Raw genomic sequence first — 108,924 nt, 5'->3', positions numbered from 1 at the left:
ACTGTTACTGGGTGGGAGGAAGAAATGGATGCTAGGAAGCTGAAAACAGCACAGGGACACTTGTGCATTGGAGGGCCAAGACTGTCCATCTTCTGCTATCGCGTTCACCCTTACTGTATTTGTGGTTCAAAGTAGACTGTTCTGAGCTCCTCCTGGAAACAGGTGGAGTTGTAAATACATTAAACAATCAATACAATATTAAAATGAGTCGGCAGCTACTGTTTACACAACTACCCTCTGCTACTGTCAGGGACACGGTCTGTGAGTAAGCAATGTGGTAAAGGAAAAAAAATAGCTGGAATTAAAATATTTTTGTGGGCAATTTTCATTCTAGATATTTGACACAAAGCAAGGGAAAGTTGACTTACAATGCTATTCTAGTTAAGTACTATCATAACCAACACCAGATCATTGGAAATGTCTCTATTTCCCTGCAGATGATATATTTAGGCAACTAACAAACAAGAACCATTGTAATGAATGAATGAACAAATTCCAAGCCAGGGTTTTAGGAACAGTCCCCTCTTGCACTATATCCAATTAACCACTTTCTACCTATGTGTCCTGCCTCCCTTGTAACTGTCGGCCCAGACCTTGTCTTTATGTTCAACAGCCACCCTCCCTTCCCCTACCCAGGTCAGGCTCTTGTCAATTCTAGATCACCACAGAAGCTTCATAACTTCTGTCCTTTTCCCCAGTTTCAACTCCCTTCCGTGACCATCAGAGCAATTTCAAAAAAACAAATCTGATCGCGTTATCCCTGCTTAAATCTTACAATGGCCCCTCACTGTGCTCACGTTAAGTTCCAAACTTCCTGACAAGATGTGCAGGGGCTTTCCATGAGCTGACCTTTGCCTTTTCCTTCAGCACTGTCCTTCCTCACTAGCATCCTCAGTGACCAAGCGTCCATCGTAGCCAGCCAACAAAGTTTCCCCAGGGCACCACGTTCTGTCATGCCACGGTGCCTCTACAAGACTGGTGTTTCCACCTAGAGTGTCCTCTCCACAGCCCTGTCATCCCCCAGCCTGCACTGTCATCTGACTAACTCCTACTCATCCCGTAAGACCCAGCTCAGGCCTTGCCTCCTGGATAAACTTACCACATCACTACTTTTCACACTGAAACACAGTATATGCCTAGGCCTATTTTTGCCCACTAAGAGGGCAAGCTTCTTGATTCAGAGCCTGGAGACTGCCCTTCTTATGTCCATATCCTCAGGGCTTTATGCTGGCACAAGGTAGACACTCAGTGTATGGTTATTGGATGAGTGAATGGATGAATGGATGGATGTTAACAAAATTAACATGTTAAAATTTTGTACAACCCAGAAATTATATAATTGCTTACAGTTTATTAAAATATGATTTAACATATATAACATGATTAACATATAACATCATATAGAACTATATGATGTAATGGAAAGAAAAAGGAATTGAGTTAGAAGAACTAATTTTTAGTCCTGTCTTTGTACTCACTGGTAAAGACTGCCTGCATTTCTTGGCTTATGGCTGCTTCCTACATCTTTCCATCATCTTTTTTATTTTAATGTTTATTTATTTTTGAGAGACAGAGAGTGTAAGCAGGGTAGGGGCAGCGAGAGAGGGGGACAGAGGATCCAAGATGGGGTCTAGGATCTGTGCTGACAGCAGACAGCCCAATGCAGGACTCAAACTCATGAACCATGAGATCATGACCCAAGCTGAAATCAGACACTTAACCAACTGAGCCACCCAGGTGTCCCTCCAACATCTTGGTCCACAGTCACATCTCCTACTGCTCACTCTAATCTCCTGCTTCCCTTTTGTAGAAGCCTTGTGGATACACCTGGCCCACGTGGATAATCCATGATAATCACCCCCTCTCAAGAACCTTAACTTAATCACATCTACAAAATCCCTGTTGCCATATAAGGTAACATTCACAAGTTCCAGATACTAGGATTTGGACATCTTGGAGGGGCCGCTATTCAGCCTACCACAAATAACCTAAGCAAAACAAACAAACAACAACAACAACAAAAAGACAAAAAAAAAAAAAAAAAGACCCTCAATCTAACCCTCACACATCATACAAAAAATTAATTCACAATGGTTCATAGATTTAAGTGTAAATTATGCAACTACAATTGTTTAAAAGATCACTAAAAGGTAAACTCCTTTCGCCCCCTCCCCTGCCACCCACCCCATGCAGTCTCGTGTCCCAGGTCAAAACCAGAGCATTCACACCTGCCATCAGGTCTGAGGGGCCAGTATGTGGCCAAGAGAGTGATGCCAGGTGGTTAAGAGTGGGAGGTGAGTGGGGCACCTGGGGGGCTCAGTTGGTTAAGCGTCCGACTTCGGCTCAGGTCACGTTCTCGTGGTTCGTGAGTTCAAACTTCTCATCGGGCTCTGTGCTGACAGCTCAGAGCCTGGAGCCTGCTTTGGATTCTGTGTCTCCCTCTCTCTCTGTCCCTCTCCAACTTGCGTTCTCTCTCTCTCTCTCTCTCTCTCTCTCTCTCTCTCAAAAATAAAGATAAAAAGGAAAACTCCTTTCTCCTCTCTGCTCTACTGCCACTCTCAATACTTTACTTTTGACACCAGATATGTGGGTGTTTTCCTACCCCAACCAGTACTTTGACTCTATGCAGATACCAACTGGGCATCCCATAATTCAATTCAGTTCTGACACAATCTATCTGGAGTAAGTGCAGACCCTCCAGGTGAAGGGCTCGGTCCCAAGAGACAGCCCCCACTTCAGGGGCACTGGGTGGCTCAGCTGGTTAAGCATTTGACTCTTGATTTCGGCTCAGGTCATGATGTCACAGTTTGCGGGATCGAGCCCCACGTTAGGCTCTTGTGCTGACAGTACCTCAGAGCCTGCTTGAGAGTCTTTCTCTCCCTCTCTTTCTGCCCCCTCCCCCCTCATGCCCTCACCCCTCTCAATAAATAAATAATAAACAAACAAATTTAACTAAAAAAAAATTACTTAAAAAAAAAGACAGCCCCCACTTCAGTGCCAATCACAAGTCCCAGGTTATCACCTAAGCTTCTTACTAATTGGCTATAAATTGGAGGTTCCCACAACCCCCTCTTTGGGTTCAATAATATGCTAGAATAGCTCACAGAACTCACGAAAACAATTTACAAACTAGGTTATCAGTTTTTTTTATTTTTTTATAATTTTTTTTTAACATTTATTTATTTTTGAGACAGAGAGAAACAGAGCATGAACGGGAGAGGGTCAGAGAGGGACAGAGACAGAATCTGAAACAGGCTCCAGGCTCTGAGCTGTCAGCACAGAGCCCGACGCGGGGCTCGAACTCACTGACCGCGAGATCATGACCTGAGCCAAAGTCAGACACTTAACCGACTGAGCCACCCAGGCCCTATCAGGCGCCCCTATCAGTTTCTTATAAAGGGATACAATTTAGGAACAGACGGATAGAAGAGATGCATAGGGCAAGGTATGCAGGAAAGGGCTCCGAACTTTCATGCCATCTCCAGGGCACCACCCTCCCAGGATCTGCATTTGTTCACCAACCTGGATGCTCTCCAAACCCCTTATTTTATGGGATTTTTATGGAGGCTTCATTACATAGGCATGATACATTAAATCACTGGCCATCGGTGATTAAACAGTCTCCAGCTCCTCTCCCCTCCCCTAAGGTGGGAGTGAGGCTGAAAGTTACAACTCTCTAATCACTAGATTGGTTCCCCCCAGCAACCAGCTTCTCCCCAACCCTGCTCCCCCCAACCCCATCTTTAAGGGCTTTCTAAAAGTCACCTCATTAACCTGACCTCAGGTGTTGATGAAAGGGGATTGTAATGAATAACACAAGACATTGCTTTCACCTTTATGATCTCAAGCTATTTCAGGAGCTGGGAACAAATGTTAAATACTATGACAAAGGCTGCTCTTACAGCTCGTATCACTTGGGAAATCACAAGGGTTTTAGGAGCTGCGTGCCGATGGATAAAGACCAAAATATATTTCCTGTTGTATCACAATACCACAGTTGCATAGGAGAACACTTTCAGGACCTAGGACTTGGTGAAGAGTTCTTAAACATGATACCAAAGTATGACCCATAAAAGAAAAATCGAAACATTGATTTCCATCAAAATTAAAAACTTTTGCTCTGTGAAGGATGCTGTCAATGATGAAAAGGATGAAAAGACAAGCTACAGACTAGGAGAAAATATTTGCAAGCCACCAGTCTGAAAAAGGACACATATCTAGGATAAAAAAGAATGCTCAAAACTTAACGATAAAAAAGGGGGGGGCACCTGGGTGGCTCATTTTGGTTAAGTGTCCGACTTCGGCTCAGGTCATGATCTCACGGTTCATGAGTTCAAGCCCCGCGTTGGGCTCTGTGCTGACAGCTCAGAGCCTGGAGCCTGCTTTGGATTGTGTGTCCCATTCTCTCTCTCTCTCTCTCTCTCTGCCCCTCCCCTGCTTGCACTCTCTCTCTCTCTCTCAAAAATAATAAATATTTTTAAAAATTATAAAAAGAGAGAGAGAGAAGAAAAAAACAATCCAATTAGAAAATGAGCAGAAAACATGAAAAGTCATTTAACTGAAGAGGATATACTGAAGACAAATGAACACACAAAAAGATTTTCAACATCACTAGCCATTAGGGAGACGCAAATTAAGACCCTCCCTAGAGTTATCACTTTACATCTATTAAAACAGCCAAAATAAAAATGGGTGACAATACCCAACGTTGACAAGGATGTGGAGAAAGTGGATCTCTGTTACGCTGCTAATAGAAAGATAAAATAGTACATCACTCCGGAAAGGAGTTTGGCAAACTACTTTAGTTAAAAAACTAACCATGTGGGGAGCGTGGGTGGCTCAGTCAGCTAAGTGTCCAACTCTTGATTTTGGCTTGGGTCATGATCTCATGGTTCTTGAGATTGAGCCCTGCATTAGTTTCCGCACTGACAGCGCAGAGCCTGCTTGGGATTCTCTAGCTCCCTCTCTCTGTCCCTTCCCCACTCATGTGTGCACACACACACATTCTCTCTCTCTCTCTCTCTCTCTCTCTCTCTCAAAATAAATAAATAAACATTAAAAAAAAACTTTAAAAAACCCTAAACATGCAACTATAATATAACCTGGCAATTGCACTCCTAGACTTTTTGTCCAGAAAAATGGAAACGTGTCCACACACAAAAACCTATGCATGAACGTTCACAAAAGCATTCTCTTTTTTTTAATGTTTATTTGTATGTGTAGGGGGTAGGGGGCAGGAGGGGAGAGAGAATGAGCAGGATACAAGCAGGGAGAAAGAGAGACAGAGGATCCAAAGCAGGCTCTATGCTGACAAGAGATCCCAATGCAGGGCTCGAACTCATGAACCGTGAGATCATGACCTGAGCCAAAGTCAGACGCTTAACCTACTGAGGCACCCAGGCACCCAACAAAAGTTTTATGTCTAATAAAAAAAACTGGAAGGAACTAAAGTGTCCTTCAGTGGGTGGGTGGTGAAACAAAGTGTGGTACATCCATTCCATGGCACTAGACTCATCAATACAAAAGAACAAACTATTGACACACACAACAACATGGATGGACCTCAGAGCTTTATACTGAGTGAAGAAAAGCCAATCTCAAAAGGTCACATACTGCCTGGTTCCAGTTAAATAACATTGTCAAATGACATTATAGAACAGGTTAATGGTGACGGGCTTTAGGAACGGTGGGCAAGAGAGGTGTGAGGATGTGTGGTGTCGATGCCTAACACCTTTTTTTTACTGTAATGTAAGTGCCTGCCATTAAGCTTTTCCACTTCAGAGACGTCCATCTCCAATAAACACATTGCCAACTACACCACTAGATAAAGAGCCCAACTGCCCCACCCATGAAGTTCCCCTTTTAGAAAGCCCTGGTTGACCCAGATAACTGACCATCTGAGTGACCCTGCTTTCCCCTTCTGCGTCTTCATTCCCCCAAAGGGTGAACCTGAGACCCCAGGCACCCCACCCTTGACCTCAATAGGGGCAGAGCCCCAAGTCCATGCTGTTTCTCTCTACCCACAACCTCACTGTGTGGCCCCGGACAAGCAGGGTACCCTCCAGCACTTGGGAGTAACAAACTTTGTTTTTTCAAAGTTCCCTAGTGATTGTTGATGAGGTGTGTCCAATGATCATAATAAAAACCACAAGGGCCAGTCCAGCCACATCATCGGCTCCAAAAGGGGAAATGTCTGTGGGGGGCTCACAGTACGGGCGATACGGGCATTTCTAGCCAATAGCATCGCTGTCAACAGGCTGAGACTAGCACAAAACAGTGTGACTATAAAGGGGGTCTTTGTGGTGCTGGAACAGTCGGTCTCTTGAGTGCAGTAGTGGTTACATGAATTTACACATATGCTAAAATAGCACACACAAAGACCGTACCAATATCAATTTTCCAGTTTTGGAATTTTCCTGTAGTTGTAGATGTAAAATGTTTGCAACTTCCTGTTCCTATATTATATGTGTAAATGTTTCAACATAAAATGTTAAAACATACAATTAGATTATATGTAAACTACACAGCAGTGAAGTTAATTTTTTAGCAGGTGATCTGTTAAATGTGTGGGAAGATGCAATGTTAAAGCCTGAATTCATCTTTGGAGCCATAAAGAATTGTGCTGTGCCCTTTATTTTCTTGTTTAATCTCAGAGAAATGTCTTAAAGTCCCTGAGTATCCATTTCATGATCTGTAAAACAGATATAAGACTATACCACGAGGTTGTGGTGAAGAGAAGTAATCTGTGTGGAATTTCTAGTTAACATATATACTCCATAGACTTTTGTTTCCTTTCTTTCCTTACCCTGTTATGAGATACCTCATATAAAAGAATTCACAAATCATTTAAAGATATTTTGGGGGGTAAAGAGATGGGCAAATGGGTGAAGGGGAGTGGGTGACACAGGCTTCTAATTATGGAATGAATCAGTCACGAGGCTAAAAGGCACAGCATAGGGAATATAGTCAATGATATTGTCATAACGTTGTACAATAGCTACACTCGGGGTGAGCATAGCATAATGTATAGAGAAATTGAGTCAGTATGTTGTGCACCTGAAACTCATGTAACATTGTGTGTCAACTATACCGAAATTAAAATTTTTTTAATTCTTTGTCAGGTTTTTCTATTTTAGTGGTTAGAAGTATAGTCATAACATAGGGACTCTCTCTGCTCTTAACCTTCTATGATACATTGAGCTAACGCAGGAATTCATGGTGGTTTACGGGGGAGCGATGCTAAAAGGGACCACCAGGTGGCAGACCATCCTCTCTCTTGAAGGGTCAATTTAGCCACTGGAGGCGATGGTAACCAGCTATATTTAGATTATGAAGTCTTTCTCTGTTTCCTGCTGTGAAGAATTTCTGGAACAGCCCAACTTCCCCAGATTTTCTGGCCCTGGGGTTTTGAATGTTGTCCAATAATGTACTCAATTAAACTTGATTTAACAATATAGCAAATATTTATCCAGGCTCATATGACAGATACCAGTGAAGGGCTGGGGACCAGAGCCATGTTAAATGATCACGCTATACAGCACATTTGCTTTTAGGTTGTGTGTGCATGCTTACTGCAAGGTGTTTTTCTATTAAATCCCCCTGTATAAAGTCCTACAAGGTGGCCTGCCAACCACGGCACCACATCTAGCGCGTCGGTAGACCTAAGCTACACTTTGAATCCTGGGGCAGCGTCCACAAGAAAATCTGAGACAGCAAAGCCCAGGAGAATGCAGTCGGGCCAGAAGAAGGTCACTCTGAGGACGTGGCATTTGAGCTGAGCCCCAAATGAAGCCAAGGAGGCAGCTATCGAAAGGTCTGGGGGAAAGCGTTACAGACAATGTGCCGAGACCCCGACACACGTGTGGGTGAAAGCAAACTCCTCTCAGTGTGGCTGGAGCAGAGTGAAAAGGGAAGTGGAAAAAGAGGTGAGTGTGTCAGGGCAGGCAGGGGCCAGTGCAGGCATGGACTCATGGGTCTTGGGAAGGAGTTTGGATTTTGTCGTTGATAAAGTGAAACCATGGGAGAGTCTTAACGCGGGGGGGAGGACATGACCCAGTTTGCATTGTAAAAAGATCTCCCTGGCTGCTGTGGGAAGACTGGACGGTGAGGGAGCTGGAGCAGAAGTGGAGAAACCATTCAGTTTGGATTAAACTCACCGTGTTGGACAGGGAAGAACCCCCCCCCCCCACACACACACACACACACTGCCATGTGAGGCACAGAGCATGGTCCAAGGAAAGAGGACCGCCACCAAGGACATCCCCTCCACCAGAATCTCACCCTGGTTTCCCACTCCCTACTTTGTAGCTAAGAAGCAGCTGAGTCGCCCAGCCTGCGACCTCACCAAGAGTCTGCGGTGCGGCCCCAGGATGGTGCCCCCAGAGATAGATGCCAAGCATGTGGAACATGTCCACACTACTTCACCCTGATGAGAGAGACGAGACAGTGAGGATCTGTGGGGGAAAAATGAGAGAAACACGAAAGCAATGAACACTTGTAGCGTTCTCAGTCCTGACATGCACAATTGCTGCCCGATCCCACCAGTTTTCCCCTTCTGCCCCATGTGATTCAGGAGCTGAGCAGAAAACCATTGGAAGTTTCTTGTAGAATCTCGGGATGCAACCGCCATAGCCCTTGAAATGAACGGGGGTGGGCACACAGGACCAGCCTTCCCCATCACGGCAGATACTCAGCCCCAATGTGCCATTGGAGGGGTCAGGATCCAGAGAGCAGCGGAGCCTACGGGGCACCCCCCAGCCGCAGGGCAGCGCTGAGAATCTGGGGAGCAAAGGTGAGAGCTGTAAGAGAGCGAATGAACCGTAGCAGGTTCCCCAAGTGGTCATGCTGCCTATAGGTTTCTGGAAACCCCATTTCACCTTTGGACTGGGCCGAGGCAGATGGACTGTGATTCGGGAATGAAACTCGGGGCAGACCGAGGCGGGTCAGGGGATGCTAACGAAAACGCTCAACTACACGCGGTCAGTCTTCAGCAATGCCCCACCTCCCTCCCCTCCGGGGCCAAGGAGCACGGGAGGCACACAGCTCTGCATTCTGTTGTGAAGAGCATTTGGTCCAGCGTGGTTAAAGCAGCCACGAAAATGAGGGCTTAAAACAAGCGAGGAGGATCGCGCAAAGGCAGACTGCCTGGGCCAGAAAGGCTGTCACCTGGGTGGGCGATACTGGAAACAAAGAGGGACAGTGGAGCAGAGGAACCCAGGCGCCAGCGTGGAGTCTGGCTTGTGGCCTGGGACACGGCCCGTAAATCAATCATGGATACGGGGCGGCGGGTGTGACAAGTGGTCAAGGCAAACGGGGCTCAGGGCTCCATGGCTAATTGCCTCCGTGGCCAGTGTGTTTGATCTGGCAGGACCAGGGTGGGAGCAGAGACAGACGTCCCGTGGTAATGACTCAGAGCTGTGCTAGTGACCGTGCCTGAGAACGGGGCCACCTGAGAAGGGCAGCAGTGAGGGAGGGCAGGTGAGCATGGGGGGGGGGGGGCCCAAACCTCGTCTGAGCCAATCACAAGGCATGGTCAGCCAGTGTTGTTCTGTCCTCCAGCCTTAGGGGGGTAGGCTCTGAGGGGACAGACAGATATCTACAAAGATGAGCTTCCCCTTGCTGACTCTTTGGTAAAGTCTGAGGTGAAGTCTGTATAAAATGAAGGATAGATGACTGACTCTCTGTATTGATAGGCCACCATCACTTTCAGCATGGTCCTGACTGAAAACACCCCATCCTGCCACTTTTACCATTGCATTTGGTCACCCACATATTTGCACGTCTCCCTCACTCAGCTGTGAGCTTCCTGAGGACGGGGATGGTAGCAAACACCCTCAGAGTCGAGTATTTTTCCTGGCACATAATTGAGAGTCAAGACCGTTGAATGAGTGAATAATTGTACGACGGTCCGGAATTTTCTGGCTTTTTTCACGCTGCTACCACAGACTGCTTCCAAGTGGGACTTCTCTCCCACTGTGACCTTGAATCAGAGAGAGAATGGAGGCTTCTTAATAAAAACAAAACCCAGAGCCCCCAAACTGAACAGCAGACCCAGAATCTCCACGCGAAGTGAGGGCAGAGGGGCTGTGAGGTTTCCCTTTGTTCAGACCCTCTGGGCTTTATCTTCTGCTTGCCCAGCTATGAACAAACTCTTCTTATCATACCTGTATCACAGCGGGAACATCCAATCTCTACTTCAAGAAGGACCGGGCAGGGATACCCAGTCTCTGAGTATGAGCGCCCTTTTTGTTTTGTTTTGTTTAACTTATGTGAGAAAACATCTTGTAGACCTCTACTAGCTAGCAGCTGTTTTTCTAGTATTTGTTGACTGAACAAAACTCATAATTAAAAATCTACTGTAGGGGTGCCTGGGTGGCTCAGTGGGTTAAGCATCTGACTCTTGATTTCAGCTCCGGTCATGATCTCACGGTTCGTGAGTTGGAGCCCTGCATTGGGCCCCGCGAACTGACTGTGCAGAGCCTGCTTAGGACTCTCTCCCTCTCCCTCTCTTTCTGCCCCTCCCTCCCAAATAAATAAATAAAAGGCCTTTGTGGGTTGTCAGACACCTTACAGTGATTCCTCGGTCCCTAAGGTTGGGATGCAACATGCTACAAAAGAGAAGGCAGCTTGGCCCCCAGGTACAACCTCATCCCAGACTCGGGAAACTCCCATTCAGTTGGGATCCTGGGAAAATAAGGGAGTCTCCCTCTCTTAATCCCTCAACTCTTCCTTCAGTGTCAGCTCTAAGTCCCCCCACCCTTCCAGAAAGGCATTCTTTCAAAGTCCTCCAAATAAGCATTTAATAATTCTAGTAGTTCTTGGAGGTTGGATGCCAGTTCAAAGGTCTTTGGCTTTGGCTAGTAAAAAACAAACCTAAATAAAACAAAACATGGGTTTTTTGTTTTTTTTTTTTCACATATAAGAGAGTTCCGTGTCCTTAAACTTACGGCATCGTGGGAAGGCTTGAAGGCACAGAATCTAGAAGGCTGAGCATTCAGGAACAATCCCCAAGCCCATACTGAGGACATAGTCTACCAGGAGCTCTGCTGCACTGGGAGGTGCCGCCCCAATCCATCCAGCTCTAGAACTTTTGCTACAATCCACACAGAAAAGTGGGGACCTCGTATTCTGCCACCACCCTCACTTAGTCCTGAATTCAAATATCACCTGAGTGTTTACAGCTCGTGGGATGGGAATCAGATTCAGAGCCCTAGATGCAATGGGAAATGAAGTTTTTTAGTTTCTTGCCTCTATAGTGCAGGAAGGCACATTAGAAGAGGCTGGAACAGACACGGAGGGACACAATCCACAGCATTCACTGTACCTGGTCGCACTTCATCCTGACTCTACCCCCAGTGGAAGTCTTGGTATCCTACTCAGAGTTTCTCGTACCTCGTTAATCCAGTGAGTTATGGACCAATAGCATCCGCACCACCTGGGAGCTTTGAAAAATGCAGAATCTCAAGCCTTATTCGTACTTAATTAGAAGCTGCACTTTAACAAAATCCCCGGGTAATTTGTATGAATATTAAAGTTTGAGCAGTACTGGCCAGACACTGGTTCTCAAACTTGGCCATACATTGGAATCACTGGGGGAGATTTTTAAATTACTGATGCCTCCTTCCCACTCCCAGAGATTCAGATTGTGTTGATCTAGGGTATAGTCTGAGCGTTAGGATTTTAAAAATCAAATATACAGTAAAGTTAGAAAACCACCAACCCCCCAAAAGAGAAACATTCGTTTTGTGCTTTGTGCTTTGGCCAGTGCTGAGCATTTGCACTGGCCTCACTGAGATTACATGCTAATTCCCACTCTCTTACCCTGCTAAGGGTCTCAAGCGATCACAGACCTATGATACTATTTCAAGGACTTGCTCTTTAGTTGGAGAGACCATGAAAATCAGGATGGTGCTAAATACTAACGTTGCCAAATTACCATGAGGATTATATTCCAAGACAAGGGAGTTGCAGGTTGGACTACACCCTTTTATTTTTAATTTAATTAAATTAATTAATTAATTAATTTATTTATTTATTTTGAGAGAGAGAGAGAGAATGCAAGCAGTGGAGGGGCAAAGAGAAAGGGAGAGAGAGAGAATCCCTCGATCTCTCGAACCGTGCTGGGCTCGATCTGTCGAACTGTGAGATCACGACCTGAGTGGAAATCATGAGTCAGATGCTTAACTGACTGAGCCACCCAGGTTCCTCTACACCCTTTTCTTAAAGTCTCCTTCTTACATACTTGACACAATAGCCACCATGTTACACATGTTCATTAAGTGGTCACAGAAATGAATTGGATATAGATGACATCCTGTTTCATCATGGATATGAATGCTTTCAGACCAGTCATATTCCTAAGAATATGCATTGTACACGCAATTGTACTTTTGGATTAGAGCAATGTTCATTACGATGATACTCTCGGGCTCCACATCTTGGGGCCTAGTGTGGTCCACTGTATTCTATAGCAGATAAATCCTTGGTTTAGTTCCGAGATGGACCCATATTATAACAAAGAACTTTAAGCATAATGGTATTCAAGGATATGTGGTGTTATATGTTATAGGATATGTATATGAATAGAGGGTCTTATCTAGGCTATATGCCAAAAATATTTTCTAGCTTTAGGTACATATGCTTTTTCATTCAGAGCTGGATATATCCCACCTACAAAGACTGAAAAATTAGCTACAGGCATGAACAGCAGCGTTGTTCATTTCCCAAAGTGTATATGCATTCTCCTTCCACCTTCTGGCATTCGCATTGCCATGGCTTCCACAGTCCATAATGAGGCCATCTTGGATTAGATACAGTTTTTCATTTTTGACAAGACTTAAGTGGCTCCACCCACCTAGACCCCTCTTCTACACTGTTAGTATTAGAAAAGTTGACGTTTCTCAATGCTATGACCCTTGAGCTAGTTTATTGTGTAAAATGAACACAAAGTTTCAAAGTCTATTTGCATGGCTAGTCACCAGGTACCGTCTGGGCACAGAAGCCTAGCTTCCAAGAGTCCTAGTATTGACATCTCTAAAAAGGAAAGATGAAAAAAAAAAAAAAAAAGGCAAGGGTAAGATTTCAGAATGGGAAGAGAGGAGAAGAGTGAAATTTAGAAGCTATTTAGTAGACGAAACCATAAAATCGCAAAAACAAAGACAAGTCTTAATGAATCTGAGGCTGGGTCTAGGTAGGCCTAACCAAATCACTATGGCTGCAAATATTCTCTGCCTTCATCTGGACCCGTAGAGCATGACACAAGTTCCCTGACTGTGTGCAACCCATCTTTCCCCACCACACATTGACATCCACAAATCTCTTCCCTGGCTCCAAATCTAGTCCTTTGACCATCAAGGTATTGAATGGCATGGTCGCCTTCCCTCTGTTGTCTGGTAGCCAGCAACTCTCCATTTCCATGCTGTCATTCTGTTCGGTGTTTAAATAATTGTACTTAAGGGGCGCCTGGGTGGCTCAGTCAGTTAAGCGTCTGACTTCGGCTCAGGTCATGATCTCGCGGTCCGTGAGTTTGAGCCCCGCGTCGGGCTCTGTGCTGACAGCTCAGAGCCTAGAGCCTGCTTCGGATTCTGTGTCTCCCTCTCTCTCTGACCCTCCCCCGTTCATGCTCTGTCTCTGTCTCAAAAATAAATAAACGTTAAAAAAAAATTTTAAATAATTGTATTTAAAGCTTTTAGTATTTGAAGGATGGAGAAACTCTTTGGCAAGGGGACTTTAAAGACAAAACTATACAATGCCATGTAAACTAAAGCTGATTTGATACGTTTAAGAGAAGGGCTCTGTCCACATTACACACTAATGTGACTGTACGTGAGTTAAGCGTTTAGTTAGGGCCCGGCCCCAGGGACCCAGACTGCACAGAGGGACAAGCAGCTTGAGAGGAAAGGCATTGCAAGTGACCCCGGAGCCTGGCAGAGTGAGCCTAACTCCACAGCACACCTGGGTGTAATGGTTAATTTCATGTGTCAACTTGGCTACACCATTGTACTCAGTTTTTCGTCAAACGCCAGCCAAGATGTCATGGTGAGGTATATTTTAGATGAGATTAATATCTAAAGCAATAGACTTTGAGTAAAGTAGATTATCCTTCATAACACGGGTGGGCCTCATCCAATCAGTTGAAGGCCTTAAGAGAAAAGGCCTAGGTCTCCTGAGGAAGAAGGAATTCTGCCTCTAAACTGTCTTGCGACCAGAACATCAACTCTTCCCTGAGTCTCCAGCCTGCCAGCCTGCCTTAAAATTTTCAGACTGGCCAGTCCCTGCCATCACATGAGCCAGTTCCTTAAAATAAGTCTCTTTCTTACTCTCTGTCTCTACACACACACACACACACACACACACACACACACACACGCATACGCTCACTTCCTATTGGTTCTGTTTCTCTGGAGAACCCTGGCTAATCCAGGAGGTGACTTACCCACCGGGTCCAGTTTTCCCCATGACACACATCCAGTGAGCTAGCGGGTTTTGGGCTTTGAGAAAAGGAGAAGTGTAACATCAAAGGGAAAACCACGGCACAGAGGCCCCGCAGCTCTTTGAGGAGCAACCCCTCTGAAATGAGTTTCCTTGCTGGCCAGAGAGGAGACAAACCTGATGAAGAGACATGTAGAAGGCCTCCATGAATGCTGGCAGGCAGTGAGTGAGCAGCGGGGAGCAGCGGCAGCCCACAGAACAGGACCACGTGAGTAGGGTGTGGGTCTGAGCAAGGCAGCCCCTTCGTTCTTCAAACTATAGAGGAAAGAAACTTAACCAGAACTGCAGACTGGCCAAGCCTAGGGAGCATGGGGACTATACCTGTGAGCATCCCAGGAATTTTTGTGCAAGACTGTGTTAGAAGCACTGAGTGTTGAGCGTTGTAACATTACCATCAGTGGGGCTTTACTTTGAGGTCACTTGCTAGTGGGGTTTGCCTGGTACTAAATTTGGTACTATATTTGTCTGGCACTAAATTGATGGATAGTATTCTGGTACGAAGAAGCTACTTACAAATTCATTGTCGTGAGATTGGCTAGAAAAATGGAATCAGGTTCTCAGCAATACAATCTCCTCCCGGGTTAAGCAGAGTCAAGTCAGTTTCTTGTGACTTCTCAGAGACTTTAAAACAAATGTGCTTGGGGTGCCTGGTTGGCTCAGTGGGTTAAGCATCCAACTTCGGCTCAGGTCATGGTGGCTCGTGGGTTCCAGCCCCACGTCTGCTCCGTGCTGACATCTCAGACCCTGGAGCCTGCTTCAGATTTTGTGTCTCCCTCTCCCTCTGCCCCTTCCCTACTCACGTGCATGCTCTCTCTCTCTCTTCCTCTCTCTCTCTCTCTCTCGCAAAAATAAATAAGCATTAGCACAAGCAGAGCAGAGAGAGAGGGAGACACAGAATCCGAAGCAGGCTCCAGGCTCTGAGCTGTCAGCACAGAGCCCGTCATGGGGCTGGAACTCACGAACTTCAAGATCATGACCTGAGCCAAAGTCCATCCCTTAACTGACTGAGCCACCCAGGCACTTCCCACCCCACAAAAATTTAAACATGCTTTTCCTGGGGCGCCTGGGTGGCTCAGTCGGTTAAGCGGCCGACTTCGGCTCAGGTCATGATCTCGCGGTCCATGGTCATGATCTCGCGGTCCATGAGTTCGAGTCCTGCGTCGGGCTCTGTGCTGACAGCTCAGAGCCTGGAGCCTGCTTCCCATTCTGTGTCTCCCTCTCGCTGACCCTCCCCTGTTCATGCTCTGTCTCTCTCTGTCTCAAAAATAAATAAAACGTTAAAAAAAATTTTTTTTAAACATGCTTTTCCTATTACTCCCCACCTTTCTGCTTCTTTTGTTTGCAAAACAAATCCCTTAGTCTGATGTGGAAGGCTCTTTTCTTTGCAGTCTGGCCCCCTCCTCTCTAGGCATGTTCCCCACACTTTCTGTACAGTGATGGACTTCTTCAGCCAAACTCCCCCTTCCTGAACCCATCAAGTCCCAGCCCATCTTTCATTCACTGAAGAGGCTTTGTTGTGTTGTTATGACAATAAAGGCCTATGTCCACAGGTCTCTTCCTAGCATGTGCACAAAGGGCCTTCTGGATTTATATAAGAAAAGTGAGGAGCTACTAAGTTCTTTGAGGCCCTTACACCTCTGAGAAACTGAATCCGAACTAAGAACCAGTCATAACAGCCAGGGTTTATATTGAAAGGGCTTTTCTGAAAGTTTCCTTTCTGTATGATTTTGGTTATTTATAGGCTTTGGTTATGCAGAGGACCAATTAGAGTTTCCTCCTTTAGCCACACAGCAAAGCAAAGCAAAGTAAAGCAAAACAAAACAAAACAAAACAAAACAAAACAAAACAAAACAAAACGAGTCTCTGGTATTTCCATAAGCTGAGAAATAGACTCAAATGCCTGTGCAGAATGGTGGTACCATGTGGTTAGGCTGGCTGGGAGTTAAGTAGATACATTGGTGACCTGTTACAGTACTACGGTTCAAGAGGGGGCGCCTAGGTGGCGCAGTCGGTTAAGCGTCCGACTTCAGCCAGGTCACGATCTCGCGGTCCGTGAGTTCAAGCCCCGCGTCAGGCTCTGGGCTGATGGCTCGGAGCCTGGAGCCTGTTTCCGATTCTGTGTCTCCCTCTCTCTCTGCCCCTCCCCCGTTCATGCTCTGTCTCTCTCTGTCCCAAAAATAAATAAAAACCGTTGAAAAAAAAAAATTAAAAAAAATTAAAAAAAGAGTTTCCTTTCAGAGAGAATATTCTCTCTCTGCCATCCTCCAAGAACCCTTAGTTGGGTTGTCTCTTCTCCTCCCTGCTGAGCTCAGCAGTTTATGGCTACCTATTGCACATTCAAGTCCATGGTGTACTTGGCCTTTAAAGTTAAAAAAAACAATTCTGAGGAATGTGGGAGACCAGAGCTATATATAAAAACTGCCTTGGAGCTCCTGGGTGGCTCAGTCCGTTAAGCCTCCGACTTCAGCTCAGGTCATGATCTCACAGTTTGAGAGTTCGAACCCCACGTCAGGCTCTGTGCTGACAGCTTGGAGCCCGGAGCCTGCTTTGGATTCTATGTCTCCCTCTCTCTCTGCTCCTCCCCTGCTCACCTTCTGTCTGTCTGTCTCTCTCTCTCTCAAAAATAAACATTAAAAAAATGTTTTTAAACGCCTCTCTGTCTACCTTCTTTTCAGAACCAAGATCAAGATTCTTCTATTAAACAACACTTTTGGGGCGTCTGGGTGGCTCAGTTGGTTAAGGGTCCAGCTTCAGCTCAGGTCACGATCTCACGGTTTGTGAGTTCAAGCCCTGTGTCAGGCTCTGTGCTGACAGCCCAGAGCCCGATTTCTGCTTTGGATTCTGTGTCTCCCTCTCTCCCTGCCCTTCCCCCTGTTCACGCTCTCTCTCAAAACTGAATAAACGTTAAAAAAAAATAAATTTAAACAGCACTTTTGCCCCCTAATTTAGCAATGAGGGGGAGGGTCATCAGTGAGGTGGCCGAAGGGCCACTCCTCCACCTCACAGTCTGGCTTTTCCAGGTCCTGCCCGTTCTCCCAGAACAAACTGGTAAATAAAGGCACGGCTCCTCCAGGCCCCACCCACTAGCAGCCAGGCCACAGCGCTTCTGCCTTTGGGGTTTCAGAAAAGCAGATACAGATCAGAGCCACTCTTGGCCTCTCTGAGTGAAACTGGGGGGCTGGGCTCCGAGGTCAGGTGATTGTCACCCCACTGGAAACACAATTACCAAGCCAACAGGAAGAGCTTATCATCAGCACACACTAACTGCTTCTCGAATTCAGGCCCTGCCAGGAAGTTGCTTTCAAAGAGAAATAAGGGAGCTGTGGAGTGCCAGCAAGGGGAAAGTATGGAAACATCTTCTCACCTCCAAGTGCAGCCTCGGGAGAGGAAGCCCGTGTCCCAAGGACAGAGCAGAGGGGCAGACTTAGTGGGCGGACAGCGGAACGCGGCTGGTGGAGGAAGGGTGGGGCATGGGCTGGCACTGGCCTTTACCCAGCAGCTCCCTTCCCTCCAAGTCGTCCAGACTCGGCACTCAGAGGAGGGCGGAAAGCCCTACGGTCCCAGCCAGAGAACAAGTCCAGGCAAACACTGCTCGTTCAACCATTCACTTATTCACTTGTCATTTAGCTGATATTTACCGAGATCCTATCATGTGCCTGCTCGGGCACAGGTGCTGTGGGATGGCAGTCAGCCAGAGGGCCCCCACGCCGGTGGGGGCAGCAGGAGACCGGACAGCACCACCCAGTCACCAGCCTGTCAGGATTACCTCTTGCCTTCTTCATTTTCCAGCTACCGGTGCTATTTCTATTCCACCCAGGAAAATGGCACTGACTGACTCATGATCAAGAGTGTGAACGCTGAATTATTTTTCTAGTCCTGGATCAGCACTGATTCAAACTCTTTTCACCAGCCAACTGCACTCGCTTCAATTTTTTTTTTTAATGTTTATTTATTTTTGAGGGGGGGAGGGGCAGAGAGAGAGGGAGACGGAGAATCCCAAGCAGGCTCTGTGCTGTCAGCGCAAAGCCTGACGTGGGGCTCGAACCCATTAACCACGAGATCATGACCTGAGCCAAAGTCGGACGCTCAACCAACTGAGCCCCCAGGTGCCCCCCGACTGCACTCATTTGAGAGAAAATTAATGGGAATTATTCTATAACCAATAGAATAGAGGCAGGGAGGGTAAGTGTTTATTTTCCCTGCGGTGCACATTCAAAAGATAACCAAGAATTAAATAATGTCCCTAATACCATCAGTGCCTTGGCTTGATCAAAATAAATGTACAAGTGATAGGAAGCAAAAAAGCAGGGAGAAAGAGGAGACAGTAGTGGAGCTTACTAAGAAAGAAGTCAGGAACCTGCCAGAGAGACTCAGTGCCACTGTGAGTGAAGCAAGATTAGAATTTAATAACGCTACCTCCTGGGCGTCTCGTAACCACTGTGCCAAAGGTTATATAGATCTTTCTGAAAACTGGTGAGTAGAGATAACAGCCGCTCGTTCTCCAAATCTCAGCTACCAAGCTTCAGAACGTGGAAGCCAGCAATTATGCAATGTGCCCAAAGAGGCATCAAAATGATAATAGAAGGACACACCGTATTTTCTTCTTTTCCTAATTTTTGTTTTTAATCTTTATTTTTGAGAGAGAGAGAGAGAGAGACAGAGCGTGAGCAGGGGAGGAACAGAGAGAGGAGGAGACACAGAATCCGAAGCAGGCTCCAGGCTCTGAGGTGTCAGCACAGAGCCCGACGCGGGGCTCGAACCCACGAACTGCGAGATCATGACCTGACCTGAGCCGAAGTCGGACGCTTAACCGACTGAGCCACCCAGGCGCCCCAAGACACATTATATTTTTTATTTTTACATTTTGGCTCTCGAGAGAATAAAACTTTAGAACCGGAAGCACCCAGAAAAGCCATCTTTAAATTGGTATTTAGCTACAAATGTATTTTATTGTGTATTTAAAGACATCTCAGGAAGGGAATTCCACAGCTTCCTGGATAAATCACTCCACTGTTTAATAACTTCTTTAACTTTCCCTAAATCCACTCTCCTGGGTTTATTTATATGCTCTGGTTTTGTGATCAGGAGTGTTACTATTCTCTGCTTTCGCAATTCAGCATCCCCAGTGAGACAACCCTCAGTGGGCAATACAAGACTCTCAAGCAGTGGGATCTGTGGGAGATGGTGGTACAGGTGAATTGGGAAGGAACTAAACACAAGGCTGGCTGACTGGACCGACAAATGGAAACTTCTCTGTCAACAGCACATAGCAGAACTCTTGCCTTGAGATACAGCGAGTCCTCCTGCTCAGGAATCTTTTGTGTTGTTTCTCCTCTTTGGTTCATTTGAACTATATATTTTTTACATTTATTTATTTATTTTGAGAGAGAGAGAGAGAGAGAGAGAGAGAGAGACTGCAAGTGGGGGAGGGGCAGAGAGAGGAAGAGAGCAGGAGCCCAAGCAGGCTCCGCACAGTCAGCGTGGAGCCTGAGGCAGGGTTCAAACTCTCAAACTGCAAGATTATGACCTGAGCCGGAATCCGACGCTCAACCCAGTGAGCCACCCAGGCGCCCCTGAACTATATTTTTTAATGTCCAGGGTGTTTAAAACCTGTTTAAACGTCATTGGTCCCCTGCCTCTCTAGTGCAGCCCTTGTTTCTCAGGCTACGCCAATGAAAAGAAAATCAAGGGTATGGGTTATAGCCCAAGAGATTGACCTGTTACCGCCTACCCAATCTTCTGGTAACTCCAGCTCCCTAGTTGGCCATGCGAAGGCCCCACCCAGAGTTCTTCCTCTCCTCAGTATCAGACGTTTGTTGTTTTGTTCAGCCAGCATCCATCCCCCCATCTGCTGATAGAGGAACTCTGATTTCCCGGTAGGAACGCACCCCTCTCCCACCCACTGAATGCTGTCTTGAGGGGCTTGCTGACCAAGGGGCCCTGCCCTTCTCCAGCTGAGAAGGGACTCATAATCCAAGCTCGGTCAAAGATCCCTCTCTCCAAGGAAGGTGAACTTTGACAGTGTGACTCCGTGGAAAAAAGTGACTGAAGTGCTCTCTCCTGATGACTTATGTCTAAGAGCCTGTCCATGGGGATCTCCTTTCTCGAGTCCCCCCAAACTGCCACAGTTCCTGTACTTTCAGAGACTTGGTTGTTCATTCAGCCTTTCCTTTAATTCCGTGAGCTATCCAATATCCAACATCCTTCTTGCGTGTGACCTGAGGGTCAGGTCCTAAAGACAGTGGCAAGGCAAATCACATAGAACTGAGACCACCCTATATAAGGAGATATTCTGCAGCAGTGAAAAAAACAAACAAACAAGGAAGCTGTCTTTGAGCTGAAATTAAAAGATCCCCAAGATATATATCTTTTAAACTTCTTATTGCATAAAATTTCAAACATATACAAAGGTAGACAAAATAGCACAATGAAATGCCATAGACATACTTCCAGTGTCAAGACCCTTAAACTCATGGCCAATCTTTTTCCATCTATACGCTTACCTACTTCCAACCCTTCCCTCCAGATTATTTTGAAGCAAATCTCAGACTTCATATCGTTTGACCCACAAATATTTTAACATATGTATCTCTTAAACAGAACTATGATACTATTACATCATCTAAAAATTAATTCTTCAGTGTCATTATATTGAGTTCAGATTTTCCTCATTTCTCATTTCCCATCCTCTGCACCCCCCCCCCACTGTTTGTTTTTTAGTTTGTTTATTTGTTTGTTTTTGTATGTTTTATCAGCCTCCAAATAAGGTACTATGTCTAGAGTCCCCAAGACCACTCCTAGGTTCGGTGATTCATTAGGAGGACTCACAGGACTCAGCATATGGTCATACTCATAGCTGTAATTTATTACAAAGAAAGGACACAAGCAACATCAGCAAAGGGAAAAGGCGTACAGAATGAATTCCAGAGGAAATTAGAAGGGAGCTTCCAAAAGTCCTTTCCCAAAGGAGCCACACACGATGTAATTCCTCCAGCATCGAATTAGGACAACACATGTGAAATGTCTGCTAGAGAAACTCACTAGAGACTCAGTGACTGTGGTTTTTACTCAGGGCTGATCATATTTGGGCACCCACTGCTTGGCATGTACCAAAATTCCAGACTCCCAGTAGGAAAGCAGGTATTCAGCACAAATTACATTGTTTTTATAGTTTATGCAAAGTGAGACATTCTTATTAGGGAATGGTGAGAACCCACCCCAATCTAAGTTCCCAGATGCCAGCCAAGGGCCATCCTTGCAAGCAGGTGTTTTTAGGGTAGCAGGCTCAGGCCTGTTGTGTTAACTCTTTTCTCCACAGGTGCACACACTGCAACTGATTGATGTCTCTTAAATCTTTTTTATTTTATTTTTTTAAGTTTATTTTGAGAGAGAGAGAGAGAGAGCGAGCATGTGTGCATGCGCCAGCAGGGAAGGAGCAGAAAGAAAAGAGAGAGAAGGAAAGAGAGAATCCCAAGCTGACCCCACATGATGAGCACGGAGCTTCATGGGGAGTTTCAACGCAGGGCTCACACTCACAAAAGGTGAGATCACAACCTGAGCCGAAATCAAGAGTTGGGCACTCAACTGACTGAGCCACCCAGGCGCCCCTCTTAATCTCTTTTAATCTACAGGATCACCCCCATCTCTTTTTACCCCTTGTAATTTGTTTGTTGTTTCTCATAGTTCAGATTTTGCTTATTGCATCCCCGTGGAGTTAGTTGAAATATTCCTCTGTCCCTTGTCTTTCCCATGAACAGGTAGTTATATCTATAGGCTTGATGCAATTTAGGATTGGTTTTTAACATTTCTTTGGTAGCAAGATGACTTCATAAGTAGTACCATATACTTTTATCCGGTGGTATATTACATATGGTTGTCTATCTATTGTGATGCCACTGCCTGGCTCTAGGGTCTACACCCATTAATTCATCAGAGGTACAAAACGGCAGAATTCTAATTCTATCCTTACTTCTTCATTAGTAGAATACTTCTATAAAGAGAAGCCTCCCTCATCATGTTTGATTACTCAGTGGTATAGTTTGTACTGAAATGCTTGATTCACACCCTCCCCCTACCTTTTCCAGTTAAAAAAAATTTTTTTTAATGTTTATTTATTTTTGAGAGAAAGAGAGAGAGAGAGAGAGAGTGGGGGAAGGGCAGAGAGAGAGGGAGACACAGAATCCAAAGCAGGCTCCAGGCTCTGAGCTGTCAGCACAAAGCCCGATGCGGGGCTCGGACCCAGGAACTGTGAGATCATGACCTGAGCCAAAGTAGGATGCTTAACTGACTGAGCCACCCAGGCACCCTAAATTTTTTTTAATGTTTATTTGTTTTTGAGAGAGAGACAGAGCACAAGCAGGGGAGGAGAGGCAGAGAGAAAGGGAGACACAGAATCCGAAGCAGGCTCCAGGCTCGGAGCTGTCAGCACAGAGCCCGACATGGAGCTCGAACTCATGAACTGTGAGATCATGACCTAAGCCGAAGTCAGATGCTCAACTGACTGAGCCACCCAGGTGCCCCCATTAGATGATTTATTCAACAGAATAAAAAGGCAACCCACAGAATGGGAGAAAATATGTGTAAATCACGTATCTGATAAGGGATCTGGATTAATATCCAGAATATACAGAGGCCTTCTAAGATTTAACAGCCAAAAAATTGAACAACCTGACTCAAAAACAAGGAAAGGACTTAAATAGATATTTTTCATAAAACGGTATATGAATGCCCATTAAGCACATCATAAGACGCTTAAAATCACTATCGTTAGGGAAATGCAAACCAAAACTACGAGAGGACACCACCCCACACCTATTAGTATGACCGCTACCAAAAACCCAGAAAATGACAAGTGTTGACAAGCATGGGGAGAAATTAGAACCCTTATGCACTGTCAGTGGAAATGTAAATTGGTGCTGCCGTTATGGAAAACAGTGTGGAGGTTCCTCCAACACTTGAAATAGAATGACCAAAAAAAAAAAAAAAGAAATAGAATGACCATATGATCCAGCAATTCCACTTCTGGGTATATACACAGAAGAACTGAAAGCAGGGTCTCAAAGAGATATCTGTGCACCCATGTTCATAGAAGCATTATTCACAATAGTTACAATGTGAAATGGATAAGCAAAATGTGTTATATACATACAGTGGAGTATTATTCAGCCTTAAAAAGGAAGGGGATTCCAGGGTGCCTGGGTGGCTCAGTTAAGCGTCCGACTTCAGCTCAGGTCATGATCTCGTGGCACGTGAGTTCGAGCCCCGTGTTGGACTCTGTGCTGACAGCTCGGAGCCTGGAGCCTGCTTCGGATTCTGTGTCTCCCTCTCTCTCTGCCCCTCCCCTGCTCACTGTCTCAAAAATAAATAAACATTTTTTTAAAAAAATTTTTAAAAAAGGAAGGGAATTCTGACACATGCTAACAACATGGATGAACCTTGACGATATCATGCTAGTTGAACTAAGCCAGACACAAAAGACAAGTACTGTATGATTCCACATCTATGAGGTACTTAAATAGCCAAAATCATATAGATAGAAAGTAGAATGATGATTTCCTGGGGCTGAGGTGAGGGGTGCGAGTTATTGTTCCATGGGTATAGAGTTTTAGTTTTACAGATGAAAAGAGTTTTGGAGATGGATGGTGGTGATGGTTGCCTAATACTATGAGTATATTTAAACCCCACTGAACTATAGCCTTAAAAATGGTTAAGGGGCGCCTGGGTGGCTCAGTCGGTTGAGCGTCCGACTTCAGCTCAGGTCACGATCTCACGGTCCGTGAGTTCGAGCCCCGCGTCGGGCTCTGTGCTGATGGCTCAGAGCCTGGAGCCTGCTCCCGATTCTGTGTCTCCCTCTCTCTCTGCCCCTCCCCCATTCATGCTCTGTCTCTCTCTGTCTCAAAAATAAATAAAACGTTAAAAAAATTTTAAAAAAATGGTTAAGATGTTAAATTTTATGTTCTGTGCATTTTACCACAATTTTTAAGATTGGAAAAGAAAATTACTTGGGAGTTCTTAACCAGTCTGAAGCCCAGGCTGCACCTCTGACCAATTAATTACATCAGATTTTTGCGGGTGGGATGCAGGCATTTGTGTTTTGTTTTGTTTTGTTTTTTAAAGCTCCCCTAATAATCCCCAGGCTGCCTGGGTGGCTCGGTCGGTTAAGTGACCGACTCTTGATTTCGGCTCAACCCGTGATCTCATGGTTTCATGGATTAGAGCCCCACATCGGGCTCTGTGTGCTGACTGCGCAAATGGAACCTGCTTGGGATTCTCTCTCTCCCTCTCTGCCCCTCCCCCACTCGCGCTCTGTCTCTCTCAAAATAAATAAACTTAAAAAAAAACCCTTTTCTAATAATCTAAGTGGTCAAAACTGAATCCCTACACACCACTGGAAAATAGATGTCACGTCTTCCTTCTCAAGCTCTTTAGAAACAACTGTGTGAAATGTTATATAGGATCTCTGGTATGTTAAAAAAAATTATAAAAGCTTGTATCATCAAAATATTTATTCCTCTTGTATCTTTTTTCCACCCTTTCCCCCTTTTCTTCTTTCCCTTTTCCTCCCTTCCTTTCTTCCAAGTATACCTAATTGAATTTGTGTAAGTTCAGTGTTTGTATGATGCTCTGTCCCTCCTCCAACAATTTGTTTTCCAAAGCAGAGATTTGTGCCTTCCCTGCCTTTCCTCCCTCCAATTTTTATCTTGTCTCAAGATCTAGTTCCAGCCCCTAACTCACCACCCTCTTCCCTTCCTTTAACTTTCATTCCAGAGGTATGAACATATGAATGAATATAGTTCCCACCTAAATAACATGCCTGGGACTTGCCTTAATTTCTAGCATTCCTAAGATGGGTGTGTTCAAGTCCCTCTGGAATCCTCACTTTCTCATATTATTGCATACAGTTGGGTACTCAGGGCTTAGTAAGATATGCCAGCCGATTGCAGAGAAGAAGTCTTCTTTGGGTTCTTTGAGAATCGGTGTGGTAAGGTTAGTTGTTGACAGAGCTGGGTGTGAAAAGCAGGACACTTTAGGGGAGGTGGAAAGATGAAGGCTCAGTGCACCAGGCTCCATGCAAGACCCTAGAGACCCAGTTATGAAAGGCACAGCACCTGCCCTAAGGAAATCACAGTCTAAAGGGGACCTAGGTAATTAAACAGGTGATTAAAATACCTTAGAATAAGCTCTGTGCTAGAGGTGAGCTAGAGGTGGATTTTATGGAAACTAAAGGAACCAAAACTATCATGAGGAAATGAGGGAGGAGTCAGGAAGGCTTCCTGTAGGAGGCCTTAAATTTTAACTTATTTTTAACTTAAAAAATACACAGGTAACATAGATTCACTGTTGCAAATCAGAGTGAATTTAGAAAGAACACTTAAGATAAACATAAACACCTTTTTGAAGATGTTCTAACTTGTGCCGTGTTGGAGAGAGTTGTGAGACCAAATGTATGATCACCCCCTTGTACACGGTGCTATCCCAGGAACCCATGCTTGGTGACAAGTACCTGAAAATCCTGATCTAGTGCTATGCTGAAATCAGTGCTCTGCAAAGAAGCAGGTCCCTGGAGATGCAAGAGGGGGAAGACTGGATCCCAGTCATAGGAGGAGCTCCCCTCGGTTCTCTGATGGTTGGCAACAAAAGTTACCCAACCAATGAAAACACTGAGGGGTCTTGCTGTTTGGGGTGTGGCTTGCGCCCCATGTGACTTTTCATTGCATATATCCCGGAAGCATCAAAGCCCCGTGTCAGGCTCCGCCCTAGGTGTGGAGCCTGCTTAAGATTCTCTCTCTCTCTTTCTCTCTCTCCCTCTGCCCCTCCCCCACTCATTCTCTCTCCCTCTCCCTCTCTCTCTCTCTCTCTCTCTCAAAATAAATATATTTTTAAAAAGTCTCCTTCCTGGTGGCACAGATCTGTCAAAAATTAGAAAATACTGAATTGTCCCCTTAAAATAGGTGAATAGGTGAATGTGAATTATATCTCAATAAAGCTACCAAAAAAGGGAAAAGCCTCCCTCCTAATCTCTTACCCTTGTGCCTTGGCCACCTTGTTTGTTTTCCCAGAAACAAAAACTGTGACCAGTTTTCTTCTTCCAGAGATATAGAGATACAGAAATAGAGGCATAGAAATATATACATATATTTCTTTCCTTTCCTTTTTTTTTTCTTTTTTTTTTTTAAGCAGGAAAAGGTTGTACCTTCTCCCTCTTTTGAATACAAAACCCTTGAGAGACAGATGGAGTCCAGCTGCCAGGACAGTAGATGTACCGGCCGTGTGGCCATTGAAGGGAGGGGCAGGCAGGCACCAGAGCTGTAAGCCGGGTTACTAGGCAGGGTGAGCGGAGTTGAGGCTGTGTTGATGTAGGGATGGAAGACGGAGGAAACCAGAGACTGCAAGGAAGCCTTTGCTTAGCTTGGAACCCAGGCTCCCTGGTCTTTTGCCACCATAAAAGGTGACCAACATATCCCAGTTTGCACAGGACTTTCTATTTTATTTTATTTTATTTTATTTTATTTTATTTTATTTTATTTTATTTTATTTTATTTTATTGTTTTTTAAAAAATTGTAATGTTTATTTTTAAGAGAGAGAGAGACAGACAGACAGAACATGAGCAGGAGAGGGGCAGAGAGAGAGGGAGACACAGAATCCAAAGCAGGCTCCAGGATCTGAGCCATCAGCATAGAGCCTGATGTAGGGCTCAAACCCACGAACCATGAGATCATGACCTGAGCCGAAGTCAATGCTTAACTGACTGAGCCACCCAGGTGCCCCTTATTTTATTATTTTTTTAAAAAATGTTTGTTTGTTCTGAGAGAGAGAGAGAGAGGGAGGGAGGGAGGGAGGGAGGAGGCAAGTGGGGGAGGGGCAGAGAGAGAGGGTGAAAGAGAGAATCCCAAGCAGGCTCCACACTGTCAGCACAGAGCCCAATACGGGGCTCGATCTCATGAATCGTGAGATCATGATCTGAGCCAAGATCAAGAGTCAGATGCTTAACCAACAAAGTCACCCAGGCACCCCAGGACTTTCTATGTTAAGACAGGAAGTCCCAACTCCCAAAAAATCCCCCAGTCCCAGAATATGAAATCATCCTGGTAAGTTGATCCCCCTTCTTTTCTCCCCAGGAAATGGTGAGTTTTATTTTATCTTTTCTAGGTAGAGGCTTGATTTGTTCTTGAATGTCCCAGGGTGGAGAAAGGGTAGGAGGAAGCACAGAATGTAGAGGTCTATTCCGTGTAATCTTCTCCCTCATTCTCATCTCCACCATCAACAGAGACAGCAGCAACAGAGACAACAGAGACAGCAGAACTGAACTTGGAGGCCAGATTTTCTTCAAGTTTCTTTGGCTCAGGTGCAGATCGGGGAACTTGACCCATTTTGCCGTCTTTCCTATGTGACTCCTTCCAGTGGTCTTTCTTCCCTCATCTCCTGAACCACAGCTGGAGTTCCCACTTTGACCTTTTGGGACATTCATCCCACGTGCTTCAAGTTCATCCTTCCATGGTGATCTTTTCTCAGATGGTTGAGCAGGAACCCCCCCACCCCTGGTAGGGGATTGCTGCGGCATCTGAGCTCTGAGATGGAGCAGGAGGGCTAGAACTTCAGTGCACTGGAGCATTCTGCTTCCAGAGGCTGTTCAGGTTTGGGAGGTTTCGAAGTTGGAGAGTGACAATCTTCCTCTTGATTGTTTTCTAGAGACTTCTCATGCTCTGTTCTTTGTGCATGTCTGCCAAATGGGGCTAAGTTCCCAGTCCATGATGACTCACTTCCTGTCCTCAACTGTTCCCCTTCTTGAGTTTCTTCACCTTGCCATCTTGGAATCTCTCCCAAGGCTGACATTCTAGTTTTGCTTCATCCAGCTGACATTCCTCTGTTCCTTCTCTCTCCTGCCCCTTCTGTAGCCACTCTTCCACTTCTCTAGCGCCTATGTCGACAGGCTTTGCCATCCCATAGGCTGTTCAAATGGACTGTGTGCTGCTGGCAGAGGAATTAGCCTCCTTGGAAGTACCCCACGGCCATTGACTCAGATTGTTGGGGGAACCTGTGTGCCTAAAGGCATCATGCTTATAACCATCCTGAGAGCAATAATCTCTGGAGCCCCATGACCCATCATCTCCTCTGTCATATCTGTTTTCATAGCGGTCCCTTCTTCCTCAGTGGATATCATCCCTATGGTACCAACTACCAAATGCTCTTCTGTCCTGCCTATCCTGGAAATCATAGCTTCTGTCATAGTCTCCGGTGCTTCCGTCATCATAGTGATACAGTGATGCCAGCCCCCATATCAATCCATATCCTGGTGCGGGCCATGACGGTACCACATCCCAATGCCCATCACAATACTGGCCTGCATCATAACAGTCCTGACATTTGTCTCCAAGCTATCATCACCTCTCCTAGGCAGATTGTCATCAAAGCTGTCTGTTGCAAGATGGGCCCTCCAGTGTGTATCTGTTTTGTCAGAATTCTGATTTCTGTCTCCACCCCAAAAATGGCCATTCCTGTTTTTAGCCTGCGTTTGAGCAGCAACATCCCCTCAGATTCTCCTGTTACATAGAGACTCTTCATTTGAGGCTCAGGGCACTGAGCAAGGAATTCAAACTCAGGTTCTCAAACTTAGCATAACCAAAATCTCTGAACCTCTCTGGGTTGCTGGGTTCACATGGTAAAGGTACAGCAGCATTGATATTGAATCCTCCAAAGAATTCCTTAATGGAGTCTTCTGTCACAGCACAGGGCAAGTTCCCTAGAAAAACAGTGCAGGTGGAAATTTGGGAAGATGGGCCTGCTTGATATTGGGTTCCTGAGCAGCCCTTGGAGCAGTGGGCAGATAGAATGGTCAATTGGAGGAATCCTATACATATGGTCATCATGACTGTGTCGAGTGGTTGAAATATCTCCTTCCAGGTTATCTGTCTCCTCAGCCCAGCTGACTGGTCTGGGGACATAGGTGCTTCCTCCACCAGTTCCCCATCTTCGGCCAGAAAGTCTGTTAAGGAGACAGTCTTCCCCTTCTTACTCTTTTTTTTTTGCTGGGGCTGTCACATTGGGAGAGGGAGAGAGATTGGCCCATTTATGATTATGAAATGCCCCCCTTTCTTTTTTAGTAATCTTTCGTGCCTTAAACTTGTCATTACCATAGGCTGGGAGAAAACACTTGCAAAAGATATACCTAAGAAATGACTGTTATCCAAAATATACAGAGAACTCTTAAACTCGACAAAGAGAAAAAGAATAACCCAATAAAAAAATAGGCAAAAGATCTGAACAAACACCTCACTAAAGAAGATATACAGGGGCGCCTGGGTGGCTCAGTTGGCTGAGCATCCAACTTTGGCTCAGGTCATGATCTCACGGTTCATGGGTTGGAGCCTCGCATCGGCTCTCTGCTGTCAGTGTGGATCCTGCTTTTGGATCCTCTGTCCCCCTTCTCTCTGCACCTCCCACGCTTGTGCTCTCTCTCAAAAATAAATAAACATAAAAAAAAAAGAAGATATATAGATGGAAAAGTAAGCATATAAAAACGTGCTCAAATTATGTGTCATTTGGGAAATGCAAATTAAAATGAGATACCATTATATACCTATTAGAACAGCTAAAATCCAAAACAATGACAATACCAAATTCTGGCAAAGGTGAGGAAGCAGAACAACAGAAACTCTAAATCGTTGCTGTTGGGAATATAAAACGGTACAGCCACTTTGGAAGACAGTTTGTTGGTTTCTTACAAAACTAAATAAACTCTTACCTTTTACCCAGTGGAGTTGAAAACTTATGCCCACACAAGAACTTGCACATGGATGTTAACAGCAGCTTTGTTAATGATTGCCAAAACCTACAAGCAACCAAGATGTCCTTTGGTAGGTGAATGGATAAATAAACTGTGGTCCATCCAGACAATGGAATATTATTCAGCACGAAAAAAGAAACGAAGTATTTATCGAACCATGAAATGACATGGAGGAAACAACAGCATGTAGGATATTAATCATAATTATTTTCATAGCTGATAGATTTTTTTTGTTCAAATGCTAACCACTGTGTATGAATAATTGTAGGAGCTCTATATGTTTTCCTTCTCCAAAGATCATTTAACTTTCTCCTGGCAGAAAGAATAGGGGCAGGTCACCCTAATCCAATAAGGGTATATAGTATTTTGAGGCTACTTTTTTAAGGCAAGTTATTTCCACTTTATCTTTATTTCCATCTGCAGACTGTCCAGAGTCTCTGCTGGAGGTGTTTTTCAGAGTTCCCACTTCTTGCTGGGCCTTGGCTTCTGTTTTTTGACTCTCTAAGCCTGATGAGACCATTTCACTTGTCAGCCTATTATCTCCTTCTTTCTGCTCAGGCTTTTGATACCTTACCTGCATGGTGCATGGCTAAGGAACCAGCAAATGCCTTGGTGGGAAAAGGGGGTGGAATATTAACTCACTTTTCAATAATTCTCTTTTCTCTGAAATCTGAGCCCTTCCAGTCCTGGCTCTCTTGTTAGCCCTGAACTCCACGTTGTGTTCTGCCTTGAGACTCCTAAAAGCTCCCTAAGATGCGCCTCTCTGCTTAGGTCTAGGTCCTGTACTTTTTGCTTATAATTTCAGCAAATGTCTCAGGGGGGAATGATGGAGAATGTCACTCCTCTGATCTCATATTTTCTTTCTTTCCTATTCTTAGCCCTTTGAGTCCTAGATGCCTTGGTTGCTTTCTGATACCTTCAAAGGTTTTTTTTTTTTTTTTTTAACCTAATTTACCATCATTCTCAGTGAGAGATGTGGTCTAAAACCAGCTCTTAGATCAGAGCTGGAAGCATTTGACCAAATACTGATAGCTAAGATACAGTTTTCAGTCTGGCCCACTCATAAAATTATATGTGGTATGAGGACTTGATTCTCCCATCATTTTTCTTTATTTGAACCATGTAGAACACTTGCTCTTAGAGGATACTATGTTTTTTTGGGTTTTATTTGACAGGAATGAATCTTTTATATATATATATATATATATATATATATATATATATATATATATGCGAATTACTTTTTCTCTGTTGCTTATAACAATTAAAATAGTATTATTTGGTGCCAATTCAATAAACACAAATGCGGGGTGCCTGGGTGGCTCAGGTGGTTAAGTGTCTGCCTCTTGAATTCAGCTCAGAGAGAATTCCAAACAGGCTCTGCACTGTCAGCATGGAGCCCAACGTGGGACTGGATCCCACAAACCATGAGATCATGACCTGAAGCCAAAGTCAAGAGTTCGACGCTTTACCGACTAAGCCACTCAGGCGCCCCTCCTTTTTCTCCTTAAGAGTTTAGCCTCTGAAAATCTGAGACTCACCTTTTTTTAGAGGACAGACATGTATAACTGGACACTGGACATATATACACACACACAGCCCATATACATTTGCATGTGTGGGTGTAGGGATTTGTTTCTGCGTTTATGTGCACATGCCTGCAGATCCCACTTTTGGAAAGATCTCCAAGGGGACCAGAAACGATCGTTTATATCTGTCCAGGACTGGACTGAACTGTGTAAATTCAGGAGTTGATAATTATCAGTTACTATCCCGCTGAAGCCTCAACGCATTTCTTTAGACTCAGTCGCTCAGATAAGGGAACTCATGGTGGGTGTGGTAGAATAAAGCACGGTCACAAATCTTCTCCGCCTTTAATACACATCTCCACTCCAGTGGTGGCCTCTTGGTATATGGCTATGCTGCTTCTCTGCCCTTTGACTTTGCACTTGGCAGTGTGGCATACTTTGGCTCCAGGGATGTTAGCAGACATATAAAAGCAGAGGTCTGAAATATACATGTGTGGTGTTCTTCTTTACTGCTAAGTAGCATTTCATCACAAGGCGGGAACTGCAACTTGTTTATCCATTCACTAGTTGATAGACACTTTCAGTGTTTCCAGTTTGGGAAATTAATGAGGAACCCGGCTAAACATTCACATAGAGGTCTTTGTGTGAACAAATGTTTTCATTTCTCTTGGGTAAAAACCTAGGAATGGACCCATAAGTCTTTTGGTGAGTGTATGTCTAATTGTATAAAAAGTGGCCAAAGTGTTTCCAAAACAGTTTACCATTTTTGCCTTCAGACCAGCCACGATGAGGGTTCCATTTCCTCCACACCATCACCAGCACTTGATACTTTTTTTCCAAATAGTATTTTTCCTAATAGATACGGAGTGATACCTACATTGTGTGTATTGCTTTGAAGCAACTGTTCATGCTAGATTCAGGCACAGATCTAATCGATGACTCTCATGCACAGCACTTGTGGTAGATTGGATTTTTGCTCTCTGAAATCTTGTACCCATGCCCTTTGTCAGTGACTTTGCAGTTTCTCTCACAAGAGGCATATTTTCCTGCCTCATTGATACTGGGCCTGGCCATATGCTTGCCTTAGCCAATGGAATGTGAGTGGAAGTGCCAGTACTGCAGTCCTATTTTTTGTTTTTGAAAGAGAGGTGCAGAGAGGGGGGGTGGGGAATGCAAGCAGGGGAGAAGGGCAGAGGGAGAGAGAGAGAGAGAGAGAGAGAATCCCACGCAGGCTCCATGCTCAGTGTGGAGCCTAATGTAGGACTCGATCCCATGACCCTGGGATTATAACCTGAGTTGAAATCAAGAGTTGTGTATTCAACCAACTAAGCCACCCATGTGCCCAACAGTACTGCAGTTCTGACTCCAGTTTTTGTTTTTTTTTTAAGTTCACTTATTTATTTTGAGAGAGAGAAAGCATGAGTGGGGTTGGGGCAGAGAGAAAGAGAGAGAGAGAGAGAGAGAGAGAGAGAGAGAGAGAGAGAGAATTCTGACACAGCACAGAGCTTGAGGTGGGTCTCGAACCCACAAACCCTGAGATCATGACCTGAGCCAAAATCAAACGTTGGACACTCAACGAACTGAGCCACCAAAGTGCCCCCTGACTCCAGTTTTAAGAGGCCCTGTAATGTCCACTCATCTTTCTTGTGTTTCTGCCATGGCCAGAGGAAAAATGTGTTCTGGCTAGATCAAACCCCCAGGTGAAGGGCATGAGTTCCACATGAGTATAAATGTTTCACAAGCACAAAATCAAAAGACGCTCAAAATCATTAGTCATCAGGGAAATGCAAACCAAAAACACAATGAAATATCACAGCATACTCACAAGAAAAGCAAAAATTAAAAGACTGACAACATCAAGTGTTGTTAAGGGTATGGAACAACTTGGGAGTCTCGTATGCCACCGGTAGGAGTATAGAGTGAAACCACGGTGGAACACAGTTTGGCTTATTGGACATTTACATATCTTCTTTGCTTTTAAGTTTATTTATTTATTTTGAGAGAGAGAGAGTGAGAGCGGGAGAGGAGCAGAGAGAAAGGGGGGGAGAGAATCCCAAGCAGACTCCGCATTGTCAACACAGAGCCCGATGCTGGGCTAGATCTCACGAATCGCGAGCAGAAACCAAGAGTCGGTCGCTTAACCAACTGAGCCACCCAGGCAGCCCTGGACATTGACACATCTTCTCTAGTGAAATTGCTAGTCAAAGCATTTGCAAAGAGAAGAATTTATATGGGTAGGCACCCAACAGAGTTTGCCACACAGTGAACTACACAGTGCCATATCAGTTGACTATTGCCATAATAATGCTGTGTAAGAAACCATCCCAAAATGCAATGGCTTAAAACAAAAATTTATGCTCTCACATCCTTCACTCGGGGATTGACTGATCTAGCCAGAGCACGAATACTGTTTGGCAGATTCTTACCAACTTCACATACATCAACGACATGAGCCAATATTCCATTTCTAGGCATTTACTAAAGAGAAATAAAAACTACACCTATGTACACAGAGACTTCTACATGCATGTTCATAGCAGTTTTATTTTCAGTAGCCCCAAATTGGAAATCTCCCAATGTTACAACAATATGCAATGGAATACTACTCAGCAATAAAAATGAATACAATGTTGCTACATGCAAGAGCATGCCTGACTTTTAAAACATTATGCTGAGTGAAAGAAGCCAGACACAAAAAGAGTATATACTGTACAATTACATTAAAAATTGTAGAAAGTCTACTGTGACAGAAGACAGATCATTGATTACCTGCAGCCTGGGGTGGAAGAAGGACCCTGTGAGGAGACACGAAGAAGTTCTCAGGCAAGGTGGGAATGTTCGGTTATCTCGACTGGCGTATACACCTGTTGAAACTTACCCAAGCAGGCACTTTCCATAGGTACACATATTATACTTTGATGAAGTGGGTTACCAATTTTCTCCTTCATCCTCACTAGCAGAACCCCAGTTTTGTTCAGAGTGCCAGTAGGATTCCTTTGTGGCTCCAGATGATGATTTGACATGGTCCTGGCCTGGGAAAGGTAAGCAGAAGTCCCTCAGTGGGGCTTTTAGGAAAGCTCTGGACAGAGGGCAAATTCAGGCAGCACCAGATACAGGCTTCTCTGCTAACAGACTGAGCCTCGGATTCTAAATCGCTGGCCTGCCTTGCTCACCTTCTGGACCATGCTCAGTTTTAGAATGTCAATTCTAAACTGGGCAACCCCAGGCTACGATACTTAAGCACACCAGCTTCCTTTTGTGGCTCAGACTTATTGATCAGCTATCCTTCCTGGTCCCAAATATTCTTACACTTCCCTGAGGAACTCACACTTATAGGCCAAGGTTCCCAGGCAGCTACCATGACTCTCCATGCTGTCCCCCAACTGGCAGCTATTCTCTTCCCTCCTTCAAGTGATTTTCCTAGTCAGCTGACCATGACTCATGATCATGACTCTTCTTTTTCCAAAATGGAAATATTTACATGGTTTTTTTTTTTTTTTTTCTGAGTATAAAGCTTGACCCTCCTTCCTGGCATTTTCCACCACTGTGCTCTTCTGTCTGTGCCTTTTCATCTTGGCACTTATCTTGTTTTCATCATATAAATATATGTGTGATTATTAAAATAGTGGCTGTCTCCCTAACCAGGTAAATATTAAGCTTCAGAAGGGCAGGGACCATGCCTATTTTGCTCACACCCTTACTCCCATGGTACTCCCTGAATAGTAATGAAGAAGTGAAGGAACAAAACTTCCACATCAATTGCAGGTGGCAAGCAGACTCCTAACTCATTAGCTTGGATTACTGTTCGTGCCATGATCATTTTTTGAAAAAGTTAAAAAACCATGAAGATAAGGTTCACTAACATATATACACTAGCTAATTTCAAATGGGCCATTACAAGTAGTCAACAATCATTTTTCATCTCAAGTTAATTTTTTCACACCTTCCTCACTTTGGCAAGAGATTTTATTTCCTGTTTTGTTGAATAAACCATGGTCAGCTAGTTTGAACTCTCTCATGTATTTTCTTTTTTCAAAATAAGTTATTCTTTAGGGGTATTTCTTCACCTTTCACCATGGAAGGCATACCTTTGCTTCCCCTGATACTCTGGGATCTTGCTTCCTTAATGACTCCCTTCTATCTACAGCAACTACAATCTCTTCCTGTCCATTTGTTTCTTTCCCTTCTATTGAATGAATTCATTCATTCATTCAATAAATATTTTTTAAACATTTACTAAACACCTTGCATTGTTTTAGGCTCTATTTAGGAATATATCAAAGAGCAAATCCTCATTAGAACTTACAGAGAAGTGGAAGGAGACAGATGATAAGCAAAACAGATATATCAATGATAGTCCTGGGGTGCCTGGGTGGCTCAGTCAGTTAAGTGTCCAACTCTTTGTTCCCACTCAGGTCATGATCTCTCAGTTTCATGAGTTCGAGCCCCACATTGGGCTCTGTGCTGATGGCATGAAGCCTGCTTGGGATTCTCTCTCTCCCTCTCTCTCTCTGCCCCTCAACCACCCATGCTGTCTCTGTCTCTCTCAAAAATAAATAAACTTTTAAAAAAATGACAGTATTTAAGGTCTCAGGTGAGAAATAAATCAGGGGAGGAGTTTAGGAAGTGACCTGTGGGAGGGGTTTCAATATTTAAAAGGGTGGTCCAGAGAGGCTTCACTGGCAAGGTAACAGAGCCTTGAAAGAAGTGAAGGAACAAGTCTTTTGAGCATCCGAGTGTTAGGGGCTCAAGTGTGTACCTTCCCCCATTTCCAAATTCCTATGATGCCCTTGCCCCCAGTACCTCTGAACGTAACTGTATTTGGAGATACGGCCTTTAATGAGGTGATTCAGATAAAATGAGGCCTAATGAGGGTCATAACCTGGCCTGTGGGGCAGGAAAACCAGTGAAAAGTGTTTTACACAGGAAACACTGAGTTACTGGGTTAAATACAGATGATGAGATGCAGACAGAGTTGTCCTTTTAAGTTAGCAATGATGGCTTCAGTGAGAGCAGTTTTGGTGGACTTGAGCTTGAAAGCCTGACTGTAGTGTGTTTGGGAGGAAGAGAAGAATTGAAGACAAGATGTTTAGAATGCTGGAGAGTTTTGCTGTATTGAAGAGCAAGGAAGTGTGGCAGGAGGTGGAAGAGGAAGTGGGGTTTTTTGTTTGTTTTGCTTTAGGACGGAAGAAATTAGAGAATGTTTGTATGCCAATATTTTTCAAAAAAACTTCAGAGTTTTGATGAGGCAATAGCCTCCCAGCTACAGCCTCCCAGCTACCTTCCTCATCTTTGATGTTATTCTTTTGAATACACTGCTGATGGACGCATCTTACCGTTTCATCAATCTGCTCAAAAATTTTCAGGGTCTCTTTAACTGCCGTATGAAAAGGTCCATCGCCTGAGATGAACATTCAAATTTTCTCCAGTTTGACCTTTTGCAGTCTTATCTTTCTTGGTCAGAGCCCTATAAGCGAGGTACAAAGCATGCCAGACCAGGGTCAGAAGGCTTGGATTAAAGTCATCGTTTCGCAAGTAGTAGGTGTGTGACTTTAGAGAAATTAGTCGACGCATAGGGCCTGGACTCCTTCTCCTTTATAACAGGGAAGGGGGCGTGTCAGGGAGACTGGATCCTCTATAGGCCGGCATCTCTAGCAGGCAGTAATTCTCAGCACCATCACGACCACAAGCAGGATACTCTGCTGAGCCCGTCCTGCCCCTTCCACTTCTGGGGACCACACGTCTTGTACCGCCACTCATTTTCCCTACTTCGCTTTTGCTTTTCCAAACAGACCAGGCTTTAGAAGAGCCTCAGTGGCAGCTCCTTTAAGGTCGGCCGCCTCCCGGCCATCAGGGACTCGCTTCCCACTCTTCCTTTCACTTGGGACCATCCTCTCCACAGTCAGAATCCGCCACGTATTAAGTGCCGCTTCCAACCAATCAAGAAGAAGTTATCTCAGACCTTTGAGGAGCATCCACTTCTACCAATGATCTTCAAGTCTGCTCTAGCGCCTCATTTTGAGGGGCAAGGCCAACCACAGCGATGGCCAATCTGCTCCGGGGAAATGTATTCCGGGTACTGAGAGGCCTACCAATCAGGTAAGAAGATTGCGGGAAGGGCCGTTTCTCATTGGTAACCGCGTCCGGGAGGGGGCCGGGCGCCGGAAGACGGCAATACGATTTGATTGGTAGGCGTGATGTTGACATCCGGGAAAAGCCCACCTTCTCCAACAGGACCAACCTAGGTCTCCAGAGTGGCGGTGGCCGCAGCCAATCAGAGAAGAGACGCGCTGAAAGTTTGTTCAATGGGCGATGACTGAAGGAGGTTGTCACTCGGGTGGCGGTGGCGGAGGCCGGGCTAAGACGTGGCCGGGCCAGCTCCACTCGGCAGCCCAGACGGTAGGGGAGGCGGCGGGGTCCCTAGCGCGTCCTCGTCCTGGTCAGGGGCTTTTAGCAGCGGGAGAAGCAGGCGCCGGCGGCTGCACCTCCATGTCCCCGCGCGGGGTGGGACGCTGATGGACCGCGCCACCCGCCCGGGGCCGCTCGTGCGGGCGCTGCTGCTGCTGCAGCTGCTGCTGGGGCTCGCGGCTGGCACGGTGGCCGCAGGGCGCGCCCCCGACCTCCCCGCGCCGAAGGTGGAGGCGGCGTTCGGCCTGGGCGCCGCGGCCGCTCCCACTTCAGCAGCGCGGGTGCCGGCTGCGGGGGCCGTGGCTGCGGCCGAGGTGACGGTGGAGGACGCCGAGGCAGTGCCGGCGGCCGCGGTCGAGCAGGAGCCGCCGGAGCCGGAGCCCGACGACGAGGCCGAGCTACAGCCGCGAGGCAGGTGAGCGGCGCGGGCTGAGCGCCCCGGCCGGCAACCCGGGAGTCCACTTGTTTACGCATGCGCTTCGCGGAGGCTATGGGGTCCGTGGTTTCCCCCTCGGCAGTGGCCTCTAGCACACGGAGACGTGCGGTGACCCGGGGGGGAGGGGTGAGCGCAGAGCCACGTTCCCATCCCCCAGGCCAGCGACTGGCCTCTCCCCCGTCCTCGCTTGCGGGCAAATGCAGCATCCTCGAAGGTGTCTGGGGGATGCTCAGGGAATGGAGCGCAAAGGTGGGAAAGAAACAGCACTCTCCCTCTTTCATTGTTTTCGAACTTGATTCATGTTGCAGGGACTCCCTCCCCTTTTTTGTCTTCTGTGGATCACCCCGGTATCCCTGCTGGGGTGATAGCTGTTCGGGGAAAGGACTTTACAAAGAGGTTTCTGTAATTCCCTTTAAACACACCCCTGTAGTGGCTGGCCCCTGGACCAGGGGTGAGTTAGTGTTGCTCTAATTGAGATCTGCAGAACATCTGCATCAGATCACCTGGGATGCTGCTTAACTGTACAGATTTTTAGGCCCCACCCCAGTTGTGCCAAATTAGACTTTCTTGGGCTAAGAACCTGGAATCTGCAGGTTTAACAAGCACTCCAGGCAACTCTTGTACACACCAAAGTTTAAGAGCTGTGGGTAGGTCTTGAATTTTGGCAGTTCTTTGATATTTAGAGGGTTTAAGAGATGTAAACATTTAAGATACGGTCTTGGTTGATTTGCTTAGCCTCCTTAAAAATGTTACGTTAGGCTACATCTTTTTAAACACTTTTCAAAGACTGTACACAAATGTAAGACATTTTAATAGTAAAGTATTTTGCAGGCAGCTAATGTCAGCACAAGTGGGGGAAAAAGTGATGTCCCCTCTAACAAACCGAGTGATAGAAGGAGCATTAGGTAAATTAAACCAGGGAGGGCGAGGAACTGTATTAGAAAGTATTGTAAGCTTGTAATATACCAATTACTAGATCCTAACAAGTTAGATTTCATTTTCAGTTAAATATCAGAACCTCCATCTATACGCCTGGGATAGTACCAAAATTTTCTGGGCACTATTGCAACATTTGTATGTAGATTTTTTTCCTTTTAAATAGCAAACATTTGACAAAATTTTCATAGATTTTGCTAATGAATTAACTTTCCTGGAAGAGTGTTTTTGTTTTCCTTAAACTTCTGAGGCATCTGTTCGAAGTAAGTTACATGAAGTAAAGTAGATGTTTCATTTTTCTTAGGTACAGGTCCACTGCAGCAGGTGCTTACTGGCACTGACAGCCCCCAGGATGCCCTGGGGTTAACAGAGGTCAGAGGCAGATAGTCCCTGTCTTCCAGGAGGTGCGTGTCGTCTAGCAGTGAGGATTAGATGAGGAGACCCGTAATGACATTACAGAACAGAAGGAGTGCCCCGAGTGTCCCACGGTTTTTGTGATGTTCAGTGGGTGGAGTTTTGGGGGTGAAGTAGGTAAAAAGCTCAGAAAAGGCCATGGCAGAGTGAATTGGTTTGTGAAATGTGAGTAGGATCATGGTGAACAAACACTGGACTTGAGGAAACAGAAGCTGGAACAGAAGCTGGAAAGGATGTTTAGGGAACATTTTTGTCTGTATATCTGTGTGTGTGTGTGTGTGTGTGTGTGTGTGTGTGTGTCCTGTGTGTATGAGGGAGATACAGACGTGCACATATGATGTGTGCTGGGTGGAGAGTTGTGGAAGATGAGGCTAGAATGATAGGTTGGGACCAGATTGTGTATGTAGAGTCTAACACTAGTAGCTTCGTCATGCCCTGGGAGCATGTTAGAAATACGAATCAGGCACCATCCGGATCCACTGAAGGAGGATCTGGGTTTTGACATGATCGCCATATGGTCCCCATGCACATTACAGTTGGAGAAGTGTGTAGAGTATCTTGAATGCCAGGTCTGTTTAAGTTTGTTGTTAAGTGGATATAGAACAGAGGGGAGAGATTTGAGAGATTTGAGACAGAATCTTGGTTCCTGGCAAATGAATTGATTTCCTCCTCCCTGAGCACCCCTGTCCACAGGTTGAGTTGAGACGGGGTGGTCAGAAGATGGGGGTACACGTGGGGAAGTGGGGAAATTGAGGAGAGCAGGGAAGAAAAGGTAAGGGGCACGGTGTTGGGGCATGGTGACTTGGAGGTACAGTCAGGCCACCCAGAAGGAGTAATTTGGGAAGGAGCTAAAAATGATGGCCTGTAGTTGGAGAGAAATCAGAGTACAGAGTTGAAGCTGTAAGAAAGAGGAGGCTCGTGATAGACCTCAAGACATGCCTTACATCTGGGGCACCTGAGTGGCTCAGTTGGTTATGGGTCCAACCTCGGCTCAGGTCATGATCTCACAGTTTGTGAGTTTAAGCCCCACGTCGGGCCCTGTGTTGACAGCTCAGAGTCTGGAGCCTGCTTCGGAATTCCTGTCTCCCTCTCTCTCTCTGCCCCTCCCCCTGCTTGCTCTCTCTCTCTCAAATAAATAAACATTGAAAAAAAAAAAAAAGAAATGCCTTATATTTTAGAGAAGATGAGCCAGCAGAGGAGACAAATCCCACGGGTTGGGTTGGAGGTGTAGGGTGAGGACTGAGAAGAATGAGGGATTTGGTGGGAAGCACGGGTAAAGAATTTAAGTCAAGCAACAGAGTGCTCAGATTGCAAGATGGTAAGGATTCATCTACGGTGTTCAGCCCCACTCCCTCCTTCCTGCACTGCTCAGCTTGACCGCAGGCAAGTTCTAGGAGTGGTTATCCGTTCAGAGGAGGGAGCCTGTAGAGACAGGTTGAAGAAGAAAGGAATAGAGGAGGAGATGGAAGTCGTTGGAGAGGATCTACTTGGCAAACAGGAGGACCACTTCTTTCTCAGACACAAGGAGAGTGAAAATAGAGGAGTTTTGCCTGGCAGAGAGTAAGTGATCTTGGGCAAACAGAATCTTCTGGGAAGAGATAGGCCCGTGGTTAGGAGTCTTCCTGGTAGCTTGAGATAGTATGGAAAGTTGGAGAAGCCTTGGATAAGTAGATTGATAGAGTCAACAAAAGAGACATATGCCAGGTTTATAAAACTTCTTCCTAAGTGCTCTTTAAAAAAGTGAAAAACCAGACAATATCAGCGTTGCATAATAATAGACCAATATCCTGTTTATTTAAAGGAGGAGGAACAGATTTGAATTAACCAAGCGTTTATTACAAACAGCTGTGAAGAAGAAGTATGGTACTTGCAAAACTGTTTTAAAAAGAGGGAGGTGGGGAATTAAGGTTGTTATTTTTGCTTGTTGTCTTTTGATGCCCAAGAAGCAATATGAGACCCACAGGTTCATTTTTTTTTCTCTTGGTGGAGTTTTCATTGGTTTTATCCAAACTGCTTACTCTACATCTCAAGAGCATGTAGATGAGTAAATAAACTTTTTTTTTCTTTAAAAAGTAGCCAAAACATTTTTAATGTTTTATTTATTTTTTGATAGAGCCTAAGCAGGGGAGGGGCAGGGAGAGAGGGGGACAGAGGATCCAAAGCGAGCTCTAAACTGACAGGCTGACAGCAGTGAGCCCAATGGAGGGCTCAAACTCGCAAACTGCAAGATCATGACCTGAGCCGAAGTCCCGAAGTCAGATGCTCAACCCACTGAACCACCCAGGCGCCCTGAGGATACTCTTCTTTATTTGAACTCAGAAGCCTTTACACACTGAGGCATTTTGCAGAAAGGGCCTGGGTTTTCATCAGCTGCTGTGAGCTGTGACTCCAGCATGCTTCTCCATTTCCTAAATACTGCCTGGGAACTTCATCTGTTTTTTTCCCCCCTTTTTGTAAGAGAAGAGCTGCTGCTGGACATTTTTACTACAAAATATTATAAAATACAAAGAGGAGAACTTGTAGGTTACAGAACTAAATGTAAGGGGGGGGAATTAATTTTATTTTTTTAAATTTCACCCTTTTCCATTTGTAAATGGCCATTTTGATTAAAAATGGCTCCTAGAACAAAGCAGAAAGAGTGTGTCCAAAAATGTTCTAATCTCATAGAGAAAGGATATCCGGTACTCATGTTGTCTATAACATTGAAAACTTAAATGGTATTCTTTAAGGTTTAGCTGGTGTGGCAAAGCTATGAAGTATAGCAGGTGATTTTTGGCATCGTTTGTTTTGATTTGGGGCAGGGCTAGTCCTGTGGTATGTTTAAATAAAGGAGGTTTGATTTGAAGATTTACTTAGTAGGTGAGGACTAAGAAGTACAGTCTAATTAGTACTAGTTTGTGTTTGGACAAGAACCTATGCTTTCTTGAATAAGAGCATATGTTTAGGTGAAGATTCCTGGCTACATTAAAGCATATTTAACCAAATTGCATTTTTATTTATTTATTTATGTATTTATTTATTTATGCATTTATGTATTTATTTTTAATGTTTATTTATTTTTGAGAGAGAGAGAAAGAGAGAGAGTGTGAGTGGGGAAGGGGCAGAAAGAGAGCGGGAAACACAGAATCCGAAGCAGGCTCCAGGCTCTGAGCTGTTAGCACAGAGCCCCATGCGGGGCTCGAACTCACAAACTGAGATCATGACCTAAGCCAAAGTCGGATGCTTAACTGACTGAGCCACCCAGGTGCCCCTTTGTTTTTTTGTTTTTTGTTTTAAATTGTTTTTAATGTTTATTTATTTTTGAGAGAGAGAGAGACAGACAGACAGAGCGTGAGTGGGGAAGGGGCAGAAAGAGAGAGCCAAATTGCATTTTTAATTTTGTAGAGTTTTTTTCCCCTCTCCCTTCCCTCAAAGAAAGGAAATGTGCAATTTAAAAATAAGCAGTTGTTAATGTAGAAACTATTCACTCAATATAATGTTCTCCTGTCACCTGCTTCTCTTTCACATGGGAAATGTCTACAGGTAGTAAGCCTCCTTTAAAATTATTGTATGAAAGAATTTAGTATCTACTTACCAGACTCTGATAAACTTAATTGTAAATAGGCAGGTATTCTGGGTGTCTGAAGTCAGAGCAAACGGTTTTTCAAAATTGGATATTCATTGTGGCGTAAGGTCATTTCTGCTCAGTTGAGGGCAAATCAGAGCAATAACAGGATAGATGGCATCTTGATGAAATTTCTGGAATGAGTAAAAGCTGCACATTATAGTAATACAGTAGTTGCTATTTATGAAAACTTATCGTTAACAGAATGATAGAGTTTAAAAACCTAAATTCATGCTTCTGTCCAAAACCTCTTGTTTGGTGCATGACCTTATGCAAGTCACATCTTTCTCAGCTTCTGTTTTGTTTTTCTTTTATATGTATAATAGTGGCTGCCCTGCGAAGATGTTTCATTCAACAAACATTGCATTTCATGTAGGGGCCAGGCACTGTTAGGGCCCACGGGTGGATGCATGGGCAGCTCAGCTTGCCTGTAAGCCCCAGCTGTGACAGGGGGATCATTGTGTTGAAGAATTAACTACACTAGAATGGATAGTGAGTGATATAAGAGTAGTTTGAGAATAAAGCCGATGGGGATATCGAGTGTGTGAGTCCTTGAATGTGAAGTGTCAAGGCCGCTCTAGGCTGCAAAGCCCAGAGCAGTGATTCCCAAGCCAGGGCTCCTGGATCTCCAAGGCAAAAGTGGAGATCCATGAAATTATCAGTATTTTTAAATAACTAAATGGGAAATGGATATCCAGTGAGGAGAAGCCTAATTAAACAGTCAAGTTTCTTGGCTTTGAACTAGAATTGTATCAAACTTAATATAGTAATCTTAGCTATGACTTTTAAGAAATGTTCAGTATTTTGTAATTTTTTTTTAACGTTTATTTATTTTTGAGACAGAGAGAGACAGAGCATGAACGGGGGAGGGGCAGAAAGAGAGGGAGACACAGAATTGGAAGCAGGCTCCAGGCTCTGAGCCATCGGCCCAGAGCCCGACGCGGGGCTCGAACTCACGGACCGCGAGATTGTGACCTGAGCTGAAGTCGGACGCTTAACCGACTGAGCCACCCAGGCGCCCCAAGAAATGTTCAGTGTTTTGCTTGGTACTTAAGTATTTCCTCTCAAATGGGGGAGTTTATTAGAAATGATGTTTATTGTGCAAATGAAATCATTTAAGATGCAAGATAAAAAATAAAAGGGAACTTTGTTGAAAAGTTTAGAAACCTGTGTACGCCTGCGTGTGTGTGCGTGCATGCACGTGGCAGTGGGATGGGGGGTTATGCCTGATTATGAAAGGCTGTATGTGCTATACCAAGCAATGTGGCCTTTATTTGGTGAGCACAGGGAGCTTCAGGACTTTATCAGATCTCTATTATAGAAACAAAACTGTTGGAACTGCACAGGGGAGAGAGACCTGAGGCAGGAAAATACGTCAGAAAGGCTTTTGAAGGTGTTCTGATGACAAGCGAGAATCGGTTCTGGGACAAGGGCATCGGTAATGAAGAAGAAGAAGAAGACGATTTAAAAGCTTCAGAAATAGAATCAATAGTACCCGACTGTTGTCTAAATGTAGAACGTGAGGGAGAAGGTAGACATGATGTCTCATGTAAGTGTTAAGTGACAAGGCAAATGGAGAAGGATGTGGGAGAGAAGATTCATCTGAACGCTTTGTGGCGATAACGGGTGCACCCTGCTGGAAATAGAACTAGAGCAGGTAGAGAGACGGTGGATGGTAAATACCATATAGGTTTGGGAGCCGTCATGTTCCACGTGAAGTCAAAGCCATGGGCATTGGCTAAAGCTAGAACTCCATGGCCTGCTTGCTGGAGATTGAGAGCACCAGGAATGATGGGGTGAAGGGAAGTGGCCTTGTGGAAGCCAGGGAAAGAGAAGGTCCAGAAGCAAGACCCGGCCTTCAGCTGCTGCTGCAGGACAGACTTGATGAGGAGAATGGGTCTGGCATTAGGAGGAGATTGTTGAAAACCTCTCTTAAGAGTACCTTCCAAGTGGGACGCCTGGGTGGCTTAGTCGGTTGAGCATCCGACTTTGGCTCAGGTCATGATATCACGGTTCGTGAGTTCGAGCCCTGAGTCGGGCTCTGTGCTGACAGCTCAGGGCCTGGAGCCTGCTTCAGATTCTGTGTCTCCCTCTTTCTCTGCTCCTCCCCTGCTCACACTCTGTCTCTCTCTCTCTCAAAAAGAAATAAAGATTTAAAAAAAAAAAAAAAAAAAGAGTGGCTTCCAAGGATTGGGTGATGCATAAGAGAACAGTGCTCGCTGTTGAATCCTCCAAACAAATGCCTTTGTAAACTAAAGCAAGGTGTAAGTGAGGGATAGAAGTTTCAAGAGAATTAACTGACAGAGTTGATCAATAGACCTTCTTCATCCATGTCATAGATTAGTTTTTTATGCTAAGGAAATAGCCCTTTGAGGGAAGTCAGTGTTTGCCAAACTGGCCTTATAGCAAGACTCAACCTGGGGTGCTTGTCAGGCTATAGCTCCCAAGCCTTCTGGGGATGGGACCCATGAATGTTTAATGGCTTTTAACGAGCACCCCCAGATTATTTTTATGATCAGGCAAGTCTGAGTTATTCTGAACTGGTGAAATAGCTGTATCTTACCTGTGAAAAAGCAAGTGGAATGAAGCTGAGAGCAGAAGAGCAGAGCCATGGGGATGTGCACAAAGCTCCCGTTCCTAAAAAGAAGAAGAAAACGCTCCAGTTCTTTCCACAGGAAATGCTGCGTCTGCAGTTCCCTTCAATTCTTGAATAAGTTAAGGGGTTATCATTCTTGTTCATAGAAACCTGAAAGTAGCACGAGTGAATTGTGGAGAGATAAAATGGCTTTATATTCTCCCTATTTGGGGAGGATATTCATTCTGCAGCTCTGATTGATGTTTGTTCTAAATGCTTACTGCTGTTCTCTGATTATCGTGCGTTCAGCATTATCTGTCTACTGGATGCTTTTCTCAATCGATAGCATATGGATGAGCATCTCTCTCTTAGAATGTGATTAGATACAATAGTCCAAAGGATAGCATCTCTTTTTTGCCCCGTAGCGCTGCTCAATTTCAGCCACAGCAGAAGGGATACTTGCTTCCAGAGACATGCTTGGGAAGGAACCCATAGTTAATGTTATGGCTAGCGGGTTGCAGACGAGCGGATGAAGGACTTTGTGTGTGTGTGTGTGTGTGTGTGTGTGTGTGTGTGTGTGTGTGTTGACACTTAACAGAGTTGGTAGGGGATTTACTGTTATTTCTTTCAAGCAGGTTAAAATAATTAAGGGTACTGCATTCACATAGAAGAACCAGATTACATTAAATATCAAAAGGCAGTTAAGAAAGTGATATACTTACTTGTTCCTGCCCACAGGTTTGTAGTTCTTCTAATTATTGCCCAAATTTACACTTCTTCTCTGGATACAGTGTATAATCTGAAAATATCTTGTTTTAAAAAAAAAAACAGAATCAGGGCGCCTGGGTGGCTTAGTCAGTTTAGCGTCTGACTTAGTGCAGGCCATGATCTCGCCATTCCCAAGTTCGAGCCCCACGTCCAGCTCTGTGCTGACAGCTCAGAGCCTGGAACCTGTTTCGGATTCTGTGTCTCCCTCTCTCTCTCCCCCTCCCCTGCTGCATCTCCATCTCTCTCTCTCTCTCTCTCTCTCTCTCTCTCTTTCTCTCTCTTTCTCTCAAAAATAAATAAACAAAAAAATTAAAAAAAATTTTAAAAACAGAATCTTTGACTCAGTTAAAATGCACCTCATATGATAGGTTTTCAGTGAAAGAACAGTTAGATGTTAAACTCCAAGTGACTTCTTAAAGTGTATTTTTATATCCACCTAAGATACACATATGCATATCTTATTGTTGGGTTTTTCTTTGTTTTGAAGATCAGACCTAGAATTTTACCATTCTTCTCTATATACCTCTAGCCCAAATACCTACATACTCAAAAAATAAAGGTTTTTGTTGCTGTTGTTAAAGTAGAATGTCAGGGGTGATAAACAATGTTGGTTCTGAACTTTAGTGTCTGAAGTGTTCCAGTGGTCTCCTTAATTTTTCATGGGTTAACACTGTTTGCTTATACTAAGTTTTGTTTAAATTAGAGTGGCTTTCATTCCGCTATTTATTTGTGTTTAATGATTACTGAACAGAATTAGACATTTCTACAATGGCACTAGGAACGAGGTAACTTGGCTGTGAACCTTGGAATGCTGGCTTAATTATAGATTCTCTTGCTTTTATTTGTAAATTGGCACATCTAAGGTATGGGTTTTTTTATACCCTTCATTATAAAATAATATTCTTCCTCGTAGTATCCATCTCTCCCCCAGTTCCCAACAGATCTCTTTCAAAAGCAGGGTAATGTGTGGGGAGGGGAGTTAAGTTGTTCTCTTTCTTTTGGTTAGTTATCTAAAGTCAGTAGCGTTCGTAATGCAGCAAAAATCTTTATTTTCATAAATTAGATTATGAGTTACCATTTGGAAAATTCAAAATGAGAATTGGTGTATAGTTTGGGAAATAAATTAACAATTTTATTTATCCACTTGATACATTTATTCATTTGATAAACAATTAAGTGCTTTGAAAGGTTTCCAACGAGTTTATTGAGCTCTTTTGTCATGGTCAACTTCTAGCTTCACTTTGATTTTGTATGCTTTGTACTTCAAGTGAAATAGAAAAGAAGAAGTTTGTATTTATAGTCCTAAAGTGGAACATAACTATCTGTAGGTGGAATTTGCATGGCCTTTGAAGCAGACAAACATACCTAACAAATTCCTAAAACAAGTGTACAACACAGTCTTTCATTCGACAAATATTTATTGAAGACCAGTTCTGGATCTGGGAGTGTATGTTCCAGATGGAAGGCACAGTAGCTGCAAAGGCCCTGAGGGAAAATCAGGATGAGTTTGAGGAATTGGGGTAGTCATTCCGGGGGTACCGATTTTGGATGTGCGAACTTTGAGAAGCCTGTAAGACCACCTGAATCTGGCAGGCAGTTAGACATGTAAGTCCAGAGTTCAGGGACAGATACAAATTTGGGAATTGCCGGCATATAGTTGGTATTTTAAGCTATGAGGCTGGATGAGACCATCAGATGAAGTACATGGGGGTAGAGAACACTTTAAGAGCTAGAAGAGATGAGAAAGAACCAGAACACGAAACCGAGGAAGAGTAGCGTACAACTAAGAAAAAAAATCAGATCTTAGAAGCCGCATGAAGAGTGCGTTTCACGAAGGGCAAGGAGAAGGCACTGGTCGGGTGCTGCTAGAGGGTCAAGTGAACGGAGACCTGACCATGGGGTTTTTCAGTATGAAGGTTTTTAATGACCCCAACAAGAATCTTTGAAGTGGAGCGGCAGAGGCAAAATGTTGATTAGGAATAATTTAAGACAGAAAAAGGGGAGAGGATTTGGAGAGAGAATATAGAAGAACTCTTTCAAGGAGTTTTGTTCCAGAGGCAGGCAAGGAGTGGATGGAAGCTAGAGAGGAGAAAGGGTTCATTTTGTTTAACTGGTTTCATTTTTAAGTTGGGGGAAATAATACCAGGTTTGAATGCTGACAACGATGCTCTGGTAGAGGGGGAATGATTGATGTAAGAGCAAGACAGGAGATGTGAGGACTGGCAAATAGAGATCTGTTTTCTAAACAGAAACGTCGGTAGTGAGTGGAACCATGAATGAACAGTTCACCTGCAGTGATAGCCGGGTAGGTAGAATTCTTGGGTCCCTTGCTGATAAACTGAGAGGTGTGATGGTGGGATTTCTTTTGATTATATCTGTCCCCGAGATGCCTGAGCTTAGAAGAGCTAGTGTTAGAAGTTGAGGAGAAAGGAGAAATGACATTGTCAACCTAGGACAGTGGGTGAGTATACAGACCAGAGTAGTGTGCTGTGATGGCAGAGCATCATTAATAGCCCCTTCCACGTTGGTGGTCGTGATTAAAGTGAGCCCAGTCAGCATGGTTATGTTTTTCTTTGGCCACATTCAACTGCGCGGAAGCGAGTGAGAAAATGCAAAACGTTGGATTTAACCAGGGTTGAAGTTCTGCCAGTCAAGTGTGACAAGTGAGAGGGGACAGGGAGTAGAGGTGGGGGGAGCTAGGAAGCTACGAAGTGCTTAAAATGAAGGCCTATGGAATTTACACTGGGTAAGAAAGACGTGAGGGCATAATGGTAGTGAAGCTCAAGGTCAAAGTGACAGGATCCCTGGTGGGGTCAGAGATTTGTGGGAATCGGGGAAGTAGAGGAAATAAGCGGGAAAGAGGGGTTGGTGGCAGAGGATGGAATGCTTGAAATTTCAGTGGGGCAGGGGAGATGCGGTGATTGGTAATGCCAAGGGCTAGGGTCTCACCTTGGCAGTGGTTGAGGCAAGGTAAACAGATAATGAAAACCCAAAGAACGTGTTAACAGTGACAGTTAAACCAGGAGCTAAAATCCTCAAAGAGTGAGGCTAGTGGCCCAAGGGTCAGTGGACAATTACTAGGAGGGGTAATGGGTGGGACAGTCTGATCCTGAGGAGTTTTCGAGAGGAGAGAAATAGTGTGGAAATGGCAATGAGGCGCAAGGAGTGCGCCTGCCCTGTCACGGGGCCTAAGGGTCAAGGGTTTTGGAAAAAAGAATTCTCTTTGCTCCGGAAACAATGTCCTCAGGAAGAGCTGGCTTTCTACTCCAGCAAGAAGGCAAGTGAACATTCAGGGAGAACTGTGTTTCAGGGTTAAGGCTTTCAGGGCTCAGGGAAGGGAAAAAGACGGCAGAACCGGGAATGTTGAGTTCCATGTGGGGATTACAGTGTGGGGACGAGGGGTGACCTGGGAGTCTGGAGCTCTTCACAAGGGATAGAAACCGATAGAGGACCTACTGCAGGGTGCCTGGTGGGCTTTAGACAGATAGTAGTAGCAAGACTGTGTTTGTGAGGAGGTGGACCCTCCTCCCCCAGGCCTTGAGACGGCCTGGTGTTCTTTCCAGCGTATGCTGTCAGTGCCCGATATCGTACATATCTTTTAAACTTTGTCTTATTATTTTTTTACATTTATAGATCATTAGTGATTATCAGCACTTTAGATGGGCGAATTGCTGCCTTGGATCCTGAGAATCGTGGTAAAAAACAGTGGGATTTGGACGTGGGATCCGGCTCCTTGGTTTCATCCAGCCTCAGCAAACCAGAGGTAAGGATCTTCTGTTACATATTGATTGGAAACAGTTAATAATGATTGCTGACACTTGTAGTCTGCATTTGCTTAGAGAGCTGGGGCTCAGGGCCTGATGGCCCGGGTGTGAGGTCTACCTGCCTTTTGCGAGCTGTGTCCCCTCGGGGCAATTACCTAACTTTGCTGTTCCTCAGTTCCCCTCCTGTAAAATGAGTGGGTAATGTCTTCTGCTTCTTAGGATTGTTTTGAACATTAAAGGAGTTAGTCATATAAATGAGTAACTGAGAATACTGTCTGCTGTATCAATATAGCTCTTTATCTGAGCTATAACATGATCACCGTTTCTTCCGCCTTATTATTGTCACAAGGTGCCTAGGAATAATAACAAATATAAGTATCTTAACTGCATCTTAATAGTTAGAAATACATGTGGCAAAATCCCATAAATTATTCCCTACATTTTCCCTCAAGTGTATACCCTAATGGTAAGCATGACATTTTCTTTGAATGTAATTTTAGACAAATTTGATTACTTGCAAAAACAAAAAAGAAACCATGCTTCTGAAACTCCTATGGCACATGACTCCAAGACTTGAGCAGGCGACACAGCTCCGCAGAGCTTCAGTGTCCTCGTCAATAAGTGAGGACACTGCTTACTTTGATGAGGTTGGGTGCGGTGCGGGTTAAATGAGGGAAATTTCTTTTTCTCACCTTTTGTCTTGACTCTGATAGATTAAGTCTCTGTCCTTTTCTAGAGCTTTCTTGTCTTGTTTAAGTCATTTAAAATAAGCCCCTCTCTTGAGTTGTGACTGCCAACACGAAAGCAGTCACCTCTGTTTTCCAGAATACTCTCAAGCCTCCTATCTTACCAGGCTGCTCCTCTGGGACACTCCCTGTGGGTGTTCTTTTTTCTCTTTCATCACCAACTGTTCCCTTTCAAAAAGCTTTCCAGTTGGTATCAAATTTGGAAAGGACAAAACCTAACATGAGGGGCTTAAGAATGACCTGATTAGTGTTGATGGAATTTTCTGATGAAAAAACTGCTACCAGTGACCCAGCTACACTCTAATAAACCCAGCCTGGATTCCTTCCTGGAGCACCCAGGCAGGTGCTTTGGGAAATTGCCCCGCCTCCACATTTGTGTGTGCCGAGCCCTCACTGGGTTTTCATAGTGCTTACCATTTATCAGACGGTACAGTGTGCTGAAAAAAATCTGAGAATACTGAACTTCTGTTGTATTGTGAATTATTAATATAAATAGCAATTTTATTATAAATTACAATAATGTGAATCAGGTATAACATTCAGATGAATTACTACTCAAGCGAAACATTCATTGATTTGTGTTCTGCTGGGATTATGCTTGGGTATGCATGTTTTGCTTTATTTTTAAACTAGACATAAAAAGATGATCAGCAAAATCAGAAGATTGTAAGCTGTTTACATCTGAGGTAATATTACAGTGTGTTGTGGTGGTACAAAGCATGTGTGTGTTTGCAAACTAAAATATACTCACGAACGAAAGATAAATTGCATGGTATGACAAAGTAGAATGCAAATAGTTATGATGCCCTGAGTGTTATTGAGTGGGTTTAAGTTATGTTAGCTGTTTTCTTAGGTACAGTTCAACTTTCTCATTTCCTGTGGTTTATCAGGGCTCTCTTGTTTTAAGTGCTTTCCTCCCCACGTACCCCAAACCCTAGACCCTTTGGATAAAATACTTTGAAATGTTGAATCTCAAGCATATTCCCAAAGCTTCACTGTGTCACCCTGAAACAGTAAATCAAAAGCTCACTGGCCACCTTCCATGCAGGGGAAGAAGCCTGAGGCCTCTTTTCAGACCTAGATTTTCATTTTCTATTTTGTGGGAAAAAAACAGAAAATCGAAAGATACTGCCCATCTGGGATAACATAATAGGTTTTCTAGACTTTACGGCTGCCCCAGGTTCTTGAGACCATTTCTTGAGACTATATATTCTCTATGTAGATAACGCTAATGACAACAACACCGTTACCGGCATTGTAATATACACGTTAGGTACTTTACACACAGTGCGATCCTCACAAAGATCCTCCTGTGGCGGATGTGTTAGGGTCATTTTGTAGAAGAGGAAACTGAAGCTCAGAGAAGTTATTTGCTTGAAATTGCAGACCAACTAGACGATAAAGCTGGGATTAAACCGAGCCTTGCCTGACCGTACTCCATTCTTCGGGCTTTGGAGCCATTTCTCCATCCTGTGTGCACCTCCCCTTTACAAACTCAGGCTGCTCAAAGAAATTTTAAAAAGAGTTGTTATTAAATCATTTTAAAAAATGAACCCATTGGATGAGAGCATAAATAACATTTTTATAAAGAATATTTTCCAGTTTAAAAATATTTTAGTAAGAAGCATGGCTTTGTTTTGTATTTTTATAAGTTTCTTTACTTTCCGGTTTGGTAGAAGATAACTGGATTTTCATATCTGCTTCTGCGCTCAATGTGTTGCATTGTTGTTTTGGCTGAACTATATGAAGAAGAAAATCCGGGCACATACATATACGTGGCTAGAAAAGGGAGATGTATTTTAGAAGCCTCTTCAGGTGATTGGGTCATTCTTTTTTGCTACTCTACCAAAACACATGGAAGTTTCTTAAAGGTTAGTTGCACTGTAGAATCTGAAACCATATCAATGAACATTTTGTACTCTTTTACATTAACATCCATTTGTCTTGCCTTTTACTCATGCATGATGTTCTAACATCATCTGGCAAATATCGATTCAGTGAGTTATACAGATCTTCCAGATGTTGACACATTTCTTTATAGAATATTTAAAGATCAAATTCGTTATTATCCTTGGATGTAAATTAAAAAAAAATTTTTTTAAATGTGTTACTGTCACCACTGATCTCATCAGAAAAATAGTTAAGTACTGGGAAAGTATTGAGCTTACATTGGTAGATACAGGTTTTCCAAAATTCGAATTTTCATTTGAAAACTGTTTTTTTTTTTTTTTTTTCCCTCACAAATATGGTCGGTTGTTCTCTTTGCAGTGAGAGGTTCACTTTGTGTATTTTTGAGAAAACGTCTGACAGGTACCCAGCTCTCATAACCATCACATCCCCTCAATTTTTCGAGTAGAAATGGCGCCCTGTGAACAAACAGCACCCAAAGTCCGTCACACAAGCGCTTTTTCCTCAAGACGTGTTTCATTCAGCGTGTGGCTAAAGTGCTAGTGTGTCCTCGACAGTCACGCCAGAAGAGTGAAAACGTGTACTCAGGTCCCAAATGAATGAAATCAACTTTTTATCGCTTCACCGGAACATTCCTGAGTGAAACTTTTCTCTCTCTCTCTCTCTCTCTCTCTCTCTCTCTGCCGCAAGTGTGTGCTGGTGAGAAACGCAGTGACCAGTAGTTGGGTGCTCGATGGCGTGCTAAGGCGCTGCCAGTGTTAGTCACCATTGCTTTTATACCATCAGTGCGGATATCACCCCAGTGAGAAAGCAAGTAACACCTTCGCAGCAGAACTCTTTGACTCTCTGCACTTGTAAAAGCATCCACAGCCCACAGTCTGAGAATTGCTGAGCTAGTGTATGATAGAAATAGTATAAGAATATTCGGAAGGCAAACAGGAATGTAGCGTGAGCTTGAGTCCTCTGGTACTCAGTAGGGTGTGCGTTGCTCAACAGCTACAAGTCGTGTTCACAAGTTGGACAAAATACCGCAAAAAGAGGCTCAAAAACTGCTATTTGAAATGCCCTAAATATGACACATAGAGTTACTATACCTTTTTAAATGCATCTGATAAAATATTTTACGAAGGTCCCTAACTTTTTGTGAGCAATAGTTAATTTTCTCTTTCTGAAGCTCAGCGTTTGGTAGGGAAGGGTAGTGTAGGGAGGAGGGGTAGATACAGCAGGCGGAAGGAACTGGCCTGGAGATAGAGCCAAAGCCACCCAGGTGACAATAGATAGATCCATGACTCCATATGGGGACTCCTGTATTAGAATGGCAGTCTCTCTAAGCTTTCATCAAGAGTGGTATGAAGGAGGGGCGAGGAGTGGTATGAAGTTGGTTGAGCGTCTGACTTCAGCTCGGGTCATGATCTCACGGTCCATGGGTTCGAGCCCCGCATGGGCTCTGTGCTGACAGCTCAGAGCCTGGAGCCTGCTTCGGATTCTGTGTCTCCCTCTCTCTCTGCCCCTCCCCTGTCCACGCTCTGTCTCTCTCTGTCTCTCAAAAATAAATAAATGTAAAAAAAATTAAAAAAAAAAAAAAGAGTGGTATGAAGAAGAAACAGATGAAACCCAGAAGGCCAGGGAAGATGTATCACCTGTACAGCAATTGGTAAAGCTACTTATGAATCTAATGAAGAGAATTTGATAGACTGTATAATAATTTTTGTTAACTTTTATGTGTTAAGTAATCTCTACTCCCAATGTGAAGCTCAAACTCATGACCCCAAGATCAAAAGTTGCACACTCTACCGACTGAGTGAGCCAGGTGCCCTGACTGTTTAAATAATATTAAAGTTATTAATGATAGAGCAGTCAGTGATGAATCACATGCACTTTTGCTGGAATAATAAAATAAAGCCACACAGGAACTTCTCATGCTGTGTGGGATTGTGGAGGAGGGGCTGGGATTCAGGGACCTGAGTTCTCCTTTGGATTCTTCTGTTCACTGCCTATGTGGCCTGGCTAAATTCTTCAGTTCAGCAGAGTTTTAATTTCCTTCTCTGTAAAATTATGGGACTACACTAAATCCTAAAGATTGTTGTAACTTCAGGAATTAGGTAGCATCAAATACATGAAACTCCCAAATTATCGAGAGGAAGTTTTCAACTTCCCCCTTTTTTTTTTTTTAACCACATTTAAGGCTTTAAAAAATAAAGCACAAATTCATTAGAAATTGCCATTAGGTGCATATCTCATTGCCTCCTGGCCTGCTCTGATGATATTGTCCTTAAACTTTTCTAACGTAAAGGGCATATAAAATAGTATATTACATTCTTTTAGTGGTGTTTTTATTATGTCAATGAAAAAATTGACATACAGGATAGGAGAGATTGACAGCTCCATTAAAAACAATATTATATAATATTTAGGATCACCTGTGTGCTGCAGGGTGGTTGAGATGCCTGATCTGATTTACCATTATTTCCTCTTGACTAGGTAATTTACAAACTTTCTCAAAAGAATACTGATAATAAACCAAGCTAAAACTGGTGTGTGTGTGTGTGTGTGTGTGTGTGTGTGTGTGTGTGTGTGAGAGAGAGAGAGAGAGAGAGAGAGAGAGAGAGAATAAATGGTAAACCTAAGTTCACTCCATCAGCTTTAACAGTTGTGCCCTAGGTTCTAAGCCTAATGCTTATGATAATAGCTAAGAATTTTGTTTTTAATTTTTCGAAGGACCACCTGAAGTAAAGTCTGATTTGCTTTCCTCTGGTTATTTCTATGCAGATTAAACCTTGAAAAAGCACTAAAGAGATTTCCCTGTGGTTCCTCATTGGTTGTCTTAAATTTTGTTTTGTAGCGTATTAGCATAGTTTTGCTTTGGGGTATCTGGGTGACACTTGGATCACACTTCACCAGATCTAAGTAGATATAATATCCTTGAACTATCTATTTGTCTACCTCTTGGAACATATTCCTAATTACAAAGACCTTCCTTATCTTTATTTAGGATGCATAATTGTATACATGTAACTCGTTTCTCCTTAGATAATACCTTTACCTTTTCTTTATTTAGAGATACCATATTTGTTTTTTTGTTTCAGTTTTCTGTTAAAATGCCTTTTTTCTTCCCCCTCTTACAAAGGACAAACAACCCTATTATAAGTCTATACTTAGAGTTTGGGGTTTTATCTTATTTTTGGCATGTTTCTCCCCAAGGGACACCGCCTTTCTGTTTCAGACAGGTGCAGAAACAGACAGCTATGATACTGGAGCTTTCCAGCCTCCTCCCCACCCCTCATCAGAATGCATTCATTGAGAAAGGCCTTGGTAGGTAGGGGGATCCTTTAGAAAAGGCATACTTTTAATAGTTAACTTGATTTGTTCACAAAGAATTCATCAGTAGACCCTTTGAGTGGTGCTTTATTAAAAGAGGATCGGTGATCTCTTTTAAAGGTTCTCTAATTTACAATGAAAGATGTCTGGTCATTTTGCAGTTTTTCATTTGTACACAAACTAGCATATTTTGAGCCTGACTGTGTCATTGAAGATTGCGGTTTATTTGGAAAAGTCACTGTTCAGTCATGTAGCAAGCCAATATGTAAATAATTGCTTAGGTTAATTGCTTTTCTTTTAATTATAGAAATAAAACCATGCTTTGATTCAATTTTGTTTTATTAATCCCTTCGCACGGCTGAAAGCATTGCTGTGAAGTAAACTAGTTTACTCTAGCATGCATGTCGCCGAGTGAGAAATTGATTTGACCCTATTTTTTAGGAAATTGACTTTGCATGCACATTATCTACTTCATGAATGTATAATGATCTAAATGAAGGCAGAGATAGTTACTGAAATCTGTGTTTTTCATCATGAATGCAAAAAGTACACTTACAAAGTGAGTCTGATAGTTTTCCTTGAGGTATTTTGTTCTATAGGTTCACTATAGGTTGAGGAAAGAAAGAATGAATGAATTAAATAATTATCTATGTAGTATCTCAATGCTCTTGGGCATTAATTCACAATTGTTGATGATAACTAATAACACATTGCTTCGGGATTTGTTTTTTTCTCCATTTCCTTTTTTTTTTTTTTTTTTTTTAAGCAAAAAACAAAACATTTCCTCTTAAGCATGTCACGTGGGATGCCTTCTCTGACTAATACCCAGATCTGCTGAAAGTTCTCATAATCCCTCGTGTTAGATCATCTAATTAGTTGTTAACCATGCCCCCTTCCTTAGTCTGTGAGGTACGATGCCCAGGAACACTTTCAGCAAAAAAGATTCCTTCATTCTCCCCATCACAGCAATTTCAGTATTTTCAGGGGGAAAAAAAAAGGGTTTCCTTAGCACAATGCTTCAACATTTTTTTTCTCTTAAAGTCACAAATACTTAATTCTGGTACCTAGTCATTTGGTAGGTTGCTCATTTTGGTTTATTAAAAGTTATCATTTTATGTTCCATATATAGTATATCATTTTTGAAGAATTAAAATATACAAAAATATGCCTGTTAACTTTAATATTGTTCATCTTTGTGATCAATAAAGTACTTTACAGTCCTTCAGAATGTCTATGTGATAAAAGAGAATTTTAGGGTTGATAGAGATTTCTGGTAAATTTAAGACTGGTAAGAGTTTGATATATTTAATTCTTATATTGAATTCATCTTTAGTTAGTTTTGAGGTTTTGGTTTTTTGGTTTTGTTTTTTTATTTGAGAGAGAGAGCAGGGAAGAGGGGTAGAGGTAGAGAGAATCTTATTTTTTTAATGTTTATTTACTTTTGAGAGAGAGAGAGAGAGAGAAAGAATGCAGAGAAGCAGAGAGGGGGAGAGGGAGAATCCCAAGCAGACTCTGTGCTGTCAACGCAGAGCCCAACATGGAGCTCGGACCTGTGAACTGTGAGATCATGACCTGAGCTGAAATCAAGAGTTGGATGCTTAACTGACTGAGCCACCCAGACGCCCAGAGAGAGAAGGAATCTTAAGCAGGCTCCGTGCTTAGCATGGAGCCTGACGGGAGGCTCTATCCCAAGACCCTCGGGATCAGGAACTGAGCTGAAGTCAAAAGTCTGACGCTCAACTGACTGAGCCACCCAGGCGCCCCCCAAGGCTTTGTTTTTAAATAGGGGTTGTAAATCCAGGATTGGGAAAGAAATAATTGACATGGCATAATTAAGCTCTCTACTTTCTCCGTGAATTTACTTTTGGAGCCGCTATTTAAATTCTAAAGGCTTTTTTGAAACTTTTGAAATCTGGTGTTCATGAACCTTAGTTATTTCTGAAGTTTATTTATAGAGAATAAAAGAAGGTTCAGGATGAATTTACAAGTATTCAGATTAAGAGTTTATATTTTTGTTTTAAACACTTTTAATAAGTATACGTATATACGCATACACACATGAATTACATTAGAGGTTCAAAATAACATTACGTTTACATAACAAGTCTTGTTTGATTAGTACTTCGTAGTTTGCAAAGTGATGCCAAACCCATTCATATTTCAGCCTTACATAGCCTTGTAAAATAAATACTCTTACTAGCCTCTGTTTTTCAGATTAGAAAATTAGGGCTCACAATGGGTCAGAGATGTGTCTGATGTAGTAAGTAAAGCTGAGACTCAACCCTAGATCTTTGGACTTCTCCTTGCCCTCTTTCCGATGCTTCATGCTTTTTGAAATATTTCAGTACTTACCAATGTATTTGTGTTTTGTGTACTAATAATCATAATTCTTAATGTGCTTTATCCAGAATAATTGCTGAAAGACATCATGTACGTAGCAGACTTTGCATGCCGCTCAGCATATTGTGAGCGCTTAACTGCCTCTTAGACATCCCTAGTGGAAAAGTCAAAGGTACCTGAACTTAATACATCCAAAACAGAACTCATCGTTAGTGCCATGGGAGCCTGACAGGGTGTGCACTGGGGTACAGCAGTGCCCAGGATAGATGAGACCCTTGCCCTCGTGGAACTCATGTGGCACTTTGTGGAGCCAGCTGGGGAGACAGATATGAAATAATCACAGCATAAGTAATGTAATTGAGTTGTGGTAACTGCCACATGGAAGGGTGGAACCTAAAGAGCCTTCGCAAAGGTGCCCGACCTACCTGGATAGGAGGCCGGAAAAGTCTCCCCGGAAGGGATCTCAGTTTACAGCTGAGATCTAAGAGGACAAGGAGCTGTCCAGGCAAGAGATGGGCAGAGGGGTGGGGAGAAACTGCTCTGGGAGAGGCAGTAGCCCGTGTGGTGGCCTTGCCGTGGGAATTATCACAGTGTGCTCAAGGAGCTGAGAGAAGGAGAGGAAAGGCAGCAAAGACAAGGGTTGGGGGCAGTCGCAGATGAGTCTGCTGAGCGGGGCCAGGGCCAGGTCATACTGGGTCTAGTAAGCTGTGTTGAGCATTTTGGATTTTATCCTGAGCCATCAGAAGCCCTTGATGGATTTTAAGTGGGAGAGATTCCTCCATAGTCAAAACGGAAAGCATTTCTTTTTTTTTTTTTATAGTTTTTTTTTTTTTAACGTTTATTTATTTTTGAGACAGAGAGAGACAGAGCATGAACGGGGGAGGGTCAGCGAGAGGGAGACACAGAATCTGAAACAGGCTCCAGGCTCTGAGCTGTCAGCACAGAGCCCGACACGGGGCTCGAACTCACGGACCGCGAGATCATGCCCTGAGCCGAAGTCGACTGCTTAACCGACTGAGCCACCCAGGCGCCCCCGGAAAGCATTTCTTGACATTCTTTTTTGCTTTGAGACTTTCAGTGAGACTCTGATGAATCAAAAGGTTGTCTCAGTGAGGCATTTGTATTTCAATCCAGTCATCTCAAACTGGGGAAGTATTTATATATATAAACATTCGTAAAGTATTCACACCAACTAACAGAACCTGGAAGAAAACAGGAGAGTCCCTAAAATCCTACTAAAGCCAGTAGACTTGAGGCACCTTTTTCTCTCAGTCTCCCCTGACTCATCACTCTGCTGGGATTTTTAAATGTTAGAATTCTAGAAGTTTGGGTGTGGGTCATCTTCTCACCCTACTCTCTTTTAAGGGGGTTGTGCCTCTGTTCCCATGACAGCAGCAGTTCTAAGTTTTCTCTTCAGCTCAGACCTCTCCTCTGAGCTGAAGACCGACTCAGGCAAATGCCTCCTTAACATCTCTACCTGGAGAGCCCTCTCAGTCTCTGGGAACTCACCACGTGTCAACGCGCTCCTGCTCTTCCTCTTTGTACCTGTTCCTCGTTGACCATGACATCCTCCTTTGGTCTTAATTGAATTCTAGAGAGTGTCCAAATCCCTTTCTGTTTTGACTGTAGAGGAACTGGGGGGAACAGGGACAGGAGTGGGGAAAAGCAGGAGGCCTGTAGATCCCCAAAGCAGTGGAAACATCGGTGGTCTGGGAACCAAAAGGCACACCTTTTAAAACAGCTGGGGAGACTGAATTTGCAGATCAAGTGCAGTAAGTTAACGTGAGAAGTTTTGTAAAATGGTGCAGTGTTAATTTTTGTCCAAGGTCACGTAGCAAGCAGTAGGCGAAGGCAGGGACCCAGGAATGAGGCTGGAGGAGGTGCATTCATCACCCCGAGGACCCGGCTCCATTTCATATGTTGGATGCCTGCTGTTGTCTCCCTACCTAGGTTAGCAAAACAGCTAGCATGGCCAGGAAAGGAATTGTTCAGGGAAAAAGGGGTTTCCATATAACAAAAAAAGTCAACAAGTTAACGCTTCCAAAGGAGTGTTTTTCATGTATTTTACATCTTCCCAGTCTTCATGAATTTTATCTTTTTAGTCCTTGAGGTCATCATTAGAAGCATCAGCTGTTGTATTATTCTGGACATGCTTGGAGTTCTTGAGGTGGGAGAGAGATGTGTGCCCTTTTAGTGAATATTCTAGAATCGTTTTTTCCTTTTCCTTTTCCCTTACAGGCTGTGTTCATTCTTCCTTATCTCTACTGTTGATAAGCCTGAGTCTTACCACATGCTTCTTATCACCCCTTTTGCTTACCCTCTCCTCCCTTTTCACTTTATTGCTTCTTAAACTTGTACTTGGGACTTGGCTTTTGTAGCTCTCAGGGCCAGCATGTTCTTTTTCCCTCTTTCAGAGTTAGGGAACACACTGGATGCAACTTTTTGGATTTGAAAGTGTTTAATGTTCTCTACTTGAGAAAGTAATAGTGCATGTAAATCCCATTTCCAAAACTACACGAGGGAAAGTTCTTGCTAATAAATTCAGAAAGAATGTAAAATTAGAAATCATTCTTTTATTCCCTTTATTGAAATAATAGGTCATCAGTCGATATTAAAATGGTGAAAAGTTGATTGAACACTTTAAAATGGAGGGGTCAGGCTGACTCCTCCAAATCTACTGATGAATAATAGTAACAAATAGGACATAACACAGGGGTTGGCAAATTTTTTTGTAAAGGGCTAGAGAGTAAATATCTTGGGCTTTGTGGACCAGATGGTCTATGTAGTTGTAGTAAGAAAGCAGTACATAAATGAATAGGTGTGACTGTGTTCCCATCAGGCTTTACTGATAAAAACAGGCAGTGGGTCAGATTTGGTTTATAAACTGGAGTTTGCTGGCCTTCAATATAATAGGAAGTATGCAGCACCACCTATGAAGTACTCTTATCGAAAAAATCCAACCTGCATCAGATCAAAGCGCCAGGTCTAATCACACACTTTTCAGAAAATGGGACAAAAGAACAAATTAAATGACATGCAAACTCTAGGCTGTGGGACATTCTATAGGATGAATAATAGTCTGGTGTCTCAAGTAAATCAGTGCGTGAAAAAGGGAGTTAAAGGGTTCTTGTGGGGAAAAAAAAAGAATCAAATGTAATATGTGGAGTTTGAATTCCTTGTTGGAGCAGACCAATTGTATAGTACATCTTTGAGACAGTCAAGGAGATTTAAATATTAGACGATTTTAAGGGATTACTCTCAATTCTGTTAAATGTGATATCGGCAGGGTAGTTACTTCTCAGCAATAAATACTGAAATATTTGTAGATGAAATGGCATGATGTCTGGGATTTACTTTAAAACATTCTAGTAAACAAGTATATGTAGTGGGTGGGTGGGGAACAGACGAAACAATTGGCAAAATTTGGTAATTGTTGAAACTGGGTGATAGATACATGGGGGGTTATTAGTCTCTTTCTATTTTACATGTTTCAAAATGTTCAGAATAAGTTAAAGTTGAATGTACCCCAGAAAATAGATGTGTCCATGGCGGTGGTGGGTGCGTGGTACCTAGAAAAAGAAGGAAGAACCAAATTAAAAAATATATTTTATATAATTAGAAGAATTTTTGTTTTTATTTCTGGTTATATTCGTTGGAGTAGTAGCACTTCCTACATTTTTCTCAGTTGAAGTTCCTCCTGTCACTTGGAAATGGAATTCTTATTTTCACATTCTGATTTCAAATAGCACTCCCTGATTACATGTGCCACTGGTATTCATTATGCCATTTAGGTTTTGTTCAGAAATAGAAATTGAATTATTTCACTATACTGCTTTGCGATTGCATGGATAAAGATCTTGATTGGCTCTTTGGTACTGAGTTTGCCCACCAGTGTGACAACCTTTCATTTTAAAATTATGCACAGGAAAAAACAAATGGGGGGGGTTGGAAACCATAAAACAACAAGAATTTATATTTTTAAAAAGTGACTGATGGAGGAAGCAAGTCACGCAATTGGTGTGAGAAGCAGAGCAGCGAATCAGAACAAATAGCTGCTTGCAGAGACGAATCAGTGGGATGTAAAAATGCATCACCGTAACCTACATTTTTTTCTACCAAGAGATTTGCAGCTGACTATCGAGTGACTCATTCCTATGCTGGGAGGGTGAGGTAATGCTCTTGTGAGGGGTGATGTCATCTCACTACCTGAACCGCATGCATACATCATTTCTTGTGGCTCTCAAGGAAAAGCACCATCTGCTTTCACATATGCAGCCTGAAAGACTCTACAAAGATCAGTGCAAAGGTTAGTGGCCATGGGTATGACTCATCAGCAGCCAATTAGTGAAGAGCAGCTTTTTCAAAGTGAGCTTTTAAAATCACGATCTAGAAATACGACATGATGTCCTGAATCATAGAATGCTTTTTGTTGTTGTTTTGGGTTTTGCACTTTTCTCACTGAGTTAACGCTGTTGAACGTCTAACTTTTAAAATAAGGCAGTTCTTCTCAATATGGTCAATCACCTCAAATCTTCTTGGTTGTTTAAACCATATATATATGTATATATGTGTATAATTTTTTTAGTATATGTGCTGCCAAAGCGAGCACTAAACCATATTTTTTTAAGATTTTTTTATGTTTATTTATTTTTGAGAGAGCGAGAGTGCACACAATCAGGGGAGGGGCAGAGAGAGAGAGAGGGAGACACAGAATCCGAAGCAGGCTCCAGGCTCTGAGCTGTCAGCACAGAGCTGGATGCAGGGTTCAAACTTATAAGCTGTGAGATCATGACCTGAGCCGAAGTCAGACACAACCCACTGAACCACCCAGTGCCCCTAAACCATATTTTTAATAGCACGATGTTTGTTTTCTTTTACATTTGGAGGCATATATATAGATCATCTTTAAAACAGAAACGAATTTTAATCTGTATTAGTTGGACAGTTTTTTGTTAGCGGTTTTTTAGTTTTTGATTTTTTTGCACTGAGGAGCCATTGTGTTTCTTAAGGATCTGCTAGTGTTTTAGGAGAAAAGAGGTTGTTAATGAAAGAGGAAACAAGTCAAAATAAGTGTTATCTGTTTACTACAGACCTTCTAGCCCCTCTTCCTCTTTCTTGTAGTGATGCACACCTGCTTTCCCTGTTTGTCCTTAACTAGTGCTGCTGTTGACTTGACCAGACAACCGAACTACCCATTTTTTAATTTTATCATAATTTGAATTTACTATTCTAGTAAATAGGATAGAGAATACCTAACATAATACGAAAGGGTGACAACAGTAAATACTTGATTTTCTAACTGATAGGTAATTCAAAATCGGAGAATGGGAGATCATATTGCCTACATATTGTTTTTATAGGGTATGTATACTAATGACCTAAATCTCTCTTAATGACAACTTCAAGTTGGACATTCTACAAAAGATAAAAAGGAAAGTTTTAATTTTTAAAAAGTAAAATAAGAAAGCAAAGAATAGGGGTGCCTGGGTGGCTTGGTCGGTTAAGCGTCTGACTCTTGATTTTGGGTCGGGTCATGATCTCACGGTTTTGGGTTCGAGCCCCATGTCAGGGTCTGTGCTGGCAGTGAGTGAGGAGCCTGCTTGGGATTCTCTCTCCCTCTTTCTCTGCCCCTCCCCTAGTCACACGCACACCCGTGTCTTTGCTCTCTCTCAAAATAAACACACTTAAAAAAAAAAAAAAGGATAAAATAGTAATGTGAAAACTCTGAGGTCATATGAGGTGGTATACATACTGGTGCCATTCAAGAATTTATTTAAAATCAAATGTTTGTCAATAAAGAGTAAGAGTTGAAGATCTTTAAATACCCAGAATCAAGATGAACCTTTGCTAATGGGATCGCCTTCTGAGTTTAATTATAGAGCTCCTGCAAGACTTTTATTACCTTTCTTTTCTTTTTGACCTCTTCTTTAGAAATAATTTCCAACTACAAAAAGTTGCACGAATAAAAATGATAACAATAAAAAGAAAGGGCCAACCTTTATATACCCAGATTTACTTACCCCAAATCTTGTTTGCTTTATCATTTGAGTTGTCTCTCTTTCTCTCTTTTTTCCTCCCCCTACCCCTCCTACACACTTTTTTCCCCCTAAAACGTGTAGAGATAAATCAGCTATCCATGATGGCCTTTTGTTCTAAACGCTTCACTTGTATTCCTGATAGAGATATTCTCTTACATAATCACAGCATAGTTATCAACTTCGTAAAGTTATGTCGATACTTTAATCTAATGTCTGTATTTTTCAATTTTATCAGTTGACCTGGTACAGGCATACCTCATTTACTGTGTTTTACAGATACTGTTTTTACACGTCGCAGGTTTGCGGCAACCCCGCATTGAGCAAGTCTGTCGGCACCGTTTTTCCAACAGCATTTGCTCACTTCGTGTCTCTGTGTCACCACTGGTAATTCTTGCAGTATTTCAAACGTTGCCATGTATTTGTTATGGTGTTCTGTGATCAGTGACTGTGACTAGCTGAAAGCTTATATGATGGTTAGCATTTTTTAGCAATAAAGTATTTTTTAATTAAGGTATTATGTTATTTTTTAGACATAATGCTATTGCATACCTAGTAAACTACAGTACAATGTGAACATAGCTTTTATTGGCACTGAAAGACCAAAAGTTCATTTGACTTGTTTTATTGAGGTGGTGTCGAATCAAACCCACAATATCTCCAAAAGATACCTGTGATGCCTTTTATAGTGTCCTTTACCTCTAGGGTAGCCTCTGGTCTAGGGTCAGGTAGTTCATTTATTTGTCCCATTAGGCTTTCTTAATCTAGATTTTTCTACAGACTTTGTCTTTTCTGACATTGATATTTTTGAAGAATACAGTCTCTGCCCTTTTATTTAAAAAAAATAGACATTTCTTCATTTTGTGCTTATCCAGTGCTTCCTGGTTATTTAGATTGTACATTCTTGGCTTAGAATACTGAGTAGGTGATGTGTCCTCTCCTAGGGAATCACATCTGTCACTTATTGATGATGTTAATTTTGATCATCTGGTCAAGGTATTATCTAAATTCTCCACTCTATAATTATTGGAGTTTTTTTGCTTTTGTTTCTATGTTTAGTTTCTTGTAACTAATAAGCAGTCCATGGGGAGACACTTTAAGACCGTGCAAATCTCCTACTCCTCATCAAAATTTCCACCTTCTTAGACTTAACACCATTGCTGAATTTTGCTTGATGCAGTCTTTACTGTGATGGTTGCGAAATGCTAATTTTTCTAACTTCACCCCTCCCTTCATATTTGCCAGTAGACACTTAGCATTTTATTACAGTAACAGCCCTCCCTTCTCCCCCATGTATGATTTATTTATTTGCTATCAGTATGGACTCACGAATTCTTTTTGTTTTCTTCTTCAGTACATTATAATTCAGTACTCAATTATTTTGGTCCTTAAATTGCTCAGTGACCAGATTTGGTGAATGGTATACTTCTATCTGTTTTGAACACATCCTTACTCTCTGGAATAATAAGATTCTAAAGTCTCGTCTTGTGCCTACCCTGCCCCAGCCCTTGGAATCAGACATTTCTCTGAGGAGCCTTGATTCCTTTGGTGGGAAGTAGAATTGGATAACACAACCCAGGCACTGGGTTTGGGTGTATTGCTTTCACAGCCACTGTATACACATTGTAAACATAAATGTAGAAGCATTAGCATATGGGGTAAGTATTTCTTAGAGGTACAATAAACAGTTCTTGAGAATGTAGTGCTGTCTCAGCTCATAGTTACAGCAGAAAGCAAGGTACAGTACTAAGGAATGGGCAGTTTTTTGTCAGCGATCTTACACTGCTAAAATTTTCTTGGTTTTCAAAGCAAAAACATAAGTGAAGCTAACTTGAACGCCAGATAGGATTTCAGTGGGCATTTTTGGTACAGGAAGGTGTTCCAGGAAGAAGAAACGACATTGACAATGACATAACTGAAACAGTAACAGTAACAAATATACTTAAGTGGTGATGCCCAATTTCTGCCCATGTAGGGAATAGTAGAAGACAAGGAAGAAGGAAAGGTTGTTTGAGGTCATGTTTAGAGAACTTTGAATATCAGATTTAGGATTTGGGGTCTTTATAAGATAATAGAGAACTGTTGAAGATTTTTGAATAATGTCATAACAAGCTTAACTCTGACTCAGAGATTAATCTAGAAGATAGGTAGAGTTTGGATTGAGGAAATTGCCAGTTAAGAACTGTAAAGAGGCTGTTATAATAGTTCAGGCAGGAGGTACAAGGATTTGAACTAGGAAATGAAAGAGAGAAGTAGATTAGAATAGTGGTTTTCTACCAGCCCTTTAGAATCCCAGGATGTGGGGCCGAGCTAGAGGGAGGGAGGATGTGTGAGCACTTTTAGTGACAGTACGGGCATTTTCAAGTAAGTATCTCTTTAACGATAGGATTGAGGAACAAAGAAATACAAAGAGAAATTTTGTTAGAAAAAAGTTAAGGTCAACATTTTATTTGCAATTTTTTGTTGTTGTTGTTGATTAAACCCATACTTCTTTTATATTCTCTTTTTCTCAAGTTTTGGGCCTGGATGATCAGGAAAGCAGTGTTGTCCTTAGCTGAAGTTAAGTCAAATTGTATATATTTTAAATACCAAAAGGTCAGGTCACAAAGCCATGCACTAATACCCATTCTCAAGAAACAAGGTGTTCATAGCCAAAACCTTTAAGAGTTACCCTGAACTCTTTTCTTTTGCTTATACTATACAGGGAATCCCCCATGAGCTCCTCTGGGCTTGGCCTTCCAGATCTGACACCCTGCCGTACCTCTGGTGCTATCAACCTAATTGGTGCCATCACATCTCTTGCCTTCGGCCTGCTCTCCATGCCTCGGCCCTTCCCGCTATAGCCTGTCCATCTTCCTTGTGCTTCCTCCAAAGTGGAGGGCGTGCTTCCACCTTATGGCCTTTGCAAAGGCTATTCCCCAGATGTCAGCATGGTTAACTGGCCCAAGTTTAGATTTTGCTCACATGTTACTTTCTCAGTAGGGTCTACCCTGTGCTCCCTGTTGACAGTCCCCCTCCCCTCCCGCACACATTTCTAGTCTCCCTTTATCTTGTTCTATTTTTTCCTGTGTTATTTATCACCTCATATACTGTGACTATTCATTATGTCGTTTGTCTCCTGACACCAGAGTTTGAACTCCACAGGGCAGTGATTTTTTTTTGTTTTTTAATTTGTTTTGCTCAGCGGTCTCTCCCCAAGCAACATACTCATGCCTAGCTCATAGTAGGCTCTCAATACACATTGTTAAAAGAAGGAAGGACAACCAAGAGCATAAAATCAGTAAGCTTTGTTACCAGGGTTCCGGCTCATAGCAGATTTGAGAACATAAATAAAAGATGGGATACTGCTTGAATTGACCTGTGTTTCGTGGATCTGAGCCTATGATAGTAATTGCCCTGGATGAAACAGGTCTGGAAAATACTGCATATACTATCTGTTTGCTAGAAAAGCGTATTGTATATTAGCATATGGATTGCTGTAACCTCTCCTTGAATTCACTTGATCACAAAACTCTCTTTTGGTAGCTCATGTATCATTATGGGACACCCATCACAAACAAAGTTTGAGAAAACCGTGCTAGAGTATCACGCGTAGACCCCAGGAGAGATTGGCAGCTCTTTTTACGTTGCTCTTGGTTGATAAATTGTGCCTCTCCACATGCTGCTCAGAAGGAGGCTAGAGAACATCAGGCTCAAGACTCCAGCTCTTTGTCACTACTTGTAAAGTTATGATCCCTTTTAAAATTTACCTTCTGTTTTGGGGGCGCCTGGGTGGCTCAGTCGGTTAAGTGGCAGACATCGGCTCAGGTCATGATCTCGCAGTTCATGCATTCGAGCCCCATATTGGGCTCCGTGCTGACAGCTCAGAGCCTGGAGCCTGCTTCGGATTCTGTGTCTCCCTCTCTTTGTCCCTCCCTCGCTTGCACTCTCTCTCTCTCAAAAATAAATAAACATTAAAATAAAAAATATTTTTTAAAATTTTGCCTTCTGTTTTAGGTATTTGGGAATAAGATGATCATTCCTTCCCTGGATGGAGACCTCTTTCAGTGGGACCGGGACCGTGAGAGCATGGAAACTGTTCCTTTTACAGTTGAATCACTTCTTGAATCTTCTTATAAATTTGGAGACGATGTTGTTTTGGTTGGAGGAAAGTCTCTCACTACGTACGGACTCAGTGCATATAGTGGAAAGGTGAGTGAAAATGTTGGATTATTTGGGGAGGAATCAGAATAAATAGGGCGAGAGGAAATAACTTAATAAGCTATACTATTACTGGCTGAGGTTTATTATTTTTCCCTGAGGATATTATTTGTTTGAATAAATGAATTACAAAGTAGAAAGGGCAAAATATTATTAAGAAAACTAAATGTATCCGAGACAACAGAATAAACAGCAGAGCCAGGAAAAGCAGGAGGAAGAGAACGAATCAATAAGGTCTAGTGTGTGTCAGTTGTGTTTTTCATACATTATATTGAAATCTTCATGATGTTCCTAGAGGTCACACATTCTTGTTTCCATTTGGACAGATGAAGAACTCTCCAAATATTAATAATAATCCCAATAAGAATAATTGCTACTTATTTATCTAGTTTGATCCTGTAATCCAAGAGGAAAGTTGTGTTTATTTTACAGATGAGAAAACTTGAAACTTTAAAAGTTGAGAAATTTCCAAGGTTCAATTTGACTTAGGTCTGTGTGCAGATAAAGTTATACCATTAAGACCTAGACTCTCTCTAATGTTAGGTTTCAGGATATAACCATCATCTGCTTCTAAGATTGGTCTTACAGTATAAATCTCTTATTAGGAGTAACTAATTAAATACATCCTTTTTAGAAAGGTAAAAGTCTTGGGATGCCTGGGAGGCTCATTCAGTTAAGCGTCTGACTTCCGGCTGAGGTCATGATCTCACAGTTAGTGAGTTCGAGCCCCACGTTGGGCTTTGTGCTGATAGCTCAGAGCCTGGAGCCTGTTTTGGATTCTGTGTCTCCCTCTCTCTCTGCCCCTTACGGGCTTATGCTCTGTCTCTCTTTCCTTCAAAAATAAATAAACATTAAAAAAATTTATTTTTTAAAGAAAGGTAAAAATCTTTTTTTTAACTCTTAACCTTGATATGTGAATATTTTGTATATAGACTTAAGACTAGAACAAGGAAGAATAGAAAAATGATCTTTTGCCCCTTGACTTTTTCACACATTAACGATTCCTTATTTAAGTGTTAGGCCCATAGCCCCCTCTTGCTCTTGCAGATGCTTTTCTGCCTTCTCCACTACCCACATCTGCTTTGTACCTAGGAGGCCTTGTGACCCTCTATCTCCTTCAGTATTCTCATCTCTAAGACAGTGGAATTGACCCCTATCATCTGGTTCTCTATTTGATGTGCTGCTGCAAAATTCGGGTATTCTAGCACATATGCTTCTTTCTGTGAAGATTTTAGCTCAGATCATACAAGAGTCCTTCTTTGTTTTTCTAATGAAGGTTTGAAGGAGGTACTTTTAAATAGTATAGCTACTAAAAGAGATTTACGTCTTTAAAAACCAAATTCTTCCATCATATGGGAACTCGGAGGCCAATTTTTTTAATACACCTGGACTTTTTTTAATGAAATTCTTGCTAAGAGATCACAACTGTTTGTGTCTTCTCATGTATCATCCTTGAAAATCCCCCAAATAAAACTAAAATTATCTAAATCCTTAAAATAAGGATTTTCCCTTAATAATTCCAGAAATATTTACTGTTTCTTTTGTAGTTCTAAGTAACTCATTTTTGGAATTGGTAGTCTAACCGATGTTTCTTAATTCTTGGGTATTACAGATCCCCACAATTTTTTTATAAATTATATAGATTCTTTTAATATCTCCGATCTCCTGTAACTTATGTATTCTTTACAAAATTTCTATCTGTCTTTTCAGGTGAGGTATATCTGTTCAGCTTTGGGTTGTCGCCAGTGGGATAATGATGAAATGGAACAAGAAGACATCCTGCTTCTGCAGCGCTCCCAGAAAACTGTTAGAGCTGTTGGACCTCGCAGTGGCAATGAGAAGTATGTATTCAGATGATGTGGCTGTTGATCATTAGTTCAGCAAAACCCAAATTTATCAGATTTTTTTCTTTATGGAAATTTCCTGAACTATTTTCTTGCCCGAAAAACATACAACTCTTTTAAGAGAAATGTAGGCCCTAAATTAAAAATGGCCTCATGGGGGCCACCTGGGTGGCTTGGTCGGTTAAGCATCTGACTCCGGCTCAGGCATGATCTCACGGTTTGTGGGTTCGAGCCCCACATCGGGCTCTCTGCTGTCAGCGCAGAACCTGCTTCCAATCCTCTGTCCCCCTCTCTCTCTGGCCCTCCCCTGTGCGCAAAACACGTGCCCCCTCTCTCAAAAATAAACATTTAAAAATAAATAAATAAATAAATGAAAATGGTCTCATGGTTTTTAACAAATCCTGAATCGAGACTCCCACCATATGCTTCTGGAGATGATAACCAGAGGAAGGCCCATACAATGAATGTAGCAACCTCACTGATCATACAGATCAGTGAAAAGCTCTTAAGACAAAGTTAATGCACTTCATTTCAACTTGGGCCTCTTTGACCCTGTAGTTCTCTCTAGTCAGTAGTTTCATAGTGTGTTTGACAACCCAATTTTAAAATAACGTTTTTGTCTATTTTCTTAAAGCGTTGAAGTATAATTCATTTGGTCAAATGCCTTTTTGTTTCCCTTTTCAAATAATGAGTTCCTTATGTAATTTTTACATTTAAATATGGGATTAAAAACCAAGATGGTTGGATTACTTATGTTGGTCCTAAATCACATGCTTGATTTTTTTTTTTAACCTACCTAATATTTAAATTTTAACTTGCCTCTGTAGTAAAAATAATTTGAGATCTCATCTTTATCTTTTGAAAGTGAACCAGACTTTCAGATATTATCTAATGTGATGCAGTATAATTCAGCTTCCTTTCCTGTTTTCTTAAAATCAGTTAAGAATGTATTTCTATGTTCACTGGACTGTGAGTAGGGCTTTGCATCTGCTGGCAATCTGACCTTCTTTTTCCTGATGGGATTTTGTTTCCTTTTTTTTAAAAATGTTTTTAATGTTTATTTATTTTTGAGGGAGAGAGAGAGCAGGCAGGGGAGGGGTAGGGAGAGGGAGACAGAGGATCCAAAGCGGACTGTGCTGACAGCCACCCAGGCGCCCCTGGGATTTCGTTTCCTTAAGTGTTTGAGTGCTTGCTGGGTGTCCAGCCACCAATAGGAACAGATGTCCATCTCAACAGAATTTTGAGTTCCCAAAATAAGAAGAGTCTGGGGTCTAAGATCCATGTTCCTTAAGTTTATTTTTTAATAGATGTCAGGATTATTAGGTCATTTTCTATCTCAGTGACAAGTCATTATACTGTCAAAAGTTAAGTGATCTGTGTATTAATTGTAGAAGAAACATTGTTACTGCCACTTTATGGATGAGGACACTGAAATTCAGGAAAGGTTCAATGACTTGACAGATCTCGGGAGAGATTTGAGATTGGAGCTGAGGTGGTATGACCTTCAGTCTTGGTACACTGAATTACATTGCCTTTTGGGGCTATGTTTTCATATAAATACAAAACCGATGCATTTATCTTGCTGTGTACATTGATTTATTGGGACGAATTAATTTCTCTGCACTTGAATGAAATGTGCCCAGGCTTTAATTTAATTGACAAAGCACACTGCTGCTGGCCTCATTTGAAGGTAACTTTGGTGTGTGTTGAGAAAATCGCTCTGATTTGGAAATGTGAGCATTTGTTAATTTTTGAGAGAAAATCTGTCCCATAGCCATTGTCAGTTTACAACTCAGATCCCAGGTTTCTAACAGATCAGGACAAGGTTATGCCCTCTTGTGGCATAAGTCAGCAAAGCACTCCCAGAAAATTGTGTTGAGTTATTCGTTGTCTCCTCACAAAATGTTAGTGTTTGCTTCTTGAATCTGGAACAGTTCTTTATGATTTGATCCCTTTCCTTAAGTGTAAATTTCTAAAACAAACCTTTGTAAATTTAAGGTGGAATTTCAGTGTTGGCCACTTTGAACTTCGGTATATTCCAGACATGGAAACTAGAGCCGGATTTATTGAAAGCACCTTAAAGCCCAGTGGGAACAAAGAAGGGTCTAAAATTATTTCAGATGTGGAAGAACAGGAAGCTGCCATGATGGACACAGTGATAAAGGTGTCGGTTGCAGACTGGAAGGTTATGGCGTTTAATAAGAAGGGAGGACATCTGGAATGGGAATACCAGGTACCTAAACCCACCGAGAATTGATAAATACGTTGTTTTCCTTTCCCAGTTTGACCAAACTTATTGGGTAGAGGGAAATATCTCTCATTTTAGATTCTCAGCCTGTTCTCTGTGCCCTAAGAAATGTGCGGCTCTACACCCGTTAGGATGGCTACTCTGAAAAAGGCTACAGAAAACAAGTGCTGGTGAGGGTGTTTGCAGTCTCGTGCGCTGCTGCTGAGAGCGTAAACGGGCACAGCCGTATGGAAGACAGCACGGAGGTGCTTTGAAAAATTAAAAACTACAATATGATCCAACAATCCTATTTCTCAATATAGTCAAAGGAAGTGAAATCAATATCTCGAAGAGATATCTGCACTGCCATGTTCAGTGCACCATTATTCACAATAACCAAGATAGAGACGCAGTCTAAGTGTCCATAGTAAGGCATGGGTAAGGAAAATGGGGTGCGTGTATATACGCAGTGAACTACTATTCAGCCTTAAGGAGGGGAGATCCTGTCACTTGTGAAATCGTGGATGAACCTGGAGGACATTATGCTAAGTGAAATAAGCCAGGCCCAGAAAGGTAAACAGTGCATGATCTCTTGCATGTGGAATTTTAAAAGCTGAACACACAGAGCAGAGAGTAGAATGGTAGTTGCCAGGGGCTGGGGAGCAGGAGAAATCGAGAGATGTTGGTCAAAGAGTACAAAGTTTCGGTTATGCAGGATGAGTAAGTTCTGTGGATGTAATGTACAGTGTGGTGACTATGGTTAATGGTCCTATATACTTGAAATTTGCTGAGGGTAGATTAAAAAAAATTTTTTCTTTCTTGAGGTATAATCGATGAATAAAAACTATGTACATTTGAGCTATACAGTGTGATGATTTGATATATGTATATGTTGTGAAATGAGGGTAGATTTCAAACGTTGACGCGAAAATAATGATGTGAGGCGATGGATATGTTAATTAGCTTGATTGTGCTAATCGTCTCACAGTGTATATACTGTATCAAAATATGGCATTGTATACTGTAAATATATACATTTTTTATTTGTCAATTATACCTCATTAAGCTGGAAAAATTTTTACAATTGTGATTTTTAAATGTCATTTTAGGAGTTGAATTATGGAAATACTGCTTGAAATTCTATACAATTTCTTGTCCATTTTTGTTTAGTTTTGTACTCCCATTGCATCTGCCTGGTTGGTTAAGGACGGAAAAGTCATTCCCATCAGTCTTTTTGATGATACAAGTTATGCATCTAATGATGAAGTTTTAGAAGATGAAGAAGACATTGTAGAAGCTGCTCGAGGAGCCACAGAAAACAGCGTTTACTTGGGTGAGTAGATGTCTCTTATCTAGTGACGGGACATACTGACATTTAGGTTTTATTCCTACATCATTCCTTTCTACTTCAGCGGTGCCTAGAGTAGTTGTAATTCCTAAATACAGTCTCTGGCTTAGGTTGCCCTTAAGATTTATACTTTGATTTACATTCCTGTTTTTTTCCATTTATCCACTTCTTTTTTTTTTTAATTTTTTTAATGTTTATTTATTCTTGGGGGAGAGAGAGAGAGCGAGTGAGCATGAGTGGGGAAGGGGCAGAGAGAGAGGGAGACAGATGATCCAAGCAGGCTCCGCACTATCAGCACAGAGCCCAATGTGGGACTCAAATTCACGAACCGTGAGATCATGACCTGAATCGAAGTTAGACGTTGGACTGACCGAGCCACAGGTGCCCCATCCATTTATCCAATTCTGAAACTTTCAATTACCATGGCATATTCTTTTCCTCTGAGACCTATATCAGAAAGGCTTAGAGGGGCACCTGGGCAGCTCAGTCAGTTAAGCGTCTGACTTAGGCTCAGGTCATGATCTCGCAGTCTGGTCTGTGAGTTTGAGCCCCATGTTGAGTTCTGTGCTGACAGCTCAGAGCCCGGAGCCTACTTCAGATTCTGTGTCTCCCTGTCTCTCTTCCCCTCCCCTGTTCGCACTCTGTCTCTCTCTCTCTCTCAAAAATAAATAAACATTAAAAAAAAAAAAAAAAAGGCTTAGAAATGTTGCTGGGGCTCCTGGGTGGTCACTTGGTTAAGTGTCTGACTTTGACTCAGGTCATGATCTCATGGTTCGTGGGTTCAAGCCCCGGCTTGGGCTCTCTGCTGTCAGCACAGACCCTGCTTTGGATCCTCTGTCCCTCTCTTTCTCTGCCTCTCCCCCGTTCGAGTGCACGTGTGCGTGCATATGTGCTCGCTCTCTCAAAAATAAACATTAAAAAAAAGAGAGAAAAAAACTTTAAAAAAAGAAAGAAATGTTGCCATCATACAGTGTGTTGTGAATTACTCATATATCCTCAGAGTCTAAAACTTTCTACGTTTGTATTTGCATCTGGATTAATTGCTTTGAACTTCCGTACTAGAAGAGTTTTCCAGTAATTGCTGAAAATTATTATTCAGTGAGAAACATTGTAACTTATATATAACTTTCCGCCCCTATTTTTGTTTGGGTCACATTTGAGTGCTTCGGGCTTGATCCTTCTTTGAAAAGCATTTTGTAGCACATAAAGAAATACCTGGAATTAATCTAATTTTATTAAATCAAAATGACCCTTTTTGAAAAAAATCCTTGGTGCTTGATTCTAAACATAATTGATACTGTTTTCATTGACTCAGGAATGTACAGAGGTCAGCTGTATCTGCAGTCATCAGTCAGAATTTCAGAAAAGTTTCCTACAAGTCCCAAGGCCTTGGAATCTGTCAATAATGAATATGCAATTGTTCCTTTGCCAACAATCAAATGGAAGCCCTTAATTCGTAAGTGAATTAGGAACTTTTGTAATATTAGTGAGGTGTTCAGAGGCCTAATCATGACTGTCTTTGTCCTGGTATTGAATAGCACAGAGATTACAACTCATAGGTACTCTTTATTTTCTGACAAACTAGGAAGGCATTTGAGATGTCAGTGAATTTTAATTATCTTTTACATGATTTCATTGAAATAACAGCTGCTTCTAGAGAAATCAGTTGTTACTAAGATATTTCTCCAGACAACAGAGAAATATTCTTAACCATTCACTGACTGTGACTGAGTATCATTTAGCTTTTAACATATTTACGTTAAGAATATTTATGAAAAATTGCTTCTCGGCCTTTTGGCTAAGATCAAGTGAAGAATACTTATGAGACATTACTGGTTATTATAGCATATTCTATGAGACACTTAAATGAGTTGAATGCAGATATTAGACCACCTACTTCCTTCAGTTATCTTTCCGTAGCCTGTGTAGTTTTTTATCACATACATCACGTCCTATTTTAATTACTTGTTCAAATGACTCAGCTTCTCTACAAGGCTGTGCTTTTCGGGGGGAAAGACCTTTGAGCCATTTGTGTGACTTAACATATTTGAACAGAACTGTGGCTGAATATCTGTGTTTGGAATGAATGAGGTTCATGCAATTGCCCTGAAGCCTTAACATGTAAGATTTTACCATTTTCTTTTAGATTCCCCATCCAGAACTCCTGTCTTGGTAGGGTCTGATGAATTCGACAAATGTCTTAGCAACGATAAGTTTTCTCATGAAGAGTACAGCAACGGTGCGCTTTCAATCTTGCAATACCCATATGGTGAGTGTGAGGAAGCTTGCATTGAAAATGCTGAGGTGTTTCTTTGCATTTATTTATTCCTTTGAAATGAATGGTTGCAATTCAAATGAAAGGTAGTCATTGGAAGGTAGAAAATAAGATATCTTGGGAGGCATAGTGTGAATGGTGGCCAAGGGTGCGGGTTCCGTAGTTAGATTGTTAGGGTTCAAATCCCAGTTTTGCCCCTGACACCAGGTTGGGCACACCCAGCTTATCTGCATCTTCGTTCCTTCATCTGTAAAGCGAGGATAGTAATCCTAGTATTTATCTACTGGGCTGTTATGAGGCCTGAATGAGATAGATAATACACATACAGTCTTAGCTAGCACGGTGTCCTGCAAATAGTATTCAATAAGCATTCATTCTGGTGATTAGCTCTCATTTAGTTAAAATCCTGTTTAATATAAACTACATAATATCAGCCTGGATAATGAAGAAAACAGGCGTTTCCCATAATATTGTGTAAAATGCTATAAAACGAGGTGATATTAATTTTGTCCTTCGACGGGAAATTAGCGCAAAAGTAAGAGGAGGTAAAATTTGACATGAAATACATTCCTGGGTATTTAAAGTTAGGATGTATTTAGATATGAAAGTATTCCCAACAGTTATATGTTAAGAAAAACTCTCAAATCTGCATTAGGCCAAAGCATAGATTCCTCATCAGTCACCCCAGATGCTGGAACTGGGAAGTTACTGTAGAATTTAAATTGACAAAAACAGAAGGCTCTGACCTAGAAACATCAGTCTTTATCTGATGCTGATCAGAACACAAGGTAAGAGAGAATTGTGTAGTCTGTCCACGTGGTACAAAATAGAAGCCAAAAAGACAGGTTGCTTCCCAGGACAACCTCATTCTGACAGCGTGAAAGGAACCAATGAGCGCGTTGGAGATGTTTTCTTTTCAGTTTGAGAAGAATGACTGATGGTATTTCATTGATGTCTAAATGGAAGTAAAGTTTAAAATCCTTGGAGGAAGACTGAGTACTGTCTAACTCTTTCCCGAATTTAAAGAATTGAATTATTTAATGAGGTAATGAATGGGGTGGCCCTTAAGTTTTCTTTCTAGTCTTATTATTCAGTACAAAGAAGATCTGTGATGCTTATGGAATAAAGGAAAATAGGTTTGTATAAGAAAAAAGAAAAAGTAGGGTAAGGAGGCTATTGAAATGTGTTAAAGAAGAGATGAAACTTTAATAAAAGGAATTGGTAATAGAAGTGACAGGAAAATAGAGAATTTTTTAGCAATTAAAGGTGGCTCTATATTGGTTTATCTTTAAAAAAAAAACTTTTTAACATTTGTTTTTGAAGATAATGGTTATTACCTACCATACTACAAGAGGGAGAGGAGCAAACGGAGCACACAGATCACAGTCCGATTTCTCGATAACCCAAATTACAACAAGAACATTCGCAAAAAGGATCCTGTTCTCCTCTTACACTGGTGGAAAGAAATAGTCGGAACTATTCTATTTTGTATCATAGCAACAACTTTTATCGTGCGTAGGCTTTTCCATCCTCATCCTCACAGAGTAAGACCTTTTTTAGAATTCTAATGTATCTCAAAGTTTGGGGTAAATAATGTGTGGGGGTGGGGAAGAGGGTACTACATTTACTTAGGTTTACCATGAAATCATTATTGCCCATCCCTTCCTGTCCACTGACCTACGACCCCTTCGCTCCTCAACCCATTGCAATCTGTCTTGCACCCCTACCGTTTCACTTCCCACTGACCAAGGAAATGCTGTATTTTGTGTTCTCACAATACGCTTATTTTTGTCCATATTGTTTATTTTTTTAATGTTACTTATAGTTTAAGATAGTCAGCTAACCTCAGTTCAGCTTTGACAGTGATTTTCTCCCCACCTTATCAGCAAAGGAAGGAATCGGAAACTCAGTGTCAAACTGAAAGTAAATACGATTCTGTAAGTGGAGACGCCAAGGACAGTAGCTGGAATGACATAAAAAATTCTGGATATATATCGCGGTAAGTCTTACCATAAAGTATATGTGTGTGTGGTGCAGCTTCTGGTGGCAACTGTTGGAATCAAAGAAGAAATGACCTCTAAACTAAGATCCTGTTGAACTTTTTTTAGTTTATTTATTTTGAGAGGGAGAGAGAGAAAATGAGAACAAGGGAGGGAGGGGCAGAGAGAGAGGGGAACAGAGGATCTGAAGCAGGCTCTGCATTGACAGCACAGAGCCTGATGCGGGGCTCAGACTCACAAACGGGGAGATCGTGACCTGAGCCGAAGTCAGCCACTTAACCCACTGAGCCACCCAGGTGCCCCTCACTTTTTTTTTTTAATGCACAAATGTCCAGGTAAGTAAAACATAGATTTAACCCTCAAGTAACTTAAACTTATTCAAAGTGGTATGTACCCTAAGAAAGATAAAAATAGAGTGTTATAGAAGTTCAGAATTTCAGCCGCCAAATTAAGTTCTTACCAGAACTTAACTTAGCTATTGAGGATCTACCATGTACTGGGCTCGTCATTAATAGTACCAAATTGTTATTGTGTTATTAGAGTATGGTATAAATCTCTATATGTTACTTAATCCTCAATTATTTATTTCATCCTTATTCTGTCTAGAATAAGAAATAGAAAAATGGGGGGAAAACACCAATAGGTCATTTTTAAAAATAGAAGAGGGAGGTGAGTCACCTAAAAAGTAGGCAATTCAAATAATTTGAAAGTAAAATAAAAGAGAGAATCTGTTAGCATCTATTAGGTATATAGTTTTTTATGCTTTGTGGTACAGGGAATGGTACTGTGGTTCATTTTTCAATTACATGGTTTATTTCTATGTTTTCCCTTTGTTTTGATATCATACTTAACACTTGGTAATATGGAAACAAGGAAGAGATACAGAACCTCACTGTTCAATACCTAGGGTAATGATTTGATGACAGAAAGATTGAAAATTACAGCTAAAATATGTGATACTTTATCTGTGGACCTAATTGATCTACGGTACATTCATACTGTATTATGACAAATGGAGAATTGACTATAATCAATTTGTTTTAGGTACAAGTTGCCCAAAGGAGAATTTACTAGGTGACTAAGAAATGGCAAAGGCTTTAGTACCCTTCTAATAAAGATGCTAACCAATATGTCAGCGGACAGCAACACCAGCAGGTAGAGAGAGGGAGCGAACTAGGGACCCAACAGCTCTTCATCGGGTAGAGTCCACTACTGAAGCCATTCATTGTTCATTCAACATTTACTCTAAACAACTGAGCACAGGAAAGTATTCCAGGCTTTAGGAAAAACAAAAAGACTAGTCCTATCCTGAAGGGGCTTAAAATCTATGAGAGAAGATAATACGGGGCAAAACGGAAACATACAAGAAAAAAGCCGTGAACTGTAAGTGACTCAGTCTGGTTGTGATGATTCTGTGAGTGGAGCAGAGGTTGTCATAAACGACCATTTTCATTGGCCAAATGTCATATGGTCACATTTTCATTGAACCTTAGATTGTGAGTAAGGAAGAATTAGGTAAACACAGGGAGGAATGGGGATTAGTGAATAAGCATATATCCGTAAGGCTGTTGTGAAGAGAATTAGAATAATGTACTCTGAAATTGAATTAGACTTTATTTTCCTTTAACTTTATTCAATATGGAGAGTACAGCTGATTGTTTTTCAAATACATAAGCTCTATAATAATACCTAATGTTTATTGAATGCCTACTATATTGTAGGCATTATAAAGAACCTGAGCTCTGGGTCCAGTCATGAGTTCAATACCCAACTTTGTGATTTATCAGTTGGGACCTTAGGCATGATGATACTTACCTTTACAGAGTCTATAATCTTAAATAAGATGTCTCTCATTTCAGATGATATATTTATTTTCATATGGATGTTTTCTTTAATATAGGGCAAAATTCAATTGGCCCTTCAGAAGTAGGGTATGGATTTCATGGGCTTTGTAGCTGGGGAGATGGATTTGTACCAAAGTGCCTTGACTAGCTATTTTTAGGGATACAGAGTATTGTTCTTCATTCTCTGTGAAGGTAATTGGCCCATGGAGGATTTGGATCAATTGCCTCTCCTCCTTAACTCCATGCTCTAGCCAGCTGAGCCAGCTACTAAATTAATAGGAGTGTGCAAATCATAAAGTAATAAACTTAGCCTTATGAGAGACACTAAAGATAATCTAATCTAATTCAACTACTCCCCATCTGCCTGGAGAACAACTTCATAGCAGGCATGCATGCATTCATTTATTTTTTCATATATTGTCCGATAGATATTTGTTAGATCTTCTGTTTGCCAGGTAAGCTCAGCCTCTGGAAATACAAAGAGAAACAAGAATGCTTTTCTGCATTCAAGGCCGCCACAGTTCAGCGGCAGTGGGGAGAGTGAGCGGAGTACGAATAACTGCAAAATATCGAGATTACGTTTAAGTAGTTCAGAGTACTGTGTGAACAGTGCTATGAGAACATGAAGACAGGGGTGTAGGAAGGCCCTACGGCAATGGCGAGATGAGCAGAATGAAGGAAAAACAAGAGTTTCATTAAGTACAAAGAAGTAGGCCATCTCAGCAGAGCAAACAGCAGAAGCAGAAGTGCCGAAGTTGTGAGACCTCATGCAGGCTGGCTGGAACACAGCACAGAACGGTGAGGTCGGGCGCGGAAGGGAGACCAGACTACAGTGTGCAGCCCGGCCTTTAAGTCACAGATGCTGAGTTAGCCGGTGATGAGCACACTGACTCAGGAGGCATCCCAGCCAATTGCAGACATCTTTGGTTCCTAGAAAGATTTCTGGCAAAAAAAACCCCAAAAAACAAAAAAAACACTTAAATATAAGAGGATTGATTACATTTTTGCCATAAAAATGCACTGACATAGGATTAAACTGTGTTTTTCTCATTGACTGCAGAATGCCACAGGAGGCAGAAGTTTAGAGAATTAAGGATGGAATATTTTGGTAGGTGATGGAAAGTATCAGACAGGTTAGATCGGTAGTGTGGTTGCTCTAAAAACAAGTGATTAACAGGTGATTCCCAACTAAACAGGAGCTTTTTTATTTTTTATACATTTTCTTGGAAAAAATTAGAATGGGTTTGCTTCATTTATATAAACAGAAGAACAAAGAATGCTAGTAGTAGAATTTAAACTACACTCTGAGGGCACCTGGCTGAGTCAGTTGGTGGAGCACGTGACTCTTGATCTTAGGGTCATGAGTTCAAGCCCCACGTTGGGGTTAGCATTTACTCAAATAAATAATTAAAAATAAAAATAAAAAAAACCCTGCACTTTCTATTAAAATAAGTTCTATAAGACTTAACAGAGTTTAGACACTTTTTATACATCATAAAATAAGATTGAACTATTACCTTATTAAAATTTCTTTTTTTTTTTAAAGATATCTAACAGATTTTGAGCCGGTTCAGTGCCTGGGACGCGGTGGGTTTGGAGTTGTCTTTGAAGCCAGAAATAAAGTTGATGACTGCAATTATGCTATCAAGAGAATCCGTCTCCCCAACAGGTAAGGGAGGGGCACTGATAGTGAACCTGGAGCTAGGACCATATTACTCATCCCACAGGCAATACATCCTTCTTCCTATACTCGATAGATCCTATAGGAAACATAGTTTCTGACCTTCATTGAATCTTAGCTTCTGAGGGCTACCAGGTAACCAGCTGTCTAAAAGGGGTGATCTAGGGGTGCCTGGGTGGCTCAGTCGGTTGAGCGTCTGACTTCGGCTCAGGTCATGATCTCACAGTTCGTGAGTTCGAGCCCTGCGTCGGGCTCTGTGCTGACAGCTCAGAGCCTGGAGCCTGCTTCCGATTCTGTGTCTCCCTCTCTCTCTGCCCCTCCCCTGCTCATGCTCTGTCTCTCTCTCTCTGTCTCAAAAAAGAATAAATAAAACATTAAAATAAAAAAATTTTAAAAAAATTAATAAAAGGGGTGATCTATTTATTTTTTTAATGTTTATTTATTTATTTTGAGAGAGAGAGAGCATGAGCAAGAGAGAGGGAGAGAAAGAGAAAGGATCCCAAGCAGGCTTCGCACCTTCAGCACAGAGACCAGTGTGGGTCTCGATCCCCCAAACTGTGAGATAATGACCTGAGCCAAAACCAAGAGTTGGACATTCAATCCGCTGAGCCACCCAGACGCCCTGGGGTGATCTATTGAGATTGCTTTGTCTCTACTTAGAAAATCTGCCCTTGTTTTTGATTCTTAACCACTCAGGGCTTTCCCACAGTGAATTATGATGACTATAGACTTTACTACATAGCACCATTTAGAAATAATCTATTTATTGTGGGAAATAGAGAAAGTATTAAAACTCATCTGTGTCTTTTCTCCCCAGAAATATTATTACCATTTTAGGGTGTTTCCTTTTGATTTTTTTGTCTGATCATAAATTTACTTTCTTAGTAGCATAGTTACCAGTACAGTACAGTTTTATCTGTTGCTTCCTTCATTTAATTCTTGGTATTTTCCATGTTATTAAGAGTATTTTATTAAAATGCTAAAATACACTAAAAGTATCTTAGGGCTGGATGATAGTCCAACTGATACATGTGAAATATTTTAACTGTTCCTTTTTTTGTTTTTTTTTTAAACATTTGGGTTTCAAATTTGTTGCAGTTAAAAACAGCTTTGCAGTGTTCATCTTTATTTATTTATTTCTTTTTAAATGTTTATTTGTTTAATGTTTATTTATTTTTGAGAGAAAGAAAGAGAAAGAGACAGAGTGTGAGTGGGGGAGGGACAGAGAGAGAGGGAGACACAGAATCCAAAGCAGGCTCCAGGCTCTGAGCTGTCAGCACAGAGCCCGACATAGGGCTTGAACTCACGAACTGCAAGATCATGACCTGAGCCGAAGCCGGACGCTTAACCGACTGAGCCACCCAGGCGCCCCATGTTCATCCTTAATATAAATGTTTTACCACATCTGCTTCCTTAGGATAGATTCCCGGAAGTAGGATTTCTGACTCAGAACAGTGTCATGCTTAAGATGATTGCCTTTGAGTAATGCCTTCTTTTCCATCTATTTTAGCAGGCTCCTATTGGTTCTTGATTAAATGTGCACTGATTGCTCAGTGTCTTTGTAACTGGTAGTTAAACATTCTGTCCAACAGATAGGGACACAGGACTGGGATGGATTTGTGTACTATGTGACTAATCCTTCTCTTTGATATATAATTTTTGAGTAGTTTGCATATTCATATGTGTAAGTTACCACGTAGGATATGAAATTAAGCAAAACTTCTGTCCCCGAGAACCAATAACTCTTTGAAGCTTTTGTGTACATACAAAATAATTTTGTGTATATACAGATAATTACAATACAAGGAAGACTGTCACCTGGTGGCCTAGATTAGTAAATAGCTTCCCATGACAAAAGTGCAGATGTAGCTGAAATCAAGGAAGGCCAGCTTTATGGAGGTGGTGACATCTGGGCTGCGTGTTCAAGAGTAGCCTGTCTCTCAGTAGACGGATGTGTGAGGGAGGGATGTCTCACTACACAGATGGCCCGAGAAGGGCTCTAGGGAAAGCACTTGGAGGTGGCACAGAGAACAGTGAGCATTCTGGCGTGGGTGGAGTAAAGGGTAAGGATGGGGGAGTGTGGAGGAGATGTAAGATGTGGGTTTCAGGACCTTACATGCCAAGCAAGGGGGGTTAGACTTTGTTTCGTAGACAGTTGGGTCTTTGAGTAGAGAGGTGACGCGATCAAAGTGGAGGTGGCTCTGGAGGTGGTACGTATAAGTGGCTGACATGAGGAAAGGGTCAGAGATAAATGTTTGTTAGGTTTTTGGTTTGGGTGTTTTGGGGGTTTTTTTTTGTAAGTTTAGTCCTAAGATGTGGAACATTTGTGCGCAGTAGTGGGGACGGGTGAGAAACGAGTGAGTGTAATGAATTGAAAAGGAAGAGCTGATAGGACTTGGTAACTGAAGGTGGGGACCTAGAAGTTGAAGAATTCAAAAATGTAGCAGGATTCTCAGATTGGGAGAGTAGGACAACAGCCAAGCACAGAGGGCAGAGTGGGAGTGGCCATCCATCTCCTGGGGAGGGAGGAGGACGTCACTTGCATTCATTATGTTTCAGGTGATAGTGGGATCCCTAGATATGTGAGATTAGATCCATCAGAAAAGCTGTCACAGCAGAAAATCGAATCCAGATGCTTTTCTTTTAAAAAATTTTTTTTACACTTTTATTTATTTATTTTGAGAGAGACAGAGACAGCATGAGCTGGGGAGGGGGAGAGGGAGAGGGAGAGGGAGAATCCCAAGCAGGCTCTGCACTGTCAGCACAGAGCCTGATGTGGAGCTTGAACTCCCGAACCTTGAGATCATGACCTGAGCCAAGATAAGAGTCAGACACTTAACCAACTGAGCCATCCAGGCGACCCACCAGACGCTTTTCTAATACACTTCATTGCCTGTGATACTCAGTATGTGAGACTTGCCTCAAACAAACATGCTAATACAGGTTTTTTGCATTATAATATGTGCTGTGCCAATTATGTATGTACCAGTGTGTTTGTTCTCCATCCTCCTGAGCTGCCATTCTGAGCTCCTTTTTCTGAATACTTAACACCTATTCCTCTTTTTATTGATTTAACAAGCATTAAACATTAATCTTTAACGGTCTGTAGTCATTCATTTTTAGTCATCCAAGAGACAATAGATATGTCTGTAGCATTTATTTTTAGAAGAAAAAAACCTAAAAACATGTATTTTTTAAATTTTTTTAAATGTTTATTTATTTTTGAGAGACAAAGACAGGGCATGAGCAGGGGTAGGGGCAGAGAGAGAGGGAGACACAGAATCTGAAGCTGGGTCCAGCCTCCAAGCTCTGAGCTGTCAGCGCAGAGCCCGACGTGGGGCTCGAACTCACAAACTGTGAGATCGTGACCTGAGATGAAGTCAGACACTTAACCGACTGAGCCACCCAGGTGCCCATAAAATACATGGATTTTTTAAAATACAAAACCTAGCACGTGGATTTTTAGAATCATGCCACTAGGCTGACTCATTTCTTTCTTTCTTTCTTTTTCTTTTTCTTTTTTTTTTTAAGAGAAAGAGTGCATGAATGGGGTAGAGGGGCAGAGGGTGAGACACGGAGAGAGAGAATCCTTAAGCAGCCTCCGTGCTGAGCATGGAGCTCCATCCCATGACCCTGGGATTGTGACCTGAGCTGAAATAAAGTGTCAGACTTTTAACTGACGAGCTACACAGGAGCCCCTAACTCCTCTGTTTCTAATTTTACATTCAAGAGAGATTTTTATTTTCTTATTTTTTACTATTAGATATGATTACTTTTTCAGATAAGAGCAACCTTCAGTGTTGTCTTTTTTCTATATTTCAGGGAATTGGCTCGGGAAAAGGTAATGCGAGAAGTTAAAGCCTTAGCCAAGCTTGACCATCCAGGAATTGTGAGATATTTCAATGCTTGGTTGGAGGCACCACCAGAGAAGTGGCAAGAAAAAATGGATGAAATCTGGCTGAAAGATGAAAGGTAACTTGGTTAGACAGAGACTTAAAAACTTCTTTTAGGCTAGTTTTAGGCTAGTTTTTCCTTCTGTGAACAAAATATCATTTCTGTAACTAGAGATGCGTCTTGTTTGTTTTAGGAAAAACTGCTGTTCTCTGTCATGTTTTAGAACGTTCTCTAGCCACTTGTTAATTGAAAAGTTTATTTTTTAGAACCTGAATTTTTGAAATTATTTGTAGATAGGGCTCTACAAATTGTAAATCACTGAGGGATTTACAGTGGCTTTTCTCATCAAGAGAGATTGTCTGCTTTTGTCTCCTTTTTTTTTTTTTTTTAATTTTAGATGTTTAGTTTCTCAGTAGTTAACAATTCACAACTCTTTTTCAAGGTAGGTTACAAGTATTTGCAGCTAAAAATACTTAAACTTACTGAAGATAATTCCTGTATCTTGGGAAAGAAGGCTCTTGTAAAAAGGATTAAATGAGAACGAAGAAGAGGCAGGCTGCAGACAGACTGTTTACCAAATAGCTGAGATTAAATCCCAGCCTACGTGTGCCAAACACAACCCCAGATCCACATGAAGCCATTTATTGAGGTGGCACTTGTTATAGACGCAGTCAGTAGCCAAACCATGGAAGGACCCAGTGAGGTGATCCTCAGCTCAAGGCCCTGGGAGCTGCTGCCCCAGTGTGGACGAGGGATTCAGAATCACGGCCGCTGAGGAATCCTGTCTTTGGTGGGCCCTCAGTGCCTTGTGTTTTGCATAAAGGCCTTGGCTGCTCTGGCACAACAGATAATGGCTTCGAGTATAAAACGAAGCTTTCCAATTTAAATTTCTTAGAAGAAATGGATGGAATATGACTGTTCTTTGTCACATATAGCATGTTTTTATTTAATCTGTGTGTTGTTTGTCATTTGGTAACTGGCTTTCTTACAGACGAAGCTTTTAGAATAAAGAGTATAGTTCACATAATTTAATCAGCACATACTCCCTCTCTTTCCTTTGTATCTCTCCCACTTTTAGCACAGACTGGCCACTCAGCTCTCCTAGTCCAGTGGATGGACCATCCGTTAAAATATGCAGAATGGACCCTTTCTCTACAAAGGAACATATTGAGATCATAGCTCCTTCTTCACAAAGGAGGTCTTTTTCAGTAGGGATTTCCTGTGGCCAGACAAGTTCATCTGAGAGCCAGTTCTCTCCACTGGAATTATCAGGAACGAACCACGGAGATACCAGTGAGTCAGTGGATGCAGCCTACAACCTCCAGGACAGTTGCCTTACAGAGTGTGATGTGGAAGACGGTACCATGGACGGCAATGAGGAGGGGCACTCCTTTGAACTTTGTCCTTCTGAAGCTTCTCTTTATGGAAGGTCAAGGGAGCGAACATCCTCTTCTATAGTGTTTGAAGATTCTGGCTGCGATAATGCATCCAGGAAAGAAGAGCACAAAACTAACCGCCTGCATATTGGCAACCATTGTGCTAATAAACTGACTCCTTTCAAGCATTCCAGTAGCAAATCTTCTTCCGAACCTACCTTCTCTATTTCTCCTCCAAGACCGACCACTTTGAGTTTAGATCTCACTAAAAACACTGCAGAGAAGCTCCAGCCCAGTTCACCGAAGGTATATCTTTACATTCAGATGCAGCTGTGCAGAAAGGAAAACCTCAAAGACTGGATGAACAGTCGGTGCACCATAGAGGAGAGAGAGAGGAGCGTGTGTCTGCACATCTTCCTGCAGATCGCAGAGGCGGTAGAGTTTCTGCACAGTAAAGGGCTCATGCACAGGGACCTCAAGGTCTGTATTCGGGGAACACCGCCCAGGGGTTTCAGTCTGACATTCCGTGACTGAGAGCAGTTCTTTCGATATTTGTCGGTCTCTAACTGAAGTGCCCTCGGGCAAAGGAGAGTAAAGGCATCAGAGAAGGGAGCAGAGGTCAGGGGAAATAGCCTGAAGGAACCTCTGCAAAAAGAAGTCTTGTGTTTTGAAAACTTCGGGCAGAGCATACCCTGTCCTCTATAATGTGCTTATGTTCATTTTACAGTAAAAAGTATTCCCGGTCCTCCTGATGAAAAGGACCAATCCACCCTGAGCAGATATACCCTGTTTTTCCTATGGCTTTGGGTAACCCTGACATAAGTTCCAGAGGGCCCCAGAGTAGCATGGTGAAAGGACCCACGAAGGAAGGGCAGACATAGGTTCCGCATTAGCCATTTGGGGAAGGGTGTGAGAAGCTGGATGGGGAAAGAAAGGAAATAGCCACATGATTGTTTCTAGCTCTAAAACTTTTGATTCTATTTTTGGTATATACGGTATTGAATATTGTGGCAATATGATATGCTAAATTATATAAGATTCTTGCTAAAATACTCAATATTTCTTCAACGTGTGTCTCTGAAATAAGTATATGGAACTTTTACCTGGCTAATTTCGGCCGTATTCCATACGCTCATAGCGATCATCAGCACATGTGTAGGGAATATATAAATACTCTCCTGATGACGAAGTAGCTGAAATTATTGATTGCAGGCATTTTCAGTTTTGTTGCACGTGACCACACACTTTTGTTTCAGGCACCAAAGTAGCTACTTGGACAAGTTATTTTCTTCTCAAATCACCAGTAGTTTTTTTAATCCTTGAATATGTTTTAAGAGTTTGGAATAACAGGGATAAGAGTTAGGAATAGTTCCTGTTTTCCAAAGTAATCCTTATTGAGGTATATATAATCACTGTGCTTCAGTGATTTTTAGGGTGGGCCCAAACTGATGAGCAGGAGTTATTTTGCACTGTAGGAAAAGTTCAGAGATGATTTCTTTTGGTTGGAAGGGAGAAGACAACTTCCAGGAAGCCAGATCCCCTTAACCAAAGGGTGCTGGCTATTTGACTACGGTAAACGTTTATCATCTGGTTAGAAACACATTCTTCTTGTACTCAGCACTTACTATACACACAAGATTCCAAGTTGAAAGGCAATGTAATTGTGCTTTCACTGATGATGTATCCTTCTGCCGATTTTATAATGTTAATGAGATATTAGTGAATATTTGTTTAATGCCACAGTGTTGTCTAAAGGTTTTTTCTGCGTTTGTCTATCCACCAAAAAAATTCCAATTTCCCCTTAGTTTTTCTAGAAATCAAAAAGTTTGTTCCTTTGTAAAGACCTATTGTTTTTAAAGACTTCCAGTGTGCCAGAAAAATTACTCCCACAATTTTTATTCCCAGTTTAAAAAGGTCTGCATTCTGTTCATTCTGACCCAAGGCTCTGAGCCATGTTAAACCTTGCGGCCCTTCCACTCCCCAGCTTTTGTTCCTTGCCCAGTGTTTGTCATTGGCGCTCCCCATCCCCCAGTTCTCCAGGCTTCTAGTCTCTTCTCTCTAGCTGGGGCTTCACACTGGGCTTTTCGCAGTTCCTCAGGTATAGTGTGTCCTCATAGAACCTGGTATTTCTCCTTTAAATTCTCATCACACTTGTATTATTTATCCTTTGGTTTCCATGTCTGTTTTGTTCACTTGTTAGTTCCTTAGTACAATGTCTGGCACATTCTGTATGCTCATACCATTTTATTTTTAATATTCTTTTGTTTATGGGAAAAACGCATTTGTGCCGATTTAACCAAAAAGGAAATGTATTGGCCATATAACTGAACTATCCAAGATTCAGGTAAAGCTTGATCTAGGATCAAGAGATGTATAGCCAGAACCTGGCCCTACCCCATCGCCATTTCGTGTTTCCATTTTCAGGCATGGTCTCCCTTCACGGTCTCAGGATGGGTATCAGCAGTCCTCAGGGCTTCATGTTGTAAGTCTTTGAGGGTCGTTGGATAGGGCATGGGAACAAAAGTATCTCTTTCCCCCAATATTGATCAGAAATCCCCTGGGTTTCTTTCTAATTGATAAACCAAGGACACATATCCACCCCTAACCCAGTCTCCTAGCCAGGGGATGGAACCATGCTGACTGGCTTATATAACCTCTGGGGTAGTAGCCTCAGGACAACTTCCACACGAACCACGGGGTTGCTGCACGCTTGGGAAGAAGGGAGTTCCCCAGGGCAAGTCAGGATATTTCTGGTGGAAGCACAGGGGGAGATGCTGGAAGACCAAAAAAAAAAAAAAAAAAAAAAAGTCCATTACAGTGTTTAGTAAATAACAACTGACCCCAGAAAAGAAGCAGGGAGGGAGAAAGATGAAACAAATGGCAGCACGGTCTATTGTTGTCTCTCACATGGGGTCATTTCGGGGAGAGCAGGATGCCATTACTGTAGACTTTGGGTTTTGTGCAATAACTTACTGCTTCAGAGTCGAAACTGTAGAAGCGTATTTTGCAGTTTAGGAGTAAAATGTTATTTAGCAGTATTGGAGGCCCAGTGACATTCAATGTCATGAGCTAAATGACTTCCTTTCTCCTTATTTCAAGGGCTACGACAGTGTTTATGTTAGCCAGGGTTAGCACAGGTGCTGAAGGAACGATGATGTATTTCACGCGGGCAGTTGGAGGAACCCACAAGAAATCTGGTTGGATATATCCCACAAATAGTTGTATGTGAGGGTTTAGAACTCAGGACAGTGGTCTGGGAGTATATGGGAGCCTAGGGTATTTATTAGAAGAGGCAGCACAAGGTAGTAGTGAAGAGCTCTTATTCTCCTTGGTAGCCTACTTCCCCCTCTCAGACACAAACCCAAAGGTCAGTCTGTTTTATTCATTCATCAAATAGAAGTGATGAGCTACCATAGGGCAATGATTGTCCTGAATGCTGGCCATGTGGCAGTGAACCAGAAGTCTTTTTCTTAGGGAAACTTGAACTTGAATTTCCTGGGTTTGAATCCCTGCTCCACCACTTGCTAGATGGGTAACCTTGGGCAATTTACTTAATTGTTCTGGGCCTCAGTTTTCATATCTGTAAAATGGGGGTCTAAAAGGACTAATACGGTTGTAAGTATTACATGAGTTAATAGTGGTAGACTGCTTTATTTTTTTTAATTTTTGTTTATTTTTGAGAAAGAGAAAGCATGAGCAGGGTGGGTGGGCAGAGAGAGGGGGGACAGAGGATCCAAAGCAGGCTCTGGACAGCAGAGAGCGCTGCACTGAGAGCAGAGAGCCCAATGCGGGGCTCGAACTCACAAACTGTGAGATCATGACCTGAGCTGAAGTCGGACGCTTAACTGACTGAGCCACCCAGGCACCCCAGTAGTGGTGAACTGCTTTAGAACTGGTGCATTACCAGTGTTATGTATGCCTTTGCTGTTATTATTACTGTTAACTATCATGGCTTAAGTCATAAACATAAAAAGCCTGCCCAAGGAGAGTCTAGAATACTGAGATTGAGGACTGGGTCCTGGAGAATGTGAATCTCTAAGAGTTTAAATAGATGTTCAATCAATGCCAGCTCCCTTTGTCACCCCTCCCTTTTCCTTACTCAACATTGGATGATTGCTTTTATTTTTATATTAGTCCATTTTAAAGAGAAACATGTTTGAGACTATCTAGTTTCTTGTATATATCTTCTACAGTCATTTAAATAATTCTCTTCATTTCTCTTCTTCTCCATATACACCCACCATGCCTTTGTCTGTCTTATTTTTTCCAGCCTTCCAACATATTCTTTACAGTGGATGATGTGGTCAAGGTCGGAGACTTTGGATTAGTGACTGCAATGGACCAGGATGAGGAAGAGCAGATGGTTCTGACCCCAATGCCAGCGTGTGCCAGACACACAGGACAAGTAGGGACCAAACTGTATATGAGCCCAGAGCAGGCAAGTTTTTTGTTTTCTTTCCGAATTGAAAATGGATTTTCAGTTAGAATGGCCACAAACTAGATGAGCCCCAGGAATCTCCATCCACATTCTCCTTAAAATACCCAATACAATAAAATCTGAAAATCATGGAAACTGGTAGTAGTATTCACAGACAGCACAGCTAGGGTGCCATTTCTACAACCTGAGTTGGGGATGAATTAAGAAAAATACAGCGCATAAAACACACTCACCCCTGCACCAAAACCTGACAGTAACCAGAAATTTAGAAAAAGACTTGGAATGCCCCTCTCCCAAACGTAACTCCAGTTCGTCTTGTGTAAACTATGTAGAAACTGGTTTCAGAGCCAGCCAGAGCCAGAGTACTGTACTGGGCTGCTCATTCCAGTAATTCACAAGCAACTTCTAGAATGTACCAGGGCAGGAACTAGTGGTAGATGGGCTAGGATGTGTTGCCTTGTGGTATGCTTAGTCTCCCAAGGACACGCACTGAGAACGGGCAGGGCCTAGAAGAGTAGTGGGAGCAGGGCATCCCGAGAGCATCAGAGAAGCATGCACAGCCACCACCAGGCTAACCATACTCACGGGCTTACAGATGCTTCTGCGACAGCCGATCTAGGACTTTGTGGTCTCAATACCTGTTTATACTTGTAAACGCGATTGAGAACCCAAGAGTTTTTCTTATGGGATCTTACCTATCAATATTTGCCAAGTTAGAGGTTAATATTGAGAAATTCATAAAAATCTTACTAGCTAAAAATAGCAATATTGAACCCATCGCATCTCAAAGACATTTCTGTGAGAAATAAGTATTTTCCAAAACAAAAACAAGTTAGCAAGAAGAGTGGCATTTGTGTACATTTTTTGCAAATCTTATCGGACATAAAACAGCCAGATTCTCACATCTGCTTTTGCATTTAATCTGTTGCACTGTGTTATTTTGGCTGAAGGAAATGAAAATCAGACCTCACACGGATACATAGTTGGAAAGGGAGGAGTATTTAATAGCATTTTCAGGTAATTGTGAGGGTTTGTCTTTGGTAGTGCATCAAAACTTAGTAAATAATAGTTTCTTAAAAGTCATCTGCCCTGTGGAGTCTAAAACCGTGTCACTAAACGTTTGTATTCTGTTACTGTAACATCCTTGGTCCTTTTTGTACTTTGAAAGGATCTTTCGCTGTTGCATGATTTTGTCACATTGTGTGTTGGTAACTTGAAAACTGTCGGTTCCCTAAGTTATGCAACTTTTCCAAAAGTTGTCACAAGTCATTATCTAGTATTTTAAAAAATCACTTGGATTAATATCTCTACCAGTCTCACTAGAAAAGGCTTTAGACATTAAGAAGCCCCCATGGTGAATATGAATTTTCCCAAACTCTGATTTCATGTCAAAGCTCAGTTTTTATCATTAGCCACAAACACTGTCAGTTTTCCTTGAAGTGCCAATCTCACTCTGTTCACCTGTAAGAAAATGTCTCGGGCGTCTGGGTGGCTCAGCCGGTTAAGCATCAGACTTCAGCTCACGTCATGATCTCACCATTTGTGAGTTCGAGCCCCGTGTCGGGCTCTGTGCTGACAGCTCAGAGCCTGGAGCCTGCTTTGGATTCTGTGTCTCCTTCTCTCTCTGCTCCTCCCCCACTCTCACTCTGTCTCTCTCTCTCAAAAATAAACATTTTTTTTTTAATTAAAAAAAAAAGAAAGAAAATGCCTGTCAGGTAACCAAGTTGGAATAACCATAGTTTGTCGACCAGTTGTTGCTTCAAGTCAAAATGGTGAAAAAATGGGAAAAGCAACCAGTTTATGAGGCTGACGCGCTGCCTGCTGTGCTAAGGAGGCAGGTGAAAAGGAACCAGTTTATATTATAACTCCAACAACTGCACAGTCGCTTTCTCTTGAGACAACCACTAGGCCTGGGTGTGGAGCAGAAATGCTTTATGAATATTTCCCATTTTGTCATGCAGACCATTATAAAGATAGGTACCTAAGGGTCAAGATGTAATAAAATTAAGGATTTTTACTGCTTCAGCAAAGACATTCTAAGGGAAACTGCCTTTTTTGTTGTTGTTTAACTGTATGTGGCACCGAAGAATATCATTACCACTGGTACAGCTCGGTGTGGCTGCCTTGATTCACGCTAAGCTTCCCACAGTGCAAATGTCAACATAGAGAGGAGACAAATCATGCCTTAGTAGGAGTATGGAAGTAGTCCTGACCTTGCAGGCCTCCTGAAAGGATGTTGGGATCCTCAGGGATCCGTAGCCAAACTTTGAGAATCTGTGGATTAGATGATCTTTGGAAGGTTGTATCAGAGACCAGTCATAGGAATTGCCTTTGAGAAGGAAGACTTTATTTAACTGTTGTGCAATATCCCATTCCACCCCTGCCCCCAGACACCCTTTGAAATAGATGACTGTCCCTCCACTCCTTGTCAGGATCTATCCCATTGTACTGTTTATGCTTCTCACAGCATTTCTAACTCTCTGAAATTTTTTCCTCCCCTCTAAAATACGAGCTATCAGAAGAGAGACCTAATTTTTCTCTTGTTTTACTTTATCCCGGACACCTACAACCATAATAGAATGAGTGAGTGTGAATGTCAGTGGAAACATAGACACTAGATGGACTCAGCTAAGCCCACGCTGCTGTGCTGTGACTGGATTGTGGCTTGCGGCTGATGTGTGTGCTCACGTGCGCACATGTGGGTGTGTGTTTGCTGGAGGAAAGGGTTGCCATCTAAGAAAGGAAGAGATCAACCATAAATGATACCATATTTGTTGTTGTTGAAGATACTAGAAATCAAGGATAGCCGGAGAAATTTTGCCATTGACACTGCAGTGAAAATATGGTAGTTAAAAATAGTCTTAATTCTCTTAACAATTACCTTGTTGTTATTCTATATTATACACTCTTCAATATAGACACTGTCACTTTATAAAATGTCCCTTTATTTTTTTTTAAACATGTTCATTTACTTATTGTGAGAGAGAGTGAGAGAGAGCAGGGGAGGGGCAGAGAGAGGGAGCAGGAAAGAGAATCCCAAGCAGGCTCCACACTGTCAGTACAGAGCCCCGTGTGGGGCTCAAACTCACAAACTGCAAGATCATGACCTGAGCCAAACAAGAGTCAGACGCTTAACCCACGGAACCACCCAGGTGCTCCTAAAATGTCCCTTTATATATATATAAAAACAAAAAACAAAAAACAGTTAACTGACTTGGGCTCAGGTCATGATCTCACAGTTTGTGGGTTTTAGCCCCGCGTCGGGCTCTGTGCTGACAGCTCAGAGCCTGGAACCTGCTTCGGATTCTGTGTCTCCCTCTCTCTGCCCCTCCCCTGCTCATGCTCTGTCTCTCAGAAAATAAATGTTACCAAAAAAATTTAAAAACAAAAAATGTCCCTTTAAAAGTCTCTCAGAATACTTTGTATGAATTGTCTTAACCAAGTTTCAGAAGCTGTGTTAAGAAATTGTTTTAAAATGTATTTTATCAAAGCTTTCAATTTTTTTTGCCCTTCTAGGAGAAAATAAGTGAGCAGAGACCAGCTACTTTTTTCTTGGTTGTAATTACCAAGAAATATGGTCCAAGTTCTAATATTGCACAGTGATAAAACAATCAACTTAAACTCTCAAAGGGTATATTTATATTATATTCTCCCCCTCTTGAGATTTTACACTTAATTCCTTAATTTTTAGATATTTTGTAGAGATCACTTTGTATGATCACTTTTTGTAGAGATCACGAAGCTACATTGTTTTTTAAATGTACGTAATCGTACTTTTTCCCCCTCCTTTTATATCGATCTATTCTGTATGTAGGAAATATAGGAATGTATAAAGAAAAATTTAAAATCACTTACTAAAAAAATCTCTAAAACATTAACAGTGGTTCTTATTTCTTTTTTCTGTATATGTATACACCCTTTACAACATGTATTTATACATACTTTATTTTGGAAAAGAAACTTGGGATTCTAGTCCATAAGATTTTGAATAAAATATTAAAATTAAGCATTTCCCACATTATTGAATGTTTTTAGAAAATAGCTTTGGGTATATAGTATTCTCTCTGTGAAGCAATTTATTCAATGTTCGTTTTGGGCATTTTAGTTACTTACTTACAAGTTTTGCTATTAGGAGTATTACTTAAATAACTATCCCTGCGTACAAATCTCCCCATTTCCTCTTACCTTTGGGTGGATGAAATAAAATAGGACTATTAAATGGAAGTCAGTGTTTACTGCAAGTTGCTTTTCATGAAGGTGTGTTATTTTCCAAATAGTGTGTGAGGATGTCCTTTTCACTGTAGCCCTATAAGCTCTGTTTTTGAAGAGTTTGGGGAGTTTGGAATACTTCCCAACCCCCAAAGATAAGAGGGAAGGGAAGAGGGAAAGGTAATGTCACCAATGTTGGCACTGACACTCTCCTGAGCTGATACTCTTTACACACAGAGGCAGGCTGGCTGGTAGAAGGAGCCTGGGAGGCTGGTGTCAGCTGCCACTTAGGAGGTGGGAGAGGGCTTCGAGTCCCCCATTAAGAAATGCCACCATGGGGGCGCCTGGGTGGCTCAGTCGGTTAAGCGTCCGACTTCAGCTCAGGTCACGATCTCGCGGTCCGTGGGTTCGAGCCCCGCGTCGGGCTCTGGGCTGATGGCTCGGAGCCTGGAGCCTGCTTCCCATTCTGTGTCTCCCTCTCTCTCTGCCCCTCCCCCGTTCATGCTCTGTCTCTCTCTGTCTCAAAAATAAATAAAAAACGTTAAAAAATAAAAAAAAATTAAAAATGCCACCATGGAGTGCTTTCAGAGTAACGCCCTTCTCTAATGTTTGCCAAACGTGAAGTTCTCTGCCTAGAGTAATTTTCACACATAAAAGGGTTCTTCTAAGTCCGGGGAGGTCACTTTTAATTTGAATGAGGCTTTGTTTTATAGAGCAGTTGGGCTGTAATTCGTCTGTTCATTTTAACAAATAAGTTTTTATTGAGGGCCTTCTCTATACTTAGCCCAGTGCCTGATGGTGAGAACACAAAAGCACACAAAAGCGGCAGTTTCCTTCCCTCCAGGACTTTATAATCTAGTCGTGAACAATAAGAAATATACGCATGTAAAACACAACTAAGAATGCAAAGTAGTCCACAATTAAGTACCATAATGAGGGCTAACCACAGTTGATTAGTGGTTTGGAGTAATGAAGATTTTCTCATAAAAATGGGTGAGGTCTAAGATGATTAGAAATGAGAGATCTGCTTTAGATAGTGTTGGCTTTGAAAATCTTCACCTCGAGGGTAGTTGAGCAGCTCTTACTGGCTCCCACCAACTTTTTTAGCACCGCAAGGCTCCAGGTTTCTTCGGGGCCTATTTTACTGATGCATATCTCAGAGCTGTACCTGGGCTTTCCTTCTGTAATGCTGAGTAGTTTAATTACTCTTGCTGTGGTGAGTTGAAGAAAAGAGGCTGGGAGTGATTATTAACTCTTTGCTGACGTTTTTACCCATACGATTACATTTAAACCAAGAAGTGACTAGGTCAACTTTGGGATTCACTAAGGCTATATTAATTTTGTACGACCTCTGTTAATTTTTTTCTAATATTTCTTCTTTATATGGGATTTCAGATTCATGGAAGCAACTACTCTCATAAAGTGGACATCTTTTCTTTAGGCCTCATTCTGTTTGAACTGCTGTACCCATTCGGCACTCAGATGGAGAGAGTCCGGGTAAGTTCCCCCTACTCAGAAAAGATGCAAAAAGAAAATACTCAAGTTTACAAAAGAAAGGATTTTAAAAGGAGAGTAACTTATTCTGGATACCATCAGACTAGTTGACTGTAAGTGGAAAAGGTCACATGAGCTTTACAGGGATGATTTGTAGACTGTTTACTTCCATTTAAAGCTCAGTTTTCAAAAATTATTTGATTAGTCCTTGTTGCTTAAATTCATCATTAACAATATCCTACACTCAGTCAATTTGTAATAAGTGCAAAGCTAGGGGGACCGTGAGTAATGGGGGCGGAGAGGGAGTGACGGTGGTCTTTGGTCAGAAAAGAGTTTTTCTGAGGGCAAGTGGCCACATACTCATACACTTAAAAACTGGCAAATTAAGCATAATTAATGTTTTTTTTTCTCTGAAAATAAGCCATGACCATGGCTTTTAAGAAAGACTACTGAAAGTCTTTAAAATTTTTTTAAGCTTTAGATTGAGAGCAGGCAAGCACGAGTGGGGGAGGGGCAGTGAGAGAGGGAGAGAGAGAGAGAGAAAGAGGGAGAGAAAATCCCAAGCAGTCTCCACGCTCAGCGCGGAGCCCTACGAGGGGCTCCATCCCACGACCCTGGGATCATGACCTGACCTGAAATCAAGAGTCAGATGCTTAACCAGCTGAGCCACCAGGTGCCCCAACTACTGAAAGTCTTTTAAAAGGAGGCCATTGTCACATTTTTCCCCATTGTCCATAAGTGGTCACCCTCAACTTTTCTAACTGCTATCCCCAGTACTTACCTCCGTATTTCTAAAGTTTGTTCTTATCACCATTTCTATATCAGTTTTAGATCTTATTTATTGACTCCTGTCCATGGTAGAAGAGGATATAGTTCTCACATAGTATCAAAGGGCTCATATTTTCTAACCAAAAGGACTTACCAAGTACTCTGCATAACAAATGGGAAAAAAAGAAGAAAATTAAAAAACCGGAATGACTAAATTTCAGAACACTCTAAAAACTTCTAGAAAGATATGAAACAGGTCCAACATATGTAAAGAATCAGAATCATACGGCATCAAAATTTATGTTGTTACAAGTATATCAAAGAACTCTGTCAAGAAAGTGAAAATCCCCTACAGAATGGGAGAAAATATTTGTGAACCATAGATCTGATAAGGTCTAGTGTTCAGAATATACAAAGAACTATTACAACTCAAGAACAAAAAGACAACTTAATTAAAAAATGAGCAAAGGACTCGAATAGACATTTCGCCAAAGAAGGGATACAAATAATACAAGTTAATACAAATCAAATGCAACAAACAAGGACAAATCAAAATCACAATGAGATACTACTTCACACCATCTATGACAACTGTAATAAACAAAACAAAACAAAATAACAAATGTTAGAAAGGATATAGAGAAATTAGAAGTCCCATACTTTTGCTGGTAGGAATGAAAAATGGTACAGCCACTGGGGAAAGCAGTTTGTCAGTTACTCAGAAAATTAAGCATAGAGTTACACGTGACTCAACAGTCCCACACTAGGTATTTCCCCAAAAGCAATGAAAACATAGGTCCACAGACAGACTTGTATGCAAGTGTTCACAGTAGCATCTTCATAGTAGCCAAAAAGGAGAGACAACCCAAATGTGAGTCAGCTGATGAAAAACAAAATGATGTGGTGTGCCTGTGCCATGGAATGTTATTCAGCCACGAAAGGAAATGAAACACAAATGCTACAACACCGATGACACTGAGTGAAAAGCCAGACACAAAAGGCCACCTGTTGTAGGATTCCACTGATGTGAAATATCTCGAATATGTAAATCTATAGAGACAAAGCATATCCGTAGTTGTCAGGACCTGGGGGTGGATGGGGATGGAGAGGGGCTGTTTAATGGGCTGCTTTTTGGGGTGATGAAAACGTTCTCCAATTAGATAGTGGTGATAGTTGTACAACATTGTGGACAGAATAAGAACCACCGAATGCACTTTTAAGCGGTTAAAACTACATTTTATTTCGATAAGAAATATTTTTAAAATGTAGTTATGTAAAAAAAATGAGTTAAATGAAGCCAGAATTTATCTTGACCGTGAAAAATTGTTCTATGGGCTACACCAAATAACATACTCTTTGTTTTCTTTCTGATACTTTTTCCCCCCAGAATGGCCTTTTCTCAATTGTTTCGTTTTCTGTGAACCTTTATTGTCATTTTTAACGTGTTCAAAATCTGCACACAGTATTTTGTATATCTATCACACAGTATTTTCTCAGTGCTCAGTATAGCTTATCTGTCTGGTTTTGGGGGTTTTGTTTTGTTTTGTTTGCCTTTTCTTGGAGTCTTTCTTCTCAAAGCTTTTGTCCTCCCATCTGAACTGAATACCCCCTGGACTTTCTATAAGGTGTCACCCAGGGCACACTTGCCCTTCCCCGCCTGGGTCCCTCCCTGTCTCCCAGATTCCACGTTTCCCCTCTTCTTTGCACTACTCCCTTATTTTGCTAGAGCACATTCTGCAGCCAATTCCTCAAAAAGAGTGTATGAGAGAGAAATTTTAGAGTCTCCACGTTTCTAAAAAATATTTTTCCCATCTTTAAATGTAATTGATGAATTGGCCAGCTTCTAATCCTGGATTGGAAATAATTTTCCTCAGAACCTTGAGGGCATTGACTCCGCCTTACAGTTTCCAGTGCTGCAGAGCTGGTGCCTCTCTGATACCTGATTCTTTTATGTGGAATCTTTGGAACCGTTTTGTTTTCCTTTCTGGAAGCTCTTACGAAATTCAGTCCTTTCATGGATCTCTTTTCCCCTCACTTAATGTACTTAACACCGGTAGGTCCTTTCAGTTAGAAGATGTGACTCCTTCAGTTCTAGAAAATTTCTTGTGCTAGTTCTTTAGAAATTCTTCTCCACTTGTTTTTCTATAACTCCTGACTTAATCCTATAATTGGCTAATTTTTTCCCTCCTATTTCCCATTTGTTTGTATGGTTCTTTTGTAAGAGTTCCTTAACTCGTTATTCCAATTTCCTAAGTTTTTATTTTGACAATCCAATTTTTAATGTCCAAGATTGTTCCTTTTTAGAACATTCCATTCTTTTTACGTGGATTCACTATCTTCTCTTAAATCTGAGAATCTTATTTTAAAAGTTTTGTTCTCTACTATGTCTTTCTCTGGAACATAAAGAGAGTGATAACATGTATGAAAATTTCCCAATGAACTTTGAAAAGCTTCGTTTTATACTCAGGATTTAGCACAATTAACTGTTTATTTGTTTGTTTTGTTTTGTTTTCACTCAAAAAAAAAAAAAAAATAAGAAAAACAGGGGTACCTGGCTGGCTCAGTCAGCAGAGCATGAAACTCTTGATCTCAAAAGTCATGAGGTTGAGCTCCACGTTGGGGATAGAGATAACTAAAAAAAAAGAGAGAGAGAGAGGAAGAAAGAATGTACTCTTTCATATCAAATACAAAGGCTAGATACAAATAGAAAAAGTTACCCACGTAAGGTCACAAATATTTATTCATGGATGATTGAGGGTTTTTTTTACACAAATCAATGTGTTTTCAGTTAAAATCGAGGTGTCAGGGGCGCCTGGGTGGCGCAGTCGGTTAAGCGTCCGACTTCAGCCAGGTCACGATCTCGCGGTCCGTGAGTTCAAGCCCCGTGTCGGGCTCTGGGCTGATGGCTCAGAGCCTGGAGCCTGTTTCTGATTCTGTGTCTCCCTCTCTCTCTGCCCCTCCCCCGTTCATGCTCTGTCTCTCTCTGTCCCAAAAATAAATTAAAAAAAAAAAAAAAAAACGTTGAAAAAAGAAAAAAAAAATCGAGGTGTCAGTATAATATGTACAATTCAAGCATAATTATATCTGAATTATTTTCTAGATTTTGATGATTTGATGGCATGTAAGATCTGTGCTCTGGAAGCACTTCTTTGTAGATTGTCAGGTCGGGAAAAGCTATTGATAAATTTTCTGTCTGTTTAATACTCAATTTTCTTCTTAGTCACTCTGTAAGAGTATCAAAAAATACGTTTAAACAAATAAATCCATATGTCAAAACCGACTTAAAAACCAGTAACACTTTTCTTTCTTTATAGATCTTAACTGATGTAAGAAATCTCAAATTTCCATCACTGTTTACTCAGAAATATCCTCGTGAGGTTTGTATAATTCTAATCTTTTATTTTCTTGTGAATCAAATTCAGAACTTAAAGGGTCTTGAGCCATTAATTCATCAGTTTCCCATTTTACAGATGAGGAAGCCAGAGGTCTAGAGAAGAAAGGGACCTGATCCCAAGCATACACAACTTGTTAAAATCACAGACTGAACTTGGGTCTGGGGTCCTTGGTGGGGCCCTCAGCCCCGTGTTCTGTGTTCCCTGCTGGGTGATGTCCTATGTGTACATCCTGTGTGTCCTTTGGCTTGAGTAAGGCTGAACTCCTAGCTCACTCACGGGCATAGAGCTGCTCCTGGGACCGTGCCATTAATCTCTTTATTTCAGTGAATTTGGGAGGGACCTTAAAAACTGGCTGATTTCTTTAAAAAGCAGGGCAGCGGGGGGGCCGGGGGGGGTCACTAATTTCCATTGATTATGTGTGTTGGAGTGAAAGCACTCAGAGCAACACTGTAAAATGGTTCAGCAGAGTGGGAGGGAAAATTAAGCTGGTCTTGATGGAAGAAATTGTATGTAATGAACCTTTGAAGTTTGTTTTTGCTACTTTTGTTATTTGTATTTCATAATATATTTGGTCCACACACACATCATTTTATAAATCTTGAATTTTCTTAAATAATTAAACTGAAGTAAATCAGACTGGGTGTTAATTATCAAATTAGAAAAAAGTCCAAATTTATCTGTCAGTGAAGAACTGCATTAAAAAATTATCTTTATAGGGGTGCCTGGGTGGCTTAGTTGAGTGTTCCACTTTGGCTCAGGGCATGATCTCGACGTCTGTGAGTTCAAGCCCCTCTCGGGTGAACTCGAGCCCCACTCTGGGCTCCACACTCTCTCTCCCTCTCTCTCTGCCCTTCACTCACTTGTGCTCTCTCTCTCTCATAAATAATAAGTAAATTAAAAAAAAAATTTTTTTTTTAATCTCTATTTTTTGAGAGAGAAAGAGAGTGTGAGCAGGGGAGGAAGAGAGAGAAAGGGAGACACAGAATCCGAAGCAGACTCCAGGCTCCGAGCTGTCAGCACAGAGCTGGATATGCGCTCAGACTCACAAACCGTGAGATCATGACCTGAGCCGAGTCGGACGCTTAACCGACTGAGCCACCCAGGTGCCCCAGTAAGTAAATTTTTAAAAATGACCTTTATAGGGGTGTCTGGGTGGCTCCATCAGTTAAGCAACTGACTGCCTCTTGATTTCGGCTTAAGTAGTGATCTCATAATTTGTGGGATCAAGCCCCAGGTCATACTCTCTGCTGGCAATGTGGAGCCTGCTTGGGATTGTCACTCCCTCTCTCTCTGCCCCTTCCTGCTCGTGTGCTCTCTCCCGCTCTCTCTCTCTCTCAAAATAAACTTAAAAAAAATGATCTTTATAATATAAGATACACTAAGCTAAAATGAAATATATTTTACTAAAAATTACTTTGTTATATATTTTTCAAAGTTGATGATTCAATTTCCAAGGTGGCTTATAAGAATATATATTACATTGGGGCACCTGGAAAAATACATGTTACATTGGGACACCTGGGTGACTCTGTCGGTTAAGCATCTAACTCTTGGTTTCAGCTTGGGTCATGATCTCCCGGTTCATGAGTTCCAACCCTGCATCGGGCTCTGTACTGACAGTGCAGAGCCTGCTTGGGATTCTCTCTCTTTCCCTCCCTCTCTGCCTCCCCTGCTCGCTCACTTTCTCTCTCTCTCAAAATAAATAAACTTTAGGAAAAAAAGAAAAAGAAAAGGACCCACACTAACAAGTGTTATAAAATATATATATATATATTTTATATATATATATTTTATATCACATTAAGGGAGCTCAAAAAAATCAAGAAAAGGGGTTAGGTACTGATCTCTGGTGTGATTTTTTTAAATTTTTTTTTAATGTTTTATTTATTTTTGAGAGAGACAGAGACAGAATGTGAGTGGGTTGGGGCAGAGAGAGAGAGGGAGACACAAAATCCAAAGCAGGCTCCAGGCTCCAAGCTGTCAGCACAGAGCCCGACGCGGGGCTCCAACTCACGAACCACGAGATCATGACCCGAGCCGAAGTCGGATGCTCAACGGACTGAGCCACCCAGGTGCCCCTCTGGTGTGATTGTTTTTAATTGAAATTTTTATTGAGATAATTGTACATTCATATGCAGTTATAAGATGGAATTATTTTTGTAATGTTTAGCTTGAGAAAGGGAGTGAGCATGAGCAAGGGAGAGGGAGAGAGAATCCCAAGCAGGCTCTGTGCTATCAGCACGGAGCTGTAAGCATGGAGCTCAGTGTGGGGCTCAGTCTCACAAAACCCGACATCATGACCTGAGCTGGAATCAGCAGTTGGTCGCTTAACTGACTAAGCCACCCAGGCACCCCTAGATGGAATTTTTTTTTTTTTTAATGTTTATTTGAGAGAGAGAGAGAGAGAGAGAGAGAGAGCATGAGCAGGGGAGGGGCAGTGAACAAGGGAGACACAGGATCTGAAGCAGGCTCCAGGCTCCAAGCTGTCAGCACGGAGCCCGATGCGGGGCTTGAACTCATGAACCACGAGATCATGACCTGAACTGAAGTCAGTCACTTAACCAACTGAGCCACCCAGATGCCCCAAGATAGAATTATTTTTAAAGACAGGTTATGTCTGTGTTTCAAGGATATGATTTAAGACCCTTTATTATATGTTAGAAAACAATCAATTCAATTACCATGAAATGGTCCGTGTTTATTTGGACCAGGGATTAGCAACCTATGTCCCACAGGCCAAATGCAGCTTTCTGTCTAATTTTATAATAAAGTTTTATTGGGCCACAGCCATGCCCATTTATTTACTTAAGATCTGTGGCTGCTTTTGTACTTTCCTGGCAAAGTTGAGAAGTTGTGTCAGAATCTAGCCCACAAACTAAATATATTTACAGAAAAAATTTTCTGATTCCTGATTTAGCAGACTATTTCACGGTCTAAACCTGGCCCTTCGTTACAAGACAATTTTTATATTTCAGTATGTGATGGTTCAAGACATGCTCTCTCCATCCCCCATGGAACGGCCTGAAGCTACCAACATTATTGAAAATGCTGTATTTGAAGACTTGGAATTTCTAGGAAAAACTGTACTCAGACAGAGGTCTCGCTCCATGAGTTCATCAGGAACAAAACATTCAAGACACTGCAGCAGCTCCTGGAGCCCTTTGCCAAGCAATTAGCCTTAACTTATGTTCACACCCCTAACAGGTGACACAGAATGGCCTCTTAGGAATGTGGCTTTCCGAAATTGTGAACTTGAAAATTTTGTTCTTCGCTCAGTCTTATTTTGGACTACTCTTTCTACGTCATATTTAAACTGGATTTGGGGGCATAACCTAATTTGAGCCAACTCTATACTGCTATACTCCAGAAGAGGGCTCTCACTAAATCACGTGTGGTCCTTGTTCTTCGTGGGTCTCTTGAAACTGGCTGGCCAAGCTTTATAGCCCTCATCTTTGTCTGGGGGCTGGGGGGGGGGGGGGGTAGAAGCAATCCCTAAAATATAAAGAGAGAATTAAAGGGAAATATTTTTATAGTTCAGAAGAATGACAGTTCCTACATGTGGTAATTATATTGTTCTAGAAATATGCTTTCTAGAGACACAGTGGTGATTTTGAAACTAATTTCCAAAAAAGCTGACTCCGTTTTTGACCTGGTGGGTGGATGGAGAATCTGCACTATTTTGGAGGACAAGTGGCACAAATTGTATAATAATGGTTTATGTCCATAGCTAGTTTTATAGTGACATTTGTAGTATTGAATAGCTTTATTCCTTAGATGGTTCTAGGGAGAGTTTAAAGAGCTTTTTGTACTTTTACCTCCAATAAAGGGAAAATGAAGCTTTTTGTGTAAATTGGCCACAAGTTCTGGTTTGGGGAAGGAAAAAGCTGTAGTGAGACATGAATCGTATGTGACGACTAACTTCTTCAATGATGGACTTTTTAAACCTAATGAAATCTTAAATGTTTTATGTGTAATCCTGTAGGCTGGTACTTTCCCCAAACTGATTATAGATAACAGTTTCATCATCTAACTAGCTAACATGTTTTTATTTTTCACTGTAAATATGTTTATTTTTTATTTATAAAAATTCTGAACTCAATCCATTTGGGTTGGTGGTGTACAGAACGCACTTAAGTGTGTTAAGTATTGTGACTTCTTTCAAGTCTAAATGATTTAATAAAACTTTAAAGACTTATTTACAGTTGGCTCTTCTTGGGGGGAATTGGCTCCCAATGGTAGTTTTGCAAATTTATAAAACAGGATCTTAGGTCTAGGAAGGGTCATAACCCTACTCTCAAGAAAACTTTCTCTAGGGGGCGCCTGTGTGGCTCAGTCGGTTGAGCGTCCGACTTCGTCTCAGGTCACGATCTCGCGGTCCGTGAGTTCGAGCCCCACGTCGGGCTCTGGGCTGATGGCTCAGAGCCTGGAGCCTGCTTCCCATTCTGTGTCTCCCTCTCTCTCTGCCCCTGCCCCGTTCATGCTCTGTCTCTCTCTGTCTCAAAAATAAATAAATGTTAAAAAAAAAAGAAAGAAAACTTTCTCTAACCTTTTTCAAACGGTGTTTTCTCTCTTCTTTCCCAAAGACTTGACAAAACCTAGTCTTTTTCAGAAATCACTGGACTCATAACTAGGAGACGTCTGCTCGGGGCCTACCCTGTGCCAGGGACTGGGAACAGAAAGAGGACCCCGCCCTGAAGGGAGCCGTCGCAGAGACCCGGGCCTGGGAGACGCCGGCTGTGCTGGCGGCACAGGATGTCCGTCCGGCACGTTCCAGGGGGAGGCGCATGGCATGCTGGGCGGATGAGGCGCCGGCCAGCCAGGCACAACTTTCAGGGGCCAAAATGCAGGATTACTTCCGTTTTGCATGCAAATAATGTCTGCCCCACAAAGTTCGGGGCCATCTGTAAGCTGGAAAAGCGCATCACGGGCATCTGTGTGTCTCCTCAACCCTCTGCGCTTCACGCTGCGGCTCGAGCATCACCGTCCTTCCTGGGTTCCGCTTGGCCCCTGGCCAGCCCGCCGCCCTCTTGCTTCTTCGTCTCTTGGCCGGCCTAGTTGTCCCCTTACCTCTTGCCTCTTCACCCCAGAGAGGGATCCTGTTGAGATCCTCCCAGCACGCCGCTCAGTCCCAGCTGCGGACCCTCCCTCCCTCACAGCCCTGAGAGCTGGCCGTGGCGGCTGTCATCGGTGCCCTCTCCTGGTGACGCTCAGGTCCCAGACAGGTGCTGGACCTAGGTGCCCGGGAACCAAACACAGGCATTACGGTTTCTAGTCAGGGTTTTGTCTACTCCCTTGTACCGAGCTGTCTGAGGATTTGCACACTTCTTTTATGATAGAATCAAGCCTTCTTCCATTTTCATTCTGCGTGTGCCTTTGCTGGCCACCAGCAGGAAAGCAGGCATGTGGGGTTTAGGGGCTGGGCCAGCGGCTCCTGGCAAGTCCTCAGCGTAGCCAGAACAGAGTCTCCCGAGTCCTCACCCAGAGCCCTTTGTCCTGACTCCACACCCTACCTCTCCCTTCAAGTTGTTGCTTCTGGTGTTTTCTGGTGCTTTGCTGGGCCCCTCCCTCCACACTCGCCTCTCCCTCGAGCACTTTGTCGTTGTCAAGCCGCAGATGAGCCAGTTCTCGGGTGCAAATCTGGCTTCTTTGGTAGCTAAGGTCCCCACGGGTAGGGGCGCACCTCCCCGCCACCCCAGCAACATCTGGCACAAAGCTCGGCACTTGATCACACAGTTGTGGCGCTGAATTTGGAGGATGTAAGGGGATGACAGGCATAGCTGCAGCCCTCGGGAAGTGGCCAAATGAGGAGGCAAAGAAACGTACCAGTCACTGCAATAAATACTTGGTAAAAATGGAGACATGATGGCGGAACAATCCTAATGCTAAAGACAGAAGTCTCAGTTGCTGGAAGTTTCTGAAAAGAAGGGGGGCCCTATGCTTTAAATGAGAGGAGAAATGGGCTGGGACACTTGGCACCTTGTGGCTCTGCCCGATGCTGTCCCATTTGGCTCCTTCCTCAGCTGTCACTAGAGTGCACCCACCACCTCCAGCCAAGCCTGCATGGGACGGATTCCGGTGGGAGAGCCACGCATGCCTACTGACACGGAGCCAGGAGGAAGCTCACGCACATCTTTCAGGCTCTGCCCTCCCCGAAGGCAGCAGTACTCCAGTGAGTGCTGGTCCAGAGGTGGGGAGGATGTGAGAACTTCATCAACGAGCCACCTACTCTGCCCTCTGCCTCCCAGTGGTCCACTAGAAAGCAGACATTGATGATGTTTGGGGTGGTTTGCCTTTTCCCTGTTGTTGCTCACTGATCCCTTCTCCCTGGATGCTTTTGCACCAAAAGCAATTCTATTTCTACAACAAAGTGGAGACAGAACAAGTTTCCAATCCAACCATGGGCCATAGAGTGACTCGGCCTTACTCCTGGAGAAGTCAAGGAGTAAGCAGAAACGCTGGATGTTTTCTAGTCCACCTCTGGGGACATTTGCTCCTTCCACAACTAGATTTGCGAGGCACTGCTTAAGGAGACGTCCTCCTCCAGATTCTACCCATGCAACTACAGTAGCTGCCACTAGGGGGCTCGTTTTCACCTTTTTCCCCCACAGGAAGCAAATTGTTGAGGGTGGGGATAAAACACATTCTTGCACCTGTAAGGGTATCACCCCCCCCCAAAGAGACAACACATTACAAGAACAGCATAGCATGCATGTCCACGCATGACCGACAAGAACATACCAGATATGATAAAGTTCAACCACAGCATGTCTCATAATGCTTTTGCCACGAACCGCCTTTAAATTCAAGTGCACGATGACTTAAAACAATAAACGGGACAATATGTGCCGACTGCTTGCAACAGTCCTGGCATCCCT

At 42.4% G+C, this 108,924-nt stretch overlaps 1 protein-coding gene and 1 pseudogene across 2 annotated transcripts; one reads left to right on the top strand and one right to left on the bottom strand.

Moving 5' to 3' along the window:
• Positions 1–27,462: 27,462 nt before the first annotated feature.
• LOC102964133 lies at positions 27,463–30,855 on the bottom strand (annotated as a pseudogene).
• A 6,896-nt stretch (positions 30,856–37,751) lies between these two features.
• EIF2AK3 (eukaryotic translation initiation factor 2 alpha kinase 3) lies at positions 37,752–105,529 on the top strand. Of its 2 annotated transcripts, none has more exons than XM_042981951.1 (17): positions 37,752–37,903; positions 50,579–50,708; positions 69,053–69,247; positions 70,967–71,097; positions 73,099–73,333; positions 74,498–74,660; positions 75,991–76,131; positions 76,822–76,944; positions 78,274–78,494; positions 78,837–78,949; positions 82,341–82,463; positions 86,298–86,447; positions 87,448–88,225; positions 92,016–92,183; positions 97,788–97,889; positions 101,969–102,031; positions 105,025–105,529. In XM_042981951.1, exons 1-17 carry the CDS (start codon positions 37,848–37,850, stop codon positions 105,223–105,225), a joined length of 3,093 nt encoding a protein of 1,030 aa, XP_042837885.1. In that variant the 5' UTR covers positions 37,752–37,847; the 3' UTR covers positions 105,226–105,529. The 2 variants fall into 2 exon arrangements, with proteins under 2 accessions (XP_042837885.1, XP_015393095.2); XM_015537609.2 differs by lacking the exon at positions 37,752–37,903 and adding an exon at positions 38,075–38,627.
• Positions 105,530–108,924: the final 3,395 nt, after the last annotated feature.

This window comes from Panthera tigris, chromosome A3 (assembly GCF_018350195.1).
Source record: "Panthera tigris isolate Pti1 chromosome A3, P.tigris_Pti1_mat1.1, whole genome shotgun sequence".
In the NCBI taxonomy this organism is placed as follows: domain Eukaryota; kingdom Metazoa; phylum Chordata; class Mammalia; order Carnivora; family Felidae; genus Panthera; species Panthera tigris.
The sequence above is the reverse complement of the archived record's forward strand: the minus strand, read 5'-3'. Positions and strand labels throughout refer to the sequence as shown.

Coding starts and splice junctions, on each gene's coding strand:
- EIF2AK3 (XM_015537609.2), top strand. CDS start 38,320: ATGGACCGCGCCACCCGCCCGGGGCCGCTCGTGCGGGCGCTGCTGCTG. Junction 76,132..76,821: donor CAAATGGAAGCCCTTAATTC/GTAAGTGAATTA, acceptor ATTTTCTTTTAG/ATTCCCCATCCAGAACTCCT. Junction 88,226..92,015: donor TCATGCACAGGGACCTCAAG/GTCTGTATTCGG, acceptor TATTTTTTCCAG/CCTTCCAACATATTCTTTAC.